This window comes from Kogia breviceps, chromosome 16 (genome assembly GCF_026419965.1).
Source record: "Kogia breviceps isolate mKogBre1 chromosome 16, mKogBre1 haplotype 1, whole genome shotgun sequence".
Lineage (NCBI taxonomy): Eukaryota > Metazoa > Chordata > Mammalia > Artiodactyla > Physeteridae > Kogia > Kogia breviceps.
In genome coordinates, this window is record NC_081325.1 from 10,009,131 (window position 1) to 10,118,826 (window position 109,696).

A 109,696-nucleotide genomic window follows, 5' to 3' on the forward strand; every position below is an offset into this window, starting at 1 on the left:
GCCAAGGGCCCAGGTTCAATCCCTGGATCAGGGAACTAAGATCCCACAAGCTGTGTAGTGCAGCCAAAAAGAAAAAAAAAAAAAAAAGAGGAAATCAAAAAAATACCTAAAGACAAGTGAAAACAAAACACAAAGATGCAAAACCTATGGCATGCAGGAAAAGCAGTTCTAAGAAGGAAGTTTACAGCAATAATATCTTACCCCAGGAAACAAGAAAAATCCCAAATAAACAACCTAATCTTACAGCTAAAGTAACTAGAGGAAGAAGAAAAAACAAAACCCAAAGTTAGTAGAAGGAAAGAAATCATAAAGATCAGAGCAGAAATAAATGACATAGAGATGAAGAAAACAACAGTAAAGACCAATGAAACTAAAAGCTGGTTCTTTGAAAAGATAAACAAAATTGATAAACCTTTAGCCAGACTCATCAAGAAAAAAAGGGAGAGGGCTTAAATCAGTAAAATTAGAAATGAAAAGAAGAAGTTACAACTAACACCACAGAAATACAAAGGATCATAAGGGAATACTACAAGCAATTACATGCCAATAAAATGGACTACCTAGAAGAAATGGACATATTCTTAGAAAGGTACAATCTCCTGAGACTGAACCAGGAAGAAACAGAAAATATGAGCAGACCAATTACAAGTTAAAAAACTTCCAATGAAGTCCAGAACCAGATGGCTTCACAGGTGAGTTCTAACAAATAGCTAGAAAAGAGCTAACACCTATCCTTCTGATACTATTCCAAAAAACTGCAGAGGAAGGAACACTCCCAAACTCATTCTATGAGGCCACCATCATCCTGATACCAAAACCAGACAAAGGCACCACACACACAAAAAAAGAAAATTACAGGCCAATGTCACTGATGAACATAGACATAAAAATCCTCAACAAAATACTAGCAAACCAAGTCCAACAATACATTAAAACAATCATACACCATGTTCAAGTTGGATTTATCCCAGGGATGCAAGGATTTTTCCATATCCACAAACCAATCACTGTGATACACCACATTAACAAACTGAAGAATAAAAACCATATGATCATCTCAAGAGTTGCAGAAAAAGCATATGACAAAATTCAACACCCATTTATGATAAAAACACTCCAGAAAGTGAGCATAACAGGAACATACCTAAACACATATGGCCATATGTGACAAACCCACAGCTAACATCATACTCAACAGTGAAAAGCTGAAAGAATTTCCTCCAAGTTCAGAAACAAGACAAGGATGTCCACCGTCACCACTTTTACTCAACATAGTTTCAGAAGTCCTAGCCACATAAATCAGAGAAGAAAAAGAAATAAAAGGAATCCAAATAGGAAAAGAAGAAGTAAAACTGTCACTGTTTGCAGATGACATGATACTATACATAGAAAATCCTAAAGATGCTAACCAGAAAATTACTAGAACTCATCAATGAATTCAATAAATTTGCAGGATACACAAAATTAATACACAGAATTCTCTTGCATTTCTATACACTAACAATGAAAGATCAGAAAGAGAAATTAAAGAAACAATCCCATTTACCATCACATCAAAATAAAATAAAATAAAATAAAATACCTAGGAATAAACCTAGCCAAGGAGGGAAAAGACCTGTACTCCAACAACTATAAGACATTGATGAAAGAAATCAAAGATGACACAACCAGATGGAAAGATATACCATCCTCTTGGAATGGAATAATCAATATTGTCAAAATGACTATACAACCCAAGGTAATCTACAGATTCAACGCAATCCCTATCAAATGACCAATGACATTTTTCACAGAACTAGAACAAAAAAATCACAAAACTTGTATGGAGACACAAAAGACCCCAAGCAGCCAAAGCAATCTTGAGAAAGAAAAATGAAGCTTGAGGAATCAGGCTTCCTAACTTCAGACTATACTATAAAGCTACAGTAATCAAGGCAGTGTGGTACTGGCACAAAAATAGAAAAATAGATCAATGGAACAGGAAAGAAATCCCAGAAAAAAACCCATGCAGCTACGGTCAATTAAGCTAGGGCAAAGGAGGCAAGACTTTACAATGGAGGAAAGACAGTCTGTTCAATAAATGGTGCTGGGAAAACTGTACAGCTGCATATAAAAAAAAAATGAAATTAGAACACTCCCTAACATCATACACAAAAATAAACTCAAAATAGATTAAAGACCTAAATATAAGACCAGACACCATAAAACTCTTAGAGGAAAACATAGGCAGAACACTCTCTGACATAAATCACAGCAGTATCTTCTTCAATCTGTCTCCCAGAGTAATGGAAATAAAAACAAAAATAAACAAATGGGAACTAATTAAACTCAAAAGCTTTTGCACAGCAATGGAAACCATAAACAAAACAAAAAGACAACCCACAGAATAAGAGAAAATATTTGTAAATGATGTGACCAACAAGAGATTGGTCTCCAAAATTTACAAACAGCTCATGTGGCTTAATATCATCAAAACAAACAACCCGATCAAAAAATGGGCAGAAGACCCAAATAGAGATTTCTCCAAAGAAGACATACAGATGGCCAAGAGGCACATGAAAAGATGTTCAACATTGCTAATTTTTAGAGAAATGCAAATCAAAACTACAAGATATCACCTCACACCAATCAAAATGGTGATCAGCAAAAAGTGTACAAACAGTAAATGCTGGAGAGGGTGTGGAAAAAAGGGAACCCTCCTACACTGTTGGTGGGAATATAAATTGGTGCAGCCACTATGGAGAACAGTAAGAAGGTTCCTTAAGAAACTAAAAACAGGGCTTCCCTGGTGGCACAGTGGTTGAGAGTCCGCCTGCCGATGCAGGGGACGCGGGTTCGTGCCCCAGTCCGGGAAGATTCCCACATAACGCGGAGCGGCTGGGCCCGTGAGCCATGGCCGCTGAGCCTGTGCGTCCGGAGCCTGTGCTCCGCAAGGGGAGAGGCCACAGCAGTGAGAGGTCCGCATACCGCAAAAAAAAAAAAAAAAAAAAAAAAAAAAGAAACTAAAAACAGAGCTACCATATGATCCTGCAATCTTACTCCCGGGCATATAACCAGAGAAAAACATGGTCTGAAAGGATACATGCGCCCCAATGTTCACTGCAGCACTGTTTACAATAGCCAAGACATGGAAGCAACCTAAATGTCCGCTTACAAAAGAATGCATAAAGAAGATGTGGTACATATATACAATGGAATATTACTCAGCCATTAAAAAGAATGAAATAATGCCATTTGCAGCAACATGGATGGACCTAGAGACTGTCATACTGAGTGAACAGAGAAAGAGAAATACTGTATGATATCACTTATATGCAGAATCTTTAAAAAATGATACAAATGAACTTACAAAACAGAAACAGACTCACAGACTTAGAGAATGAACTTATGGTTATTGGTGGGAAGGGTGGGGCAGGGGATAGTTGGGGAGTTTGGAATTGACATGTACACACTGATGTATTTAAAATGGATAACCAACAAGGACCTACTGTATAGCACAGGGAACTCTGCTCAATATTATGTAACAACCTAACTGGGAAAAGAATTTGAAAAAGAAAAGATATATGTATAACTGAATCACTTTCTTGTTCACCTGAAACTAACACAACATTGTTAATCAACTATCTTCCAATATAAAATTAAAAAGTTAAAAAAAATTAAAAATATAATACTTAGCAAAATGAAAAAAAAAAAAGCCTGAGTTAGACTAACCCATGACTAAAAGATTAGAATCAGAATGGAGGTTATTAAATTGTTTCTAGTTTATCTTCTTTAAACACTTTGAATTATATGTTATATTCTTCACTAAAACTAATAAAAATTAAAATGATTAGAAAAAAAATTTTTTAATGGTCAGAAGATCTAAATAGACATTTCTCCAAATAAGACATATGGATGGCCAAGAGGCACATGAAAAGATGCTCAACATCTCTATTAGAGAAATGCAGATCAAAACTAAAATGAGGAAAATAAAAATGTGCTTGGAGGAGCTTCAAGATGGCAGAAGAGTAAGACATGGAGATCACCTACCTCCCCACGAATACATCAGAAATACATTACATGTGGAACAACCCCTAAAGAACATCTACTGAATGCTGGCAGAAGAACTCAAACCTCCCAAAAGGCAAGAAACTCCCCATGTACCTGAGTAGGGCAAAAGAAAAAAGAAAAATCAGAGACAAAAAATAGGGATGGGACCTGCACCTTTGGGAGGGAGCTGTGAAGGAGAAAGGTTTCCACACACTAGGAAGCCCCTTCACTGGTGGAAACAGGGGGTGGTGGGATGGAAGCTTTGGAGCCAGGGAGGAGAGCGCAGCAACAGGGGTGCGGAGGGCAAAGCAGAGAGGTTCCTGCACAGAGGATTGATGCCAGCCAGCACTCACCAGCCCGAGAGGCTTGTCTGCTCACCCCCTGGGGCAGGCAGGGGCTGGGAGCTGAGGCTCTGGCATCAGAGGTCAGATCCCAGGGAGAGGGCTAGGGTTGGCTGCGTGAACACAGCCTGAAGGGGCTAGTGCGCCACGGCTGGTCAGAAGGGAGTCCAGGAAAAAGTCTGGAGCTGCTGAAGAGACAAGAGACTTCTTCTTGCCTCTTTGTTTCATGGTGCATGAGAAGGGGGATTAAGAGCGCCACCTAAACGAGCTCCAGAGATGGGGGCGAGCTGCGGCTATCAGCACAGACCCCAGAGACAGGCATGAGATTCTAAGTCGGCTGCTGCAGCCACCAAGAAGCCTGTGTGCAAGCACAGGTCACTCTCATCACCTCCCCTCCCGGGAGCGGGTGCAGCCCGCCACTGCCAGGGTCCCGTGATCCAGGGACAACTTCCCCGGCGAACACACAGCGCATCTCAGGCTGGTGCAACATCATACTGGTCTCTGCCTCTGCAGGCTCGCCCTGCATTCTGTACCCCTCCATCTGCCTGGCCTGAGCCAGAGCCCCCAAATCAGCTGCTCCTTTAACCCTGTCCTGTCTGGGAGGGGAACAGATGACCTCAGGCGACCTACACACAGAGGCAGGGCCAGATCCAAAACTGAAGCCCAGGAGCTGTGTGAACAAAGAAGAGAAAGGGAAATCTCTCTCAACAGCCTCAGGAGCAGCGGATTAAATCTCCACAATCAACTTGATGTACCCTGCATCTGTGGAACACCTGAATAGACAACGAGTCATCACAAATTGAGGCGGTGGACTTTGGGAGTGATGATATATATATTTTTTTCCTATTTCCCTTTTTGTGAGTGTGTATGTGTATGCTACTGTGTGTGATTTTGTCTGTATAACTTTGTTTTTACCATTTGTCCTAGGGTTCTATCTGTCCGTTTTGTTGAGGTTCTTTTCTTTTTAGTATAGTTTTTAACACCTGTTATCATTGGTGGATTTGTTTTTCGGTTTGGTTGCTCTCTTTTTTTTCTTACTTTTAAAATTCTTTTTTATTTTTAATCATTATTTTTTATTTTAATAACGTTCTTTTCTTATCTTTCTCTCCCCCTTTTCTTCTGTGCCATGTGGATGACAGGGTTTTGCTGCTCTGGCCAGGCATCAGGCCTGTACCTCTGAGGTGGGAGAGCCGAGTTCAGGACACTGGTCCACCAGAGACCTCCCAGCTCCACATAATATCAAACAGCGAAAGTCTCCCAGAGATCTCCATCTCAATGCCAAGAGCCAGCTCCAATCAACGACCAGGAAGCTACAGTGCTGGTCACCCTATGCCAAACAACTAGCAAGACAGGAACACAGCCCCACCCATTAGCACAGAGGCTGACTAAAATCATAAGGTCACAGACACCCCAAAACACACCACCGGATATGGACCTACCCACCAGAAAGACAAGATCCAGCCTCATCCAACAGAACACAGGCACTAGTCCCCTCCACCAGGAAGCCTACACAACCCACAGAACCAACCCTAGCCACTGAGGGCAGACACCAAAAACAATGGGAAATATGAACCTGTAGCCTGCGAAAAGGAGACCCCAAACACAGTAAGTTAAGCAAAATGAGAAGATAGAGAAACACAAGCAGATGAAGGAGCAAGGCAGAAACCCACCAGACCTAACAAATGAAGAGAAAATAGGCAGTCTACCTGAAAAAAAATTCAGAATAATGATAGTAAAGATGATCCAAAATCTTGGAAATAGAATAGAGAAAATATAAGAAACGTTTAACAAGGACCTAGAAGAACTAAAGAGCAAACAAACAATGACAAACAACACAATAAATGAAATTTAAAATTCTCTAGAAGGAATCAACAGCAGGATAACTGAGGCAGAAGAATGCAAAACTGACCTGGAAGATAAAATAGTGGAAATAACTACTGCAGAGTAGAATAAAGAAAAAAGAATAAAAAGAATTGAGGACAGTCCTAGAGGTCTCTGGGACAACATTAAAAACACCAACATTCGAAATATAGGGGTCCCAGAAGAAGAAGAGAAAAAGAAAGGAACTGTGAAAATAATTGAAGAGATTATAATTGAAAACATCTCTAATATGGGAAAGGAAATAGTTAATCAAGTCCAGGAAGCACAGACAATCCCATACAGGATAAACTGAAGGAGAAATACGTCAAGACACATATTACTCAAATTATCAAAAATTAAATACAAAGAAAAAATATTAAAAGAAGCAAGGGAAGAGAAACAAATAACATATAAGGAAATCCCCAAAAAGTTAACAGCTGATGTTTCAGCAGAAACTCTGCAATACAGAAGGGGGTGGCAGGACATATTTAAAGTGATGAAATGGAAAAACGTACAATCAAGATTACTCTACCCAGCAAGGATCTCATTCAGATTCGACAGAGAAATCAAAAGCTTTACAGAGAAGCAAAAGCTAAGACAATTCAGCACCACCAAACCAGCTTTACAACAAATGCTAAAGGAACTTCTCTAGGCAGGAAACACAAGACAAGGAAAAGACCTACAATAACAAACCCCCCAAAATTAAGAAACAGTAATAGGAACATATATATCGATAATTACCTTAAATGTAAATGGATTACATGTTCCAACCAAAAGACATAGACTGGCTGAATGGATACAAAAACACCACCTGGGGCTTCCCTGGTGGCGCAGTGGTTGGAGGTCTGCCTGCCAATGCAGGGGACATGGGTTTGTGCCACGGTCCGGGAGGATCCCACTTGCCGTGGAGCAGCTGGGCCCATGAGCCATGGCTGCTGGGCCTGTGTGTCCGGAACCTGTGCTCCGCGGCAGCAGAGGCCGCAGCGGTGACAGGCCCACATACCGCAAACAAACAAACAAACAAAAACAACACCTGTATATATGCTGTCTACAAGAGACCAACATCAGACCTAGGGACACATACAGACTGAAAGTGAAGGAATGGAAAAAGATATTCCATGCACATGGAAATCAAAAGAAAGCTGGAGTAGCAATTCTCATATCAGACAAAATAGACTTGAAAATAATGACTATTACACGAGACAAAGAAGGACACTACATCAAGGGATCAATCCAAGAAAAAGCTATAACAATTGTAAATATTTATGCATCCAATGTAGGAGCACCTCAATACATAAGGCAAATACTAACAGCCATAAAAGGGGAAATCGACAGTAACACAATCATAGTAGGGGACTTTAACACCCCACTTTCACCAATGGACAGATCATCCAAAATGATAATAAATAAGGGAACACAGATTTAAATGATACATTAAACAAGATGGATTTAATTGATACTTATAGGACATTCCATCCAAAAACAACAGAATACACTTTCTTCTCAAGTGCTCATGGAACATTCTCCAGGATAGAGCATATCCTGGGTCACAAATCAAGCCTTAGTAAATTTAAGAAAATTGAAATCCTATCAAGTATCTTTTCCAACCACAACACTATGAGACTAGATACCAATTACAGGAAAAAATCTGTAAAAAAAAATACAAACACATGGAGGCTAAACAAAATACTACTTCATAAGCAAGAGATCACTGCAGAAATCAAAGAGGAAATCAAAAAATACCTAGAAACGAATGACAATGTAAACGTGACAATCCGAAACCTATGGGATGCAGCAAAAGCAGTTCTAAGAGGGAAGTTTATAGCAATACAATCCTACCTTAAGAAACAAGAAACATCTCAAATAAACAACCTAACCTTACACCTAAAGCAACTAGAGAAAGAAGAGCAAACAAAACCCAAAGTTAGCAGAAGGAAAGAAATCATAAAGATCAGAGAAGAAATAAATGAAAAAGAAATGAAGGCAACAAGAGCAAAGATAAATAAAACTAAAAGCTGGTTCTTTGAGAAGATAAACAAAATTGATAAACCACTAGCCAGACTCATCAAGAAAAAAAGGGAGACAACTCAAATCATTAGAATTAGAAGTAAAAAAGGAGAAGTAACAATTGACACTGCAGAAATACAAAGGATCATGAGAGATTACGACATGCAACTATATGCCAATAAAATGGACAACCTGGAAGAAATGGACAAATTCTTAGCAAAGCACAACCTTCTGAGAGTGAACCAGGAAGAAACAGAAAATATAAACACACCAATCACAAGCACTGAAATTGGGACTGTGATTAAAGATCTTCAAAAAAACAAAAGCCCAGGACCAGATGGCTTCACAAGCGAATTCTATCAAACAGTTAGAGAAGAGCTAACACCTATCCTTCTCGAACTCTACCAAAATATAGCAGAGGGAGGAACATGCCCACACTCATTCTACAAAGCCACCATCACCCTGATACCAAAACCAGACAAAGATGTCACAAAGAAAGAAAGCTACAAACCAGTATCACTGATAAACATAGATGCAAAAATCCTCAACAAAATACTAGCAAACAGATACCAACAGCACATTAAAAGGATCATACATCATGATCAAGTGGGGTTTATCCCAGGAATGCAAGGATTCTTCAATATACACAAATCAATCAATGTGATACTCCATATTAACAAACTGAAGAATAAAAACCATATGATCATCTCAAGAGTTGCAGAAAAAGCATATGACAAAATTCAACACCCATTTATGATAAAACCCCTCCAGAAAGTAGGCATAGAGGGAACTTGCCTCAACATAATGAAGGCCATATATGACAAACCCACAGCCAACATTGTCCTCAATGGTGAAAAACTGAAACCATTTCCACTAAGATCAGGAACAATACAAGGTTGCCCACTCTCACCACTATTATTCAACATTGCTTTGAAAGTTTTAGCCACAGCAATCAAAGAAGATGCAGAAATAAAGGAAACCAAATCGGAAAAGAAGTAAAGTTGTCACTGTTTGCAGATGACATGATACTATACATAGAGAATCCTAAAGATGCTACCAGAAAACTACTAGGGCTAATGAATGAATATTGTAAAATAGCAGGATACATATTAATGCACAGAAATGTCTTGCATTCCTATACACTAATGATGAAAAATCTGAAAATGAAATTAAGGAAACCCTCCCATTTACCACTGCAACAACAAAAAAATTATCTAGGAATAATCCTACCCAAGGAGACAAAAGACCTGTATGTAGAAAATTATAAGACACTGATGAAAGAAATTAAAAATGATACAAATAGATGGAGAGATATACCATGTTCTTGTATTGGAAGAATCAAAATTGTGAAAATGACTCTACTACTCAAAGCAATCTACAGATTCAATGCAATCCCTATCAAACTACCAATGGCATTTTTCACAAAACTAGAACAAAAAATTTCCCAATTTGTATGGAAACACAAAAGACCCTGAATAGCCAAAGCAAGCTTGTGAAAGAAAAACAGAACTGGAGGAATCAGGCTCTCTGTCCTCCAACTATATTACAAAGCTACAGTCATCAAGACAGTATGGTACTGGCACAAAAACAGAAATATAGATCAATGAAACAGGAAAGTCCAGAGATAAATCCATGCACATATGGTCACCTTATTTTTGATAAAGGAGGCAAGAATATACAGTAGAGAAAAGACAGCCTCTTCAATAAGTGGTGCTGAGAAAACTGGACAGCTACATGTAAAAGAATGAAGTTAGAACACCCCCTAACACCATACACAAAAATAAACTCAAAATGGATTAAAGACCTAAATGTAAGGCCAGACACTATAAAACTCTTAGCGGAAAACACAGGTAGGCAGAACATTCTATGACATAAATCACAGCAAGAACCTTTTTGACCCACCTCCTAGAGAAAAGGAAATAAAAACAAAAATAAAATGGGACCTAATGAAACTTAAAAGCTTTTGCACAGCAAAGAAACCATAAAGAAGGTGAAAAGACAACCCTTAGAATGGGAGAAAATATTTGCAAATGAAGCAAGTGACAAAGGATTAATCTCTAAAATTTACAAGCAGCTCATGCAGCTCAATATCAAAAAAACAAATAACTCAATCCAAAAATGGGCAGAAGATCTAAATAGACATTCCTCCAAAGAAGATACATAGATTGCCAACAAACACATGAAAGGATGCTCAACATCACCAATCATTAGAGAAATGCAAATCAAAACTACAATGAGATATCATCTCACATCAGTCAGAATGGTCATCATAAAAAAATCTACAAACAGTAAATGCTGGAGAGGGTGTGGAGAAAAAGGAACCCTCTTGCACCGTTGGTGGGAATGTAAATTGATACAGCCACTATGGAGAACATTATGGATGTTCCTTAAAAAACTGAAAATAGAACTACCATACAAACCAGCAATCCCACTACTGGGCATATACCTTGAGAAAACCATAATTCAAAAAGAATCATGTACCACAATGTTCATTGCAGCTCTATTTACAATAGCCAGGACATGGAAGCAACCTAAGTGTCCATCAACAGATGAAAGGATAAAGAAGATGTGGCACATATATACAATGGAATATTACTCGGCCATAAAAAGAAATGAAATTGAGTTATTTTTAGTGAGGTGGATGGAACTAGAGTCTGTCATACAGAGTGTAGTAAGTCAGAAAGAGAAAAACCAATACTGCATGCTAACAGATATATATGGAATCTAAAAAAGAAAAGGTCATGAAGAACCTAGGGGCAGGACAGAAATAAAGACACAGACCTACTAGATAATGGACTTGAGGAGAGGGGGAGGGGGAAGGTTAAGCTGAGACAAAGCGAGAGAGTGGCATGGACATATATACACTACCAAATGTAAAACTGATAGCTAGTGGGAAGCAGCCATATAGCACCGGGAGATCAGCTCGCTGCTTTGTGACCACCTAGAGGGGTGGGATAGGGAGGGTGGGAGGGAGGGAGACACCAAGAGGGAAGAGATATGGTGATATATGTATATGTATAGCTGATTCACTTTGTCATAAAGCAGAAACTAACACACCACTGTAACCAATTATACTCCAGTAAAGATGTTAAAAGAAAAACTGCAATGAGATATCACTTCACAGCAGTCAGAATGGCTATCATCAAAAAGTGTACAAACAGTAAATGCTAGAGAGGATGTGGAGAAAAGGGAACCCTCCTACACTGTTGGTGGGAATGTAAATTGGTACAGCCACTATGGAGAACACTATGCATATACCTAAAAAAGCTAAAAACAGAACTACCATATGATCCAGCAATCCCACTGCTGGGCATAGATATGGAGAAAACCATAATTCAAAAAGATATATGTATCCTAATATTCACTGCTGCACTATTTACAGTAGCCAAGACATGGAACAAACTAAATATCCATCAACAGAAGACTGGATAAAGAAGATGTGGTACATATATACAATGGAATATTACTCAGCCATAAAAAATGAAATAATGCCATTTGCTGCAACATGGATAGATCTGGAGATTATTATACTAAGTGAAGTAAGTCAGACAGAGAAAGACAAATATATGATATCACTTATACATAAAATCTTAAAAAATGATACAAATGAACTTATTTACAAAACAAAAACAGATTCACAGACTTCAGAAACAAACCTTTGGTTACCAAAGGGGAAAGCTGGTGGGGAGGGATACATTAGGAATTTGGGATTAACATATACACACTACTATATATAAAATAATAAACAAGGATCTACTGTATAGCCCAGGGAGCTGTACTTAATATTCTATAATAACTGATAAGGAAAAAGAGTCTGAAAATAATGGATATATGTATAACTGAGTCACTTTGCTGTATACCTGAAACTAACACAACATTGTAAATCAACTATACTCCAATATAAAATTAAAATTACAAAAAAAAATAAAAATGGCAATCTGGATACAAGCTGAATATCAGAGGCTTTGGGAAAAGCACATCATAGGTCAGTAGAACTGGCAGTGCCATAATAATTACCATAAAAGTTCTAACTTAAAACCCAATAGAGAGGGAGGAAAAGATAAGTTAAGCTAAAAACAGAGTCAACTTATGGTAGGGAACACAGGGTAAAGAGTTATTAATAATAGTTGAAATCTAATTAAATGACTCACTTAATTAAAAAAACAAAAAGCAAGATCACCAGGTAATTCCTGGGACATTAAAGTTTTAGAATCACTGTTCTAAATGTTGCTGTGCCCCAGGGCCCTGTGCTGTACTCTCCTACTAGGTGACACCATCCGGGCTCACAGTTTTAAACTTTATAATTATATATATATATATATATATATATATATATATATACTCACACACATAATTTTTTTTTTTTTTTGGCCACACTGCTTGTCTTGCGGGATCTTAGTTCCGTGACCAGGGATGGAACCCAAGCCCACTGCAGTGGACGTGCAAAGTCCTAACCATTGGCTCACCAAGGAATTCCCAGTACTATGGATTTTTTTTTTTTACATCTTTATTGGAGTATAATTGCTTTACAATGTTGTATTAGTTTCTGCTGTATAATGAAGTGAATCAGCTATATGTATACATGTATCCTCATATCTCCTCCCTCTTGCATCTCCCTCTCACCCTCCCTATCCCACCCCTCTAGATGGTCACAAAGCACTGAGCTGATCTCCCTGTTGTATGCAGCTGCTTTCCACTAGCTGTCTATTTTACATTTGGTAGTGAATACAGATTTTTTAATCTCCAAATCTCTCTCTCTGTGTAGCTCTTACCTCCCTCCTAAATTCCAGATTCATATAAACAACAGCCTACATGACGTCTCCATTTGGATGGAGTTTCAAATATTTCAAAGTTAATGTTGAAAACAGAAGCCTTCTCCCATCTCACTATATAGCCCCACCAAAAAAGGACAGCTAAGTTTACTGAATACCTGTTACAGGTAGTAACCTAAGTGCTTAACATGTAACAGCTGCTTTAGTCCTCACATCACCACCACCAAGAGACAGTTACTGTTATTGTCCCCATTTTACAGAAGAGTAATTGAGAGAGAGGGCATAAGTAACTTGCTCACAGTCATACATCTCCTAAGTATCACACCGAGGATTTGAAGTTAGGTAATTTGAGTCCAGAATATGTTCCTGTTATACCTCTCTGTTCCATCCAACCCAGAGCTCAAAGAAATCTAAGAGTCATCATTTATTTCACCATCACCCACTCCTAATCTTGTGCATTACATTTTCAAACACTATCTGGAATTCATGTATTTCTCTCTATCTCCATGGCCACCCACTCTTTTCCAAGCCATCATTTTGCTCCTGCATTCATTAATCTCCTAACTGTTCTCCCTCCTTCTACTCTACCTGGTATTCTCTCATAGCAGTAAGTTTTTTACAGAAAGAATCTGTTGTCAGTGCCTTGTTTAAACCCTTTCATGGGCTGACATATGCTTGACTTGAGCCCTGCCTTCTCCAGCCTGTGCCTGACTTTAGCCTCAGGGGCTTTTGTTCCTAAAACATACCAAGTACATGTCCCAGCCCACCCCCAGGGTCTTTGCTCTTGCTGTTCTGTTGGATCAAATTCATCTTCCTTTCTCCCAGCTCCCCCTCATCCGGCAGGTCTCAATTCTCATGTCACCTCTTTTCAACAACTCTTTATAAAAGAGTCACTCTATTATAGTCCCGTTTCCTTCACTGCACTTAACACATCTGAATCTGAGAAAAAAACCTAAGTAAATCTAAAGCCGTGGAGAATGTACTAGTCCACCTAGGTTCAAATTCTGGCTTTACCCTATAACCTCCCTGTGGCTCCCTCTCCTCATCTATTAAAAAGGAGTAAAATAAGACGGCTGTGATGATTAACATCAATGCCTGGCATACACTAAGTACTATTTAAGCATTTGCTATAACGATTAGGTATACTTGAAGGCAAGGACCTTGCTCTTGATTGTCTCTATATTCCCAGCACTTAGAACACCCAGTTTACAAAAGTTTGTCAGATGAATTACTGTTGTTCCTCTTCATTGTTCCATTCATATTAGTGATAGGATCTACCATTTTCCCAATGTTTTAGTGATGTTTTTACCCCAGGATCACCAATTAATGTGTCTTCATGGTCTATTTGACATGCATTTATTTTATTCTATTCACATCGACAATTGTCATACCACCTACAAAAAGTACAAAAGCCTAAACCATTTTCCAATACCAGGTCAGAGCCAAGGTGCAAAAGAGGAACTATACAGTAAATTACAAGAAGAGTTCAGGTGTCCCATACGAAGCATGCTGCCTGTCACATGATGCATTTAAAGCTGTAAATATTGCCACAGGAGAATCTCTTGTCCTTGCAGCGGCCACACAGCTCCTGCCGATGAGGCCTCCTTAGATCGATGTGTCTTTTCTTTTGAAGACAGGCACAACGAGACTTTGAACAGGTCTTTTGAAAAGAAGCAACAGTTTGGGGACTAAATGATCAAATTAGCTCTTCAAATGAAAATACTTCTCCCCACCACCCCTATCCCTGATATCTTTCTCCTCCTTTGAATCCTATGAGAAGTCCAAGACCAAGTTGTACGAAACCACTCATAGCCCACTCAATGTCATGCATTTTTCAAAATGAATGATCAAATACGATATTTAAGAACATTGATGAGCCAGTCCAGAAGATACAAGAGAAAAGGTTTAAAAGTTAGACTTTTGTAGAGTCTCTTCATTATGCAGGTTTCTACATTTGTAGCCAGGTGGGAGTGAGCAGTGGGTATTAAGTGATTTGATTACCTAGACTGGAACATTTAAAAAAATACTAGAGCAGTGATTCTCAACCAGTAGTATTTTACCTACCAGCAGACATCTGGCCATATCTGGAGAGATTTTTGGTTGTCATAACTGAGGGAGGAGTGTTCTAGAGGAACCTAAATGTTTTCCTTCCAGCCATGCCTAATCTCTGCTGGAATTTGAAGAGTTTTTAACCATTATCCTATTCTGTCTTCTGATAAATAAAAATCACAACCCATGGAGACTGGTATACTACCCTGGTCCACCTTCCCAACCCTGCTAATCTTTGAAAAATTTATAACCACTGCTCTATTTTCTGCATATGTCCATAGCCGAAAAGAGTAAGTCAAGCTTTACCTTTTATATCATGAAAATAGACATTTTTATTTTCCAAATGAGTGTCTCAGATATGACTTTATCAAATGTTGTACTGCACTTACACCTTCCACTCTTCCGTTGATGAGTATGCATCCTTAAGAAAATTCTAATAGCAATACTCACATGTTGTTTACTCTAGGTACTGCTCCAAGTACTTTATATAAATTCACTTAATCCTCATATCACCTTTATAAGGAAAAGGCTTAATTCAAAACAAATTTTTTTAGTTAAAAAAAAATCAGAATTTAGCCTAAAGGTAGGTTTCTGGTTTTAGTAATGGTGGATTAGGTAGTTTTGACCAAATCTCCTACTTAGGACAACAAGAAAAGCTGAGCAGAGAAGATAATAATTAAAAACAAGAACTACTTGAAGGCACTGGAGAGTTACCAAAGTATCAGAGGACGAAGCCCAGAAATAGAGATGAGCCTGACATTTGGGACTATTTTCTCTCTAAAGGTAATTCTGTAAGAGGTGAAAGACAACAGGAAGCTGAAAATGAGTTTAACAAGTTGATGAGGCTGAAGGATAATCTTAAATATGTCAAAATAGGAGAGACCTGGTAAACAATTCAGGTTTTGTGCTTGGGATCCTGAAAGGCCCTGAAAGGCTACACCCTAAGAATAAGAATGAACCAAAAATTGACCAGCCTTCAACTGCTGAAGCCCAGTTTCAAAACAGCTCAACCCTGATTGGAAAATAGTAATCTGTAATTGCTAGTGTCCCCATCTGCCCAACAGAAGCAAACAAGTCTTCTGTGAAAAACAATACTATCCTAGGCCTCGAATTATCACTATAATTTTTCATATACAATATATAGCACTCAAAAGTAACCAGGTATAGTTACTCAATAGTAACCAGGAGACAGAACTACATACTCGAAAACCAAGGAATATGAAGAGGATAGCAAAAGAACCATTAGAGGATTAAATTAATGGAGTTCTGGTAGAGATTTTAAGAAAATGATACTTAATATGTTCAAAGAGATGAGACTGATATTTCCAACAGAGAACTGGACGTCACTTAAAAATACATCAAAATTCTAGTACTGAAAAACACAGTAACTGAAGTCTATAACTGAATAGGTAGGTTTGACAGCAGATTGGAAAGAGCAGAAGGAAAAATTAGAGAAATAGAAGCTAGTTTAGCAGGTGCTATCCAAACTGAAGCAAAGAGAGACAAAAGCATAGGAAATACAGAAAAAAGCATAAAAGGGATAAGGGATATGGTGAAAGGTCTAATATGAGTAATTAGAAGAAAGAAAGAATGGAGGTGGAAGTAATATTTTAAAGATAATGGCTGATAATTTTCCAAGAGTGATAAAAGTCTTCAAGCTACAGATTCAAGAAACACTATGAATTGTAAGCAGGATAAATACAAAGAAACTACAATCGGGCATAAATTGTAAAACTGTTGAAAACCAAAGCAGAGAGAAATATCTTAAAAGCAAACAGACTTAAGAAGGTGAGAAAAAGTGAGATATATTACTTCAAAGGAGCTGCAATAAGACCAATAGCCAACTTTACAGAAACGATGAAGGTCAGATCCTTAAGGGGCAGAAAGAAACTACTGCCAACCTAAAAATTTTATACTCAGCAAAAATATCCTTTAAAAAAGCTATCTGGACAAAATAGAATGTGTCATCTTCAGACCTGCATTACAGGAAATATTAAAATGTGTTCTTCAGGTAAAAGGAAAGTGGTCCTGGATACAAAAAGGACCTGAGAGCAGCAGAAAGGGTAAATATGTAGCTAAAGCTAAATTAATTATGACTATAACAAATAATGTATTTTAAAGTTTAAAATTAACATACAACAATAGCAGCAAAGAAGTTTGGATGAAGTGATAAGGAATTAGTGTGACCTAAGGTCACTGCATTGTCAAGAAGAGGTGAGATTGACTTATCAACGTCTACATAAGTTGTTAAAGAATCATGCTGTAAGATGAACATTAAAGAAGAACATTAAAGAATGAATAACTGCCAAGATAATGGGGGGGGTTAAAAAATCAATTGAAGTGAACACAAGAAAAAGGAGTATAATAGGAAGAAAATATATTTAAATCCAAAGTAATTATAGTAAACAGACTAAATGAGAATGTCAGACTAGAAAATCTAAAGTTAAGTCATTTATAAACGATCAGACTAGTTTGTTATTTATTTCTTAGTAGTATAAAAATGTTTTTAAGTAAGTGAAGGATTTAGGTTAAAAAAAATTCTTGATTATGAAAATCAACTATATCACACTTTTCTGAAAGCTTCAAGAGATGTCTCCTGCAAGCTGTTTTAGGTAAGAGCTCATCAAATTCTTTTGACATCCTAGACCTTGGGGACACCATGGAATCTGCTCACAACTCTAATACTATCTGTCCAACCTTGGGCAAGTTATTTTCTTATTGAACTTTAGCTTTCTGGTCTGTATCATGGGAGTAACATCTACCTCAAAGGTTAGATTACAGGAGATAATGAAAAGCACTTGACCTCAAGTTTGGCACATAGTAAAAGCTTAATAAAGGTTACCTGTTAAATTTTTACATGCAAACCATACAACAGTGTGTTCAAGGAAAAACACACCACATACATAAACACACCACATAAGGCAACTTAAGAGTAAATCTTCCCCTTCCTCCCCCCAAAAACCTAGAATTAATGCTTTTTCTAAAATATTATAAAAATTCAAACATACAGAAAACCCAACACTCCTGTACAGATATCTAAGTCTATCAAATCCTAACATTTTGCCACAGAAGCTTCACGCTTAAGAATGAAAACATTACAGATACGATGGAAATATTCTATTTGCTTACCTGGCATTGGATTGCTTCTACTCGATAAGGGTTAAAACTCTTTTGGCATTTGCAACAGAGTTGTTTGAAATAAACCTGAAGAGAAATTTGTCTTTTACACAAGTTTATATGTACTCTAGACTCCCAGATCTTAATTTAAGTAATCCATTCCTCCATCTTGCAGCTTGCTTTTGCCCAACCTCTAGGCTGAAGTCTTAAGCTCTTCTAGTGCTATCAGTCACTTTTTCTTATTCTTTGAACCTCATTTTCCTTACCTGTAAAATTGAGACAATACCACTTCCTTTTTCTATAATTCTGACAACTACCCAATAATGTACACAAAGTACCACAGTAAAAATCTTCAGTGAGAAGTAGCTATTATAACTTTATTCATTGTGCAGGCAGAACCCTTGACCTGCTCCTTTTGTCCTGGTCTATCTGCCCCTACTTTTTCATTTTTTTCAGTATTTCTCAATTTGAAATTTAAATTACTTATAGTTACCCACCAACACACGTGGTTTCCAGGCTTTGTGCATTTTCTTGTGCACTTTCTCTCCCTTCCTCACTTGGTGAACTCCTATTTATCAACCTTTAAAATCCTGCTTGGACATCAAGATGCCTTCCCTCTGACAGGGTTAGTCGTCCCCCTCCTGCATCATTTCTGTACCACTTCCATGCCACGGGTGCCAATGCATATCTCACCAAATCTCATTCTGTCTGCCTCACTCCTATCAAAACATTTCTCCAGGATGAGTTCTATGTCTTGTTTTCTGTTTCCTAGTGTCACCAGTGTTTGAATTAAACCCACTGTTTCTTTTCTGGCAAGAGAAGGCAAGTAATTTCAGTTTAGTTTAAAAATCTATTCACCTCCAGGGTCTAGTAAATGGCTAGGGTTAAAAAAACAAAAACAAAAACACCAAGTTTTCATCCAGGTCATAGCATACCTCCTTACCCTCTCCCTCTACAGTCCTTAAGCAGGAAAATCGGTATCTAAAAATGCAACAGCACAGGGGCCTCAAACTCAAATGCTTGTAGAGGTGAAGAGAGACACCAGTTGTAGACTGTTGTGAAATAAAGGCCACATGCCCAGTGAAAGGAGACAAAAGCTGCTCAAGTCCAGCCTACTGCTCTCAAACTGAGAGTGTTTAATGAGCAGAGTCTGATGGTTCAGGAAAATCTGGAAATGCAAAATGTGGACTCTTTCTCAGCCTAGCTATGTTGACAATTAACTCAAATTAAGGCAGGGAGCCTAAATAAGCAAGTCTCTCAAGGTTGACCTTTATAATAAATTATTTCTCTCATTGCCCCACCTTGTGGACAGACAGTGGACATTTTCTAGAGCTAAGGCCCAAACCTGTTACAATATACCAACTGAAAAATGATTATAGCAAGTCCCAACGTATACAAGAGCAAGAGTTCATTTAAATAACCTGACATCTTGTCCAGTGCAACTACCAAACCAAATACAACACCAGGGTATGGTTCAGGAGCTCAAGAGCTCTTGTGGACAGCCCAACTCAGTTCAATCCAAACATTTACTGAACACCTGTTGTGTGCCTGGCACGGAGGCTGCCAAGATGACCGAGACAGCATTCTAGTCACGCTCCCTTAGGAAACGTGTTCTTCCTCCATGGAGCACCTGTGCCCGCCCATGCTCTCCCCTGTCCCACTCACTTTTACTTACCTTATTAGTTCCAGAAATGCACCACACATAAGCACTCTCCCATCTCGTCTTACAATCTTTACAGTGAAAATAGCCATATTTTGGTTCTAAAAACTGCAAATAAGGAGGAAAAGTCCTTTACTATCTTGGGGTGGCGGGGAGGGGGGTGGTGCGGATAAAAAGCCAGATCTTTCTATCCTTGTGGCTTTGTATAAGAAACAACAAGAAGCCTCCTTAATCTCAGTCATAGCTATTCTCAAGGTGACTATGTGAACTCTGCTCTCAAGGACTGGTTACTCTGGGGCGCTTCTAGCTGCTCTCACGCTTTTCCAATCTATTTTCCCCAAGGCCATTAGCACCACCTGCGCAAAACGAAGATCTGACCACAGATTTCACAAACCTGAAACCCTTCTTGGTCTCCTCATTTCCAATAGCTATGGTTCCCAAACTTTGGGTTTTCATAGGCTTAAAGTTCGCACCCCATTTTACCAAAAAGTTAAACACACACACATACACATAGGACATGTAAAATACATGTTTGCGAGAGAAGATTCTGCTCTCGTTGCGCCAGAAATGGAAAAAGGGAAAGAGAGGGCTGAGGCCAGGGAAGAGAAAGCTCACCTGGAAGGTGGGCTTCCGGAGCGGCTCGCTGGCGTCTCCCGGAGCTTGCTTGCTCTTCCTTTCCCGAGGACTTGAGGCATCTTCCTCCCCCAACTCTTCCAGTTGCCGGAGTTCCTCCGGCTGATCCTCCTCCGACCTTGGTGTTGGCGGCGGCGGCTGGCCGGCCTCGGGAGGACCCGAAAGCGCCTTCCTCTCCTCGTCTTCCCCAACCTTCTGCAGCCGCACCAGGCCCCTGCGGCCCATCACTGGCGAAAAGACTCCCCAGGATGACAGGGGCGCCTTGTGCCCCGTGCTGCCCCAGGGGGAGCGGCTGTGCAAGGTGCGAGGCCCCAGTGAGCACTGCACGGACTTGTCCACCCGGGGGCTCACCTGCACGCCCACCTCCTTGGTGTCGGCCTTGCACAGACGCAGGCTCAGGCTGGGGTTCATCTGGGAGAGAATGGCCTTAAGCTGGGCCCTCTTGTAAGGGTCCGCGCAGTAGTCGGAGGCGTTGGAGGGCACCAGCAGCCCCGGCCTGGCCAGGAAAGCCGGGGGGCCGTTGTTGTGCCTCCAGTCGGGCTGTTTGTGCTCAGAGAGTCCAGGCTGGCCCAAAGGCAGCGTGTTCCCATAGCCCGGGTACAAGCTGTAGGGAACACGGACCAAGCGCTCCATCCGGCCGCAGTGCGCCCAGGCGCAGCGCAATATCCTGGGGCAGTTTGTTCGGGTCCTTGTTTTGCCTTCCACCTTCATCCGCCCCCTCTTTCTCCAGATCAAGTTGGTTCAGGTTCTTCCTGAGCTTCTCCATTTATTTCTGATTCTGATGGATGCTGCTTCCTATTACCCTAATTGGAGGAGGGAAGGAGATATCCCTACCTGCGGAGTTCTAATTGCCACCGCATCCCTAATTGCTTTTTTCTGTCTCTTCAATTCACTGCCCCTGAATCCTTTTTCAAAGCTGTTTTTCATTTACCTTCTTATTCACACACGTTTTAATTAGCAATTCATTAATTCACTATTCCCACAGTGACTTACCATTTTAGAGACGCTGTTTCAAAAGTTACTGTACATCCAATACGAGCAGTAAATTATTTGAGCTGCCGCACTACAAGAGTGAGTATAAGGAAGAAAGTATATGATGGCTGAGCTAATGAATGTAAAAAATCTGGTACTACAGGAGCAAGGAGCATAAAGCTATGGGCAGAGGGTGGGGCAGGGGGGCGAGGAACAGTGTATATAGTGAAAAAATATATTTCAGAGGGTTGTATGACATACCAACAGTTCTCATTAGTCCACTCTAGTGACCCGCCCCCCCAAAAAAGATGAAAAGCAGCAAATTGTTCAGATTTAGAGGTTAAATGCAGACAATCACAGATAGTTAAGTATCTGAAGTTACACAGGCTTGAACTGAAACCTGGGCCTTGTTTATCATGCAACTTAACTAGATGATTCAGATTCCCCATCTGACAATACTAACCAATTTATAGGATTATTGTAAGATTAAACATGATATTCTTTATAAAGCACAAAGCAGAATAACTCATAGATGTTCATTAAGTGTTAGCTGTTACTGGGTAAGGATCCCAGGCCCCTGTTTCTTTGCTATTTAGACCTAGATGATCATAAGCTTTGGTATCTATCTGTATTGGTAAGGCTTCCTACTACAGCAAAGGATTATGATCAAACTAAAATGACACCTCAGGTACTAAGTAGAGGCCACGCTTTTTCAAATCCACGGTTGCTTTCACTGTTTACTGCTCAAGAGCCTTCGGAAAGCAGCAAGGCCCATAAGCCCCTCTCACCTCCAGAATCCAGCTGAAGGCTTTCTAGGTACTACAATATACCTGAATTAAGCCTTGTGCTACGCATATCACAGACCCTGTGAGTGATGAGACTGCTGTCTTCCAGGGCAGTTTGGAGGGGAAGTCAGGCACAAAAAAGGTGTTTGGTACCCTAGGAATGTCAGGGATACTACGGAAGCCTGCAGAGGGAAGTGCCTAACACTGCAGGAGGCCTGAGGTGGGTTTCACAATTTTTCAAGCAGGGAAACAGGCTCAGAGGTTTTGAAATCCTGCTGCCTAAGAGCAACACGCGGACTAGAACCAATGTCCTCTGGCTTCAAATCTCAGCCTCTTCCACTCTTTAGGGAGCACTCAGCCGGGAAGGGAGTTATCCACAGCCACGCACCACTCTGGGGTTTTCTAACGTCTGCTCACTTTGGGGAAGCCCGCTCTTAGGACAAAACAGAGACTTTTCACAGACCCCAGGCCGCATTCGAGGGCGACCACCTAAACGTGATATGGAGCGGAAAGAAGTGGGAGGAGGCGGCGAGTATACGTAGGGCGTGGTGCCTCCAAGCGGCGCAGCCTAGTAGTCTGAAGGCTCAAGAGAAAAGAAAGGGCACCTCAGCTCCCTCTTTAGCGTTTCGGAACTGACTGTCAGAAAGCCGAACAAGGATTCGCTTTGTCCACAACTGGAGGTGGTGGCGACACGGCCCGAGCCTGACTTCCGGGTGGCGCGCGCGCGCTGCGTGCAGCGTCATGGCGTCATCGCGTGACGTATCCCATGAGCGGGCTTTTGGAGCGAGAGTCTGAAACCCGCTGGGAGGAGGTGGAGCTGCTACGGCTCCCGCCCTGGGTGTTGTGTGGGGCAGTGGGTCCCGGCGAAACGGAGCCTGCGGGCTCAGATTCCTGATCTGAGTGCCGGCGCGCGTTTTGTCAGCCTACTCTGCACAAAAACTGCTGCACCTCTGAAGGCGGTTAGTATTGGCAGGGGTGGAGACGGGCGGCGGGGAGCTCCTCCGGTGCCTGGGTGGGAGCGGGTCCTCGGGCCCTCGCTGGTCCCTGCCCACCCCTCACCGACGGGGAGTAGGGGCCCGCTCCTCGGGGCTGGAGGGTCGAGCCCCGCCCTTTCCCGGGGACTCCATTGCCCAGCTTTGGGCGCCGCTTGTCCCAGACGTCGCAAGCTGAAGTTTCCTTAATTGGAATCACGATGAATTTATTTTCACGGAATATTGCTATTTTGGAAAATGTCTTAGAGCCTGTGGCCCACTGTATCTGCCTCACTTAGTCCCCGGGTAGCTTCGATGTTAACGAAGATTTACTGATTGGGAATTGTCAAACGGTGTTGATCTAATAGCCCTCGCTAACTGCGCAGCCACTAGCCACACGTGGCTAGTTAATAAAGAGTGAATAATATTAAAAATTTTGTTCTTGAGTCAGATTTGCCACATTTCAAATGCTGAATGTGGCCAGTGGCTGCTCTATTGGACGGCACAAATATACAATGCTCTCTTCATCGCTGTGAGTTCGATTCTTTTCCCGAGTGGGACCGAGGTAAATAAGCATTGTAACTTTAGGCAGGTTTACCCGCTTCCGCTTTTACCTCAGAGTCACTTAAGGACTGCATCCCTGTGAAGTGTATTTTGGTGTTCTCTTTTGCAGACTCCGTTATCAAACGTTGCAATAATATTGTAGATAAAAATGCCGATTGGATGCAAAGAGAGGCCAACGTTTTTTGAAATTTTTAAGACGCGATGCAACAAAGCAGGTATTAACAGATTTTATATAAACTGATCGTTTAACATTGAGGAAAATGTTTTCAGAAAAATGTGTAATTATGCATGCTTGCTGAAAAGAATTCAGTACTTCATGTTTTTGTTTACACTATAAACTGTGCTTTATGGAGTCATAAATCAGTTAGGAAAATAATCTACAGTTAAACAAATGATGAGTATAGAACCTGTAGTGGATAAAGAGGAGACTGACCCTTTGATTAGCAGAATTGTTTTTAAAGCAGAGAACTAGCAAATCAGAAGCACTGGTAACGTTATAGCAGAAGTTGTCAAACTTTTTGGTCTCAGTTCTCCTTACACTCTTAAAATGATTGAGGACCAAGAGCCTTTGTTTATGTAGGTTACCACATTAGAAATTAAAACTAAGAACTTAAAAAATTATTAATTGAATTAATAAAAATAAACCCATTGCATATTAACATGAATAACATGTTTATGAAAAATAACTATTTTACAAGAAAAATGTGAGAAGAGTGACATTATTTAAAAATTTTGCAGTTCTCTTTACTATCTGGCTCAATAGAAAATAACTGGATTCTCATACGCATTTCTGCATTTAATCTGTTACAATATGTTGTTTTGGTAGAAGTACATGAAGAAAGCCCAACCTCACACAGCAATGTAATTAGAAGAAGAAGTATTTTAATAGTCTTCACTTAACTGTGGGTATTTTTCTTTGGTACTACTCCAAAACTTAAGACAAGTGGTAGTTTCTTAAAAGTTGCAATGTGGAATCCGAAACCATGTAATGAATTTTTCATACTCTTCTTACATTAAATTCAATTAGTCTTTCTTGTACCTTGAATAAATCTTTTATCCATGTTGTAACATCATGCGTGGATTATTTGAAAAATATTAATGATATTCCATATATTGACACATTGCATTAGACATTATTTAAAAAATTACATTGGGGGTATTCCCTGGTGGTGCAGTGGTTAAGAATCCGCCTGGCAATGCAGGGGACACGGCTTTGAGCCCTGGTCCTGGAAGATCCCGCATGCCGCAGAGTAACTAAGCCCGTGTGTCACAACTACTGACCCTGTGCTCTAGGGCCCACGACCCACAACTACTGAGCCAGTGAGCCACAACTACTGAAGCCCATGCACCTAGAGCCCGGGCTCCGCAACAAGAGAAGCCACCACAATGAGAAGCCCTTGCACCGCAAAGAAGAGTAGCCCCTGCTCGCCGCAACTAGAGAAAGCCCACGCGCAGCAGCGAAGACCCAACCCAGCCAAAAGATAAATAAATAAAATAAATAAATATCACATTGGTTACCATTGATCTCATCAGAAAAGTCTTTTAAGATTGGGAAGACGTTAAAAAAAAAAAAAAAGATTGGGAAGACGTCAAGCTCACAGAGGCTGATAGAGTTTTTAACAAAATTCTAATTCTCATTTGAAAGCTCACATGTTATCATTGGCAACAAACTGTTGTTTTCCCTGCAGTAACAGGCTCACTTCATTCATTTTCGAGAAAATGTCTACCAAATCACCCAACTCAGAATAACTTAGTCGTTCTTTCTCGTGAAAATGGCTTTCCTTGAAAAGTGCTAATTCATCTCACAAGTCATCACATGGGGGCTTTTTCTATGCAGAAATGCTTTTTCTATATGTAGAAATGCTTTATGAATGCTTCCATTTTTGTCACAGAGAATATTAAAAAGATGTGCTCAAGGGTTAGGCTTTAATAAAACTAACTTTTGCTGCCTAGTTAAGGACACTTTAAGTCAAACTTGCTTTTTGTTTTTTTGGCTGCACTGTGCGGCTTGTGGGATCTTATTTCCCCGACCGGGGATGGAGCCCGTGCCCCCGCATCGGGAGCATGGAGTTTTAACCACTGGACCGCCAGGGAAGTCCCGCTTTTTTGTTTTTGTTTTTGTCTTTTTACAAGTGCATGGTGAGGAAGAATACAGTGACTCCTAGTACAGTTTGTGGCCACTGCCTTGACTCAGGCAAAGCTGTCTTCAGTTTTACCCGCCAGTGGTGTAAATGTCAAAGTTGGGAAAAAGGCAAATGATGGCTAATATTATTATGAAAAAAATTTTGACCTTATGGACCTCTTGAAATGGTCTTAGTGACCTTCGCCTCAAGTGGTCCACAGACCACATTTTGAGAACCACTACTTTAAGGATAGATCACAGGAGAAATTTTGTCTTTCTCTTTAACAGAGAATCTATTCCATTTGATTTGTGAGTCTGCATGTCTCTTGTACCTATAGATTTATCACAGCCACTTATGTAGTATTGATAACTACTTGAATTGTATCTGTGAAATGCATTCTTACTATGGATGATTTTTTTTCTGAGTTGTGAATATGAAAGAAAACTTTAGAAGAGCTAATATAGCTAATTTCTTGTAACTTTTGTAAACTTCTGTTATACCTTACTACAGATTCATAAGAGAACAGATTAATGATCCTGTTTAATTAGTAGTCCTTAAAAGTAATCCACAGTCAAAATCTCAAGCAATTATAATCTTTACTGGCTCATGGATTTTATTGTGTCACTGATTAAAACCCAGATGGGATTTTAATTTTTCTTACAGATTTAGGACCAATAAGCCTTAACTGGTTTGAAGAACTTTCTTCAGAAGCTCCACCCTATAATTCTGAACCTTCAGAAGAATCAGAATATAAAATCAGCAGTTATGAAACAAACCCATTTAAAACACCACAGAGGAAACCTTATCATCAGTTGGCCTCAACTCCAGTAATATTCAAAGAGCGAGTTCTAACTCTGCCACTGTACCAATCTCCTTTAAAAGAATTAGATAAATTCAGATTAGATTCAGGTAAGTAATGTGATGTGGTTGACTAGAAAAAACATGAACTAGTAATTCAGACAAACCTGTGTTAAAAATCCCAGCTCTGGGCTTCCCTGGTGGCTGAGTGGTTGAGAGTCTGCCTACCGATGCAGGGGACGCGGGTTCGTGCCCCGGTCCGGGAAGATCCCACATGCTGGGGAGCGGCTGGGCCCGTGAGCCATGGCCGCTGAGCCTGCGCGTCCGGAGCCTGTGCTCCGCAACGGGAGAGGCCACAACAGTGAGAGGCCCGCATACCGCAAAAAAAAAAAAAAAAAAAAAAAAAAAGAAAATCCCAGCTCTGTTGTTACCTATGTCATGTTGGTCAGCTCAACCTTTCTGGCCACACTTTCCCCGCCTTTAAAATGGAAATGTGAAAATACTACCTAGGTTTGGATTAAATAAAATAATGTAGGTCCTTGATAAATGTTTCTTTTCCTCCTTCCTTTGATTAATATATCCTGCCCACTGAGATTTGCTAAATTATATCATTCCTATACAAAAAAACCTAGGGCTTGTTTTGATGTTAAACTAAACTGTATTTCTGCAGGCTATCACAGAGGACAGAGATTCTTTTTAACAATTGCTATAAATGTCTTTTGATTTGGTAGCACTTTCTCAGGCCTGTGTGCCAGATGTTTGCAACTTATCGTAATAAGATTATATATTCTTTTAAATATTTATTACCTGCTTGATTTAAGTAACATACTCTTCCTTTCTTTGGAGTATTACTCTCTAGTAAGAGGAAGTAACAGTACACAGATTAAGTACAGTTTAGGGTTGAATGTGGTACATGCCAAAAGAAAAGTACAAAAAGTATAATGAGAGTTAAGAAAGAAAGCATAAATAATATTGAGGGCAATTAGGGACTATTCAGTTGAATTAAACCTTGAAGAATAGATGAGATTCAGACATTTGAAGATGGAGTAGAGTGAGTGTGTTCTAGGCAGAGGGAAAAACATGAGGAAGAATATGTAGTTTGTGAAGTTAATAGCAAGTAATTCAGACTGTTTGGAGTGTTGCGTGTTTGAAAGGGACCGATAAACAGCCTAAGGCTAAAAAAAGCAGATTAGAGGCAGGCATTGAATGCCAGGCTAAAGAAATTGAATTTATTTGATAGGTTGTTGAGCAGAGAAGTCACATGCAAATTTAATCATGCTACTTCCTGCTTCAAACCTTTGATTACCTCCCTTTGCCCTCATGATAAAATCCAGACTCCTTAATATGATTTACAAGGTCCTTTATAATCTGTTCTCTCATTAACTCTTGCCTCATCTTGCCATAATTCCCCTCCCACCCACCCTCGATTTACCATTCATTTGTACTGAATTTCTTTCTGAAACCACCATGCTCTGTGGCTCTTTACACACCGTTACCTCTGCCCAGTACTTACTTCTTATGCGTTGTCTAGCTAACCGACACTCACCTTTCAGATCTTGACTTATCTCTCTGCTTCTGGGAAGTATTCCCTCCTGCACTCATTTAGCTTCCAGTGAAGGAGACTTAACATAATCCTCTGATTAGTGCTGTGAAATAGGAAACTCATGGTATTAGAAAATGCACATATAAAAGGGGATGTAGGTAATGAGCAAAGATTTTCTTAAAGATTATTGGATACCTAATGGCATATGTAGTGAGTATTCAGTAAGTATTTGTAGAATAAATGAATATTTTTTTTTTTGCTTAGAAAGCCTAAAAATCTGGCAGCAGTCTTTGGAGATGTGTTTTTCAAAACGTGAGGCATGGACCATTAGACTCTCCTGAAGTGCTGATTGAAAAGGAAGATTCTAGGCACTTTTCTGAATCTACTAAATTAGAATCTCTGGGAATGGTGGTCATGAATGTACATTTAAAAATAATTGGGTGATTCTTATAGGAAGAGAAGACTGCAGGCAGGGAGATCAATTAGGAGACACATAGTGGTCCAGGTGATGGGAGCAGGTGCCTGAATTAGAGTAATGGTAGTGAAAGTGGATATAGAAGGTAGAAACTACAGGACCCTGTAATAGCCTAGATATGGAAAATTCAAAAGAAAGGATCAAATCACAGGTGTAGGGCATGACTAAGAATGTAGTGGTGACATTCGTAGAAATTGTAAGCACTGGGGGAAAAGCAGGTTTGAGAGGGAAAAGGTTTGAAAGGATGAAAAACAAGTAGGTTGAGGTTTGGATTGCAGTTTGAGAAAGTGTTGGGATGTGAAGGTGGAGATGTCCTGAGAGCTTTTGGGAATACAAGACTGAAACTAAAGAAAGAATACAGGTGGGAGAGAAAGCTATAGGAATCAACTGTCTGTTTGGGAAGTAAGGAAGTCATCAGATATGGTGAGAAAATTATTATGATGAGGCCTAGGATAGAACCTTAGGGAATATTTAACAAATGAAACGTAGAAGAGAACACAGAAAAGGGAATCATCCATTCAACAAATATTCCATGCTTGCTTTTTGCCTGGCAGCTTGCTTGGCATTAAGGAAACAAACATGAATAAGATGGCTTTTGACCTCTGGAACTCAGTCATGTAGGGGAGAAAATATATAAATACTGGTTGGTATATGTTATAATAGGAGCATGTACAACGTACAGTGTTATAGATAAAGGTAACAGCTATCTGTCTTAGTTGGTCAGGAAAAGCTCTGTAAACCAGTTTATCCTGAATCTACTGAATCTTGAAAGACATACCTAGAGTTGGTGGTTTATTGTCTGATTGTAACCTGCTGGGATTGGTCTTTCTATAACCAAGGAAGGATAGGAATGAATTAATAAGGTCACTGTGGACTCACGGCAGAGGAGTTAACTTTTTTAAGGTTGCATAAATAATTCTGTTGACTGTAGTATCTTGAGACCTTTTGCTTTTAACTTTACTTTAAATTGAGTATTGAAATGTAAGAGTAGGACTTAAACTGTTTTTAAACGTACTTAGTTCAGTTCTAGCATCTAATATATTATTTTAAAATTATCCATTAAATTCCACGAGGCAGTGTGCTACTTCTTCTCAGCAGTCTTTCCTCTTGCATAAGATTCCATGAGTTTATCTTAACCATCATTCGTCTTATTTATGAGATCCTCAAGTTATTCGGAAAATATTTATTGGGGTATGAACTTCATTTTGCCTGGTTCATTTATTTATTTACTTTTCATTTCTTACAGTTTCTATTCTTTTGTACTTCTTTTTATTGCTGAGCCAATATCAATACTTTATTATTAACTAAAGTCCTGTGTTTACACTAGGGTTCATTCTTTGTACAGTTCTGCGGATTTTGGCAAATGTGTAATGTCATGTACCCACCATTACAGCATCATACAGAATAGCTTCATTGCCCTGAAAATCCCCTGTGCTCCACCTATTCACCCTTCCTTCCTTCACCCTAAACCCCTGGCAACCACTGATCTTTTTACTGTCTATAGTTTTGTCTTTTCCAGAATGTCATATAGTTTCTTCCTTAACTTAGCAATGTAAGGTTCCTCCATGTCTTTTCATGGCTTGATAGCTCATTTCTTTTTATCACTGAATAATGCTCTTTTATACGGATGTACGGGTTTGTTTATCCATTTACCTATTGAAGGACACCTTGGTTGCTTCCACGTTTCAGCAATTATGAATAAAACTGCTGTAAACTTTCATGTGCAGGGTTTTGTGTGGACCTGAGTTTTCAATTCATTTGGGTAAATAGCTAGGAGTACAATTGCTGGATCTCATCCTAGAAGTATGTTTAGTTTTGTAAGAAACTGCAAACTGTCTTCCAAAGTGGCTGCACCATTTTGCATTCGCATCCACAGTGAATGAGAGCTTCCCTTGCTCCACATCCTCATCAGAATTTGGTGTTGTCTGTAGTTTAGATTTTAATCTAAATACACCATTCTAACGGGTGTGTAGTCGTATCTCATTGTTTGCCTTCTTTTTTAAGTCCGTGTTTTTGTTTGTTCTGATTAGGATCTTTGTTTTAAGAAATATCCTTAATCTTTCTTAAAGAAAAGGGAAAAGGTGAAATTTCAAAATAGGTTTAGTTACTTTTCAGTATCTTTAACTAAAAGTCTCTTAGAGAAGGAGATTGGATATCTGGTTGAAGAAAGGTTTTCAGTTTACACATACATTTGGCTTATGTGTATTGCCTGTTTCTTGAGAAAGGAGAATATGACACAGTGTTTGAGTAGGCTGCTACAAATAGTTTTCAGCTTGGTCTTTGCTTTGTTTCAGTAACACTAATGCAGCTTATTTTCCCCAAAGCTTCTGTAAGAGATTATAGGAACAATTAAAGCGATTATTTTTATTATTAATTTTTATTGAGTATAGTTGCTTTACAATGTTGTTAGTTTCTTGCTCTAAAGCAATTTTTTTTTTTTTTTTTTTTTTTGCGGTATGCGGGCCTCTCACTGTTGTGGCCTCTCCCATCGCGGAGCACAGGCTCCGGACGCGCAGGCACAGTGGCCATGGCTCACGGGCTTAGTTGCTCCGCGGCATGTGGGATCTTCCCGGACCAGGGCACGAACCCGTGTCTCCTGCATCGGCAGGCGGACTCTCAACCGCTGCGCCACCAGGGAAGCCCTAAAGCAATTATTTTTAAAAGCAATTTTTTAAGAGTAATAGTAAGCGCCTCAAGTGCCAAATTTGTGATACAGAAAATAGGAATGTTGAAAAACTATAAATGGGATTTGATAGAGCCACATATAGCTTTAGAAACATTATCGTCTTAGAAAGTAGGTGTGTTCAATAAGAACAGACACGAGTATCATGTGTCACTGTCTACAACCCACTTTTCTTATCACTGCTAATTCATTCAGCCAGTATTTGTGGAGTGTCTATAATGTATCAGGCATTATTGTAGTTCCTAAGGTTACAGTGATAAATAAAACAAGTTCTCTACTTCAAGGAGCACACAGTCTAATAAGGGAAACAGGAACAGTGTATGATAAACTACTCTGTGGGGAACACATCAGAGGGACAGTCAGTCTCACCTTAGGGACCAGTAAAGATTTCTGGAGGAGGAACTTTCAAGATGGAAACCTGAAAGAGAATCTAGGTCAAGAGAAACAAAAAGAGGTAGAAAGAAACAGTTTGTACAAAGGCCTAGAGTGAAAGAGAACATCCTTGCAGAATATGCACGTGGATGGACATGGCTAAAATTAGGTTGTGAAAGAATGTCATCGTAAAAATTAAATCAGATTGTGAAAGGCCTTGTTACTAGGGAGTTTTGTTATGGAGTTTGAACTCAATCTTGAAAACAAGATCTTAAGAGGTTTTCAGCAGAAGAGTCATATGGTCAGGTTTTGTACGTTGGTAGGTTTTCAGTAAATGTCTTTTCCTTTACTCTCACCTGTCAAGTTACCATAGTACTGTGTGTAACTTAATGACAAGTCATGCCGCATTTATTTTGTATTCCACTTGTGTACATTTCAAACAGTTTTCCCTACTGTACTGTGAACTCCTTGTGGATAAAGCTCTGTCTTGAATTGTATTACTCAAACTGTCTTGGGCGTGTTGTATGCGTCACATGGTTGTTGAATGGGGGCAGACATCCCTTTTTGAGAGGAGTGAGCAAACTGAGAAACCAGTTCAGACTGAATTCCCCATATATTGTCCTTCCCAATATAGATGAGGCTTTTTGTTTTTAAATACTTCCAGAGAATAAAAATTCACAATCTAGAACATACACATCCTCACTGAATTATTGCACTGTTTCAGGAAAGGACATTGCCAGTGGTAAACATAAAAGTTGTTGCACAACGAAGGCGAAAATGAATCAAGTAAATGATGTTACCAGCCCACCTCCAAATTCTTCTCTTAGTGAAAGGTATGATGAAGTCATTATATTAAAATGTTTAAATGAAACGTTTTCCTACATGTGATGTTTGTTATATACAGATGCATCTAATTTTCATGGTAATAATTTGCTGTAGAGCCTGGTAGAGGATCTTCTATTTTAAAATAATTTCCTTTTAGATTGAGTCCTTTAATACAATAATTTTTACATTAGAAACATTTACTTTGTTTTTCTTATAACATTGAATTCACTATTTTCCTGTGTATCCATGGAATTTTTAAGGAACAAAAATATTGATGAAAAGCAATGCCTCTGAAATATCCTGTTTAAAATAATTTGTGTACTTTGAATCTTTGGAGAGAATATGATGCTATTATAGAGTCACTTTATATAATTTTTAAATTCAAAATATACAATTCCTAACATCTAAAATTTGTGAGTACTTTATACATTACTTTCAATGGGGATTTTTAAACATAAGTTAGTGGTTACTTAATTCTTCATGAGATATTTACTTTTTAAAAAGTAATCTAGGGCTTCCCTGGTGGCGCAGTGGTTGAGAGTCCGCCTGCCGATGCAGGGGACACGGGTTCGTGCCCCGGTCTGGGAGGATCCCACATGCCGCGGAGTGGCTGGGCCCGTGAGCCATGGCCGCTGAGCCTGCGCGTCCGGAGCGCACCTCCGCAACGGGAGAGGCCACAGCGGTGAGAGGCCCGCGTACCACAAAAAAAAAAAAAAAAAAAAAAAAAGTAATCTAAAAATCTTACAGACTAGTATAATTCTAATAATTGATATGACTGAGAGTCCTTTTTTTAATAAGATCAGTATTTTGTTTCTTTTTGCTATTTTTGTTCTCTTTTGAAATAATCTGAAGGATTTGTTTTGTTTTGTTTTAGTCCTGTGGTTCTACGATGTACACATGTAACACCACAAAGAGAAAAGTCAGGTATGATTAAAAACAAGGCTTTTTATTTTTCAAACACTCTAAATTTTAATAAAAATAAAGCTTAGTAATTTTGTCCCTTGTTTTATCCCCAGTGATATGTGGAAGTTTATTTCATACACCAAAGCTCATGAAGGTAAATATTCTGCCTAGTTTATTTTTACTATGTAGTAATTGAGAATTTGACAGCAGTGTCATAAGTTTGCCCTGAGATTTACAGGTCTGTACTTGAGATTGACTGACATAGGCATTCAGTAAATGAAAAATGAAAAAAATAAGTGAATGAAAAAATATTCTTAATCATCAGTGCACTTCTGTGAAATAAACTATTTTCTTTATTTTCAGGGTCAGACACCAAAGCGTATTTCTGAAAGTTTAGGAGCTGAGGTGGATCCTGATATGTCTTGGTCAAGTTCTTTGGCCACACCACCAACACTTAGTTCTACTGTGCTCATAGGTAACACAAGCAAATATGTATTATATAAGTTGATGTTGATAAATTATCATCTGTAATGCTTCTGTCCCCAAAAATATGAAAAGATGATTAGATAGTAATCAGATAGGATAATACTATTTTTGATAGGTGTCTTGGTAGTTCAGAATAATTTTACTCTATTTAGTGTAGATTGAAATAAATCTCAAGTGCATTAAATGGTATTTTAGAGGAATCAAATTAATTTATACACAAACCAGGATTTTTTTTTATTCTGGGAAAAATACATTCCATGTTGATTCCTCTTTAGTTGGGCATTTAATTTTCTTCTTTTGCTGAGATGAAATGATATAGGTAAAAGCATGTTGAAAAGTAAGAAGTGTTTAACGTATGATATGCCTTTCAACTATATTGTTATCTAAAAAAATACTGAAGTCTACAAGCTTTTGCTTTTAAGTCATGACCTCACAGTTTCATCTGATTTTCCAAGCCTTTGTGGACAGTATTACCTTCAAGTATTACCTTGTGGACACTATTACCTTCAAGTCAGGATCAGCAAACCATAGTTTTTTACCACTTCATCAGTGGTACTAAGGAATTGTGAGCACAGCTTATCCACTGTGTCAATTGACCTTTCTAATTACTATACTTCGATCAATTAATCAAATGTGTCATTTAATCCAATAGTGCATGTTTCTTTTGATGTCTGACCAAAAAATACATAAGTTTTACATGAACTTTAATGTACGACATATGATACAGTATAGGTAAACTGAATTTTTTTTTTTTTTTACAGTCAGAGATGAAGAAGCATCTGCAACTGTATTTCCTAATGATAGTACTGTTGTAAGTAAATATGACAAATTGATTATGCTGTTGCAATTGCATATAATTTCAGAATGCCTTGAAAAATTACTTATCTTGCATTTTTCATTCTCTAATTTATGATTTATCTAAGCCTTTGAGGAAGTCTCTAAACCTGTTTCTATATGTGATTTTCTTTGACTTACTATGAAACTTTTCTGTCTCTCTGTTTAAGAATAAGTTGAATATACTATATGCATGGTGAGAGTTTTTATACTAGTGACTTTAAAACATAACTTTTGCAGATTTCGAAAAGCTATTCTTCTAACCATGATGAAAGTCTGAAGAAAAATGTTACGTTTATCCCTTCTGGGACAGACAGTGAAAACAAAAATCAAACAGAAGCTAAAACTCATGGTAAGTCCTTCTGTTTTTTTTAGAAGATGTTGGGGGTGGGAGTTTATTAATTAATTTATTTTTTGCTGTGTTGGGTCTTCATTTCTGTGCTAGGGCTTTCTCTAGTTGTGGCAAGCGGGGGGCCACTCTTCATCACAGTGCGCGGGCCTCTCACTTTTGTGACCTCTCTTGTTGCGGAGCACAGGCTCCAGATGTGCAGGCTCAGTAGTTGTGGCTCACGGGCTTAGTTGCTCCGCGGCATGTGGGATCTCCCCAGACCAGGGCTCGAACCCCTGTCCCCTGCATTAGCAGGCAGATTCTCAACCGCTGCACCACCAGGGAAGCCCAGTCCTTCTGTTTAATTGAACTACTGTTTTCAACTGATATCATTGAAATACTGCTCTTCTTTTCTTGAAGAGAAAACACATTCTTCTCCTTTCATGATTACTGAAGGTATTGAGAATAGAAACTAACTTGATTTAGATGAAAATGTTTAAACATCATATATACTAGGACAATACTATTCAAAGATGCTATTGTGACACAAAAACAAAAGAAAACCCGTAACTCAAAACTCAGAGATGCAGATTAAGACTTAATGATTAACTAAATGTGAAAACCTTATTTTCTAATTAGAAAGTAAATGTGGTTGCAGATATACCTAAAGTTACCTAATCAGGTCATTGGAATATTGCATATTCTTAGTATTTATGTATATCTGTATAAATGTGTAGGATTGGATATCTGTATGTGTGTGTATGTAATAAAATCAGATTTTATTGCTGTTTGTAGGGCCACAAACTCTGGAACTTCTAGTTTGATAAATCTTAGAATATTAAATTGTGTATATATAGTAAAACTGAGTGAGTTTCAGTTATGTAGAGCTGGTAAAGAAAGGTTATTAGGGATTGAGTATGAATAAAAGGCTTTGAGTACACTGGAATCAGTCTTGACCAGAAGAACAGGGCAGGGTTGGTGCCTCTCTACCCAAAAAATATCTAGCACTTAGGATAACCCTTTAAATGCTAAATTATGTGTTATTCAGTGTATACTGTTTCTATGAAAAAGATTTGAGAATAGTATAAATTATATGGTTGTGTTATAAAACGTTATTAATAATGCTTCTGCTTTATATTTTTAAAGGATTGGAGAAAATGTTAGAGGATTCATTTGGTAAAGTAAATAGCTGCAAAGACCATTTTGAAAAGTCAATGCCAAATGTCCTAGAAGATGAAGTATGTGAAACAGTTGCAGATATCTCTGAAGAAGATAGTTTTCCAGTATGTGTTTCTAAATATAAAACAAGAAATCTACAAAAAATAAAAACTGGCAAGACTAGGAAAAATATTTTCAGTGAAACAAAAACCGATGAATATGAAGAAGTTAAAATACAAATGACAGAAAATAAACATGCGTTTGTATCTGAGATGGAGCCAAATGACAGTGATCCATTAGATTCAAATGTAATAAATCAGAAGCCCCCTGGGAATGGAACTGACAAAATCTGCAGGGAAATTGTACCATCTTCAGTGTCTGAATGGTCTCAGCTAACCCTCTCAGGTCTAAATGGAACCCAGATGGAGAAAACATCCCTACTGTATATTTCTTCTTGTGACCAAAATGTTTCAGAAGAAGACATCATAGGTACAGAGAAAGAACGTACCAACTTCATTACTTTAGAAAATTCTTTGCTGCATATTTCAAGCATATCCAAAACAGTGAAGATATTAAATGAGGAAACAGTGGTAAAAAAGAGAGATGAAGGGCATTGTCTTGAGTCTCATGAAGATTCCACTGTTGTGGGAAAGCAGGCACTATCTGATTCTTCTCTAATAGCTTCTCCACTTCAGGGTATCAAGAAGTCTGTATTCAGGATAAAAGAATCACCTGAAAAGACTTTCAGAGCAGATTTCTCAAGCAATATGACTGATGCAAACTTTAAAAAAGAACCAGAAGCCTCTAAAAGTGGATTGGAAGTACAAACTGTGTGCTCACAGAAAGAGGATTCTTTACATACAAGTTCAGTTGATATTGGCAGCTGGCCAGCCACTACCAAACATACTTCTGTAGCTTTGAAGAATGCAGGTTTAATATCCAGTTTGAAAAAGAAAACAAAAAAGTTCATTTATGCTATATGTGATGAAACGTCTTATCAAGGACTGAAAATGCAGAAAGACCAAGAATCAGAACTAACTAACTCTTCAGTCCAATTTGAAGCCAAGCCTTTGGAAGCACCACATACATTTATAAATGTTGATTCAGGTACCTCTGTGTGTGTGTGTGTGTGAATAGTGTGTTTAGTTTTATGGATGGTGACAAGTTTCTTATTTGAATATGTGAATCTCTTTCTTCAACCTTTTTAAAAAACATACTTCCTGCTTTCATTCTGTAGTTTTTTCTTCTGTAGTGTTTTGGGTTTTTAAAAAATCTATTTTATATTTGGAATCAGGCATTGTTGTTTAAGCCTTTGATTACCAATGTTCAGAATCATTTCATTCAAACTTGTTGGATTAATTTGCATAGTATATATATATAATCATAACTCTTGAGACAGAGCATGTGATTCATAAATATCAAGAGCTTGGGTATTTAATTCCTGCTTTAATTTTCAGTATTTATTATATGCAAGTTGGACAATTCTATAAATATGTTGTGCTATTTAATATGTATTTTCTTAAAAGCATGTAAAAAATAGAAAAATGCTAACTGCCAGCTAAGTTTAATGTAAGGCAGTCATAAAATAGTGACTTTTTTGTTGTTATTACATAGTTTTCTTCAATATTTAGAGATTGCTTAGAGTTATTACTATATCTCTGGGTGTCAGGAGTGTGCACAATGAAACTCATTTTTTATTTGAGCAACAGTTTATTTACCAGTAACTATACTGGATGTTAAAAAGGTGATTTTATCTCCCTGTGTGAAGATTTGAGTGGGTGGTAGTATCTCAGTGAACAATAGGTTTGGTGGAATTGGAGTAGAGAACAGTTTGAGATATAGGTTAATTTCCAGAGAAAAATGTTTGATATTGTATGTATCAGAGATAAAACCAATGAAACAGCTAATATGTAGTAGTGGTTAGTGATTAAATGAAATGAGATTAATAATTTTGACTTGTTAGTAGGAAATTCAGAGGGTCAATAAAATTAACGAAACAGAGCAGTTTAACCCATTTGCCTGACGTTAGGTAATCTTTCAGGCCTTTCATGTGAAGAATCTTTTTTAAAAAGTTCATTCTGGGTTTTTTTTTTTTTTTTTTCAATGTGAAAGACTGAATTAACCAAAGGAAATGGTTAGTTTTCTAATTCCTTTTCTTTGCCTTGCTTTTCTAACTCCTATTACATCAATATTAGCAAATAATTTTTTCTAATTTTGTTTTCCAATAAAATTACTTTGAATTTTACTTATGGCAGCTAGCTGCTTTCTTGAACTACATACTAATTTTAATTGCGTTGATAAATACTATTTAAAAAAAACTAGGTCCTATATATCTTTAGTTGGGAAATGTAATAAATTCAAAATAGAGAATATTTAGAATTCTTTTAAACCTGACATTCACTTCTTGCTTTTCATGTAATTCTTGTTTCAGACACTACCTTTTTAACTTAGTGGAAAATATTTAGTGAATGTAATTGATGGAACTGCAATTTCATCTTGTCACTTTGTGTCTTTATGCTTAGGTTTATTGCATTCTTCTGTTAAAAAAAACTGTTTACAGAATGATTCTGAAGAACCAGCTTTGTCTGTAACCAGCTCTTTGGGGACAATTATGAGAAAATGTTCTAATAATGAAAGCGGTTCTAATAATAATAAAGCAATATCTCAGGATCTTGATTATAAAGAAGCAAAAATTAACAAGGAAAAACTGCAGTCATTTATAACCACAGAAACTGGTTATGTGTCATGCTTGCAGGAAAAGCACTGTGAAGATGATCCAAAAAGCCAGAGAGTTTCAGATATAAAGGAAAAAGTATTGCCTGCAGTATTTCACCCTGCATTGCCACATTCAGAGGAAGGTAGTGATGTTCTCTTCCAATCCCAGGAAAGCTTTTTACATGGCCATGGCTCCAAGGATCTTCTGTCAAATCCAGTTGTGATTTCTAGAGGAAAAGAATCATATAAAATGTCAGAGAAAATAAAATCTGAGAATTGTGAAGCTGGTTTTGAATTAACCAAAAGTATTTCCATGGAAAAGAATCAAGAAACATGTGTTGTAAATGAAAATTCTGAAAAAGCTGAGCTGTTGTCACCTGAAAAATACATAACAGAAGCATCACCTTCTATGAAGATACAATTCAACCAAAATACAAATCTCACAGTAATCCAAAAAGACCAAGAAGAAACAACTTTAATTTCAAAAATAACTGTCACTCCAAATTCTGAAGAACTTTTCTCAGACAAAGAGAATAATTTTGTCTTTCAAACAACTACTGAAAGGAATATTCCTGTTTTAGGAAACACTAAGGAAGTTCATGAGGCAGACCTCAGTTGTTTAAGAGAATCTGTTCCCAAGAACTCTGCCATAGTAGCATGTACAGACATAGATGACGGACAAGCAGCCACAGTGTCGATTACAAAAGATTTTGGTTCATCAGATGTAGTCTGTGATCTTGCAGAGAAGAATAGAAATAGTGTAAAGCAACCACCAAAAATGACTCTAGGTCAAGATTCAAAGTCAGATGTCTCATTGGATATAGATATGAAATCAAACAGAAATAATGATTGCATGGACAAATGGGCAGGACTCTCAGATTCGATTTCAAGTCACAATTTTGGAAGTGGCTTCAGAACAGCTTCTAATAAAGAAATAAAGCTCTCTGAACACAACATTAAGAAAAGTAAAATGCTCTTCAAAGATATTGAAGAACATTATCCTACTAGCTTAGCCTGTGTTGAAACTGTAAATACCGTATCATTAGAAAATCAAAAGAAAGGAAGCAGACCTCATGAACTTGATTCACAGTCAGTTAATACTGTATATGGGTATGTGCAGAGTAGTGCAATTGTTTCTGATAGTGGAAATAGTCACTCAACTCCTCCAGTTTTATCTTTAAAGCGAGACTTTAATTCAAACCATAATTTAACACCTAGCCAAAAGGCAGAAATTACAGAACTTTCTACTATATTGGAAGAATCAGGAAGTCAGTTTGAATTTACACAGTTTAGAAAACCAAGCCACATGTTACAGAGTAATCCATTTGAAATGCCTGAAGACCAGATAACTGTCTTGAATACCATTTCTGAGGAATGTAAAGATGTTGATCTTCATCTCACAATTAATGCCCCATCTCTCAGTCAGGTAGGTAGCAGCAAGAAATGTAAAGGTATAGCTAGAGGTAAGCAAAAGTTGGCTTGCTTGTCAGCAACAAACTGTAACAAAAGTGCTTCTGGTTATTTAACAGATAAAAATGAAGTGGAGTTTAGGGGCTTTTATTCTGCTCGTGGCACAAAACTGAATGTTTCTAGTGAAGCATTGCAGAAAGCCATGAAACTGTTCCGTGACATTGAGAATGTTAGTGAGGAAACTCCTGCAGAAGTAGATCCAGGAAGTTTCTCTTCAAGTCAGTGTAACGATTCTGATGCTTCGGTGTTTAAGGTAGAAAATTACAGCAATGATAAAAATTTAAGTGAGAAAAATAATGAATGCCAACTAATACTACAAAATAACACTGAAATGACTACTGGCATTTTTGTCGAAGAATATACTGAAGACTACAGGAGAAATACTGAAAATGAAGATAATTGTACTGGTTTTGTTTGTAACTTAGAATCTGATGGCAACGCTTCAAGTAAAAATGATACGGTTTATATTCATAAAGATGAAAATGGCTTGCCATGTATTGATCAACAAAACATACATCCAAAATTATCTAGCCAGTTTATGAAGGAGGGAAACATTCAAATTAAAGGTTTGTCAGATTTAACTTGTTTGGAAGTTGTGAAAGCTGAAGAAACATTTAATGTTAACATGTCAAATAAAAAAGAGTCAACCGCTAGCAAGATGAGGCAAAATATAAAAGATTTTGATGTTTTTGATTTGTCCTTTCAGACTGCAAGTGGGAAAAACATCAGAGTCTCTAAAGAGTCTTTAAATAAAGTTGTAAATTTCTTTGATGAAAAATCTGCAGAAGAACTGAATAACTTTTCAGATTCCTCAAATTCTGAATTACTTTCTGGTGTAAATATCAACAAAATAGACATTTCAAGTCATGAGGAAACAGATATGGTCAAAAACAAAATATTGAAAGGAGGTGACCCAGTTGGTATTAAAAATCAAGTACTGACTCTCCAGCAGAGACCTGAATGTGAAATCAAAAAGACCATAGAACCAACCATGCTGGGTTTTCATACAGCTAGTGGGAAAAAAGTAAAAATTGCCAAGGAATCTTTGGACAAAGTGAAAAATCTTTTTGATGAAAAAAAGCAAGATAATAGTGAAATCACTAATTTCAGCCATCAAGGGGCAAAGATGCTAAAGGACAGAGAGGTACGTAAAGAAGGGCTTGAATTAGCATGTGAGACAGTTGAAATAACTGCCCCAAGGCATGAAGAAATGCAGTACTCTCTAGAGGAGAAAAAGCTTGTTTCTAAGGAGACAGGCATGCCACCCAGGCTCTTAAGTGATCATTTATACAGACAAACTGAAAATCTCAAGATATCAAATAGTATCTCTCTGAAAGTTAAACTACATGAAAATATAGAAGAAACAAGAAAAAGTCCTATAACTTGTTATACAGATCAGTCCACTTGTTCAGCCATTGAAAATTCAGCTTTAGCCTTTTACACAGGACGTGGTAGAAAAGTTTCTGTGAGTCAGGCTTCACTATTTGAAGCCAAAAAATGGATTAGAGAAGGAGAATTGAATAATCAACTAGAAAAAATAAATTCGGCCAAGATTATATGTTTAAAGGAATATCCTGGAGATTGTGTAGGAAATCCTTCATGTGGAAATAGTTCAAACAGTATCATAACTGAAAATGACAAAAATCTCTCTGAAAAACAAGATTCAACTTCCTTAAGTAACAGCATGTCTAACAGCTATTCATATCATTCTGATTTTTCTCATTCCAATGAGTTATTTAATAAGTCAGAGTATCTCTCAAAAAATAAAAGTCATAATTCTGATATTGAGTCAGTAGTGAGGAATGTCAAAGATAGAAAAAACACTAGTTTTTCTGAAGTAATATCCACTGTAAGAGAAGCAAACATAAACCCACAAGCTGTAGACAAAGATAGTTGTGTTCAGAAACTTGTGACTAACTCTTCACCATGCAAAAATAAAAACACAGCTGTTGAAGTGGCCATATCTGATTCAAATAATTTTGAGACAGAGCAACCTGCACTCAGTTTAGCAAGTGATAAGATAGCCTTTGTTTCTCATGAAACAAAAGTGAGAGAGAGGTTTACAGACAACTGCAGGAAGGTAACTAAGCAAAACACTGAGAGTGAATCAGGCACTGGCCGAACAAAAATTGTGACAGGTTCTCATAAGGCATTGGGTGATTCAGAGGATATTATTTTTCCTAACTCTCCAGATAGTGAAGAACATAATATGCATTCACACGAGGTTTTTCCTAACATTCAAAGTGAACACATTTTACAACATGACCAAAGTATATCTGGATTGGAGAAAGTGTCTGAAACACCACTTTGTCATATTAATTTGAAAACTTCTGATAAATGTAAATTTAACATGGGAAAATGTCCCAAGTCAGATTCTTCTATAAATGTTTGTGGGATTTTTAGCACAGCAAGTGGAAAATCTGTACAAGTATCAGATGCTGCATTACAAAAGGCAAGACAGGTATTTTCTAAGACAGAAGATAGTGCTAAGCAACTCTTTTCCAAAGTATCATTTAAAAGTAATGAAGAACATACAAACAAGTTTGCAAGAGAAGAAAACACTGTGATACATACCCCTCAAAATTTACTATCATCTGCTTTCTCTGGATTTAGTACAGCAAGTGGAAAACATGTTCTCGTTTCTGAGAGTGCCTTTTGCAAAGTTACGGGAATGTTCGAGGAATTTGATTTAATTGGAACTGAATGTAGTCATCAGCATTCACCTCCATCTAGACAAGATGTATCAAAGATACTTCCTCTTGCTTGTATTGGTAAGAGAACCTCAGAACACTCTGTAAGCTCCAAAATGGGAAAAGCCTATAATAAAGAATTTAAATTATCAGACAACTATAACATTGAAAGTGGCTCTTCAGAAAATCATGCTATTAAAGCTTCTCCATATCTCTCTCAGTTTAAGCAAGACAAACAACAGTTGATGTCAGGAACCAATGTATCACATGTTGAGAACATTTGTCTTTTGGGTAAAGAACAAGGTTTACCTAAAAATATAAAAATGGAAATTGGGAAAACTGAAACTTTTCCTGATCTTCCTATGAAAACAAATACAGAAGTTTGTTCTCCTAACTCCAAAGATCCAGAAAACTGTTTTGAAACAGAAGCAGTAGAGATTGCCAAAGCCTTTATGGAAGATGATGAGCTGACAGATTCTGAACTTCTAAGCCACGCCAAACACTCTATTTTTACATGCCGAAAAAATGAGGAAACGGTTTTGATAAATTCAGGAATTGGAAAAAGAAGAGGAGATGCACTTGTCACAGTTGGTAAGTGTCTCTTATTTCCTGTTGGTTTCCCAATCACTTTTAAAATTAAGTCCTTAATAATTCTGATATCCTAGCTTGTAGCAATTAGGATATTATACACTGAATATATTTTTTTCAGACTTTTATGTGTAGTTTGGGAGAATGCGATTTCACTCGTGATATCACTGAGTCTCTGTACCAAGATGTCATTGGCTGAGTCCTGTTTACATACATAAAGAGGGAGAGAGAGTGCAGAGGTTCAGACTCTGGGTCTTAAGTTAGTTTCTAATTATAGGTGTTGGTTAGCTTGCTTTTTTTTTTTTTTTTTTTTTTTTTTTTTTCATCCAGGAAGTGTTCTAAAATCAGTTACCATTAGCAAATAGTATTCTGGTCTTAATGCCATTTGGAGTATGTTCTAATTTCTCTTTTAAATGTAGTATGTTTAACAACTTAGTTCAATTATTAGGTTAATTGGATGTTTGATTTTTTTTTTTCTGTTAGTATCTCTGTCTAGGAGTAATCTTAAATAATTGAATCTGTTGATTAGTTACAATTAAAGTAAATAAAAACTAACTCTCCAACTTTTAAGTGGATGATCTTAAATACCTAGCTCCTGTTTAAAACTCTAGACTGGTAGAGTAGTTGAGTTATCACAACTTTGCTTGTCCAGACCCTTCACATTACAGAGAAGGACACTGAAGCCAGTCAGTTCATTCTTCTACTTGGTGCATTTTGCCCTTAAGTTATCCTGGTGGATACAGACTTGCTTAATCAAGTGTTATCCAGGTCACATTCTTTACCAAGTTTATGTTATGGGCAAAGTAGTTAGTTTATAATACTTACCGTAAACTGTTGCTGTTCTCTAGTGCAAAACTCTAAGGTGCAGATGCTTAAAAAATATTCATAATTCTTTCCTGGAAAATAATGGCTTTATTTATAGGACCCCGTTTTGTTCATGTGTGTACTAAAGTGGGTTGGCCTTATGCTTAGGAATAAAAATAACTCAGACGTCTACTAAATGTTCTCAACAACATCACTGTTTCATTTCCCTCACTTCTGTTAGATATCAATATATATAGCTTAATCAGCTTCTGATTACTTGAATAGTACAGGTTCTTGTCAAGCAATTAAGTCACTTTATAATCTTAACACTTGATAAAGCCTTGCATGGACATTTTTATTTATTAAATCCTTCAAGTTCACTTTCTTTAATAAAACATCAATTGCTAATACCCTGTGGCTTTGTGGTTTATCTCCACCTTGATTCTGTATGCAACTCAGGTTTCCAATAAAACTTGATTTATACTTTTAAAAAAGCATCAAAGAGCAAAGTATCTGTTAACACATATTATCTCGGGATGACATGGAAATGTGTAACAAATTATGGTTTAAGTTTACTCTCAGCCTTTGTAGAGTTTTTAAATAAGTACATATTACTTTTGGTAATACTTTAATGTAATTTTGGTAATTTAAAATCTTTTCTCCTACTCACTGACTCTAATTCAAGAACCTATATAATAAATTCCTTCTTGAGTGTAATGGAAAAAAAAAAGTTTATTTGAAGAAATTTTGTTTGTCCTTATTGCCAGTAAACCTACAGTTACTTAGTGGCAGTTTATTAAAAAATAGCTTATCTGTGATATCTGGTAACACCTGTTTATCCCTGGACCCTATTAAATAGTGGTATTTTAAATGGTCAAAAAATAATAGAAATTAAATTGATGTTGAAAAATTAATTTTCTTTCAAAATAGAATTTTCACTATTTAAATTATAATTGTGTAGTTTTTAGTTAACATATTGTAAGAGTCAGTACTTTAGTTTTTTAAAAAAATGGACTATAGGCTTTTTTTAAAAAATTGATATTATTTGTTTTAAAAACATGTATGGAACTTTCCTTTTAGGAGAACCCCCAATCAAAAGAAACTTGTTGAATGAATTTGACAGGATAATAGAAAATCAAGAAAAATACTTAAAGGCTTCAAAAAGCACTCCAGATGGTAAAATTTGCTTTTTATCCATATCTTTTTCCCCCCTATAGTTACTATACTTAGTATTCTTTAAGTTATTTTTCTTTGGGTATGTAGGTAATTGGCACACCTTTACAGTGTGGTTTGTTAAAGCTTACATCTTGCCTTGTTTTGTTATGTGAGCTTTTCCTTCATAATACCTAGTATAATGTGGAGGTTCTCCATAATTGAGAAATGTGAAATAACAAAATAATGACTTTTAAAATAAAAAGCTGTAAGAACTTAGTAAAATACTTTAAGCTCAGGTTCTAGAATCTAGTTGATTTCATAATATTTACTTTAATCAGTTATTTAATTGAAAAACAGTGACTTTCAAATTATGTTATTTCTTATACATTTATTAGATGGGATTCTTCAGCAAGGAAGAGCTTTCCCTTAACAACTGGGGATGAACTCTATAGTTCCTCCTAAAAAGGCAGAAAGGCAGGGTAAATATTGAATTCTTTCCCTTACCGATTTTCAGAGTATAGAGTAGTTGGTGTAGTAATCACTACTAATGGTAGTAAAGGAATTTTTTTCTTAGTTGAGTAAAACTGATTTTAGATTTTTCTTTGTAATGTATATATAAAATTTAAAAGAACACATTATAAATAATGAATTTCTTTACAAAAGAAAACATTCTTTTTGATGCTCAAATCATTTCAGATTTGAAAGTGGAAACCTCTTCAAGTATTTCCTAAGAGTTTTTTAAAAATATGCTTTAATTAACATTTGAACACTTTCTTGCTTTTTATTATCACAAAAAGATTTCCTAGGTAGTCGTTGTAATTCCCTGCCCCAGTTCTAGAATCCTTAGAATCTACAAAGATCCTTCCAGTGGTTAATATTTTTTAAAAAACAAAATTTGAATGCTAACTATGCTCATAGCTGCTGGTGTATTTTTTATTAATGCTGCATTCTTGGTTTCTAATAACATTAACATATTTACTTATTTGCTTTATCTTCCAGCCATGATTCTCAAACTTTGATCTCAAGATCTCTTTATACTCTTAAAAATTATTGAGGATCCCAAAGAGCATTTGGTTGTGTGGATTATATCTATTTATATTTACCGTATTCAACATGAAAACTGAGAAATTTTAATATTTGTAAATATTAAATATTATGCATTGGTCATTTTGAAAATATTAGTTCAGAGCTATGCAGCTCTTCCAAACGTTGACACATTTTATTATACAATCTTAAACAATTACTTTTGTTAATGTCACCACTGATCTAATCTGAAAATTTAGTATTGGGAAATTATCAAGCTAACAGGCAGATACAAGTGTTCCAAAATTGTCATTCTGTTTAAAAGTTTGAATTTTACAATTCAGTTTGTTTGGCAACAACAAATACTCTCACTTGTTTTTTTGTAGTGATAAGCTCATTTCATTTATTTTTGAAGAAATATCTGCTGAATACCCAAGTCTGAAAGATTGTGGTTTGTTGGTTATTCTTTCAAGTAAAAATGGAATTCTTTGGGCGAAAAATGATTAGTGCCAGTTCACATAAAGTGCATCTCCTCAAGACAATTATCGCACTAAAGTGTGCAGCAGGACACACCAGCAGTGCTAATGTCAACACAGTGAGAAAGATACATATAACTTCTTCTCCTCCTCCTCCTTTTCCTTTCTCAACTTCTCCTTCTTCTTATTATTATTATATGATTATTATTACGATAGTTTGACAGCTTGGATCCCCTTTAAGGGTTGTGGGTTCCTCCCACCCAGGGGTCCGTGGATCACTCTGGGAATCACTGTCTCACAGTATATGTATAATAACTCCAAGTTTACAATACCAGTGTTAATAAATACCAATCTCAGGGAAATTTAAGAATTCTTTGCCGTTTTTGTCCTAAGAATGTATATCATTAAGAATGTGTAGTCAAAGTTCTGTGTTCAATGCCACTTGAAATAATTATTTTGTTTGTGGTTAACAATTTAATAATTAGGTTAGATTCATTTGTTTTGGTTAGTTTTCAGTTTTAGGATTTGCTTTTTCTTTTTTTAATTTTTTTTTTTTTTTTTTTTTTTGCGGTATGCGGGCCTCTCACTGTTGTGGCCTCTCCCGTTGCGGAGCACAGGCTCCGGACGCGCAGGCCTAGCGGCCATGGCTCACGGGCTTAGTTGCTCTGCGGCATGTGGGATCTTCCCGGACCAGGGCACGAACCCGTGTCTCCTGCATCGGCAGGCGGATTCTCAACCACTGCGCCACCAGGGAAGCCCTCTTTTTTTAATTTTATATTTGCATAAATAGAATGTTTACATAGTTCATTCATCAAAACTATAGACAGAAAAAAAAAAAAGAAAAAAAAAAAAAAAAAAACTGTAGACAGGTTTACTTGGAGAAGCCTTATTTCCATCGCCATCTCCTCTACACTGTTCACCACCTTCCTCGCTTCTTGCTCACTCTATTGGTAACTATTTTAAATGGTTTTTGGTCCATCCTTTTAGGGGTTTTTTTTGGTGAAAATAAGTAAATAAGTGTATATATGTTCTCATTACCTTTCTTTCTTACTCAAAAGGTATCAGTATGCATATGGTTTTGTACCTTCTTTGTTTGTTGTTTACTTTAGAATTTATCTGGAGATAATGCCTTAATGAGTATCCAGAGATCTTCCTCGTTCTTTCTTGTGGTTGTATAGTACTTGATCATGTGGCTGTATCAGTGTATTCTGGTTTATTCAACCAATCCCGTCCCTACTAATGAACTAGTTTTGAAGATTTAAGAAGCACAAGTTACCTGCTGAGAATGAATCATATCTACAGTTTAGCTTGTCAACCTTCATAAAACTAAATTTAAAATTTTATATTTGTGTTGGCAGTTCACTTACACATTTGAGTTATGATTAACATCAGCTGACTAAATTTATACTGATTTCTTATATATGTTTGCACTGTGAGTTATTTGGTATTCATCATTATCAGTTTGTGAATCAAATTTGTGATGGTTATTAACCAAGCATTTATTATACTCATTGAAAAATTTTAAATGTATAATTTTCTCACATTTTTGTGTAAATATTTACAATAATGTGTAATGAACAGACATAGGAAATAAAATCTCCCATTAGATTTTCATTAATACATAATATAAAATAATATTTTTCTAGGCACAATGAAAGATAGAAGATTGTTTATGCATCACATTTCTTTAGAGCCAGTTACCTGTGGACCTTCTTGGTAAGACATGTTTAATTTTTTTTTTTTTTAATTCTACTAATATAGTATAGGAAAAATGTGGGTTTTCTAAATAAATATTTCTAGAAATACTGGCTCTAACATATAGTACAGACATTAACACTTCCCTTTTTTGAAAGCCTGCACCAGTATTAAATAATTAAATAATTAAATATATTAAATAATATAAAGTACTTTGGTAGTACTTTATAGTGCTGTGCATATTATTATCTCATTTTTAATAACTTTGTAAAGTAAGAAAACAGATTTTATTGCAGTTTTGTGGTTAAGGTACTGAGGTTGAGAGGGATTAAGGAAATTACTCAAAACCACTTAATAAAGGTGGCATATATTATATCTCTATTATATTAGTGGCAGTGAAAGAAAAATTAAAGATGGCATATGTTGAAAATATGCTTTTATCTCTCTTCCCTCTCAAAACCCTACTAGTTACTAAGAGAATTTTTTTAATGTATAAATTTGTAAGTACAGTGTTGTTGTAGAAGAAACAAAAAATTTTAGAAGCTAAAAATCATGAATGATTTAGAAAGACATAGAAAGCTAAAACCTGACATTAGCGCAAGCAGAGAAGCTACTCAGTTTCCCCTAAAGAACCTGAGAAAGACTCAAATTGGCAGCAACATGTACTTCTGAAGGTGAGGTAGAAAATAGGAAGATTGGTTGAAAATCTGTTTAAGAGACATCTACATCCCCTCCCCCACTGCAGGCAGGCAACTATCCCTCTTCTGTCAAAAGCAGAAGGTCACTCTCTGGAGAAGATGAATTGGAGGGATTCTGAATTGGGGATGGGGTTGGGGGAAGATTCTGAAAAGAGAGATAAAGTAAAAATCTGGATGTCGAGTAGTGAGACTCCCTAGCCGCCTTCCCACACTTGGCTCCCAAATGCCGGCAGCCAGGCCTCTAGGCGGAAGACTAGACGATTGTTTCTGTGGGTAACAGGAATAGAAAAGACTGAAAATACTGACACTTGTGGGTACTTAAGTTAACCACATACCAGATCACCAGACGGTGAAGCCAACAACTGACAAGCCCACCAGCACACAGCTTCCAGTCAGCTCTTCAGTGCTTCACACTTAAATGAGACTGTAATCAAGGATCACTAGTCATTGGAAGAAAGCCTCTGGGAAGGATAGTATCCAAAGTACAAAAACCAAAGGACAGAAAAGGAACTTAGAGGAAATAGACCATGCAACAAGAAGAAAACTTCAAAAAAAGTACTAATATTTTCAGGAAAGAGAACATATTACATCCATAAAATAAGAACAAGTTGCTATAAGAAGAGCTCTTGGAAATTAAAAATATGATGGCACAAATAAATTAACTCAGTAGAAGAAATGGAAGATAAAAGTTATTAAAACTCCCAGAATATAGTGCAAAAAAGAAGAGGAGATGAAAAAGGAATGAAAGATAATTTTAAAAGTCAGTCCTGTGGCTCTAACATCTGAAGATTTGGACTTTGAGAAACAAGTAACAGAGGAGAAATACAAGTTTTCAAAGAAATAATTTAAGATATTTTATCAGTACTGAAGGACATGAGTTTCCTTGATTAAAAGGACCCTCTGAGTAAGCACATGAATAAAAATGACCTGTACTAAAGTATATGCTTGTGAAATTTTAGAACAGTAGGGGCAGAGAGGAACCTTTAAATTTCCAGAGGGCAAAAAAAAAGTCAGGTTTCAAATAAAGCTTCCAGAGTCATAATGGTATGAGTCCTCTCATCATTAACAGTGGAAGCTAGAAGGTTATAGATTACAGAGCAATCAATGCCTTTAAAATTCTGAAAGAAAATGATTTTCAACCTAGAATTCTACCACTGACCAAAATATCAATTAAGTGTGAGGATAAACATTTTTCAGATGTAAAGTATCAAAAATGTTTGTCTCCCACACACTTTTCTCAGGGAGCTAACTAAAGTCCATAAATCAGAAGGAGGAAGATACAGGATTTAAGAAACAGGAATTCAACATAGGAGAAAGGTAAAGGGCATCATCAGGATTATACAGAAGGGGGAGATCCCAGAATTACAGCTGTGTGGCTAAACCTAGACAGGTACCCAGACCATTTTGGAAGAATAAAGCCCTGGGAGAGTTTGCCTACCAGAAAAAGATTAAAGCAGAACCTGAAGTATTTTAATGTATTAAGAAACTTCTTGGTAAAGATGGTGAATTGAGCATACTCACCTACTTTAACTGCCTCTCAAATTTTTACCAAAACAACGAACACACACACAAACACACACACACACACACACACACACACACACACGTCCCCTCCCCAAAGACAAGGAGAATGGGAGAGGAGAGACCACAGTGACTGCATTGTTCAAAGCATGCATACAGGAGAAAACTGATTTGAAAGTGGTAGTGGGGAGAGGAGAGAACCAACCATTGTACACTAAAGAAGCCTCAGAAGCTCAGGAAATGGTGAAATCTTCAGAATTGGTTGGTGAGGGACTTCCCTGGTGGCACAGTGGTTAAGAATCCGCCTGCCAGTGCAGGGGACGTGGGTTTGAGCCCTGGTCTGGGAAGATCCCACGTGGCGTGGAACAGCTATGCCCATGCACCACAACTGCCGAGCCTGCACTGTAGAGCCCGCAAGCCACAACTACTGAAGCTTGCACGCCTAGAGCCCGTGCTCCGCAACAAGAGAAGTCACTACAGTGAGAAGCCCGCGCACTGCAATGAAGAGTAGCCCCTGCTCGCCACAGCTAGAGAAAGCCCACGCACAGCAACAAAGACCCAACACAGCCAAAAATGAATAAATTAATTAAGAAAAAAAAGAAAGAAAAAGGAATTGGGTGGTGAAGAAGGAGCCAAAATAAGGGTACATAGGTTGAAAATCTATTTAAGATGCAGTCAAATCCCCTCCTTCACTCCATGAAGCTGGGCACTACCTCTTATGCACTCTAACAAAAGACTAGAGGTTAACTGTCCAGGGAGGGTACAATATAGGGTTTCTTTATTGAACACACTAGGCACAGTTGAAGGCAGGAGTAATATACTGAAGGCAAGGGGATCGGGTTAATGTGTGCACACTGAATGCTGGGGGGCTCTCCTCCCCAGGTCTTCTTCCCCCACTCAGCTTCCAGAATGCTGGTAGCTAAGTTTTCACTATTGGAAGCTTCCAGTTAATCTACAATGTTGCTTACAATCAGTAACGGTGTACCAAAGGCTTCCAAACAGCTCTGTGATCCCCGATGCTTAAATATGAACAGACAACCAAAGATTACCGAACATCACAAAAACCAAAAATCAAACTAATGAAAATAACTTAGAAGAAACACTAATCAAGGAGCAGAATGAAAAGTATTATATGTATAAAGCTGAGAGTTTCGGTGTGAATGAATGATAGGTACATAGAAAAGCAGCAGTTTAAAAAAAATAACCCGGGCTTCCCTGGTGGCGCAGTGGTTGAGAATCCGCCTGCCGATGCAGGGGACACGGGTTCGTGCCCTGGTCCGGGAAGATCCCACATGCCGCGGAGCGACTGGGCCCGTGAGCCATGGCCGCTAGGCCTGCGTGTCCGGAGCCTGTGCTCCGCAACGGGAGAGGCCACAGCAGTGAGAGGCCCGCATACCAAAAAAAAAAAAAAAAAAAAAAAAAAATAACCCAATGGAAAGCAAAAGTTGTAAAGATAGGAAGTACAATGAGAATGTACTACATATTAATACCACATATAATTTTTACTAATATAACACTTTCAGCTGTAAAAAGTATTTAGTCATAATATAAAGATGAAATATTGACAGAATCGAATATATAACTTGGGAAGTTGAGGAAAGGAGAGAGAGAAGGGGTGTTTGGTAAAGTGAAAGTGGTCCTGTGGGAGCTAAATCTTCATTCTCCATGGTGGCTTTTCAATAGAAAAAAGCCCAGAAGAAGCAGTTACTGAGGTGTCACTTAAAGATAATGGGTGTGAATATCACAGAAGCATCTCAAATTGTAGACAGCAGTTGTAAAATCTTTTCTAATGGTAAATTTTTAAGCCCAAAGATATGGTTTAAATTGCATTAATGTTATCTTTTAAAAAATAACTTATGGCATTGTTGAAAAAGTCATTGAACTGTATTCTGGAATATATTTTTCAGCGGGCTACTAATATACACGTTTTGAATGTAGAAATCCAGGTGATTTTTAAAATTTTCATTTTCAAAAAGAGGTTGTAATATTAAAAATAAAGTAAATGCTTACTTATCTACTTATTACCTTAATTTACTCATATGATGGGAAAATAGTTTTATGCATTTAACAAACAGGTATTAAGCACCTTTTCGAAGTACCTAATTTATACTGTGTTGATAGATGAAAAGATATGTAAGTCCAAGTCAGATTGCTTGTCTTGGAGCCAGGCATGAAAATAATTATTGTGCTATAAATACTAAAATGAATATAATAAAGTGATGTGAGAGCACAGAAAAATTGGCAGCTTAATTATGTGACAGAAGCTTAATAGGAAAAGTACTTTAGATGGAATGTAAAGAATGCTGGTTAGAGAGGGCATTCCAAATCTGGAAACAGTAAGAAGTTGTGTGACTCTCATCATGGGATTTGGAAGGCTAGGGGTGGGGTGAGGACTGGGAGGAAACACAAAGAAATGGAGAGAGGACCAAACAGGAAGCCTCCTGTATGTCATTTCTGACAAGTCAAAACCTGGACAGGCGATAGTTTGTCTTTGGAAGTTTAAGAAGAGACATGACGTAACCAGATTTGTGTTTTAGAAACAGAGCAGAGAGAGAATGTTGCAAGGAGATTAGTAAGAAAGTAAAGGCCTTCGTTTAGTTAGTACATGTGGTAGAGAGCAGAGAGTGAGTGGAAGATAGATTCAAGATTTGGCCAGAGAGTCATTAACTGAGAGTGGCACAGTATCTCCGTGTGGATTCACATAGAGGTCTTGACCATAACTTGCAAAGCAAACTCCTCATTTTCACAAACATTCTTCATATTTAAAAACATTGGAGTGAAAAATCAGTGAAAGTAAGTTTTGGATTGCACAGGTTTATTCATTCCTGTGCACTTGATCTCATCTAGGTCTATTCAGGGAAACCAGTCCAGCCATTGTCCCCTCTCTCCTGCATTGATCATTTTTCCACCTTACTGGATTAGTCCCATCAGTGTAGGTAGTTGCTATAAATCTCCCATCTTGAAAAGAAAAGCCTTTCTTGACTCCTCTTATCCCACCAGTCCATTTCTATGCCCCACTTAAAGCACATCTCATGAGATTTGTCTCAACTCACTTTCTCTACTTCATCTCTTCCCTTTCTCTCCTGAGCCCATCCCAGTCTTTCATCACTACCCACTACCCCTCATCAAGATTACCAGTTACCATTTTCTTTACTCTGGCTTCTGGGACATCTGTCTTACGTCTCCTCCTATCCCACTGACTGTTCTTTCTTACTCCCCTTTGCTAATTCTTCCCCTAACTGCTAAATGCTAAATTCCCCCGTGGTTCAGCTCCAGATGGCTTCTCTTCCTGCCCTTCCTCCCTAGTATCTCATCCACTCTCATGACTCTGTATACCATCTATTTGGTGACAGCTTCAAAATTAATATCTTTGGGCTTCCCTGGTGGCGCAGTGGTTGAGAGTCCGCCTGCCGATGCAGGGGACACGGGTTCGTGCCCCGGTCCGGGAGGATCCCACATGTCACGGAGCGGCTGAGCCTGCGCATCCGGAGCCTGTGCTCCGCAACGGGAGAAGCCCGTGTACCGCAAAAAACAAAAACAAAAACACAAAATTAATATCTTTAGCCCGGATTTCTTCCCTGAACAACATACTTATTCATTCAGCTACCTACTTGACATTTTGATTTGGGTGACTTATAGATATCTTAAATGTAACATCTCCAAAGCTGATATTCTTTCCCCTTTCCTGTTTTCCTATAAATGTAAAAGTCTAACAACTCTGCTTTCAAAATATACCCCAAATCCAATCACTTCTCTCCATTTCCACCCTTAACACCTGGTTCAAGTCACCATAAAACTGTCTACATTATTTCAACAGAACTGGTCTTCCTGCTTCCTACTTTGCCTCCCCCCACCTCCCTATACACAGTGAATTTTCAACAAAGAAGACAAAGGGATCCTTTTAAATATGACAGATTATGTCATTTCTGGACTCAAAAACTGTTCCATGACTTCCCATCTCATAGTACAACCCAGAAGTCCTTACCATGGTACGCAGGTTCTTTGTGATCTGGCCTTTTTGCTACCTTTCCAGTCTCCCCTGCTAGCCTTCCCCGTGCCTGCTCTGCTCCAGGCATACTTGTGTCTAGCCCAGCACGTGATGTCCACTCTGCCTGTATCAGTCTTCTCCCAAATCACTTCATGGCTTTCCCTTTCACTGCCTTTAGGTCTCTGTATAAATGTCACCTTGTCAATAATGTTTTCCTTACCAGCCTATATAAAATATATTTCTGCTGGACACTTCCTGTCCCCCTTACCATGCTTTAATTTTCTCCATAGCATATATAACACCAACTGACATATTTACTTGTCTGTTTCCCTCCACTAGAATGTAGACTCCATGATTTAGTTTCGTTTGTCACTATATCCCCCAGCCAGAACACTGCCTGGCAAGTAGTAGGAACACATTAAGTATTTGCTGGATAGATGAATGGATAACTAAATAAGTTGTAGGGTAACTTCAAGTTCCATGGGCTTAGGGTTGAGTAAAAGGAAGTATGGGGTTTTCAACAAAATACCGAGGAAGAACATGTATGCTAGGGAAGGTGGTTAGTTTAGTTTTGGACATGCTTAGTTTGAGATGAGTGTGGGACATCAAGATAGGGATGTCTGGTACTAGATGCAGTTCAAAGTGTAGGAATAACACCTGGGGAATGTCGGGCATAAAGATACAGATTGATATTTTTATTGTTAAATGGTAATTTAAGCAATGTAAATGACTCATGTCACCCAGGGGAAGTGTCTAGGGAAGAAATCCAACTTTGGAGGCAGGAAGATTTTTAAGAGAAAGAGGAAAAAAACAGTTTAAAAAAAAAGAAGGAAAGAAAGAAAAAGAGGGACAATCATGGTGTAAATATTCGCAGTGAGAATTTTAAAAAGGAACAAGTTGTGAAAACTGTTAGCGGTCAAGCAGAATGCGTTTACACATGAAGCTTTTTTAAATTTTGGTATTGGGAGGTCATTAGCAACTTTATTGAGAACAGTTTCTATAGAATAGTGGGGAAAATGAGAGTTCAGAGAGTGGAAAGTGAGGGAGTGAAAATAGCTAGTTTAGATTACCTATGGAGGAAGGTTGGCCATGAGGGGTACGTAACAGTATCTGCTTGAAAGGGGGATAAGCTTGAGAAAAAAATCAAGGGTGGGCAAGGCTTTCTGAATGAAAAAGGTGTAACAGATGGTAGAAAGAGAAAGGAAGGAGATGGAATAATCATTGCAAGAGTGGGGCTCCCGAGGAGACTGGGATACCACATGGGGTCAAGAATACAGGTGAAGAGGTTACCACGAGAAGAGGACGGGTGGACAGATGTCTGGCGAAAGAGGTAAGTGAGGGGCTGTGATAGACCTGGAGGAGACAGACGGGGGAATCCATGTTTGACAGATTCTCTTCTCTCATGTTTGTAGGTGGTAAAGTCAAAGGCTGGGAGTCAGTGTGTGAGAGGTAGTTACAGACTTGGAGAGTGTGGTATTGTTTTGGAGGGCAACCATGATGAAATGCAGAACGGTTACCAGAATAGGATTGCCATGTAGCAATTGAGGGTCTACCAAAAAAAAAAATACATATTCCAAAACATTTATATATATGTACATTTACTGGTAAATAATCAAGCTTAAATATTTTCTCCCCATTGTAGCACAAGTACGGAAAGGCGAGGAATGCAGAATCCAAATTTCACTGCATCTGGTCAAGAATTTCTATCTAAATCTCATTTTTCTGAACACCTGACTTTGGAAAAGTCTTCAAGTAGTTTATCAGTTTCAGGGCAGCCACTTTGTAAGGTTCCTGCCGCAAGAAATGAAAAAAGGAGACACTCGATAACTACAGGCAAACCAATGAAAGTCTTTGTCCCACCATTTAAAACTAAATCGCATGTTCACAGAGATGAACAGTGTGTTAACAGGAATACTGATTTCGAGGAAAACAAACAGAAACAAAAAAACATAGATGAACATGGCTCTGGTGATCGTGAAAATAATGTTAACGACAGAGAAATTCATCAAACAACAACTGTGCTTTTCACAAAGGGTGAAGAAGAACCTTTAGGTATTGTGTGAAAATTTGTGTTGATGTATTTTTGCCTTTCAGATATATATTTCTTATATTAAATAACATGTTGAGGATTTTTTCCCCCTTTTATAATGATTACTAATTTCAAAACCTTTTGTATTGCTTTAGATTTTTCTGTCCAAAGATTAAGTTTAAATTACTCTATTTTTCTTTCAAAGGTAGCTAATTGTAGACATTCTTCTTAAAAAAAAAAAGCTATTAGACACACAGTCTAGGACAGCTATTATTGGATTATGATTTTTATCAGGCTACTAATTTTCTTCCAAATTCGAAATAAAAATAATCTATTTCTGTTCTTTTAGAAATGTTTTTCAAGTAGAAACTTTTTCATCCCTTAAGATTTAAAGTTAGAGCAAATTGATATATATCATTTTGTAAAACAAGGGTTGTTGTGCTTTTAAATTTTATGTTCAGTTTTACTTTTTGTTAATTATTTATTCTTTAATAGATTTAATTGCAAATCTTCAGACTGCCAGAGATATACAGGATATGCGAATTAAAATGAAACAAAGGCAACGTATTTTTCCACAGCCAGGCAGTCTGTATCTTGCAAAAACATCCACTATGCCTAGAATCTCTCTGAAAGCAGCAGTAGAAGGCCGAGTCCCCACTGCATGTTCTCATAAACAGGTATGCTTTTTGTCTGTAATGCTAATTAATAGCTTTTATAGCAATGTGTAACTTTCTTTCATTAACTGGCATCTTCATATTGTTTAAAGAAAACAAACTGATGCAGAAATAGATGAGTAGAATCATCTTGCTTCCTAATCAGCCTGCAGTGGCAGCCTCCTCCTCCTCTGCTGCCTTATCCTACTAAAGTGATGGGTGCTTCAAAATTACAATTTCTCTTTCACCTTCAAAATGTATTCATTTTATTACTATAAGTGCTCTCAGCTGGGTGTTAGAGGAAAGTAGTCACATTGAATTTAAAGTGTGAATGACTCATAACCCTGAACCTGCTAAGAGCCATTTACATTTTTAAAAGGATTCTTATTAAGCCAGTACTATCTAGTTGATATTTGGGGCAATGGAGAGGTGAGAGTCTGGGCCCCTTCTGAGTTTTTTAACTTAAGAGGTTTTCTTAAACATTAAATTACTTTTTTATCCCCACAATGACTTCCTATGCCAGATATAGCAGAAGGCATGTACACAAGGGGAGTGGGAAAGGTGCAGCAGACTCTTGAATGTATAGGTCATTTATATTATGTAAAAATTTTTTAGCTTCTAGTAAGTTACATATTTTTATAGTGAATATTTTCATATTTAAGTGAAAAACTTTGGGTAGATTCAGTTTGGGTGTGTTATAATTTTCTTTTTCTGTGAAACATTCTTTTGTTTGATGTTTTTTACTCATTATCAATTTTTTTCCATCATTTATTTTGTGCAGCTATATAGGTACGGTGTTTCTAAACATTGTGTAAAAATTAACAGCAAAAATGCAGAGTCTTTTCAGTTTCACACTCAGGATTATTTTGGTAAGGAAAGTTTATGGGCTGGAAAGGGAATACAGTTGGCTGATGGTGGATGGCTCATACCCTCCAATGATGGAAAGGCTGGAAAAGAAGAATTTTATAGGTACTCTCTGCAAAAAGAAATTTTGTATTAACTAACTTTTATATGTTCCATATCTCTCTCTTCCTCATAAGTCCCTTTTTATCTTTCCTTATCTCTCCTGAACTTAAAAATTTGGCTAGAAATCAAAAGTTTATACATTGAATCATTTTAAGTACATGTGGTTCACTTGATATTCTGTTGAAATCATTTGAAAAGTGAATTTTGGTTTGTCTTAGGATTTAGTGAATTGGTTTTTCTTAAATTATGACATTATTCTTATAGCTTTTACAAAATAAAAACTGATAAGAAAAGTTAAGTGTGAGTTGGCCTTATCGTAAACCCACACACATGTGTATACTTGTGTGGATATTCTCTTTCATTGTGTATTTCAGTAAATATAAAATATAAAAAATAAAGTGAAACAGATACTTAAATGTCAGTAATATCAAGTGACTAGAAAACTCCAGTGCCCTAAAAAATCAACAGTTTAGGAACTATATATCCTCTTAGGATTCTAGTGTTTATACAAACATAATTTTAAATGTTTGCTATCAGGGAGGTATTACCTCATGCCAATGACAAGAGATAGGAAATCTTTCTCCTGTGCCCTTATTTTTGAGATCTCGGTATATCTTTCTAAAGTTTATAGTTTTGAGAAAAGTGGTAAAATAATTTTTCCTTAAATTTTTGTTATATTTTTGGAGTATTTTAAAACACGAATGTTATTTACATCTTGGTACTTGTCCCACATAACAAATATCAGCTGTTGATTCTAGTTGGAAAAGTAACAGCTGTATCACTTAATTGTATTAGGTAGACTGCATAGTGTAGAGGTTGAGTGATTACTCTGTAATCAGGTGGGCATGGTTCATAATGTTTGCGTGTTGAGGCTCAAGCTGTGTTTTTGATCATTCAACAAATATTTATTGAGCACCTACTATGTGTCTGATACTATCTTGGGTACTAGGGATAGCAAAACAAAAAAATCTCTGCCCTAATAAATCATATATTCTAGTTTGGGACAGGGAAAGAAAGTTTTAAAAGGGAATAAGTAAATGGTATAGTGTATTAAAAAGTGATAAATACTTTGAAGATAAAGCTGGAAAAAGGGGGTAAGAGAGTTAGGTGAGGAGAGGTACAATTTTTTAAATAGAGTAAGAAGGGCTTCCCTGGTGGTGCAGTGGTTGAGAATCCGCCTTTGGATGCAGGGGACACGGGTTCGTGCCCCGGGCCGGGAGGATCCCACATGCCGCGGAGCGGCTGGGCCCGTGAGCTATGGTCGCTGAACCTGCGCATCCGGAGCCTGTGCTCCGCAAAGGGAGAGGCCACAACAGGGAGAGGCCCGCGTACCACCAAAACAAACAAACAAACAAAAAATAAATAGAGTAAGAAGGCAATGTGTAAGTACTGATGCTGATGGTTGGTAGATAGGAGGGTGGAAGTTCTGGAAGTTCTCTTTTAATTACTTCTGTTTATGTAGTGCTGAGAGTGAGAATGGGAAAGGAGGAGGAGTTGTAGATTTGAGCAGAAAGGGCTGAAGTTGTAGATTTGAGCAGATATCAAGAAGAGAACCAGGACTGGGGAAGGAAGTTCTTAGGTGATTTCTAAAAACAATCTCTTTAATAAGAAATATATAATCTATAGTATAATTATTTTACAGTAAGGATCTCATTTTCCAGTTGAAATAATTGTATTGACTAACATGTTAAGTGAAACTTTTATTAGCATATTTTGATACATGTCATTTTCTAAAATTATAATACTTATTGTGTTAACTCATAAAAACTTATTGAATGATCTTGTACAATTTAGTTTTTATGCAAAGCATAGTCGGGGTTGTTGAATTCAATATTCATCTTACCTGGTTTTTATTATTTCTTCTACCTTTATATGTTCAGAGCTCTGTGTGACACCCCAGGTGTGGATCCAAAGCTTATTTCTAGAGTTTGGGTCTATAATCATTATAGATGGATTATATGGAAACTGGCAGCTATGGAATTTGCCTTTCCTAAAGAATTTGCTAATAGATGCCTAAGCCCAGAAAGGGTACTTCTTCAACTCAAATACAGGCAAGTGTAAAGCACTATGTTATGTAATCATATATGGTATGGGTCAGACTTCTGTGCTGTCTGTGACTTGCACATCAGAGCCAGGTGGTGACAGGTGCCATTCCACACTGCTGTTCAGTTGTATAGCGCAGTTCTCTTGTCACCCTCCAGCCCCCACTTAAGGGCAATCACACATTCCTACACCCTGTGCTTCCCTGTTCTCCCACTCTCTCCTTAAACCTCTTGGCACATGAGAAGAATATGAATTACTAATTTGATCTGCTCTTCAGGGATTGCTAGTAAAGCATTTTTGCATTTTGGGGGTTTTAATATTTAATTCATATTTTAGCAGTATAAAACTTAATATATTACCAGCTACCAAATTTTAAATTCTCTTCAGTCTCAGTATTCAATAAAGGTATTTAATTTTTATTCTCAATTATTCAGTGACTTTTTTTTACAATGAAATTCTAGACCCACAATTCTAAAATAATTCACTTTTTTTCCTTTTAGATATGATATAGAAATTGATAGAAGCAGAAGATCAGCTATAAAAAAGATAGTGGAAAGGGACGACACCGCTGCAAAAACGCTTGTTCTCTGTGTTTCTGAAATAATTTCATTAAGCACAAATATATCTGAAACTTCTAGCAGTAAAACTAATAGTATGGATACCACAAAAGTGGCTGTTGTCGAACTTACAGATGGATGGTATGCTATTAAGGCCCAGGTGGATGCTCCCCTCTTAGCTCTCTTAAAGAACAGTAGACTAACTGTGGGTCAGAAGATCATAATTCATGGAGCAGAGCTGGTGGGCTCTCCTGATGCCTGTACTCCTCTTGAAGCCCCAGAGTCTCTTATGTTAAAGGTAAATTAAATTAATGCACACTCTTGGTAAAAATCAGTCACTGATTCAGTTAAATTCTAGAGAGAGTTTACATTTAAATTTTTAAATTTACTTATGCCTATTAAGGATGCTTCGTTTCTTGAAAATGTACTGATCCTGTTATTAGTTTAAGTGGCATATTTCTCAGATAGTTAAATATTTGTGTTTTTGGAAAGCCAGAGATATTTACTGAGCTAAAATAATGCAGTTGCAGTTAAAGAGCAGGAGTAAATTTGCACTGGATGTTTGATTTTGGTACCTATAGCCCTCATGTCGTTCTCATAGTATTGCTCTGCTTCCACTGTGATTACGTGGCCAAATCTCTGTTCCAGTATGATTAGAACATTAGATTTCATTGGATATAGAATACTAAAGTACACCTTTCATCTCTATGTAGATAACCTAGATAACAGGACTTTGTCACGTTGACTAGTCTGTAATATTGCTATAGGAAATGACTGCTAATGTTGCACATTCACATTCACTTATGAGGTAACCTTGTAAAGAATTTACTTTTGTTGTATTCTGGATCACTGTAATTCAGGAAAGCATTTTAGTAAATCAATCATTTTTAAGTTAAAGAGATAATTTGTCATTAACTTGGGTTGCTTTTAGTCAAGCTGAAACAGGCTTTTGTTTTATGTTGCTTAGAATATCAAAGTTGCACTGGCTTTCAATTTTGGTTTGTTTTTATCAAATCAATATATGTGCGTAATTTCAAAACGCAAGTAAAATAAGGTATATAGCCCCCCCACAGACAAAAGCAGTCACTGATGCAACCCTGCCTAACCCCCGTTCATGCACGCCAAAGGCTGCCACTCCCAATCCCTTTGGCGGTTTCTTTTGCTTATACTGTTAGGTCTTCTTTTCACCTTCAGTTTAGACATTAACTGTTAGCTTCCTGCTATGAAAGATGAGGATTGAAGTCAGTATTCAATGTTTATGTTATAATGACTATGAAAAGTATTTTTTGCAACTCAGCATACAGTATACCATGATTATATTTCCTTTCTTTACAACTTACTGCTTTCCCTGGAGTTATTAACTGTCTTGTCTTTTTTTTCTTAATTTTCTTTATCCTTATTACCAACTCATTCCCACACAGGAGCCATATAAAAATTGTCTCACTATGTTAAAATACCTTTATCAGTTCCATTTCTTTTTCTTGGAGATTCCTTGGATCTCTCCATGTTCCTGCTCAGTTCTGAAGTGGTTATCGTCGATGTATGCTGCACAGTTATTCTTGAAATTATTTTCACCTCTTTCTGTATTAGAAGCCCTATACTCTGGATTCCATACCTTTCTAGATGTATTCCCTAGCTTTAAGGGTACACAACTGCCAGAGGCTTCTTGAGAAAGGAAACATGCAGTTTTTTTTAATCTTATTACAAGGTTGGCTGAATATAGAATTTGAGGTTGAAATATTATAATTCCTTTAGAATTTCGAAGACATTTCCTCTATTACCTTCTTGCTTCTGGTATAGTTTCTGTTAAGTTCAGTGCTGGTCTTATTACTAGTCCTTTACTATGTGATCTGTTCCTAAAACGGTTTTAAGATTGTCTCCATCATTCTGAAATTTTACAATGAGGTGATTTGGTGTCAGCCGTAAAAGAAGGAAAATTATTATAAAATCTGAAATAGAATTGAATACGGGTATATATTTAACTTATAAATCAATTTATTAATTTGTCCAGATTTCTGCTAACAGCACTCGGCCTGCTTGCTGGTATGCCAAACTCGGATTCTTTTCCAATCCTAGACCTTTTCCTCTTCCCTTGTCATCACTTTTCAGCGATGGAGGAAATGTTGGTTGTGTTGATATAATTATTCAAAGAGCATACCCTATACAGGTATGATGTATTCTTGAAACTTACTGTGTATTTCTTTCTTTAGAGACAATTAATTTGAATGATCACTCCCTACCCTGTTATTTCTGTTTGACACATTATTACAGTGGATGGAGAAGACATCATCTGGATTATACATATTTCGCAATGAAAGAGAAGAAGAAAAGGAAGCAACAAAATATGCAGAAGCCCAACAAAAGAAACTGGAAGCCCTATTCACTAAAATTCAAGCAGAATTTGAAGAGCATGAAGGTAAAATGAGTTGTATTTACAAGATCTTTTTCTCAGAGTTTTAGAGGCTTCTAACTGGGTGAATTGTCTTTATTTTGAGTAATAGATTTTTTTTTCTAATTCTGAATTTGAATTTTTTTCTGATTTGAAAAAATATATACTACATAGGTAAACAGATAAGCATTGAATTGGCCCCAAAATAACACATCTTTATTCAACATAGTGAGCTTTTAGATCCTCACAAATTCTTAGGCAATTAAACATTACATACCTACAGCACTTTGCAGAAGTCTTAATTAAACTGGCCTGTAAGCTTTAGTACTAAAGTATTTGTAGCATTGATTTTTGGTATTAGAGGAAAAAAAGCAACAAGGGAAAGAACTATCAAATAATTCTCCCCAAGCCGTTTGTCATTCTCTTTCCTCTGTGTCCTTATCTACATTATAGAACTTGCATTTTTGCTGTTGTTGTTGTTGATCTTTATGTTTTTATACCTGGAACTAGAGCTTATTTTCCCTGTGGCATCAATTTGAATAATAAAAATCAGAGTGTTTTATGCTTAAAGGATGTGAAAGTTTACTTCTTTTATCTACCTTTTTTTATTGCAGAAAATTTTATGTTCTGTATTTCTTCATGACTTTTTTTTTGAATTTTATTTTATTTTTTATACAGCAGGTCCTTATTTAATCATCAGTTTTATACACATCAGTGTATACATGTCATTCCCAATCTCCTGATTCATCACACCACCACCACCACCACCCCCGTCGCTTTCCCCCCTTGGTGTCCATATGTTTGTTCTCTACATCTCTGTCTCAACTTCTGCCCTGCAAACCGGTTCATCTATACCATTTTTCTAGGTTCCACATATATGCGTTAATATACGATATTTGTTTTTCTCTCTGACTTGCTTCACTCTGTATGACAGTCTCTAGATCCATCCATGTCTCCATAAATGACCCAATTTCGTTCCTTTTTATGGCTGAGTAATATTCCATTGTATATATGTGCCACATCTGCTTTATCCATTCATCTGTCAGTGGACACTTAGGTTGCTTCCATGACCTGGCTATTTATTGTAAATAGTGCTGCAGTGAACATTGGGGTGCATATGTGTTTTTGAATTATGGTTTTCTCTGGGTATATGACCAGTAGTGGGATTGCTGGGTCGTATGGTAGTTCCATTTTTAGTTTTTTAAGGAACCTCCATACTGTTCTCCCTAGTAGCTGTATCAATTAACATTCCCACCAACAGTGCAAGAGGGTTCCCTTTTCTCCACACTCTCTCCAGCATTTGTTGTTTGTAGATTTTCTGATGATGCCCATTCTACCTGGTGTGAGGTGATACCTCACTGTAGTTTTGATCTGCATTTCTCTAATAATTAGTGATGTTGAGCAGCTTTTCATGTGCTTCTTGCCCATCTGTATGTCTTCTTTGGAGAAATGTCTTCTGCCCAGTTTTTGATTGGGTTGTTTGTTTTTTTAATATTGAGCTGCATGAGCTGTTTATATATTTTGGAGATTAATCCTTTGTCCGTTGACTTGTTTGCAAATATTTTCTCCCATTCTGATGGTTGTCTTTTCGTCTTGATTGTACTTTCCTTTGCTTTGCAAAAGCTTTGACGTTTCATTAGGTCCCATTTGTTTATTTTTGTTTTTATTTCCATTACTCTAGGAGGTGGATCTCATGATTTTCTTTATTGTTTAACTTCATGTTCTAAATAAATCTGCAGGAAAATGGGACTCAGTATTTGATTTGCTTAAAATTGTCACTAGCTCATAATTAAGTGAATCATGAAATCATTTACTTACATGAAATCATTTTCATGTAAATCATGTAAATTTCATGTAAATCATGAAATTTACAAATTGCTCTAATGAAGCAAACTCTTTGTATGAGAACTTATTAAACCATGAATACACTAGTTTCAAATTTTCCTGGAGAACTTTTAGCAGATAAGTGGTTTATTTTTAACCTTCCTTCTTTGAGTGTTTTTTTTGTTGAGTTCTCTAGTTTTCAGTGTTCTTAAATTTATAGTTTAGCTAATTAGTGTTGCTTTTTTCCTAGAAAATATAACAGAACGATGTATACCATCACGTGCACTAACAAGACAGCAAGTCCGTGCTCTGCAAGATGGTGCAGAACTTTATGAAGCTGTGAAGGATTCACCAGACCCAAGTTACCTTGAGGTGAGAGAGTAAGCTGGCCTACAGTGAGGCTAATCTTCATCCTTCAAGGTGGAAAGCTGTAGTCACTCATCTGGCCATTACAGGAAGCACTGTATTGAAATGCTGTGTTCCTCCAAGGGATGTGTACCTCAGTGATAGGGGTCCTCAGTGACGTACCAAACCAGAGTGCTACATTTCTACTTCTGTACCAAATAGAGAATGAGAGGGTTAAATAATTTATATATTAAATATGGTTTAAAATGCAGGCAAAACTTGCTTATTTTTAAGACAAAACACATACCTTCAGAGCACTGTCTCAGTTTCCATGTTCTCAGCTCTTTCTTGGATCCTACCTAGTGTTTATTTCATAATCCTCTACCTTAAGGATACTTAGGGGGAAAACTTTCAGAAGCATGAAAGTGGGTTACAAATAGCATAGGCTTTAGATCATGGCTCAACCATTGATTAGCTAAGCAAACTGGGTATAAAAGAGCTATCAAATGGGCACAAAAGATGTTGTTTTAGGATCAAATTGGATAATGTGTGTAAAGTGTACTGTTACAAAGTTCTATGTAAATGTTATTATTATTAGAATATCATTTCATACATTAAGGTAGGCTACTTCCTAAATTTTTAGACACCTGGGTATCTAATTAATGCAAATTCTAGGATTAGTTTGCTAAATGGGGAAGAGAGGGGAAATTTTAGGAAAACAGTTTATTGATTAATCTCATTTATTTGATGACAATAAATGTTGTATATAACCTTAACTTTCTTAAATAATGGGACCTCAAAATAAACTACTCTGCTCGGAGAGCGAGCAGTGCTGTTCTGAACCAGAATTCCCTTATATTCCCAAATGTTACAACTCAGATTCTCCCTGTGGGAAGTGAGTCTGATTTTCAAGCCTGTGAGTATACTTGCTACAAGTCTGTAAGGCTTTATTATGCTCTCCTGAGAAATTATTTGCCTCTATCTCTTTATGTTTGTTGAAGCTTATGAAGATAGTTTTAATTTCATCCATAAAATTTAACAAAATATTATTCTGGTTTCCTTTCATAAAATTTACTTATAAGGAGAAAGGGGGCAGAATGAGAGTTGGAGGACTAAGTTCTAGACCTGGCTCTGCCCCTGTGTAGCTGGACAAGTGATTTCTCTCTCAGACCTCCTCTCTGCCATCTGCCAGGGGAAAGCCTGAGAGTAGCTTATCTCTAAGGTTCTAAGTTTATGTAATTGTAATTCTGTGAGAGTCACTGAAAGGTATCATCATTCCCAGAGGGAAAAATTGCCATCAATTTCTAAAATACCCTGTTAAAAGGACTTGTTTTCAGTGACAATGTTTAGTATTGTGGGACTTCTGAAATCACATTTTTTAAAAAAATTCATGTTTAACCTAAACACTGCCTATTTAGGAAGACCTTTGTAAGGCACAGGGATTTCATAATCTCCCTTCTCAGTATAGATGAGTGTATTAACATGGGTAAGTCAGCAGCAGTCGAGTAGGTTATTTGTCAGGATTTCTGTTTATTTTTGGTTGATTTTTTTTGTTGTTAATACTGGGTGAGGTTCCCAGGAGGTTCAAACACCAATTTGCTAAATGATTGGGAGAGAAATGTAGAGGCAGAGATAAGTGCTTGTAGTACATATCTGTTTTAAATTGTATCTACTGTTCCAGAGAGTTAATGAAATTATACTACAGGGGGATGAGAGTGAGTCCCCTTGAGCCAAGCCCTGCCTGTATTCCTCTGCAAATTATTTATTCTGTCTGTACCTCAGTTTCATCATCTACCACATGGAAACAGGAATAGTACCTACCTCATAGGATTATTGTAATTATAAATGAATTAATACATTACCCACACATAGATCTATTTCTCAAATATAATAGGCATTCAGATGTTAACCACTTATAATGTCAGTGTTGATGATTGTGATTATTAGAGTATATTTATAAGTAAGGGTTGTTTTGGCCCTAGGTAAATTTTTCTTATTCATTCATTCATTCATTCATTCATTTATGGCTGTGTTAGGTTTTCGTTGCAGTGCGTGGGCTTCTTATTGCAGAGCGCGGGCTCTAGGTGTGAGGACTTCAGTAGTTGTGGCACACGGGCTTAGCTGCTCTGTGGCATGTGGGATCTTCCCGGACCAGGGCTCAAACTCCTGTCCACTGCCTTGGCAGGCGGATTCTTAACCACTGTGCCACCAGGGAAGCCCCACCCTAGGTAAACTTGTCACAAAGATTAGTAAACTCTTTAAGTCACTTGAAAATATTTGTTATGGGATAAGCTGAGTACATTAATCTCAATTTTTATATTGTCACATCCTTAAAGTGAACTAAATTCTGTTGTATTTTGACCCCATTTAAAGAGATTCATTTACAATAGATGAGGTGGTTTGTTTCTGTTTTGTTTGCTATTTATTCCAAAATCATCTGCCTCAATGTACTAAATGGCCACAGGGTTATTTTAGTGAAGAGCAGTTAAGAGCCTTGAATAATCACAGACAGACGTTGAATGATAAGAAGCAAGCCCAGATCCATGTGGAACTCAGGAAGGCTATGGAGTCTGCTGAGCAACGGGAACAGATTTTACCAAGAGACGTTACACCTGTGTGGAAGCTGCGTATCATGAGCTGTAAGAGAAAGGAAAAAGATTCAGGTCAGTATGTAAAGTTTTTGTTTTTATCAATTTTAAGTTTAAAAAATTATTATCTTATTAATAAAATTATTTCAAATGGTAGATAAAATGTTAAGAGGAGCAAAAATGGGCTACCAGTACCCACAAAATGATAATATAACCCTTAGATCTTTATTATTCTCAGTGTTTATTTTTAAACAATACTCTCAATGATTATCATTTCTTATATTGTATCTTTTTCCCCTTTCTCTAGTTGTGTTGAGTATCTGGCGTCCATCATCAGATTTATATTCTCTCTTAACAGAGGGAAAGAGATACAGAATCTATCATCTTGCAGCATCAAAATCTAAAAGTAAATCCGAAAGAGCTAACATACATTTAACAGCAACAAAAAAAACGCAGTATCAACAACTACCGGTATAAACTTTTCATCATGATTTTTCAGTTTTGATAGATGTGTATTTGTTTATTGAATCTACATATACTGATATATTTTTTTTCTTAGGCTTCAGATGAAATTCTATTACAAGTTTATCAGCCAAGGGAGCCGCTTCACTTCAACAAATTATTGGATCCAGACTTCCAGCCACCTTGTTCTGAGGTGGACCTAATAGGATTTGTAGTTTCTGTTGTGAAAAAAAAAGGTAATACACAGTGTGTTTAATGGTAGCTTTTTATTGATGCTTTTGAAAAACATTATATTTTAAAATTTGTCTTCCTTATGATTCATTGGAGCTACTAATAGGCAAGTTTGGTAACTAGTGATTTGAAAGTAGGCTTTTTTAACCTCGATTCTTAATGAAAAGAAATTCTACAATATTACAAGGAAACAACTTACATCCCATTCTGTGCTACTTAATTTTAAAGAAATTGCTAGAAAATGTTTTGCATATTAGTGATTACTAGACAAATAATCTTCTGCAGTTCACTGAGCTATCAAGCCTTCACCTCCTACTTCAGTCTTTACCACTTTCCAACATCTTAGCCAAATTCATTTATATTTTATTCCTTCAGTATGACATTGCTCATTCCTCCTTCCATACCTTGTTCCATAGATTTTATCTGAAAGCAAGTGTAAAGGCCCAACTATGTCTCAACTTAAGCACAAAAGCCTTCCATTCATTATTTTGTGCCAGGCTCCCTCAGCACTTGGTTTCACCACTTTGACCTCCCAGAACGCTGTCCCTCATCCCCCCTTCAGCTGTGTTGACACCTTCCTTGCTATTCTTTTTTATTTTTTTAAATTAATTAATTTTATTTATTTATTTATTTGGGGGCTGTATTGGGTCTTTGTTGCTGTGCATGGGCTTTCTCTAGTTGTGGTGAGTGGGGGCTACTCTTCGTTGCAGTGTGCAGGCTTCTTATTGCTTCTTATTGGCTTCTCTTGTTGCAGAGCACGGGCTCTAGGCACGCCAGCTTCAGTAGTTATGGCTCGCGGGCTCTAGAGCACAGGCTCAGTAGTTGTGGCACACGGGCTTAGTTGCTCCACGGCATGTGGGATCTTCCCGGACCAGGGCTCGAACCTGTGTCCCCTGCATTGGCAGGCGGATTCTTAACCACTGTGCCACCAGGGAAGTCCCTTCCTTGCTATTCTTGAGCCCACTTTCATCACAGAGCCTTTACACTCACTGCTGCCTCTCCCAGAAATGCTTTTCCCCAGGCGGCCACATAGCCGGCCACCTTGGCTCCTTGAAGTCTCTGGTCAAATGCAACCTCATAAGAAGCCTTTCCCTGAGCACCCTTTGTAAAAGAGCTGTACTTTCTCTGCTCCCAGCCGGCACTTTTACCCCTTTACTCTGCTTTATTTTTCTCCATAGCACCCACCAGCACTAACAATACATATTTATGGAGTTTTTTGTCTCCCTCTTCTGGAATGTTAGCTCTCTAAGGGCACTTTGCTACTGCTGTATCCTCAGCTCTTAAAAACAGTGCCTGGTCCAGGGTAGGGTCTCAGGTCGGTGGATTTCTTGTTTATCAACTGCCCTGTCACAATTTCTCCCTTCCTCAGTTCTTTGGCTAAGGTTTATTGTCAATGTTTTTTTCAAGAAGGTTTCAAATGTGCCATATTCCATGAGTTCCTCATATGTTTGAAATGTGAACCTGTTGCTCTACTTCTGAGACTGTATTTTGGCAGGCATAATAATATGGGTTCTTGCTTCTTTCTTCCCTCAGAACTTTGTAGAAATTGCTCTTTTGACATTGAAAAGTCTGGGACTGGCCTAATTTTTCCCCCATTTAGGTGATTGTCTTTTTATGTCCAGATGTCTGAAGAATATGTTTTGAAGTCCAAAAGTTGAAACTATGTCTTAGTATAAGCAGGCTGTATACAGTTCTCCTGGAACACAGATGCCCTTTTAATCTGCAGATTCAGTGCTTTCTTTGTATCAGAGAAATTCTGTAGTATCTTTGAATAAATCTGCTATTTCATTTATTGGGATTTCTACTTCAAGGACAGCAGTTAGTCTTATGTTGGATTATGCTTCATTCACCATGATTATATCCAGCCCTTATGTCAGTAATTTTATTTTCTGCAATATATTGATATGTTTTATTCCTTGCTATTTGTAATGCATGCATTCATCCCATTATGATAGTATACTGGTGTCCTCAGTTTATTTCTCTGGTCCTGCAGTCTCCTTTTGCCAGGCTATTTTCATCCCATATTCATATGCAAGCTTTTATTTTATTGAGTATATGTTCCTATTAAGTTCAACAGCATGAATCATTTTGAGGACTTCAGAAATTTTCTTCTGTTCTTCTAGTTTTGTTTACTTTATGGGATGTGCTCTTTGTCTTTTGCTATGCTCTTTTCCTCTTTTTATTTAACATGTTTTTGTTTAGTTGTGTTTTAGTGCTTTGTGGGGTCTTCTTTGACCATAGTATGTTAATATGCTACATGGTTTTTGTAGCATTTTATTTCATCTTGGTCACGCTTGGGTGACTCCACTTGTTATATTATTGTTATAGAGGGTGGGTAACTTTTATTTAATTCAATCAGTATTTACTGAATGCCTTTTATGTGCCAGGCACTGTTCTAAATGCTAAGTACATAGCAATGAACAAAACAGACAAGTATCCCTGCCCTCACGGAGCTTACATTATGGTCGAGGAGGGAGATCACAAACAAAATAAGTAGCACATACAGTTTTCTTAGTATGGCTAAGGAAAAAAATTAAGTCGGGAGTGACAGGTAGGATCGGGGGAAGGGGAGAGGAATGTAGCTTTAGATGGGGAAGTGAGGAGAGACCTCACTGCAAAGTTGACATCTGAATGAGAACTGAAGGACTAGGGGAGAGAGGCATGTGGACATCTGGGGGAGGAACATTCTAGGCAGGAGGAATGGCAATTACAAAGGTCATGTTACAGGAGGATCCTCCCTGGTTCCTTTAAGTATTAGTAGAGGCCAAGGAGTGAGCAGTAACAGCTGGGAGGAGGGAGTGAAGGACCAGGTAATGGCGTGGTCCTTGCATGTACTCTTTTTCTCTGAAGGTTTCAAGTAGAGGCGTTGACACCACCTGAAGAGGTTTTCACACCACCTGAGGAGGTTTTCACAGGATCACTCAGGCTGCTATACTGAGAATAGATTGTAAGGGGCGTGAGACTCAAAACAGGGAAATCAGCTGGAGGCTATTGCAGAAATTCAGGCAATTGAGAATAGTTTGGAGCAAACAAAATTAATGGAAGTGTCCAGAAATTGTCAGACTGTGGATGTATTTTGAAGGTAGAGGGACAGTGTGGATGAAGAGAGGAATCAAGGAGTGAGGGCCGGGGTTTCGGTCTGAGCGGCTGGACAAATGGAGTTGCCATTTCCTGAGGGGGGTGACAACGAGAAAAACAGGTGTGCAGGGAAGGTTGGGAGCTCAGTTTTGGGCCGTTAAGTTTTAGTTGTTTAATCTACTTAGAGATTTCTCCTTGACAGCTGGATATAGTTCTCAGGGACGGGACTGGGCTGAAGATGTAAGTTGGGAAGTCATCAACACACAGGTGATGATCAAAGTCACAAGGCTGGATGAGGTCGCTGGGCGTGGGAGTAGAGAGAGAAGAGAGCCAGGGCCCGACCCAGGCCCCTCAGAAGGTATTTGACAGCAAAGAGAGTGAGGTGAGGCTAAGAAGGGAGGGGTCGGAGATGCTGCCCAAAGAGGCAATGTGCAAAGCTCTTTGGAGACTGAGTCCAGGGAGTGCAGGATGAACTGGGAGCCTGGGCTTCTTGTGGAGACAGACATGCAATTAGTTCTCATGGTCCCACAGCAGACTGTGGTGTTGAGATGAGGTGCATGATAGAAAGAAACTTGCCAGCATCACAATGCAGTTCTTGACTCTTTTCCTCTGCTGTACTCAAGACCAATTTTCCCCCCTTAGTTACTGTATGAGAGCTGGGTATTTCAGTGCCTATTCGCTATATATTCCATATCCCTGGAAGATGTTATCTCTGTTCTAGATCACTTTCCCTAGCTCAGTAACCTCACCTATTAATTTGCTGAACCATAAACTGGTGGCTTAAACAACATACTGTCTCACAGTTCTGAAGGCTTGAAGTCCAAAATCAAGATATTGGCAGGTCTGGTTCATTCTGAAGGCTGTGAGAGAGATCTGTCCAATGCCTCACTCATAGCTTCTGATGGTTTGCTAGCAGTCTTTGGCCTTCCTTGGCTTGTAGATGCATCACCCCAGTCACTGCCTTCGTCTTCAAATGGCACTCTCCCTGTGTGCGTGTCTGTGTCCAAATTTCCCCTTTTTATAAGGACATTGGATTAGGATGTACTGAAATGACCTCAACTTGATTTTTGTCAGCAAGTACTATGTTTGCAAATAAGGTCGCATTCACAGGTTAGGACTTCAACATCTTTTACAGGACACAATTCAACCCATAACACAACTGTTATCCTGTCAGTCAATCCTGATCACCTGTTTTACACCATAGCCATTTTCATTATTTCTGATCAGAAAAGGAAAAAGTAAGGATACCCATTCTATTTGCTTTTCTTCAGATTTAAGGATAACAGAATTCTTAAAATGTGTGTCATTTCACCAATATGGGGAAGGAGACTAGAAGCTGAGCCCTCCTGTGCTTGGTTCTGTCCACAATCTTGTTTCTTTCCTTCATCACCAACTTTTAAATTTTATATCAGGATATTCCTTATTTGTATGTTTTTGGTGGACATTTCTTTCTTTTTAAATTTATCTTGATTTCAAGTATGAGAGAAAAAAATTTCTATCAGAAAGGTTCAAAGTGCCACCTTAAGCCTGAAATACCAGTTCTCCAAGACCCAATCTCTAATCATGTTTCCTAGCTTAAAATCTTTGGTGGCTCCCTGGCCCTTAGAAAATGAAACCAAAACTCCTTCAGATGCCTGAAAAAACCTTCAACCTCCTGCCTTAAACCACCACCCCACATACCTCAGTTAAACTGTACAGTTTCACATTCTTGACCCACTAAAGCATTTAACATTCCTACCTTTAAAAATTCATTCACTTTGCTTAGAATGGCCTTTTCCTTCCCATCTTGATGAATTTCCCCTATTCATTACTCAGCTTACATGTTGCCTGCTTCCCCATGGCTTCTAACAGAATGTGTTGTCATATTGCATTGAAATTTTAGCACCATAAGCAACAGGTTGTTTTGGAAATCTATTTTGATTTGTTTTTACCATTAGCATACCAAAATTAATGGCCATATTTAGAGGTTCCTTGTATTTTTAAATTTGTCTAACACAAATATAAGTGAAGTTTGATTTTTTGTTTTCTACTTTCTGGATTTTGTTTTTTCCATTTTAGGTCTTGCTCCTTTGGTCTATTTGTCAGATGAATGCCATAATTTATTGGCAATAAAGTTTTGGATAGATCTTAATGCAGACATTATTAAACCTCACATGTTAATTGCTGCAAGCAACCTCCAGTGGCGCCCAGAGTCCAAATCAGGAATCCCTACTTTATTTGCTGGAGATTTTTCCATGTTTTCTGCCAGTCCAAAGGAGGGCCATTTTCAAGAAATGTTCCACAAAATGAAAAATACTATTGAGGTAAAATTAGCTTTGAGCATTATCACGCATGTTGGCATTTTCCTATTTCAAGTCAAATGTCAAGGAAGTGGCAGCTTTTATGAAAATTGGATAGTTGACGTATAATGTAAGTTGAGATTTCATCACATGTCAATTGTTCATGAACCTGGGGAGATGCTGAGTGACAGCTATCAGGGAGAAAAGAATTTGAAAAGACTGAATTAGGAAAAGTTGTGAGAAGGATGTTCGGAGATACACAGACTATGTAGGTAAACTGGAAATTGGTAACAAGAATTATATGAGTTACCCATGATTTACAGCACTTGGCAGCGTAATTAGTTAATAATATTTAGAATCTAAATTTACATTTTAGGGACCTCCCTGACAGTCCAGTGGTTAAGACTCCATGCTTCCACTGCAGGAGGTACAGGTTCAGTCCCTGGTCGGGGAACTTAAGGTCCTGTATGCCGTGTGGCACGGCCAGAAAAAAAATTGTTTAATTTACATTTTAAACTCTATACAGTTTATACCTGTTTTTGATTTGAAATATTACCAAATAGGAGAACAAAGTTTATTGAGTGCTTACTGTATGTCTGGCCTTGTTCTAAGCCTGCCTCATTTAATTCTCCCACCAGCATCATGAAGTAGGGCAGTGGTCCCCAACGTTTCTGGCACCCAGGACTGGTTTCGTGGAAGATAATGTTTCCACGGACCGGGGCGGGCGAGGAGGGGACAGGGCGGCGGTGTGTGGTTCAGGCAGTGATGCGAGTGACGGGGAGCAGCAGATCACTTGCTCGCCCGCCGCTCACCACCTGCCGTGCGGCCTGGTCCCTAACAGGTCGCAGACCAGTACCAGTACGTGGTGTGGGGGGCAGTGAGGACCCCTGAAGCAGGGAACTGTTTACCCATTTCATTGATGAGAAACAGAAGTTAAGTCACACAGCCAAACTGGTAGAACCAGGATTCATACTTAAGCCATCTGAATGCAGAGCCCAAACTATTAACTACTATGCAATGCTGCCTCCCAGTAAAATTTTGGATTTTATAAATTGCTAACTTTTAAAAAAATCTACAGAAGCCTCTTCGTTCTGTAGTTTAATATTTGAAATGTGATAGTCAAAATTCATATAAATAAAATAATATTTTAAAAGCATTAGAGTAGCTAGCTATATAAAGAAATTTTGTATGTTTTACCTAGACTTGATGCACATTGTAAAGAATAACACCCTGGTTTATCTGGTTTCTAAACTGGGGGTTACATTCATTATTTGGCTCCCCTGCAGAGTACCTATTGCTTTACATCCCCGATTTTCTCAGACCATTCAAGGGCAGTTCAGAGATGACTGAGTGTCATTTATGTATCATTTTAAAGTTTAACAGAATACTGTTAGAAATTAGGTTAAACCATAACCAAATTGCTGGTATTTGACCATTTGTGACTTCTGAAACAACAGTTTCATGTGGTGTAACCAAATGTTATTTCAGTTAATTCTTGGGACACACATAAAACGGTTCTCATTTTACTCCTAACCTAAGGAGTACTCTGTGAGATGTTAGATGGTTTACGGCTGTTAGGTAGTAAATAAAACTGAGACTGAGTCCCAAATCCAGTATCATATGATAACTTGCTGATTAAACCAGATGGTTGGGAAGCTCTCTTACATTTATTTCCCTGACACACACACAGCCCTCTCCTTCTTTCCCGCTAACAGTTGACAGTTGCTATCAAATTTGGGTGTCTCATCCTTTTTTTTCTGGTCTGCATTTTTTACTTCTGATTTTAAAGGTAACCATTTACCTTTTCTGAAAACATGAATGTGTAGGTTTGCATTTTACAAAACAGCTCTTCCAATTTATTTTCCTAGAATATGGATATATTTTGCAATGATGCAGAAAACAAGCTTATTCGTATACTTAATACAAATAATCCCAAGTGGTCCACCCCAACTAAAGACTATACTTCAGCACCACACACTGCTCAAACAGTCCTTGATACGGGAAATAAGTTTCTGGTAAGTTAATCTAAATTTAAGGAACTTTATAAATATTATATCGAGAGGCAACAACATATTCTGATGTATACCTAGTAAACATGATAAAATGTAATTAAACTTAATTAGAAAGTGTCATTAATTGTTAAGTGCCTCCTGTAGGTATAGGTTATCTGGAAATCTTATCTTGTTTATTGAAGCCAGAGTGTAACACTCTTTGGGGCAAATTTTATAAACAGGTGCTTTGATTTTTAGCATCCCAAGTACATTTGATTGAAGAAAGTTTTTTTGCCTGTGTCTTTTTGCTTGGAGGACTATTCTATATAATTAGGGGTTTCTAAGTTCAATTTGATTTAACTCTTTAAATCACAATAAAAGCAAATCAAGCTAAAGTCTGTAATATTGGCTAAGGACTAATTCTTTAGCTAACACTTGCTAAGTTATGTATATTAACTCATTTAATCCTCACAACAACCCTCTGAGATAAAAATTATCTCCATTTTACGGATGAGGAAACTGACATACAGGAGGGGTTAAGCAACTGCCTTCAGTCACAAAACTAGAAAAGTAGGAACAGGCAGTCTGTATTCTTAAAATGGTTTTTAAATGCTTATCTTTGTTTAACTTGTTAATAACAAAAAGGAAGAGATTAAAGCATAAGTTATGTTCCCTACCTGTTTTGCTTTTAATCTTCATCTTTCTTTTCATGTCATTTTTATATCCTTATGCAAAAATATTTCCTTCTGGAATAAGAATAATAATATGAATGTCTCTTGAAATCATAGCCACTAGGAGAGTGAAAGTGTGTAGCATTTGTGTTAAAATATTTTTTAATGAAAAGCTAATTTGATTGTTTTATATATTGTGACATAATTATATAGGCTACTTAATCTTTTTATTAGATGTCTTCTCCCAGTAGTGAGATGAATTATCAAAGTCCGTTATCACTTTGTAAGCTAAAAGGGAAGTCTGTCTCCACACCTGCAGCAGCCCAAATGACTTCAAAGTCTTGTTGCAAAGGGGAGAAAGAGACTGATGACCCAAAAAACTGGAAAAAGAGAAGAGCCTTGGATTTCTTGAGCAGATTGCCTGTACCTCCACCTGTTAGTCCCATCTGTACATTTGTTTCTCCAGCTGCACAGAAGGCATTTCAGCCACCACGGAGTTGTGGCACCAAATATGAAACACCTATGAAGAAAAAAGAATTGAATTCTCCTCAGATGACTCCACTTAAAAAATTTAATGACATCTCTCTTTTGGAAGGTGATTCAATAGCTGATGAAGAACTTGCCCTGATAAACACCCAAGCTCTTTTGTCTGGTTCAGCAGGAGAAAATCAACTTACATCTATCAGTGAGTCCACTAGGACTGCTCCCACTAGTCCAAAAGATCATCTCGGACTGAAAAGGCCTTACACTGCATCTGTGATCAAAGAACAAGGGAATTCTCCAGCCAGGACAGAAGAACAGAAGACTAATATGCAGGACACAAGTACAATTTAAAAATGTATCCAAGAGACTGCAAAGGCGACAAAAACCAAAATGATGATAAATTAGGTATTGATACAACCTTTCCAGTTTGTAAAACATACACAACTTCAAACTCTACATCAGAATTTGCATAATGAGAAAAAGGAAAAAGTTCAAAATTTATCTCTGTGCTTGTATATCACAGCAATGCTCTTTGCCTGCTTCTATACTGGTACACTCTTATTTCGATTATATATCTTAAAACTGTGACTGTATATTCACTAATCAAGAAAAAAAATCTCCTTTAAATCTTTATGACTAGATTTGGTCACTCTAAGTATTATTTTACAAGCGAAGTAAACGTACCTGTTTCTTTTAGATTGTGTCCTTATAATTAAAAAAAACTAGGTTTCCAAAGTGCAGTTCTTTTGACTCATGTAATTCCCCTTAGTTTAGTTCCTACTTTAGGTTTGTTTTCCTTAATCCACATGTTGGTTCTAATACAGTTTTATCCTGATCAAAAAAGTCAGGATGAGTAAGATATTACAGTGGTGTTTTCTTTTGACCACTTCTTTATCCTTAAGTCAGCGTGACTACAAGAAAAATAGAACCCTCAGTGTACTTCCCTTTTATGATTCCAATGTGATCTGTAATTAAATTATTTATTAAAAGTTCAAATACTTTAAATCAGAAGCCGATTTCATAGTGTTAATTTGTTTTTGTTTCTGTTTTTTAACAAAATGATCGTCTGGACTGCAGCTTAAGAGAAAATCTTTCAAGTTGGCAGTGATTCTCCTTGCTTTATTTTTAGCCCTATCACAGGATTCAGCAGGTAGTCCCTTTTAAACCTAGTTTTCTCTAACCACCAAAGCAGAAGAGAACTAACTGTTCAATTCATTTGTTCCTTTAAGTTTCATAGAGACAAAAGAGAAAGCAGTTCCAACTAGAAGCTAATAGCATGGAGAATCAGGTTTTTTAATATGTCTTAAGTTTATATACAATATCATGTTTTTAAATCTTATTATAAACACATTTTAAAGCCAAGAATAAATCCTTTTAAAAAGCAATTTCCTTTCTTCCATAACTGTGACTGATGATTTTTCTCACTTCTGAAAATCATTAACGTAATAGTCTATTCTACTATTCTAACTTAAGTGTTCCGCCAGTCTTATAATGTGATTTTTGTTCCTAAAACAGTTTGCTCTTCACATCCTAATCATTTTCCCAGTGATCCATTCTAGAACAGGGAATAAAACTTGAGTCTCAGGTGAAAAAAAAGAATTTAGCCTTTTTTTTTTTTTTTTTTTTTTTTTTTTATTCTTGGAAAAATTTAAGCTCTAACCTCCCTTCATTCTTCATTACCATTTAGACTACCCATTATGGAGACATCTAATGCACACACTCCTTTTTATAAATTGTAAATAATATAGCCAAGCTATATAAGCAAAATGTGAAGCTTGAGTATATGTGGATATTATCCCCCCAAAAGTAACAATTTAATGATTACAAAGTCAACAATGTATACTGTGTGATAAAGGGTAAATGGTGAAAGCAATTTGTGTTACTTGATTCAGCAATCAGTCAATCACTTAATGAGAGCCTGCTGTGTATATAAAGCACTATGCCAACTCTGTAAGTGATGCAACTGTTAATACACAAAACAAGTCAGTGTTGAATGTTCAAAAAATTATATAAATCAGGAGCCATGGCTGTTGAAAGAAAAAATAGATCACTTCTGTGTGGGATAAATACAGTTGGCGGCATTTAATCAATGATTTTTATGTTCGAATCAGGCAAATATACTGGGAAACTATTCTTCTGAGCTCTTTAAAAGCTCTGGATCTATAACCCGGGACTACTACTGCAAAGCAGCCCGGCCCAGGTGAACCAGAAACCCTAAGCAGCGAGAAGTAAAACAGGAGGGCTTGAAATCTGATCCTTTAGATCAAGGAAAGGAATTCCCATCTGGGCTCTCTGACACTTCCCGCCTCCGAGTCAAGCCACCCAGACTGACCTAGTTCTGCAGTGACCACATTGACTAGGATACCCAGGACCACCTGGGCCTGGAAAATAGGTATTGTTATGTGGATTATCATTATTATTAGAAGATTATTATGTGTTGATCTTGGATACACAGAATTTAGCCAAAACTATACCTTAGATTGATTCAGATTTACTAAATTTTAGTTTTGCTGGCCAAACTTTGCTACTCAAAGGAGACACCAATTTTTAAAATGTTAATGAAGAAAAAATTAGTTACATTGCTGACTGATAGTCATCAAGATGTTGACTAGACTTCAATGTACTAGAAATGGAATATGAAAGTAATATAGTCTTTCTAACGTGTAGAGATCAAATAATAATAAGTAAAATATAAGGTTGCTTTTGTCTTTACCTTTATGTCTCCTATTCATTAAAGAAGACTGGTAAATAAAAAAATTGGTTCTCAATATGGTAGAATTCTGTGGAATTTCTGTAATTTTATATTCTTAAACCAAAAAAAATTAGATTCAATGACAAATCCATATAAAGCAATACCATATATAATTTTTAATAACCATAAAAGCACCATTATATAGAACACTTAAAATAATACTTCACAAAACATTAGAAAGAAGCTGTTGGCGAACAAGAAATAAAGCATACATCCTACATGGTCTTATCTGTGGTCTCACACCAAATTAATCTGATTCCAAATTTTTTTTTTTTTTTCCGGTACGCGGGCCTCTCACTGTTGTGGCCTCTCCCGTTGCGAAGCACAGGCCCCGGACGCACAGGCTCAGCAGCCATGGCTCACGGGCCCAGCCTCTCCGCGGTATGTGGGATCTTCCTGGACCGGGGCACGAACCCATGTTCCCTGCATCGGCAGGTGGACTCTCAACCACTGCGCCACCAGGGAAGCCCTGATTCCAACCTTTTAAGATTTAATTTGGATTCATAAATTCACTATTAGTATAAGAGTTGTGGTAGAACTTCGTCTTAATACCACATAAAATACTGAGATTGCTCCTCTTAAGACGAGCATGACTTTTCCATAAGTCCATATAATCTACAGCCTGGGATGCTTCATTCCTTGTACTCCCAAAACTTTGGAGCTGCCAACTGATTAGACATGTTTATAGGCATAATTTTAAAAACTGCTGAATTATTCCTCTTAAAAATTAGTGTTTTATAAAGGCAGGCTTGTTTTATTTACACTATTAGCTCAACAGCCAAAAGTTATTCAGGTTTAACCCTGTTCAATAAAGTGGTAGTTAAAACACAAGATATGACTTTAAATAATGATACTGATTTTCCTAAGTAGCTTGTATAGCTATTAAAATTTTAACAGACACTTTTAACAATGATACATTGCTAAAATAAAGGAATAATTTCCCAAGGTGTCTGCTTTGAAGGACAGTATTCCCTTAGGTGTGTACTTTCTGGCATATTCATTTTAAAGGAAAATCAATATCATCATTATAGCCACACATCTCACATTTTTGGATACATGGATGATCAAAGTAGCAATGGCACTAAAATTTTTCCTGCCTCCTACTTCTCCCTCACCTTTCCAACTTTCCTGATGGAGATGAATTTCCTGAAAAAATAGATTGCTTCAGAGAAAGTGGTTCTGAAGCTTTATATTATAAACACTTTAGTTCATTAATGAGCCTATATGGCTGATTATGTTCTTGAGTATGTTCTCAGGTTTCAGTTTTAAAGTAATTCTTTCTCTAGAGAAAGGGACTTTGTTTAATCAAATCGGCAGAATTCTCAGTATCAGACCATGCATATAGGATCACTTTAACAAATGCTTGTTGAAGAGGAATGTAATGACTTCTGCTCAAAAACTTTCAGGTTTGACTATTTACACTGGAATTAGAGCTCTGACTACAACTGAACGAAGAATAAATACCAAAAATTGAAGTAAAAACTGATTTAGGAAAATTTTGAATGCCTGTAAGAGAGACCTAATACCCATGGTGACAACCACCCCTTCTGTTAAAGGAGCTCTCATTAGTGAAGCCGCCATGAGCCCTCCGGTGTGGGAACTCTGCGTAGGTGTTCCAGTACCCTGCACCGTTGGAAGGAGATGCATTGTTCCTGTCCTGGTTTCTGTTCGCTCTGCTTGGTTTTTCGGCATGCAGCACACTGTAAAAGGTAACATCATGTTCATACCGTTCTTTCATTCGGTGTATTTTCTCTCTTGGGACTCCGTGAATGTTTCTTCTGCGTGGGGAAAAAACAAATGCACCTGGTTAGTTAAGGCAGCATATCAAAATGATATAAATTCTTGTATTTTACAAGTCCTATATTATTACATAGATATGCACTCCCTATTCTCAGGATGGAACTCCGACAAAAGCAAAACACCATGTTAAGCAGTTATCTTTCAGGTTCAACTCGTTTTTCATGCTGCCCTGCACACTCCCAAACTACCCTGAGGCTAGCAAAGAGCTAAAGCTTCAAAAATGCTTTGTTTCTGGAAATCTCAATTCTGTGCTTGAAAACATAAAAAAGCACCGTGAGATCTTTTTATTATGTATTTGCCGATTTGTCATGCATATATCTATAATCAATTATGTCAGTCCTAGATACTTCTAGATCTTTATAAAAACAATATTCTTCAGTTCTAGTGGGCATGAGAATCAATTGGGGATGTAGTTTGAAATGTAGTTACCAGAGATTCCATCTATGGAATGGGGTCCATGAACTAGGACTTTTAACAACCACTCAGGTGATTCTGATGGGGGTGGTCCACAGATCCCTTTGGAAACACTATCTGCTTATAACCATAAGATGAACTAGACTTATTCCTAAAAAGTAAATTCTGATCTCACTGGTTACTTTAAATAATTGACGTTATCAAATAGCACAGATAGTGAGTATCAGAACCCATGCATTCAGTCAACAAGTTAGTATTATTTGGACATTTCCTGCTTTACAAACTAGAAGCAGAATCTAGACCATAAATGAACCACAGACTGTTCAATATCTAAAGATCTTTGTTTAGCCTAAGCGCAAAAACATCACTCACAAGTGCAATCCCATGCAGAGGAAAGTGCTTTTAAATGTTCATTAATGAAGCATTTTAGCAGAATGTTAAATGTGTCCTTTCCAAGGACCAAGTCCAAGCCAAGATTTAGCATTTAGCATTATATTAGAAAACTGACCCCAAACTGAAGTCTTTCACATTAATAATTCCAAAGTTATCAATTTCCAAGAATTACCATTTCTGGCCTGAAAACTACCATGTCCATTTCCAGCCTGAAAAGATTCTTTTGTTCGGTCTGAAATACCTGAAAATAGCAGGATACACAATGAGGAACTAGAAAAACAAAGAAGTACCTTGCTAACTCTTGAACGTTGAATTTCCAGCGAGTGTCAGGTTCTCGGAATATAACTTCATAGTTATTTTCAAGTGCCTGATTTTTCAAAAGTACATAAAACATTGAAGACATGGTATGTATGTTTGGGAATGTTTATGCCGCCATTTAACATTTACTACAAATCTTTTCTAAAATTCCTTTTGTTTAACCAGTAATCCAATGCCTTAGTTTATGTTAACAAATACAGTTGGTACATTTCCATACTTAGACACTCTCAGATTATATTATGGTTCCCAATGATAAATTGTGAATAATTCTATTTACCATGGTGGAAAATTACAAAGGTTCTTTGTTTTGAACATTTAAAAAATAGATAGCTGAACTATTTTTAAATGCCCTGTCCACAGGAATGAGGAATGAACTCCACTGGCTTCTCGAAGTCCCTTATGTGACTATCATAGACTCACTGCTGTCAAATGCCTTGGCCTATTCCTCATACCTTGGTTTAGAAAGTGAGAGTGCCATAGGCACAGAGCTTGGGAAACAAAAGTGGTTTCCACATCCTTTACATATTCTTCCCTCCAAAAGTAACTCTCCCTGCTATGCAATATAGTTTGGCTCAATTCACTGTGCCCTATTTCCTTGAGTTTAGAAAATTATTACCATTTCCATTAGAAACATCAAACATTGTTTACATTCATAAATTGACTACTTTTTAAAATCTCAAACTGAACTTTCTATTATCACTATTTTTTTATTGTGTTATAAAATACAGAATGAAAAGAACTAAGTAAGCAGCTTTCCTCTGCATTCTTTAGATGGACACTTCTAATTTGGGAAGGATATCAGATATCATAGGCGGAAAATATTTAATTTCTGGGTCTTACTAATAGCTGTGGATTTCTGGAAAAGATTGCATGTCTAGAAATTAGAAAATAAAAAGTAAAATGACTTCCCTTAAGCCATTCTCAGTTAACCTGACTCTTGGTTCTGAGTCGTGCCTTAATTAACGTGACTCTTCACGTCCCTATTCATTTCTCTCCCAAGTGGATGCTCGATCTGTGAACTAAAGTAACCACAAAGTTGATGCTAATTTTTCCTACATTCGCCAAAGTCCCACAGTCTGGGCCTAAATAAAACTGATGAAAGTACAGTTAGAGAAAAGCATACCTGTATGTAAGCTACTTTGCCCGAAATGTAAAAAGAGGCTTAAAAATAGACTGCCATGAGCCCAGAGATATTATATTATAGAGATATTCATTTTACAATTAGCCAAGTAGGAAGAATACTCGGCTGTCTTCATCCAGCCCCTGTATGTTTCTGGATCTTTTCTGTTTTCTGCACTCAGTAAGGAATGAAAACTTACTAGCACAAAAGATGAAATATGTCTTAAAACAGATCAGAGATATTTCAAAAATAAAGAAAAATGTGCATATTGCTTTATTCATCTGTTGTTCTGACAGTAGACAGCTGAGTTGTTACCTTTATATGTGTATTTATATTTGTATTCTAATATCTTAATAGGGTTACAGTGTTAATATGTTTTTAAACTAAGAATTTCATTGCCCTAGAACTTCCATGCAGCAGCACTACATAGTACTGAAGTCCCCAGCGTGGCAAAGACAGAAGTGTGCTATGAACATCATCTATAACTCCGCTGGTGGCATCATCTAGTCCAACATTTCTTGGCAGGTTTCAGCGGATGCTCCTATGTATGCCTTCCCTTAGGAAAACAATCAAGACAGAAATGCTGTCAAGAATTCAGACCAAGGACTATTTTTAAAATGTACCCTGAGGTGGTATTAGCATCTCAGTAAATTTCAGCCACTGAACAGCAGAGAAACACTAAAACCTCTTTACCTGCTCCCTGAGAGAACAACTATTAATGAATATGAGATTGTGGAAGATCAGAAAAAGAAGAAAGAACAAATGTTTCAACTTTCTCACAAAATGTCCATAACTGAAAATTCACAATGATACTTCTTCCTACCATGACTGCATAGGGCTTCATTTCCCAGGCGTGGAGGTTGGTATTATCAATAATAATGGGGGATATGCCATTCCTCATTGCTTTTCTTGCTGCAACACAATGTTATATAACAGTGAACAACAAGTAACAATCAGAGAAGGGTGAGCGTACTCCATATTTTGTTATTTTTATTACAGGATGTGCTCATTATACAAATTTAATACCACCTATTTCAGAACCCACTATCAATAATTTTCTTTTTCCTGGAATCTAGGGAGGTTACACTCTGGCATTCTGTTTGGGGGAAAAAATGGCTGAACTTTAGATTAAGCTCCTTCCATAAAACTTTTTCATTTTGCAGTAACTACAATCTATGTGCACAATAGGATTTACCAGGGGTGTGGAAAGGAATTTGTCACCTCTTTTCTGGTTCCATTCATGAGCTTCCTCCAGGAAGTCAGGATTGAACTCATAGGCACCATCTTCCCTGAAGAAAAAATCATCCGTGCTGAAAATCAGGGCCCTGGGAAAGTCGTGTTGCAATTGTCTGGAAATAAGAGATTATTTTATGACCATGCATTTTCATAATATAAATCATTTCCTTCCATCTCCAACATTTAGCAGTTTATGAGACCACCAGGTTTGAGTTGTTGAATCTCAAAAACATGAGATGCTTATTCTCTCTAGAAGGTATCACTCTTTCGTAGGGGGAAGGAAAGGGCTGACGGGACTGTGTGTGGTGCCCAGCTCTTGAAACTAGGAAGTGCTGGCCACCACCACTGACTTTTATAGCAACCAGGAGTGACCCCAGATGGACCTCTGGAGGCTACACTGCGGGTGTGACAAGAGTCATTCCTTGTGGGCACAGCCCTTACTGCCATTCCTCTGTGATGCACCACTGCCCACACCCTCATGCTGCAGCCCCTCTCTGCACCCCCTCACCTGTCCTGGGTACCCTCGCCTTGGAGATCTGTTCTCCATAAGGACCCATCTGAGATATTGGTTCTTGCTGAGGTATGAACTGTAGATTAAAGTGATGTGATGTGTGTGCTACCTCTGCTAGGTAACATTTTAGCAGTGACCTAAACCGAATTTTAAAGCCACAGCTGGAGAAGAAAAGAGGCAGATTCCAACATTCCCCATGCCTTCCTAAACCTCTATCACTCTCTCTAAATATGAAAATATCACAGAAAAAGAAAAACCATCATGGAGTTCCCCCTTTAAAGCAAAAAAAACTAAAAAACCAGAAACCATATTAAGTTCTGCACAAAATAAACTTCACAGAGAAGATGTTCCCACTTTAAATCCTTATTCAGACGTTTCTGGGGAGAAGATGGCTATTATGCTAGATAGGTAACTGGGTAAATCTCTGAGCCTCTTTTCCTCATCTGTAAAAACTGTGGATAATGTCACCTATCTCGCTAAGTTAGGATGATGACTTAATAACTTGGGGAAGCGCCTCGCGCAGCACCTGACACAATGAATGTATGTTTTTTTCTCTTCTCCCTGCAGCACTCACCAGCATAATTCTAACATCAAACAAATTCACCAGGCAAATAGAGTACATAACAAAATGGCCACGCTCAGAAGAAAAAGATATTTAAAAGTTGGAGGAAAAAAATGTTGGAGGGTGACAAGGGCAGGAAATGTAAAGAGAAAACTGAACTATTCAACTGTTTGTTTGTTCTTCTTTATCAAGAAGAATTCTCTTTAAACAGGAAAGAACGCAAGGCACTGAAACCACAGGTAACGAAACGCTTAGGTTGAAACACTTGGGTTCAATTCTTGACTCTTCCACTACTCACTCATGTGATCTCTCTCTCTAAGCTTCTGTTTTCCTGACTAAAAACTTGTATAATAATTACTACCTATTAAACAGAGCTTCTAGTAAGGCTCAAATGAGATGAGGTATGGGAAAACATTTTCCAAGAGGTAAGGCACTTTACAAATGTAAGGTGTGTTATTTTATTAATAATAAAAACGAAGTCAAAATTTCCAACTAAGACTGTTTACATACCATCATAGTAAAGTACATTGGAGTGTGTACATAATGGGAGAGGTGGTGGAGAAAATGTGACCATTTTAAATCTACCACAGATACAGAAACTGACATGAAAGAAAAGTATAAAGATCTGATGAAACAAATTTGCATAGTTTCCTTGTAAATAAATGTCTTTTTGATTTTAAAGACACTCAAACTGAAAAGCCCAAATCATAGATCCAAACTTTAACCTCCAATGAGAACTATTATTATAAAGACACCTTAGAAGAAAATCTAAGGGCAACACTAACTGCATTTTCAGGTGTGCGTATTTTATATTTGTCAATGCTTTACAGTTTTTAAATTATTTTCATCAGTATCATCTAGTCTAAATCATGAAAGCTTCATTCAGAGTTTAAATAATATTGTGTAACTTATTTTCCTTATCTTTTGTGTACTACGTTAAGCAACTCCGGATATTAGTTCCAGGACTTTTTTCTTTTGATATCCCTTCTAAATCTGGTTTCATTTGTTTTCCTATTAAGTCTGCTACTTATAGATTTTGTTTTGCCATTTTCAGAGTTGAGTTTTTCTTTTCATAGACATAGCCTTATCTACTCATGTTTTCCACTGTAGCCTACATGGTCCTCCTAACAAACAGGAAGGCAAAAAAATGGGTGTTTTTCACCTTTACAACTCTAATGGAATGTGTGGGCAGGGGAGGAAGAAAAAGCAGTCTTCGTGATCTTACTGAATGATCATTCCTTCGAAAACTTGTTTTATCTTCATCTGAATGTTAAATTGGCACTGGCAGTCATGTACATCTTGAACATGCAAGACAATAAAAGCTCTCCTAGCTAAATGAAAAACTGATTAAATAGATAATTTTGAGAGTCTCAAACTTAAGTGGAAGCAATAAATACCATTCCATCAGCGTCAGAAGTGATGAGGTTAATGCCCCAGCTCTAGCTTTCTTTATGGTGGTCGGGAGCCTCATGCATTAGGGAAGTGGAGAGAATGAAAATAAAAGGGAAAAAAATAGAAAGACAATTACATCCACATAATTTTCACCTCCACAGCTCCCCCCAAATTCACTTGAAAGCACTACTATGAGAGAAACTCAAGGCTCTAATCTTGATTTCACAACTTATGTCATTCTTTTATTTAATAACAGAGAACCATGGGAATATATTTAGATATCTATTAGTTATTCCCCACTCGCTGACAGAAGTCCAACATTAGTATGTAATTTTGAGTTGTACCCCTAACTTTTTATTATGGAAATTTTCCAACATGCAAAAGTAGGCAGAATAATATAAGCATTCCCCACGTACCCATCGTCCAGCTTTAACAATTATCATCATATGGCCAGTTTTGTTCCATCTGCTTCATACTTCATTTCAGCAAATACCACATCAGCGTTCAGATTTCCCTGATTTTCTCATAAACATATTACTATAATTGGTTTGTTTGAATCAAGAGCTAAACAAGATCCATACACTGTACTGGGCTGCCATGTCCCTTGTCTCATTTATTCCAAACCTGCCCTCTCCTTTTTATTGCCACCTGAACTTCCCCCCCAACCTTTTATATGCAGAAAGGTTCAAACTTATAGAAATGAGTTGAAGGAATAATACTATGAACACTCCTTACCCTTCACCTACAGTTAACATTTTGCCTCATTTATCTTACGTCTCTTGCATATGTATTTTTGATGTACCATTTAAAAGTAAGTTGCAGACATCATGATACTTTGTCCCTAAATGTTTTGTCAAGTATCTTCTATGAATAAGAACATTCTCCTACATAATTATATCACATCTTAAAAATAACATTAATTACTTTATTATAAATTATAAGATTATAAATATATACTATAAATTATAAGCATATTAATTTACATTGTAATTTTATATTATAGCTATTTATAATAGCTAATGTTAATTGACTGTTTGAATTTAAAATTTAAACATTTCCTTCACGGTACCAATAATATCTTTCGTAGGTTCAAGTACTGCATTTGGTTATTATGTCTCTTTGGTGTCTTTAAATCTAGAACTGTCCTCATGCCTTCTTTGGTTTCCCTTTTTGAAGAGTCTAGTAGGTTGGCTTGAGACTGCCCCACATCCTGGGCTTGCATGATTGTTTCCTCATAATCAGATCCAGGTTGCACATTTTTAGAAGCAACGTACAGAGGTGATGTTTGTGTACTTCTGATTGCACATAATGGCCCTTTGCACCATCGTGCTAAGTTTGACCACTTGGCTAAAAGGTGCTGTCAGCTAGATCTCTCCACTGTAAAGGTGCATTGCTTCCCTTGTAATACTATGTAATGCTGGTGAGCAGGGGCTGTGAAACACGAGACTCCGCGTAACAGCCTGTTCCCCAACAACCTTTCCCTCAACGATCTTTACATTCATTGCCGATCACTGCCAAATCAGTTATTACATTGGGAATTGCAAATACTGATATCCCATGTAAGTTCTTCTGTATTTACTAGGCGGCATTGTCTAGTAAGGAAGAGCTCTCTTTCCCCGTCCCCTTTTAATAATGCTTACCATCATTATTCTGTATGATGAGCAAATGGCCCCAAATCTGACCAGCAGGTACCCCTTCAAGCTGGCTCCTGTGTCTTTGTCTACACCAACCTTAAAAATACTACTTTTCCTTTCTTACTAGCAAAGTAATACATATTCAAGACAAAATATTTTGAAAGAGAAAACTGCAAAATAGGAAGAGGTTCCTATATTCTCCCACTTAAAAATAATTATTAATATTTTGATCCTTTTTCCAGGGGACAGAATTTTTTTCTTTTTCTCTCATCTGATATTTTGTTACATAAAAACAGAAACATAATGTAGAGAATACCAACTTATTTTCACCAAACTTATTTCCACAGCAATTATTTCCTACCTCATAAAATATTACTCTGTGCCATTATTTTTAATGATTATGACATAGTTGTTCATATGGATGTACCATAATTTACTTAACCAATGTTCTGTGGGGTTAGGTCTTTAGTTTGTCCCCAACTTCTTTGATTACCAGCAAGTTTAAATACTTTTTCTTATGCATGCGGGTCATTTAGAGATATTCTTTTGTGAACTGCATTTTCCTGTCCTAATAAAACCTCCTTATTGGGAGGTTTATGGCTTTCTTTTTGAATATATAAAATTCTTAAGTACATTAATTTCTTTTTAATTGTTTATAATGACTAACATACAAGTCTCAGTTTTTAGAAATTTTCTTAGTCACATGTATCCATCTTTTATTTTCTACTTTCTGTCTTTGATAATACATTTACAAGTCTTTCCCAACCCAAGATTATGTAAATATTTGTCCATGTTCTATTACATTTTACTCCCCAGTCCATCTAACAGTTTAGTATGTGGCAGTGGTTAGGACAGAATGTAAATGGACCCCTATCTTAAACCACTCACAAAAACTCGAAATGGAGTAAAGACTTGAACGTAAGACCCGAACCATAAAACTCCTAGAAGAAAGCATAGGGGAAAATCTCCTTGACATTGGTCTTGGCAATGATATTTTGGATATTACACCAAAAGGCAAAAGCAATAAAAGCAAAAATTAATAAGACTACATCAAACTGAAAAGCTTCTACACAGCAAAGGAAACAATCAACAAAATAAAAAGGCAATCTACCAAACGGAAGAAAATATTTCCAAATCATGTATCTGATAAGGGATTAATATCCAAAATATATAAATAACTCATATAACTCATTAGCAAAAACCAAACAATCCAATTAAAAAATGGGCAGAGGATCTGAAAAGACATTTTTCCAAAGAAGACATACAAATGGCAAACGGGTACATTAAAAGGTGCTCAACATCATTAAGCATCAGGGAAACGCAAATCAAAACCACAACAAGCTATCACCTCACACCTGTTAGAATGGCTATCATCAGGAAGACAGGAGATTAAAAGTGTTGATGAGAACGTGGAGAAAAGGAAAACCTTGTGCACAGTTGGAAGGAATGTAAATTAGTGCAGCCACTGTGGAAAACAGAATGGAGGTTTCTCAAAAAATTAAAAATAGAACTACCATAAAATCCAGTAATCCCACTTTTAGTTATATACCCAAAGGAAATGAAAACAGGATCTTGAAGAGTTATCTGCACTCCCATGTTCACTGAACCATTATTCACAATAGCGAAGATATGAAAACAATTAAGTCTCTGTCACTGGACAAATGGATAAATGCGGTAAATATATTCTGCCATGAGAAAGAAGGAAATCCTGCCATTTGTGACAACATGGATGAAGCTTAACGGCATTATGTTGTAAAATAAATCAGAGAAAGACAAATACTTTATGATCTCACTTACATGTGGAATCTAAAAAAGTTGAACTCATAGAAGAGAGTATAGTGGTGGTTACCAGGGGCTGAAGGTGTTGGAAAATGGGGAAATGTTGGTCAAAGAGTACAAACTTCCAATTATCAGATGAATAAATTCTGGGGATCTAATGCACAGCATGGTGGTTATAGATAATACTGTTATTATGAACTTGAAAGTAGCTAAGAGAGTAGATCTTAAATATTCTCATCACAAAAAAGGAATGGTAATTATGTGGCACAATGGAGGCATTGGCTAACAACAGTGGTAACCATTTTTCTTTTTTTAAAAAAATTAATTTATTCATTTATTTTTAGCTGCGTTGGGTCTTGGTTGCTGTGTGCAGGCTTTCTCTAGTTGCGAACAGGGGCTACTCTTCATTGCAGTGCGCAGGCTTCTCACTGCAGTGGCTTCTCTTGTTGTGGAGCACGGGCTCTAGGTGCGCGGGCTTCCATAGTTGTGCCTTGCGGGCTCTAGAGCGCAGGCTCAGTAGTTGTGGCGCACGGGTTTAGTTGCTCCGCGGCACATGGGATCTTCCCAGACCAGGGCTCGAACCCATGTCCCCTGTATTGGCAGGCGGATTCTTAACTACTGCACCACCAAGTAAGTCCAGTGGTAACCATTTTTTCAATATAGAAATGTATCAAATCAACATATTGTACACCTTAAACTTACATAATGTGTTAATTACACCTCAATAAAGCTGGTGGGGAAAAAAATGACTAGTGAGTGGTACAGCTGGATTAAAACCCAGGCTTCTGGCCTCAGAGCTATACACTAAACCACTGTGATTGAGTGATATAAAATAAACAAACCACATTTATCCTTTTCTCTAGTGACATTGAGGTTATTTGCAATTTTCTCTATCATGAACAACTTTTCGTGAACATCACTGTGCCAATCTCCTTGTGCATATGTAGAATGTCTCCTGAGGGTATACACTCCAAGTGGGATAGCTATGGAATCCTTTTTGTTTGTTTTTTGAAAGAACAGAGCAGAGCAGATGTTATTTAAAATTTCCTTCTTTCCTTCAGAAAAAAAATTTTCTTTCTGATAGAATATATGTTCCATGAAGGCGGGGATTTTTGTTTCTTTTGTTCACTGCTCTATTCTAAGCATCTAGAAGAATGTCTGGTACATGAGAAATAATAAATATTTGGTAACTGTATGAATGGTTCTTGAATGTTAGGCTCTGTTGTCTTAATTATGTAAACTTTGTATAGGGTCCCGAACTGTGTGAGGAGAATTTCTATTTACTCATCTTTACAGGTTGAGAATTTTACCCAAACCTCTGATTTACCCCCAGAGAGGACTGGGAGAGAGAATTCTTAGATTCCAGCACTTCCTCTAGATGTTACTGGAATTCTCAAGGACTTTAAGCTGGGAGGCAGGAAACAGATTCAGTGACCCAACAACCTGAGGAGAATGAGGAGGGAGACATGGCTGTAAACATCTCAGGCAGTCTCCCCTGAAGCCCAGTGGGGCCTGCCCTTCTCGGTGCTGCCAATGACCATGCCAAGGCTGAGCCCTGCCCTTGGCGAGATGGAGCTCAACCATCACCAGCACCATGGATACCGCCAAGCCACAGTGGCTATGGGGACTCCAGTGAAGAGTTTCCAGGCTGTCCTACTCCTCACTCTTGCCCTCACTCCTCACACCTCCAAAGTAGGGCGTGTTTATGAGATCCAAAACCAGACTCACAGTTAGCCCTCATGTGCCAGTGTGGCTCCACTGCAGTTTCTAGGAGAAATTCCTTTCAGTAACTTGAATGTGAACAGCACCGTTCCAGAGAATCCAGCAATGCCACAGGCTATGTTTTATGTTTTCAACTCAGCCATGCTCTGAAGAGGAGAAGGAATCAGAAGCACACCCACCTCAGCACTAACTTGTTTTTAGCTGTGTTTTCCCAAAACGTCATAAAGCAGTTACAGACAACAGAACAGTGGCCAGACAGGAAAACTGTCACTTTGGGCTCTTTTCTAATTGCTGTTTAAGTGGGAAAACAGCTGTATCTTTGATACTTATTTTTAAATCCCTCTTTAGGATAACTATTGGGTGAAGGAGATGGCACATGAAACATTTTCACATGTAAAACAGGAATGGGTTTCTTATGAACAGAAGTAAAGAGAAGTTTTTTTTTTCTTTTTCTTTTTTTTCCCCCTCTTGTCTATTCTCAACAGCTCATGCATTCTTTTACATTTCTCTTTATGTGAATAATCTCCTTTTTGGTTTTGTTGTTTACTCAAGACCCATGCTGATTCTGAGCTACCAACTCTTAGGAAGTTTCTGGCATTAACACATCCATCAAATATTTAGGCCTACTATGTGCCAGGCCTTCTTTTAGGGACTGAACAGAATAAAGCTCCTGATCTCATGGAGTTTGCATCACCACATCTCATGAAGCTTACCTTCTCATAAAAGAAATAGATAATAAACAAGTATGTATAAGCCAAGTGGTGCTAAGTTCAAGAAAGAAAAGAAAGTCAAAGTAAGGGGCAAAGAAGGTTGGAGAGGTGCTACCATCCCAGAGGGCCTTTCTGGATGGCAGAGAAGGCCCGTTTCAGCCCCTTTTCTTCATCATAACCTTAAAAAGTATGGGTAAAGAACACTGAAATATCCTAGTTATACAATACTTCAACAGGACTCCTTAATCATCAAAAGTGGATGTAGGTGTTTTTGTCCATGAACATCGCTGGTAAGGTAAGACCACTTTGTGCATTATGAAATCCTGAATCTCAGAATCAAATGCATGATTCTCTGATCCTAACGTCCTCATCTATAACATAAAAACACTCCATGTTAGGATTATTGTAAAGATCCAGTAAGCTAGCATATATAGCGCCTGCATACAGTCAATACTCAGTAAATGTGGGCTTTCTTTTCTGTCTCCATTACTGCCGTACCCTTTTTCCCAGGCTCTTACCTTGATCAAAACAGATAGCCTTCTCCCCAAGCCATGCCTGCAATGCGACGGAGAGTGTTATGAAGGAACAATCAGACGTGAGACTAGTTTTCCTTTTATCGTACTATTTCCTCAATGTCATAGAGCCTAGCTATCTTTAGGTAACCTGGAATGATAATAATTTCATATTGGGTTCCTCTAGAGTCCGAATGGGCCTAGAACGGTTGCCATTATATAGAGAAGTGTTCGTCAAAATGCCAAGAAGGAACCAGGGCACTAAGTTGGGTTGTAAATATCTTGTCATGTGAGCAAATGAGGAAGAAACATGAGATAACCCTGGGAGGTCAGTGTTGGCTGTCTCTCCCCAACACATCATAGTCAGGATAAATAGGAATACTTATTCAGAAATCCAAATCTCATCTCTTCCCATGGCCCTCAATGGTACCACATTAATAAAGAAAATTGGGGCTTCCCTGGTGGCGCACTGGTTGAGAATCCACCTGCTGATGCAGGGGACACGGGTTTGAGCCCTGGTCCAGGAAGATCCCACATGCCGCAGAGCAACTAAGCCCATGCGCCACAACTACTGAGCCTGCCAGCCACAACTACTGAGCCTGTGTACCACAACTACTGAAGCCTGTGTGCCTAGAGCCCATGCTCTTCAACAAGAGAAGCCACTGCAATGAGAAGCCCACGCATTGCAATGAAGAGTAACCCCAGCTCACCACAACTAGAGAAAGCCAACGTGCAGCAACGGAGACTCAAAATGCAGCCGAAAATAAAATTAATTAATTAATTAATAAAATTAATTCCTTGGTAATTTTTTTTATGTTAGAAGAAACATATCACCAATACTGACAAATAATAACATGTGGCTTCCTTACCCTGACAGTTGAAATCCAGGTAAACTAAGCCCACTTAATAGGGCCTTTACCTGTTTTTTCATGAACAGTAGATCGAAACCAACCTCATTATACTTTTACCACCTTACTCCCACTAGCCTCTTCCTTTGGTGCAGAAGAAAAAGCTCTGATTAGAAATAAGGAGAATTCATCGCTATGAACTTGATCAAGATATACAACTTCTTGAAATAATGTCATTTGCAGCAATATGGATACAACTAGATATTATCATACTAAGCAAAGTAAGTCAGAAGGAGAAAGACCAATACCAAGTGATATCACTTACATGTGTAAGCTAAAATTCGATACAAATCAACATATCTACAAAACAAAACCAGACTCACAGATATAGAGAACAGACTTGTGGTTGCCAAGGGGGAAGGGAGTAGGGGAGGGATGTACTGGGAGTTTAGGATTAGCAGAGGCAAACTATTATATGTAGGATGGATAAACAAAAAGGTCACACTGTATAGCACAGGCAACCATATTCAACATTCTGTGACAAACCATAATGGAAAAGAATATGAAAAAGTATATATATGTGTGTATATATATGTATAACTGAGTCACTTTGCTGCATAGAAATTACACAACATTGTAAATCAACTATACTTCAATAAAATTTTTTTAAAAAGGTATATAACTTCTCAGAGTTTAGTGTCTTGACCTTGGACTAGATGAACTCTGTGGGAACTTCTTGTTCATTTCCTGAGATTTTCCTATGAAAACATTCTTCCCCTTCATTTCTTCCCCTGCGTTTCTTCCTCTGTTCCTACTGCTTCTCTAATTATAACCACATCTGCGACACTATATTGCCCGATTCGGCAGGGTCTTCTTCCACTACCCCGGCAGCTCCGGGGCTATGGTGGTGGGGATTCTCCAGTGTTGCCTTTCTAGTAAGTGATTGTGAACACATACTGCAGAGTGTGTTCTTACTCTCTGTGAACATAGGAAGCACATAGAGTACTCATTCATCCCAGCCTCCAAAGAGAGGCACTGCAAGGATTCTCAGCGATGGGGAGAAGAGATTCAGGACCATCTTAGGAAAATTACTAAAAATATAAAAAGTACCTTCTCCAAAGAGACCTAAGTGGCTAAAACTCTGAGATGTCACCTGCCTGATACTCTATTTTCATACCCACAGACTTGGAATACTGCCAACTTCCTATTTTGACCTTGCTTTTATTTATGAGAGCCCTAGCCTCATAATTAAATACACCATGGTCCAGGCCTGCTGGCTTGGAGCACTGTGGAGTGAGTACACTTTGGGGTCTAATTACTCACTACTTAGTTAACTAATCCCCCCTTCTCACTGTTTCCCCATTTTTAAAAAAATTGTGTTTGTAAAGTATACCTTTGTCCCCATCTCTGTCCCATCATTGCATCACATCAGGAAAGCATCCTTTCACCTCCTTGGAAAGCTCTAATGCCAAGAAATAATGAAAAGGTATTTCTTTTGATGGAAAATTCCATGTCGTCCAGAGATAAGAATGAGGAGAAAAGACAGCTGTCAGTGAACATCCTTTGAACCTACCGAATCCATGTTACACACCATTTCTGACGGTGCCAAAACAAACTAGCACATTGCAAAGCACGTATGTCCTAGAGTGTGGTCCCCAGACTGCTTTGATTGATACGTAAAGATTCAAAAATAATTCCGGGGACTGACTTAAGGTTGCCAACTTTTAATTTTTCAAACAACGTCATTAAGAAAAAAAAAAGACTATATACTATTGCATTTCATTTCATTTCAAAAGGACAATTTAGTGCTATATCCATGCAAGGGAATGCTATTCAGCCACGAAGTAATGAGGTTCTGACACATGCTACAACACGGATGAAGCCTGAAAACATTAAGCTAAGTGAAATAAGCCAGACACGCAAGGACAAATACTGTCTGATTCCACTTACATGAGGCATCTAGAGTAGGCAAATACATGGAGACAGAAAGTAGATCAGAGGTTACCAGGGGCTGAAGGGAGAGCAGGAGGATGAGGAGTTATTGCTTAATGGGTGCAGAGTTTCTGTTTGTGGTGCTAAAAATTTTTTAAAAGAGATAGTGGTGATGGTTGCACATCACGTGTCCAATTAATTGGACACTTAAAAGCAGTTAAAATGTCCACACACGCACAGAAGAAAGCATAGAGGTAAACAGACGTCCACAGGTTTTAACTGAAGTCGGAGGATAGAACAAGTGCAGATCCAAGTGTGTTTATCAGTTCAGCTGTGGAAAAAGAAATAGTTCTGGATCACATGCTGAGAGTGAAAGGGTCTTAGGATTGGAATCCTGTTTCTTCTCTCAACCCTGTACTCCTTTATCCAGATTTTAACATTCTCCATGATCTGGCCCTGGGTTTACCTAACCAACACACTCACTAATATGAACAACCCACTGCAGTCAGACCATGCTCCTCCTGAGCCTAGAACATCCAGCTCTTTCCCATCTCCATCTCCTTATTCATGATGGTAATCCTCTTCCTTTGTTCAGTCACATCCTCCTGGTCTTCAAGGCCAGTTCAAGAACCATCTCCACACGGAGGAGACTAGCTCTTCCCTAATTATCCTATCTTCCTAACCATGCTCAGTGACTCCCCCGGCCTTGAACACCACCAGCAAAGAACAGGCTATTCCCCGTGAGACTTTACTTACTAACCACAGCAGTGTACTGGTTATTGTCCTCCTTTGGTTGGTCTCGTGTAGGCTCCTTCTCTTCATCTTATTTTGTATATACCTTACTAAGCAAGTGCTAACTGTCTTATAAGTACTCAGTAAATACTACTATTGTTGACTAGTGAAAAATTAACAACAGTTGGTATTTATATGGCCCACACATTCATCGGTGCTTTCACATTCATAATCATAGGCTCCTTGTTAACCACAGTACCTTAAATCCTCACAATAAACTTACTAATGGAATAGTAGCTTCATTTTAATGAAGAAGAACCTGAAGTGTTCAATTAAGTGACCTATGCTAGTTCATATGCTAAGTAATAAAATATTAAATAATTAATATCACCAAATAATTAAAATCAGTCTCCTTACGGATTAAAAAAGCTTCCTAGTATGTCCAATCGAGAATAAACCTAGGAAAGCCTTTTTATATAGAAAATGACATATTTACTTGGTTATTTAATAAATGCTTCATCACACAACCTAGGTCTATCGAGCGAAGTTACTGAATAAAACTATTTGCAACTAACTTAAAAAGTTATTTTCACTTTTAAAAAGTTAACAAGTAGGGGCTTCCCTGGTGGCGCAGTGGTTGAGAGCCCGCCTGCCGATGCAGGAGACGCGGGTTCGTGCCCCGGTCCGGGAGGATCCCACATGCCGCGGAGCGGCTGGGCCCGTGAGCCGTGGCCGCTGGGCCTGCGTGTCCGGAGTGCTCCGCAACGGGAGAGGCCACAGCGGTGAGAGGCCCGCATACCACAAAAAAAAAAAAAAAAAAAGTTTACAAGTAATATGTATTTGTTGTGGAAAAAATGAGAAAATAACTCAGGGGCAAAAGTCTATATTCCATCCCACTGCCTAAAAATCAACTACTATTGTAACCTAGCAGGACCCCACGGGGGCATTCCCAGGACAAGCCTTCCCCCATATCCTCTGCTTTGGTTCCTCTCTGAAGTATCCAGATAATAGTATTTGATGCACATTTCCTGAGTTGTCTTGCAGATGTAAAAAACTCCCCTCTCCAACAAATGGAAGATGTTAACTACTTGATGACCATAAACACACAGCTCCAGGCCTAAGGACTGATAAATGTTAATCCCTGTGATACCACCCTGCTACCTCACCATAAGCCAATCAGAGAACCGTGCAGAAGTGGATCACATACCCTTCGACCCGCCCCCTCCACCTGGCTTTTAAAAGTGCATTTTATTCCCGTCCTACCCCTAGGCTCTTCATGACATTTTTTTCTTAGATTCCATATATATGTGTTAGCATACGGTATTTGTTTTTCTCGTTCTGACTTACTTCACTCTGTATGACAGACTCCAGGTCCACCCACCTCACTACAAAGAACTCAGTTTCCTTTCTTTTTATGTCTGAGTAATATTCCATTGTATATATGTGCCACATCTTCTTTATCCATTCATCTGTTATGGACACTTAGGTTGCTTCCAAGTCCTGGCTATTGTAAATAGAGCTGCAATGAACATTTTGGTACATGACTCTTTGAATTATGGTTTTCTCAGGATAGAGCATGGCCTTGAGGATATGGGGAGGGGGAAGGGTAAGCTGTGACAAAGTGAGAGAGTGGCATGGACATACATTACCAAACGTAGGGTGGATAGCTAGTGGGAAGCAGCCGCATAGCACAGGAATACCAGTTAGGTGGTTTGTGACCACCTAGAGGGGTGGAATAGGGAGGGTGGGAGGGAGGGAGATGCAAGAGGGAAGAGATATGGGAACATATGTATATGTATAACTGATTCACTGTGTTATAAAGCAGAAGCTAACACACCATTGTAAAGCAATTATACTCCAATAAAGATGTTTAAAAAAAAAAAAACAGCATGGCAAACATCAAATAGCCCTTTGACCTAAATACCAAAAGGCAGGAAAATAATGAAATTTAAAACACATTGTTAAATGGGAAGGAAATCTAAGAAAGAGTGGATATATGTATAGGTATGATTGATTCACTTTGCTGTATAGCAAGAAACTAACACAACACTGTAATGCAACTATAGTCCAATAAAAATTAATAAAAAAATAAATAAACTTAAAAGAAAAAAAGTGCATTGCCGAAGCCCTTCTGGAAGCTCAGGGCCTTTTAGGGCATGAGCCACCTCTTCTCCTTGCATGGCCTTCCAATAAACCTTTCTCTGTTCCAAACTCCGACGTTTCAGTTTGTTTGGCCTCACTGCGCGTCCAGCACACTAACTTGCGTTAACACTATGAACAATATCTTTTTACATATTTCTTTGAACAGAAAATTGGATTTTTGTGTATTTATTTGTAGTCAAATGTACATCTATGTTCTCACTAATGACTCATGACTTATAAGCCAATCCTCTAATTTTGTACTCTTAAGTTGGCTCACATATTTTTCTTTTTCATATTTTTTTCTATCACATCAAAAACTCTGCTGAACATCCCTCTATCCTCATGCACTTGTCCAGTTATTGTCTTAGGATGAATTCCTGGAAGCAGGACTTACAGGTAAGAACCTATTTTTGAAATGCTTTTTAAATGAAATAGAGGTGACAAAACACATATAAGGGACAAGCTAAATTTTTAGTACTCTGATGTACTTAAAAATTTTAAACCAGATACAACTCCAACTTTTTTTTTTAACCTGTCCAAAGAATTTAAATAGATGGTTTCCACATTCCAGTCCCTGAAAACTATGAAAACATATAGGTGAGGGCTTCCCTGGTGGTGCAGTGGTTGAGAGTCCGCCTGCCGATGCAGGGTACACGGGTTCGTGCCCTGGTCCGGGAAGATCTCACATGCCGTGGACAGGCTGAGCCCATCAGCCATGGCAGCTGAGCCTGCGCGTCCGGAGCCTGTGCTCCGCAACAGGAGAGGCCACAACAGTGAGAGGCCCGTGTACCACAAAAAACAAACAAACAAACAAAAATATAGGTCAAAAGCATAGAAATCTAACATTGATTTGGAAGACCAGACATATCCTAATTTCAAAAACATTTTTAATTCTTTAATCAAATGAGAAACAAAAGTTAAGCAGAAAAAAGCTGAACCCGCATTTGTAAAAACGATCTCCAAGTTTTAAAGAAAAAAATTTTACTTTTCTGATCCAAGAAATATATGTTCATTACAGAAAATTTGGAAAATACATAGAATAATGAAAATATGAATTTCCCAGAATCCAACAATACATAAGATAGGCTTAGTTTTACTATTTTCTTACACATATATTTTTTAACAATTTGCCATTCTCCTTCTCTCCCCAACCTGACCCCCCAAACAAAAAAGTGGGGAAGACAGCTCCTTGAGGGACATGGCCTGTCACATCCACTACACCTTGCATCCTCCCTTCAGACCTCTCCTTGCTGAGCTGTGGACTGTATCCTTGCCTACTTTCCTGATTTCCATGTAAATGCACAACCCGTCCCAAAGCACAGCCAAAGTCCTGTGTTCTCAGAACTGCCAATGCCCAGCCTATCAAGAGAACTCACAATGTCAACTCCCAGCTGCCTCCTTCACTTCAGAGCCAGACTTCTCCCTAAGAACACCTTGAAGATTATCTCTGCTGATCAACATCTTCGGCAGTAACTAATGCCTCTTAAAATTTATACAGCACTTTAAAGTTTAACAAGTTCTCTCATACACATTTAATCCTCACAAGAGTCCTCTCAAGTAGACAGAGCAGATAGCCCTATTTAAAAGGGAAGGAAACTGAGGTGCAGAGGAGTTGAGATCATAGCTAGTCAGTGGCAGAGCTTGGACCTCCCTGGCAGTCCAGTGGTTAAGACTCTGCACTTCCAGAGCAGGGGGTGCGGGTTCAATCCCTGGTCGGGAAACTTAAGATCCCACAAGCTGTGGGGCACAGGCAAAGAGAAAAAAAAAAAAAAAAAAAAAAGAAGCCATAAATTGACTCAAAGGTCAGAGCTCCTTACCTAGCCATTATTAACTTTTTTTTTTTTTTTTTTTTTTTTTTTTGGCGGTACACGGGCCTCTCCCGTTGCAGAGCACAGGCTCCGGACGTGCACGCTCAGCGGCCATGGCTCACGGGCCCCGCCACTCCACTGCATGTGGGATCTTCCCGGACCGGGGCATGAACCTGTGTCCCCTGCATCGGCAGGCGGACTCTCAACCACTGCGCCACCAGGGAAGCCCAACAAAACATTTTTAAGTCTGACAACTAGAAATTTAGAGCTAGAAAGATCTTCAATAAATCATCTAATTCCTTCTCAGTATTCACATGTAAAGTAAAAAGAAAAGGCAGGTGATTGCCCAAAGTCACCAACTATTTTGTGATGAAGAGGATCTAAAGGCACAATCTTCAAACTCCCAGGGCAGTGCTCACGCCAGTCGTCCCTAGAGAAATGTTCTTTAATAAGCTGGTCTCTTATCCGGTGTCTTCCACTTAGCCAAATGTCAACCAGGAATTAAAATCCTAAAAGTGTAGAATGTTAGAGCCAGAAGGGACCTTAAAGACTGCCCAGGCCGGGCTTCCCTGGTGGCGCAGTGGTTGAGAGCCCGCCTGCCAATGCAGGAGACACGGGTTCGTGCCCGGGTCTGGGAGGATCCCACATGCCGCGGAGCGGCTGGGCCTGTGAGACACGGCTGCTGAGCCTGTGCGTCCGGAGCCTGTGCTCCGCAACGGGAGAGGCCACAACAGTGAGAGGCCCGCGTACCGCAAAAAACAAACAAACAAAAAAGACTGCCCAGGCCAATCCATTCGCTTTAGAGATGAGGAAAGTGAGGTAGAAAACTCACGGCTTCTGCTGTTCAATTCTGTGCACCTTCCACTCACCATATTACTTCCCTTCTTTAGTTATAAACAAAATCTAGCCAAAGATGTTCACTACCTTCTTGGACACGGTGTGTGATAGGCACAGATCAGCAAAGCCAAAGTAAAACTGATCGGGATTTGATTTCAGAAGATACCTTGTTGGTAACAGATGTACCCACCATGACGGTATCATAAAATAACCAAGTTCTGCTGAGTTCTAGGCAGGCTCCCCCATTCTCTACCCAACCACAGAGAAGGCCTATTGAAATGTGCATGTTTCTTAGAAAAGGGTACCAATGGCCCTTTGGAAGTCGCCCATCTCTTGAATCTGTGAAAATGTAGCAATATTGTTTTGCTAAAGGCTTCTACTCCGCAAATCAACCAGGAATCCTAACTAAAACTGGCAGCACAACACCAGGGCTGTCACAGTTCCCTGACCCTAAAGGACCCAGACCCTCCTCCCACCGTCTTTGTATACCTTTCAAATCCGCTTCTCAATGTGTTCTATGACCTTGATTCTTCTTTGGTTCCACAGGTCTATGACCAGTCCCATGGTTCTACAGCTAGCCTTAACTCTCTGGTGAGATGGAAAGCTCTTTGAGGGCAAGGGACCAGTTCTATTGAACACATACTACTACCAGACACTGTGCTCTGCAGGGTAAGATACGGCCCCTACCTTCAAGAAACTTACAGAAGGATAAACAAAACCATGTGCAAAACCAAGTGCAGCCACAGAAGTGTAAACAGGAAACGGTGGAGCCCAGAGGACGAGGATAATAAGCCTGAGTCGTAAAGGGCTGGTGGAATCAGTAGGGGAGAGGGCGGTAGAGGGCAAGCCAGGCAGCAAAACATGCACGCGGGCCAGCGCCAGCAAAGACAAGGAGAGAAACAGTTCAGCGCTGCAGGAACATAAGGCGCAGGACAGAGTGGAGGGAGCTGAGGCTGGAGCGGCGGGCCTAGCAACGTGGCCCCAGCAACGAGGCCGTGCAATTCGCGCTGACCCGGTACGGGGGCCGCTGGCACACCTCGCGAGTAAACCAATTTGGGCTCCCGTTGCGAAGCTGTGTCAATGACGGCCTCCAGCGGCCGCGCAACCCCCTCCCCCGGGCACCTGTGCGCCTTCGCAGCCGCCAAAGCACACGCAGGGCTGCCTCCCTCCGCCAGATTTTCTACGCGGCCGCGCGCCCGGGTCCCAGCCCCTGCCCCTGGGCCCCCGCTTCTCCGCTCAGGTTTAAAACGCCTGTTGCCGCACCGTGGCGGGTGCCTGCGTGCCAGCGGGCGGCCCCGCGGTTTCCTCTGCAGTCGCCATCGGGCTTTCCTGAAGACTGCCCGCGGGCCCCCGACCCCGCGCTGCGAGGCTGGGGGCGAAGGCTACACGCCCGGCTGGCGCAGGGGCCTCGCGGGGGCCGGTGCCATCTGGGGCTCGCGCCAGGCGCAGTGCCGACAGCCGTCCTCCTGCGAGGGTGCAGTACGGAAACCAACGGGACGGGCCACCCGCGTCTCGAGCCCGCGGCCCGGCCGGCACGGCTTCCCCCCAGCAGGCTCGGGCCGGGACCGGGCAGGGGGCTCGCTCGCGCGCTTCCGCGCGCGGTGCCCGGACGCGTCATTACCTGGCCAGCGTAGTTTTTCCCGAGCCCGGGAGGCCTCGCAGGAGGTAGAGGTGTTTCCGAAAGCTGTGGCGGCGCAGAGGTGTCCCACGCGGGGGCGGGGGGGCGGGCGGCCGAGGCGGCTGCTGCTGCTGCCGGAGGCTCAGCCTCCCAAAGGATTCAAGAAAACTCTCCTCCATGGGGTGGGGGCTGGCTGCGAGAACACTGCTTTCCCCTTCCTGAAGTCACGGTCTTGGTCAAAGCTGTTGTTTTTGTGGCTCTCCGGCCATGTGATAGATGGAGGGGCGGGCGCTCGGAGCCCAGCCCCTCCTTCCCACCGCTGCGTGGGAGGGGTCGTCCCTACCTGGAAAGCTGGGGACGCTGGGAGACTGACAGCCGGGGAAACCTGGGCAACGCGACCCCCGCCCCCTCCCCCACTGCCCCCCCCCTCCACGCCTCCCGGTGCCCTTCGCCCTGGGGGGAGAGGCCCACCGGGTGGGACACTGTACACTTCCTCGGGCGGCCGCCCGCGTGGAAGGCAGGCCTCCTGCAAAAGCCCTCCCCCACCCCACCGCCCACTGGCCTAGACCTTGAAAGTGAAATAATTTTAGTTGACGATAAGAGACCGTGAACAGCATTTTGAACAGTAACAGTAAAGACCATTGTCTCCCCCAATTTGTGAGCACCAATATCTGGCTGGTGTCCCAACGGCTAACACCACTCTCCCAGGGCCTGTATGTTTTCCTTTTTTTAAATCCTTCTTTATCAGCCTGCCAAAAATATTCTTAGAAAGCTTTGTTGCCTCTACATAACTTTAGAAATCTCTTCTTCTTCTTCAAAAAAGCACCTCTTAAAACTCAGATTGATTTATGAACAGTAGTATAAACTCGGCCTCCTGAGAAGGACGGGCTACTGCCCAGGTTTATGCCCTGTTGCCACAGGAAAGAGATGGCCTCCCAGGAGAAGGAGCAGGGAAAGGAGCAGTCTACTGAAACAACAGAAAAGCATCCAGAATTAAGTTCTAAGTTCCAGGAACTGGTGAGCGCCAGTAGGCTGGGCACCACAGTACTCTCCACTGTTTCACACTCAGGAGTTCAGTGATAGATCCTATTTTCTGAAATAAAATTCAAGATGCATGGACTGAAAGAGACAATATTAAAAATTAACACCATCCTGGAACAATCCGGGATATATGGTGGCTTTGGCTGTAATAACCATTGTAAAGTAAATACACTTTGTTTCTGGCAGCTAAGGTATGAAAATTTTGGAAAGGAATTGTAAAGAAAAGCAATTTCCTTCTAAAACAAAACCCAGAGATCGCACAATAAGCTTCGGTGGAAGGGAGTATCCAAGTAGGGGGGGGTTCTGTGCTGACAATTTCTCCTTCCTCTTGGGGTTCTGTGGAGGGGGGAGGGGAGGGAGATGAGCTACTCTCTTGAAAATTCCCTTCCCAGCATTGGAGGAAGTATTCTTAGCACTTCTGAGAAACACTGAAATTTCAAAAGTTTCTAGAAATATTAGGGGGAAACCATAAGGAATAGAGAATATACATGAATCATAAAAAGTGATGCTTATAATGTATGTATCCTATCATACTTCCATGTATCTACAATACTTCTTACAAGACCATTTTTGCCCAGCCTCAAATACTACCTTTTTTCATTCTAGACTTGCACTCTCTAACATAGGAGCCAATAACCACATGTGGCTATTGAGCATTTGAAATACTGGTCTGAATAACAGCCGGTCCAAACTGAAATTAAAATACACTGAATTTCAAAGCTTCAGTATGAAAAAAAAGAATGTAAAATATCTCAATGATTTTTATACTGATTATGTGTTGAAGTGATAACACGCTGTGTATTGGGTTAATATATTATTAAAACTAATTTCATGTTTCTTTTTGCTTTTTTAACTTGGCTAGTAGAGAAGTCTAAATTACATATGTGTCTGACATATTTCTGTTGGACAGTGCTGCATGAGACTTCTGTCCATTTCTATTTCCTTCTATAGAGGGTGTCCCAGGCAGCGTGGGAGAGGGCAGCAGGAAGACACACAGCTTTGGGGGCTAGAAGTTTTGGCACACTGAGTCTGCAGTGCCTGTGGCAGCTGAAGCGACGAAGTAGATGCTAGAAAATGTGAATGTGCTATTAGAAGAGAGATCTGAGCTGGAGACAGTGCTTTGGAAGTCCTTTCCCTGTGAGAAGAAGATAGAGAATAGAGCAGACGGCTGAAGAGGGGGCTCGGGGACAGCATTTAAGGACAGTCTTTGAAGTGGATCTATTGAAGGACAGTACGAGAGAGAGAACTGTAAGATAGTGTGTGGAGCCCCAGGGAGGGAGAATTCAAGGAGGAGAGAATGGTTGGCGGTATCTGAAGGTGACCCCAGACACTTCTCCTTTCTCTTAGCTCCCAGATTTAACTAGTCAACAAGCTCAGTTTTCCCCAATTTATTCCTCAGAACCACACTGTTTAAAGCCGTTTGTGTATCTGTTTCCTCCCACCAGACTGTAAGTTCAAAGGCAAGGACAGTGTTGCCCTTGTCACCCCAAGAGCTAACACAGTGTCTGACATTCAGAGATGCTCAATAGTTGTATATGGACCCGAACTGCTTTCTCAGTAGATGAGTCTGAGCTTGGGATTTACTAAAGATTAAGTCTGAAAAAAGATAGTGATAACGTCAGCCAAGGACTAATGTAAACAGTCAGTGACCTTATTGGCAGATCTGAGAACCACCCTGCTCCCAGATAGTATCTACGTTCAGATCCTTTCTGGCCCTATCTAGGTGGCAGCCTCCAGAGAGGAAGGCTACCCCCGAGTCAGAGGATCCCTGTGACAACACTCCTTCATGCCCTCAGTTCACCCAACCAGCTTTTCAGCTTTAAGGTTCTGTTCCATTTCTCTAGAAGGTTATGACCAGCACAATCTCATGTTGCTGCACTACAAACCATTACCATGATAGACATAAAGAAAATAATCTTAGGAGTAACTTCTGGCAAATGAAGAAACATTCAAATGTTTCTCTAATTATTACTGTTTAACAAGATGTGGAAAAATAAGAGGGTGCACAGGAAGAGCCACTGGAAACCAGGAATTTAACCCTCAAACCTACAGTTCCAAATACCCAACGATTTGGAATGCTTAATTGTAAGTCATCCCTGGGTTCCTCCCCTGCAGATGCCAAGATGGCAGAAGTCTGAAACCAAGATGAAGTTTCCAAACCAGCCTAACCAAAGACCTTGTAACATAGTAGAACCATTTAAAATATATAGGTAATAGCTTCCCAATTTTCTCTAATCCTATGTCCTTTCTTCACCTACCAAAAGCTTTTATCTGATTTTTTACTCAAAAAAATGCCTTATATACATACTTATTTACCTTGTTACAGAAGTGACATGAATTGAAAGGACAGGAAAGTATCCCTCTGTGCCTGCTTAGCTGTTTCTATGGTGGACCCCTCATTGCTACAGCACCTCCAGCTCTCACCTTCCACCACAGTCTGCACTATTTGGCCATTCAGAGGTAGTGCCTCTCTACTTAAAACTGCTGCCTCCTGGCTCTTCCCTTATCCTTCCCCTAGTAGCTCGATGGAGGATGCAGGAAGCTGGAAGAGGTTAGGGGAAGGGGGACAAGGGGAGAGCAGTCATGCAGAGTATGTCTGCTTGGCTGAATTAACAGGGGAAATGCTCAGGACTCTGGTGGCCTAGGATAAGTCTGCTAATGCAGAAATGTCCTCTGGATAAGACTGATTTTGCTCATTCTAACCTCACACTGCCTCTGCCTCCTATATTCCTTCCCTCTCTCTATTTGGCATCACACTCCTCCCCAAAGGTGATGACCATAATTCTATTTCCACAGCACCTAGTATTTGCCACTGTGCATAGGGACACTTGAGTTGTATAAGCTTTGAGAAGGAAGCCTGGGAGGTGGGGAAAGTAGCCCCAACCCATTTTTCTAAAGCTCCATTCTGGAAATTAGGGCAAGGTAATAAAGGCAGGAGCTGGAGAAAGCTGGGGGCATCCTGGAACCTAAGTACAAGCCTAGGTGGGTAGTTAGCTGGTATGCATCAATACAGTACAAAGGAGTCTCAGAACTGGTCACCACCCTTGCCATACTCATTGTTAAATATTTATGATATTACCCTTACTTACAGCCATGGTGGTGTGGACTCTAATATATTCATTAGAAATCCATAATTGCTGCTGTCGAAGTCTCCTAAGAAAGCAAACATTTGCCAGATGCCAGAGTCTCCTCTGCTTCAACCCTAATCCTGATCAGCTCTTCCCTGAAATCATCCCATCCCAGGCCAAAGGTAAGTCCAGTTTCACAACGGCTCTAGGAGCCTGCACAGAGAGCAAGACCTTAGGGAGTTCAACCAAACACTGAAGACCTTGCTCTCTGTCTGGAAGAGACTGACAGTCTAGTAGAAAGAGAAACTGAAACTGTACAAAATGAACACAGGAAAAACATTGAGCTATTTAAAATAAAGTGCTCAGTTCCTGATTAAGCAGACAGAACTCAAATACTTAACTTCCACTCCCTCACTGAAACCCCATGAAAATGTAAAGGTTTTTTGGCAGGGCGGGTAATCATTATTATTTTCAAGCATAAACTGTAAGAAAAGAGAGAAGATCACGGCAACAAAATTTCAAAAACTGGAAAGCAAAAGGCCCAGTGTTAATTAATTTGGAAAAAAATTAAAAAATAAAACTTGAATTACAGAAAGCCAAGAAACAATACCATTTACTCTGCATAACCCCTAAAATTTCAGGAATTGGAAGATTTAGGGCTGGACGTGGGGCTCTAAACAGGAAGGTCAGTTGAAAGTCTGTTTAAGAAACAAATGTCCACACAGTCAGGCAGCTGCCCACCCCCTACAGAAGCCTGGAGATTTATTCTCTGGAGAAGATAAAACAGGATGAGGAGGAGTAAGAAGCAAGATAAGGCAGGCAACACTCCCTTTCTGAAAACAGAGAGATTACATAAATGCCTACATGTTGAATAATGAGAAATCACCCCTTAATTTATATTTTTCAAATACGAATTTTTGTATTTGAAGTTTGTTAAGTACAATTAAACTAAAATAATAGTAATAATAAAAATAATTATTATTGTAGTATAGTGCAAGTCCCACAATCCCTAACCAAAATCCTTGAGGTCAGATGTTTCAGAATTTAGGAAGTTCTAAGTGGGGTCTAGGGCACCCCTGGTAATGTAACACATTAATATTTCTGCAGTAAAATGT

At 38.4% G+C, this 109,696-nt stretch overlaps 3 protein-coding genes, 1 long non-coding RNA gene and 1 other non-coding gene across 16 annotated transcripts; 1 reads left to right on the forward strand and 4 right to left on the reverse strand.

Annotated features, from left to right (window-relative positions):
- Window positions 1-14,525: 14,525 nt before the first annotated feature.
- On the reverse strand, window positions 14,526-21,241 carry ZAR1L (zygote arrest 1 like). The gene is made up of 4 exons (XM_059042192.2): window positions 20,451-21,241; window positions 19,851-19,943; window positions 18,188-18,262; window positions 14,526-14,669 (listed from the first exon to the last, which is right to left on the reverse strand). Exons 1-4 carry the CDS (start codon window positions 21,177-21,179, stop codon window positions 14,526-14,528), a joined length of 1,041 nt encoding a protein of 346 aa, XP_058898175.1. The 5' UTR covers window positions 21,180-21,241.
- Window positions 21,242-22,491: 1,250 nt separating this feature from the next.
- BRCA2 (BRCA2 DNA repair associated) lies at window positions 22,492-78,707 on the forward strand. The gene is made up of 27 exons (XM_059042199.2): window positions 22,492-23,184; window positions 23,870-23,975; window positions 26,547-26,792; window positions 32,479-32,587; window positions 33,454-33,503; window positions 33,596-33,636; window positions 33,846-33,957; window positions 34,730-34,779; window positions 35,043-35,154; window positions 36,277-37,395; window positions 38,811-43,754; window positions 45,636-45,731; window positions 48,856-48,925; window positions 56,754-57,163; window positions 57,636-57,817; window positions 58,575-58,762; window positions 60,640-60,810; window positions 61,303-61,657; window positions 63,371-63,526; window positions 63,631-63,775; window positions 65,823-65,944; window positions 68,382-68,580; window positions 68,813-68,976; window positions 69,065-69,203; window positions 74,335-74,579; window positions 76,424-76,570; window positions 77,452-78,707. The coding sequence occupies exons 2-27, from the start codon at window positions 23,909-23,911 to the stop codon at window positions 78,049-78,051; spliced, it is 10,239 nt and encodes a 3,412-aa protein (XP_058898182.1). The 5' UTR covers window positions 22,492-23,184; window positions 23,870-23,908; the 3' UTR covers window positions 78,052-78,707.
- On the reverse strand, window positions 39,037-66,391 carry LOC136792797 (uncharacterized). Its single transcript, XR_010837229.1, has 3 exons — window positions 66,225-66,391; window positions 65,939-66,126; window positions 39,037-39,230 (listed from the first exon to the last, which is right to left on the reverse strand). It is a non-coding gene; the product is annotated as an uncharacterized lncRNA (long non-coding RNA).
- N4BP2L1 (NEDD4 binding protein 2 like 1) lies at window positions 68,479-104,887 on the reverse strand. Of its 12 annotated transcripts, XM_067016545.1 has the most exons (7): window positions 104,476-104,856; window positions 85,719-85,846; window positions 85,321-85,409; window positions 83,232-83,300; window positions 82,180-82,230; window positions 77,224-77,292; window positions 68,479-68,554 (listed from the first exon to the last, which is right to left on the reverse strand). In XM_067016545.1, the coding sequence occupies exons 1-6, from the start codon at window positions 104,649-104,651 to the stop codon at window positions 77,254-77,256; spliced, it is 552 nt and encodes a 183-aa protein (XP_066872646.1). In that variant the 5' UTR covers window positions 104,652-104,856; the 3' UTR covers window positions 68,479-68,554; window positions 77,224-77,253. The 12 variants fall into 12 exon arrangements, with proteins under 12 accessions (XP_066872646.1, XP_066872648.1, XP_066872650.1 ...); XM_067016547.1 differs by lacking the exons at window positions 77,224-77,292; window positions 83,232-83,300 and adding an exon at window positions 83,350-83,426; XM_067016544.1 differs by lacking the exons at window positions 68,479-68,554; window positions 77,224-77,292 and adding an exon at window positions 77,956-78,067.
- LOC131743601 (small nucleolar RNA SNORA16B/SNORA16A family) lies at window positions 93,533-93,664 on the reverse strand. Its single transcript, XR_009331870.1, has one exon. It is a non-coding gene; the product is annotated as a small nucleolar RNA SNORA16B/SNORA16A family (small nucleolar RNA).
- Window positions 104,888-109,696: the final 4,809 nt, after the last annotated feature.

What these genes read in the sequence shown, in the direction of transcription:
- ZAR1L (XM_059042192.2), bottom strand. Translation starts at nt 21,179, where the DNA reads ATGAAGGTGGAAGGCAAAACAAGGACCCGAACAAACTGCCCCAGGATA. An exon ending in TCCGGAAGCCCACCTTCCAG is followed by an intron (nt 19,944 to 20,450) that starts GTGAGCTTTCTC and finishes CCTTATTTGCAG; the next exon opens with TTTTTAGAACCAAAATATGG. An exon ending in TAGAAGCAATCCAATGCCAG is followed by an intron (nt 14,670 to 18,187) that starts GTAAGCAAATAG and finishes TCTTTTCAAAAG; the next exon opens with ACCTGTTCAAAGTCTCGTTG.
- BRCA2 (XM_059042199.2), top strand. Translation starts at nt 23,909, where the DNA reads ATGCCGATTGGATGCAAAGAGAGGCCAACGTTTTTTGAAATTTTTAAG. An exon ending in AGATGCACTTGTCACAGTTG is followed by an intron (nt 43,755 to 45,635) that starts GTAAGTGTCTCT and finishes CTTTCCTTTTAG; the next exon opens with GAGAACCCCCAATCAAAAGA. An exon ending in CAGAGTCTCTTATGTTAAAG is followed by an intron (nt 61,658 to 63,370) that starts GTAAATTAAATT and finishes TAATTTGTCCAG; the next exon opens with ATTTCTGCTAACAGCACTCG.
- N4BP2L1 (XM_059042196.2), bottom strand. Translation starts at nt 104,651, where the DNA reads ATGGAGGAGAGTTTTCTTGAATCCTTTGGGAGGCTGAGCCTCCGGCAG. An exon ending in GGAAAAACTACGCTGGCCAG is followed by an intron (nt 85,847 to 104,475) that starts GTAATGACGCGT and finishes TCTTATTTCCAG; the next exon opens with ACAATTGCAACACGACTTTC. An exon ending in TGAAGCCCTATGCAGTCATG is followed by an intron (nt 83,427 to 85,320) that starts GTAGGAAGAAGT and finishes TTGAAAAATCAG; the next exon opens with GCACTTGAAAATAACTATGA.